This window comes from Chiloscyllium punctatum, chromosome 5 (genome assembly GCF_047496795.1).
Source record: "Chiloscyllium punctatum isolate Juve2018m chromosome 5, sChiPun1.3, whole genome shotgun sequence".
NCBI lineage: Eukaryota > Metazoa > Chordata > Chondrichthyes > Orectolobiformes > Hemiscylliidae > Chiloscyllium > Chiloscyllium punctatum.
In genome coordinates, this window is record NC_092743.1 from 36,664,310 (window position 1) to 36,796,398 (window position 132,089).

Sequence of the window (132,089 nt, forward strand, 5' to 3'; positions counted from 1 at the left end):
CTTCAGCGAAACTCAATAAAATTGACAATTAGACAAAAAGTAATATTCAGCCCATGTGTTATATTGACAATGTGAAAAAGCCTATTCATCCATGATTTGGATATTATTCAACTCTGGGTCTTGGGTCTGTCTTGTTGTGAACTTCATGTATTAACTTGCAATTACGTGGGTTTCTGCTGGGCTCCCTGCTGCTGTTGTCATAGTGCTGCTCCTGTCTTCTGCTTGTTCCCTCCCTGTTGTAGCCTCTGGCTGCATCTTCGTGTAAAGGCAGGCCCAGTCTCTTTTTGTACAGATCTTGGAATGCAGGAATGTTGCGTAGTGGGTACAACAGACCATACAGCGTATCTGCTTTTTTAGGCCTGGCGACAATGTCGGTGATGTTTGCTGCTGCACCTCATGCTTACAGGTGTTGCTATGCAGCCACAATGGGTTGTCTACAATAAAAACCCAACAGGTTCACCAGAGTCCCTTTTTAGGGAGGGAAACCTGTTTGTGCCTGGTCTGGCCTACATGTAACTCCTGACCAGTATTATTCAGGGATGCCCAATAAGGATTATAGATTTTCGGAGCACTGTATTCTCAAATAGTTTGGAACAGCAGGTTAAATTCAGACCCAGCAGCAAGAGAATGGGACTTCTGCCAGTCTTGTGGGAAATTTGAATTGGACATCCGAATGGGACCCGGTTAAAGTTCAAATCAATAACTAAATCATTAAAGGATCCAGTTGGACAGAGTAAATAAACTTGACCAATATTTATTCTGTCGTGGGATGTGGACACCTCTGGTAAGGTTGTCATTTGCTGCCCATCCCTCATTCCCTTGAACCAAATGGCCCAGTTGGCCTTTTGAGATGAAGAGTCCACAACATTTTTGAAAGCCTGGAGTTTAACTCTGCCAGAACCAGTTCTCAAAGAGTTGAGATCTGCTGGGTGGTGCTCAGGGTGGTATCCCCAACAGTATCCTGTGTGTTTCTGTAGATTGGGTACACAGATTTTGCTGTAACTTGCTTGGAAATTCTTTGGGTGGGGTGGTCACAGAAACCACAAACTGCCAGAGTAATACTGACAACATGCCCCTTTGTTTGCTTTCTATCTATGTTGGTCCACATGCTGTGACACCATGTACAAATCAGTCGGGTACAACAGTAATAATACTATGTAAACCTGCTGGGGGATCTTTAGTCAACTCATAAACAGAGATTAATGGGAGGGTTCCAGATTCTGGGAAGGTGCAGCAGCCATCACTATGGTTACTAGGAATTCATGCAAAGCGACATGGGAGAGGAGGAGCCTGATTACTGAACTGTACTTCCTTACTGATGTAGTTTACACCACACATGATTAACCCTGGTTTCACAACCTCACTTTGCTCTGTGATAGGATTGATGTGAATGAGCCCTGTTCAAAAAAGGCCAACTGAGACGACGTACCAACACCAGGTAAGACAATGAGGCTTTCTTATAAAAATGCTTGCTGCTGTACCAAAAATAATTCAGTAAAAACTTTTTGAAAAGTACTGACCGGAATTATTCTCAATGCATTTGACCTTGCCAGACTATATTGGGGAAAGAGTCCCCTAGAAACCCAATATAGTTTGAGTTTATCACTTCTTATTTTGCTGTAGCTTGCACAGTTTGTCAATTGCTTAGATAACTTGTCCTTGGCAAGCATTTCAATGCTGCTGAATCAGCCCTCCTATTTTTTAGAAAAAGAATTCTCTTCTCCCCCTCTCACTTGAGCTGTGACGATTAAAACTTGTTGCATCGTAACTTTCTGCACAATGCTGAGATTTGCAAACCAGTTTTGCTGACTGCAGTGGGAAGCAGACGATTGGAGGGAAATTACTATCCATTTGGATCAACTTCGCATCCCACACTTCCCTGATTCTATAACTTGGGCACTTCATACATGGAACTTTCACAGAAATAAGGGTGTGTGTTCAGTAATTATATATGACCTTTTTTGTATGAAACATGCAAAGCTGCAGCGTGGATGTTATTCAGCACTGCAGTGAGATGTTGGAATGTATCCAACAGCAGCAAAAGAGCCTGGAACAATCCCAAGAAATGGTAAAAATGCGCAGTGCACAGTTCTGGAAAATGTGTGCACCCATTATATTCAGCTCCTGTTATTAACCAGTTGAATCTGGCAGGAAAGAGTGTTTCCCTTGAATAAAGGAACTAGTCCTGCCCACTGTCCCAATGTGATTTATTGCAGATAAATGTTTCCAAAGCATATGCGGTCCTTTTCTTTAAACAAATGAAGAAAAATCACACAGCACAACCTACTGCATTAATGAAAGCTCAGCGAGGCACTTGAGCCATAAGAATGCAGGTCTGGGAAATCACAGGATTGATTGCAATGTTTAGATTGCCACCTGGATTCTGAGGTAGTGCTGCGCTGTTGGTGGTGACATCTTTCTGATGAGACATTAATCAGAAGGCACTGTCTGTAACATGTGCTGAGGCAAGAGATCCCGTGGAAGTATTTATAAAGGGGAGCAGGGATTTATCCTTGGTGTCATAGCTACTACTTACCCCTCCACCAATATCTCCCAATATAATCTGGAAGTTTACATTGCTGTTTTTGGGGGGTGCTTTCAGTGCACAGTTTGGCTGTTTGTTTTCTAAACCCTCAGGATACCACCTTTGGCACCTTCATGTTTCTTTCTTTCCAACATTAGCCACAGCTGTCAAATATTGTGTAAGAATTGTTTCAGAACTGCTTTTAAAATCTGTTTCCACATCAAAAGATATTGGGAGTGTTCAGGGAAGATGCGAACTAGAGATTTTTAACAACACTTGAAATGATGCATACAATTGTTTATGTATTTAAAGAATACAATAACGATGCAATGCCGCATATTCTGGGCTCCAGCTTACAAAGACTTAATTGATTCTGCTTCCTTTTTAATGGCACGAGGTTCATCGTCTTTTACTGTACGTAGTTAAAAAAAAGTAGGCCTTAAAATCAAGGGGTGGTGTATTGATAGTTTGGGTGCAGTGAATTAATTACGTATATCAGGCAATCTGTCCTTCTTGTGTTCTGAGACTGACTCTTCTTTCTATTCTGGTGTGAATCTACTAGCTCAGCATTTCCAACATCCTTTTTTCATTTCAGATGCCTTTGCAAATGAAGGACTTTTTTTGTTACAGTTCATTGTAACTTTCCCTAACCCAAAATCCCTCTAGGGATTGTGCCTGTCCTTCAACTTCAGTCTCTTGAGTAATTACCATGCTTATATCACACTGACTGCACCTTCAGCTATCTGAATTCTATACTGAAATTCCTTCCCACACCTTAGACATTGTTTGAGTATAAGTTTCATATCCTCTATTTAATAACTTTTTGACTTTGTAGGAGCAAAATAAGAGAATGAGTCAACTTGGATTGACTTACTAAGTAAAGTGTGATTTGTGAATGCAAATCAGTTTCCTTGTGCAATATTCCCCCAGATTGCTGATGCTTTGGCTATGAGTACATCATCTTCCATTTTCCACTTCCTTTGCATTACATCAGTGATGTGATCTTTTGCAAAATTTTACCAGTTTCCTCCTTTTCTCATAAACAGGTGGCAAACATTAAACCACTACCTTCCCTTTTTAGTTAGTTGCGCTTTATTTCCGCTGTTTGTTTTGAATTTCAAGGTATCACAATGGATGGAAAGAGGGCCATTAAGCTCTGGCATGTTTGTGGTCTCCATTGTCACCTCTTTCTCCATAACCCTGCACATATTTTCTTTTCAATTAACTATCCATTTGCAGTTTTTGGGGAATTATTTCTGCATCTTCACATGCCAAGCATTCCAGATCACAACTCTCTGCGTAATGAAGGGGAAAGGAAAAACAATTTTCCCTTGGTTCTTTTGTCAAGTGCAATCTATTTATGTCCTATGGTCACTTATTGCCAATAGGAAATCTATCTCACTCTTTACTCTGTTACAATTGCTCATAATTTTGAATTTTTTCAGCAGTTTAATGAATGACTTAAAGAATGTGGGATTGAACTGCATTATTGAGCAATCTAAAAGGTTGTGATGTATTCCTGTTTCCGAAAGCATAAACCTCTGATACATTTCCTAATAAATTAGGGCCTTCATTACAGAAATGCCAGAGCTAATAAATACAACAATGTCAATTTTACAATAGTGACTAATATTTCAAAAGTGCTTTATTAGCTGTGAAACAATTTGAGATATCCTGAGGATGTGAATATTGCAATATCTTTCTCGTCATTAAAATGAAATATGAAAGCAGAAACATCAGCATCTTAAAGAGAAATGCCAACATTTTAGATGAGTTTTTTTTGTCAATCTAATAGGTGTTTTTATCATGATTGCTTTGTATTTCAGATCCTAGTGGGCACAGTAATGCTCTCTTGTAAATTGTATGTATAAGTAATACTTATAACATTAAAAAAGGAAAAGTAGTATTGAAAACGATGATGATCATGACATTTATGATTAGTTTTTTTTAAGGTGGAAGAGTTTTAATCGAAAGTCCTGGTGAGAGTTTCTGTTTCAGGGTTTTCTCCGTGAGATATTTGTTGTCAACATTAAATGCATGACAAAGAACATTGAGAGGTAGAGTATTGTAAGTCTCTTCCTGAATTGTGTTTTAACCTCCAAATGTTCAACAGCAAGGTCTGATATGTGGAACCCCTTTATATTTGGCTCCTCTGACTAAGTTTGCCAATTAGGGGATGATTTATCGGGCTAACTGCAAATAAATTTCATATTGGAATCCTGCAGACATCAGATAAAGAGTCTTTTACTGGTATCTTGAATTTGTTTTTACTGTAATCAGATACCTGGTTTAACTTTGTTGATAAAACGAATTGGAAACTTAAGTCAGAGTGCGATAAATGTTTTACAGATTGGTTCACTCATCTTACAAATCAGTCAACTAGCAAGAGCATCATTTTGAACAATGGTGAATTGTGTAGAAACTACAAACTCATTGATATAATAGTAAAATGTCATGATGTTGGAAATTGAAAAGTTCGTGAAAATGTTCAGGAGATTTTAGTCAATCTCTGGTTTGCACATTGCACAACTGTGGCCTTTCATGAGAACTGGGACAAGTTTGAAATGTCATATAGAATTTTCCAGTAGGGAGAATGGCTATTTGACCCATCATGTCTGTACCAACTCCCTAAAGAGCTACCCAGGTCAACCATTCTCCAGCTCTTTCTCTGTAACCCTCTAAATTCATCACTTTCAAATTTATATCCAGCTTTCTTTTGAAATCTCCCTATGGAATCCATTTCCACCACTCTCCAAGGCAAAGCATTCCAAATCCTAACAATTGAGTAAAGAAGTCGCTTCTCATCTCACTCCTAGCTCTCTTGAATCTTGAAATTGTGACCCTTAATTATTAACATACTAACTAGTGGAAACAGAATATCCTCCCTTACCCTGTCAAAATTGTTCATAATTTTGAATACCTCAATAAAGTCACTTCATAATCTTCTCTGCTTCAAAGAGCATATGTAAAAAAGTGTGGTGCTGGAAAAGCATAGCTTGTCAGGCAGCATCCCAGGAGCAAAATAGTCGACGTTTGGAGCATAAGCCCTTCATCAGGAATGTGGAATTCACATTCACACATTCCTGATGAAGAGCTTCTGGTGGAAACGTCCACTCTTCTGCTCCTCGGATGCTGCCTGACTGGCTGTGCTTTTCCATCACCACACGTTTTGACTCTGATCTCCAGCATCTGCAGTCCTCACTTTCTCCAAAGAACATATGCACAATTTCTCTAATCTTGTAGCTAAAATCCCTCATTCCTGGTATGTTTTGAGCAAGGGCAAAGCAGGGGTGGGAAAGCAAGGCAGCAGAAATTAAATAGGGGCGAGGGTTGGGGAAATGATTATCCAAGGCTTATGACCTCTACTTCTTAAAAGGACAAGGACAGCAGAAATGTATTTCCACCACTGCTTGTAATTCTCCTCTAAGCCACAGACAATCCTGACTTGGAACTACTCTATACCCTTTATACCAAAATGCTGGAACTTTCTCACACAACATTGGAAGTGTACCAAATGGAATGGAATGGTTCAGGAATGGACGTCACAGCCACCTCCTCAAGGACACTCCAAAGGGCAGCAAATGCAGGCCAAGCCAGCAATTTTTACATACCATGGAACATCGTTCAAAAAAATAAACCTACTCCAAGGGCCAGTGCTGCACCCATCTTTGCTTTCTTTATGCAAATGATTATATTCAAATCTTAAATTTTACTGAAATCCAAAGAGGCAGATTTGGAAAACAGCCTTGTCATAGAGTTCCGAATGAAATGTTAAGTGGGAATTGGAAAAAAATGATTAAACTCAGTGGACAGATGCCGAAGGGTAACGTTGGGAAGAAAAAGGCACCCAATAACTGACTATAGAGAGAACATTCGTTAGGGTGATGCAAGGGATGGTTAATTGCAATTATAAGGAAATATTTGAGAATTCAGAATCGTTGATACCAAATTACTTCCGAGAAATTAGATGAGAATTGGAGAAAGGTGTTTTAATATCGGTTTAGTTGTTGGTTTAAGTTTGTAATGAAGAGATTAATTTATGTGCAGGTTATGGGGAAAGAGATGCTTTGCTACAATCACTGAAGTAAAACAAAATCATTTGTAGTGGGGAAACATTTATGAATATTAAGTAAAAATAAATGTAGGAATGTGAATGGGTTTTGGATTGTTAATTTTACTTTGTCTAATGATGCTCTAATCATACGCCCTGAGATGTTCTGCTATGTTTAACAATAAACATGTAAGTGCAAGCTGCTATATTGCTAACATTTACCCTTCAGCAAACATCATAATACGTTGGTTGTGGGACCGTGTTGTATGAAAATTGGCTTGCTACATGACAACTATGACCACAATTAAACAAATCAGTTACAAAATACCTCTAGTCATTATTAGGTTATGTTAATCAAATTGCTAAGTCGTGTAGTAGAGATGTTTGGGAATTTCAACTACTCTAATGTTAATTATGATAAATTTAATGTAAAAATGCATGCAGGAAAACTGGGGACATTTGTATGATTTCTTAACTTGGTCACATATATACACAACATGGGGTAAGATGATCTGTATACAAGGGAAAATCTTTACATAGATTTTTACACTGGTGAAGCAAGTCCACTATGGAGGGATTTCTCTGTTTCCGTTGCTTGCTTCAATGTAGGCGGTAGCAGACTGCACTCTTTTAGCCTTTACAATACCATTTGAGGAAGCAGGGGCAGGAAGGGACTTCATTCTGAGTGTTTGTTTGTGACTGTTGTAAATGATTCATGCTAATTTGTGCAAGGCTCCAGGCAGGCTGTCTTGACTCCTTTTTCCTGAGGCAGTCACAAATGCCTTTATTGTTCAGCCCACTACAGCCTCTGGGAATGCATCCTGCACAATGATATGATTTGGAGATGCCAGTGTTGGACTGGGGTGTACAAAGTTAAAAATCACACAACACCAGGTTATAGTCCAACAGGTTTAATTGGAAGCACACTAGCTTTCGGAGCGACGCTTCTTCATTAGGTGATGAAGGAGCGTCACTCCGAAAGCTAGTGTGCTTCCAATTAAACCTGTTGGGCTATAACCTGGTGTTGTGTGATTTTTAAGTTTGCACAATGATAAATATCTATTTGAGGGTGTGGCTTGCGATGCCTATCTGGAATTAGACAAACAGAACAAACAATACTATTGTGCTTTTTACTCCAGGGGCTTTGTTTGCTTGCTTGCTTGCTCTGGGGAATTATGCACCTATCCTTCTAATGATACAGTTTCTCATATATGATCAGGTCCTGTGCCTTGCTCCCAACATAGCAAAATAGCAAAGAGTGCTGTTTGACAGAGATGAATGTTATCTTCTGGTGAGTTCAAGGAGGATGAATAGGAGCAGCACTTGTAGTGCCCATGCTGAGACTCTTCTGAGGTATCAACACGTGGACACTAATGGCACTGATGTAAGCGATGCTCTATCTTGAAACAATCCTTTCATGTGGTGCTTCCAATCAATATTGTCTTCCTCAATCCCATAGGTACACTATATACCACCTGTCACATATAGGAGAGGAGGGGTTAATTGACTCCTCTTCTCTTTACTGCCTCTTCTGTTGATTATAGCAATGATTTAATTATCTTTTCAGCACACAGCTATGCTTCACTCCAATTAAAATGCTGTTAACCCTACTTATTCTGTCACCACTTCTTTTCTTATTATATTCCATTTCAGGGGTAACTTGTCTGTTACAATGGGAACAAAGTTATCATTACATCATGTTCTGCTCTTTCAGCTGTAAATTAAGTAGAGCAAGTGCATTATAATGAATATGTTAAGTGTCCAACTTTTCTACCCAACTTTACTTGTCTTGTGTGCATCACCATTGAAAATATTGGCAAGCTCCCAAATACCCAATACTTGTCCCCATTGGACCTAAGAGTTAAAACCTTCAACACCTCGGCTTGCACAGTTGAGCTGAATTTTCTGTTCGGCTCAGCCTCTGCCAAGCATTGTTCTAGTTCACGGTTAAATTCGGGCCTTAAGATAATGGTGTCATTTCCTCAGAGTCTGAGTGACATGGGGAATGGTGAGAAAATTGAGAATGTTCTGTAAGAATGAAGAAATAGAACTCTCGATTTTGAGAAAAATAAGTTTCATTTTATCCTTTAAGGTTTCAAAACTTAGACGGGAATCTTCCTTGTAAGCAGTAAATGCTGACTGGCTTCATCTATATACAGGTTTCTCTTCTCCAAAGTTCTCATGAGAAACTAGATGGTGAGATTCTTGAACCTGAAAGCTAGTGTGCTGACTACAGCTACAGCTTGCCATGACTTCTCTGGGCCTTCATCCTAGCCATCTTTTCCCAACACTTCAGCACACCCTCCATGCACGTACACCAGTCTGACTGCATTTTCATGACACTTATAATATAGTTCAGCATTTCAGCACAAAATGCAGAAGCGCTGCAACATGTTATAGTGCAATGCTGTTGGCAGACTGCCTTGCATGCAGGGACAGGTTCCTATCTCATGCATCTCAAAGAAGATGCGAGTTGGGCTCAGCTCGTATTCTTTGCATTGACTGACCATGCAAGGGGAGGGGTTGATATGTTAGTTTACAGCACTGGTAGATCAGTGTCACACCTACAACATGTGCCAGTATCTTGTGTGGCAAATTTACTGCATGGGTCTCCACCAAATGACCATGACTGTAAATCTTAGGGAAGTTGTCCTTGATCCAGGCGAGGGGCCAATAATCTCTCAGACATTGTTACAATCAGTTAAGGGTAATGTACAAACTCAATCCAGGGAGTTAGTCATTATCAGTACTGCAAATGAAGTGTAACTAGTTGGGGATCACCCATGTATCAGTTGGGAAATCCATTCAGGCTGGTCTTTTCTCAGTCAGAAATGATGCTGAGGTGGCCTGAACGAGTGTGTATGAAGCACAGGGACCAGGAAAGTTTGGGATTTGGTATTGCTCAGAGCCATTGAAGAAAGATGCTAGATACCATAATGAGACTGGTAGACCATGAGTTTTTTATAGGAGGTGAGTACCAGTAGCAGAGTTAGTGAGTGTGATGTAGCAGCAGGAAGTTGATGGCACTTACCCTTGTAGAGCGTAGAAGGTTATTAACCTTCTTGAGGCGTTGTTGTGCATTCTTCTGGATTGTGGATACTGCACTGACCTGGATAGTTACTTCAGACCAGGCGAGCATTGCTTGGTGCTGTGGTCTCTTCTGGTGGTCCTGGGGAAAGAGGACAGCCATTCTCCCCTCCAGCTCATCCACCAGGGCCTCTAGATTTGAACAATGAGATGAGAATCTTACGAATGAGCAGCAGGAAGCTTCTTTTCATGTATTGATGCCTAAAACAACCACAGAATGCTGGAGAAACTCAGCAGGTGGAGAGAGAAACAGAGTTAGCATTGAGTCTGGTATGACACTTCTGAACTGGAGATCTGGAAAACTTTGTGCCTATGACCCTGTGCAGCTTGTGCTGCTGGCTGCTCTGGGCAGCCAATATTCTCTTGAAAGGAGAAGAATTGCACACGCAGATGCACACCGGTGTACACCAGAAAAACTTGATCCAACGCTATTCTGACATCTTGCAGCCAACCTGGCGATTGAAGTATCAGGATTGGAAATCCTATTCATGGATGTCAAACCCAACATATTCATACATGACTTGCTAAAAATCAGGTGTGCAACTGCAAGATGAGATCTAAGCTAAGAAAATTCAAAGACCATGCCAGAATTGCAAATGACCTTGTTTTCAGTGACTTTACCTTATTCTGGTTGATCAGTTTTGGATTCCTGGAGGTCTTTCATGCCACTTATGACCTGGTTGACAGATAATCACCTCTCTCAGGTATGTGGGCTGTTCTCCATTACCTTCAATGGCACCAAGAAGTATATGGAGTAGTCAGCAAGATTAAGTCATGAGGAGTGAGGGGAACACACTGGACCTTATATCTGGTGGGGGATGCTCCACAGTGGGTTCTGGGCTCTGGCCACGTTTATACTTCCTATTCCAACATGAACCTGCCAAATGATCACCCTTGCATCTGTTTCACATTCCACATCACAACATTCCCTTTCTGCCACAAATAGTTTGCTACATAGGCAAAAAGGGTGGTAGGATTCCACAAAGTGAGAAATGACCAAAGACTCTACTTCGAAAGTAACTGATTAGTGTAAGTGCTTCCCAATGCCCTGACAATGTGGAGGAATGATGTATTAAAAATTTCTCATAGCAGAACACAAACATAACATTCTTCCATTATCTCTTTATGCTTTTTGAGGTACCGGGGAAGAAATTTTAACTTGGAGAGAACATGACACACTACAAAGGATTCCAGCCTATGGAAAAGATTCATTTTGAACTGTTTGACCAGTCAACACAGCCATTCATTGAAATCATGTTGTGCAGAACCAAGCACAGATAAATAGAACATGAAGGATCATTTGCTTTGTGTATTTTATGTGGCTTGTACATGCATGGACTCAGAGCAAGGAAGACAAATCCTGTCATATATAACATCAGGCAGGTTACCACCCTTACACAAGTCCATCAAGTGTCTCTGCAACTTGTCCTTGAGTGTGGTTGCGTGGTCATGTGTAATGGCATGTGCTATGGATATAAACTTTGAAACACCATTGAGAGTATTGTGCATTAGGTTAGATTCTCTACAGTATGGAAACAGGCCTTTCGGCCCAACAAGTCCACACCGCCCCTCCGAAGAGCAACCCACCTGGACGCATTCCCTGCCCTATATTTACCCCTAACTAATGCACCTAATGGGCAATATAGCATGGCCAGTTCACCTGATCTGCATATCTTTTGGATTGTGGGAGGAAACCAGAGCACCTGGAGGAAACCCACACTGACATGGGGAGAACGTGCAACGGAGAGACAGTCGCCCGAGGTGGGAATCAAACCCATGTCCCTGGCACTGTGAGGCAGCAGTGCTAACCACTGAGCCACCATGCCGCCCATCTTGTAGTCACAACAGTAGAGTATGACTACTCCAGTCTCTCTTGGCTATATATTTGAATGTCAGGGTTTGCCTTGAGATTATACAACACTCCCAGCCATTCATGTTGCATGTGAAAACCTGGCAAGGTCATTAGTCAGTCCACAATGTGAATGTCAGATTTGCTAGGTTCTGCTTTCAAAGCTTTAACATTTCTGTTGGACACTGATTTGAGATTAGATAAATGGGTAATGAAGGAGTTTGAACTAGTGAATACCTCTTCCCATTCAATTCAGGACAAGGAAATAAATAAATTGAATACATGAAGAAAAGGCAATGAGAAGACAAATGGGAAGTTGGACCTTTAGTCTTTTTAGAGCCAAGTTTCTTTGGCACAGCTTCCAAAAATGTGACCTTTACCACTCAGAAGAAGATAGTAGATACATTGGAACACCACCACTCACAAGTTCCCCTCCAGGTCTCTCACCATCCTGACTTGGAAATATATTGCCATTCCTACACCTTCAATGAATAAACATTTTGGAGCTCTGTTCTTAACAATGCTGTGCATCTTCACCGGATGGACTGCAGAGGTTCAAGAAGGCAGCTCACCATTACCACTATAAGGTCAATTAGCAGGAGACAAATCTGGTGTAGCCAGCCACATTTAGATCCTGTGAAAGAATGTTTTTTTTTGTTATTTAGAAAGACTTGAGGTAAAGTGTACAGAAACAGCCTCATCTATGCCTTGTGAAACTTACTTCCACCCCTGGTGTTAACTGAAATAACTGAGTTTCCACATTGGTATTATCACAGTGATGGGGTGAGGTTAGGGCTTGAGTTTGCAAAATTATGCACTCTTATTTGCCATAATACTAGTGCCAAGTTATGAATGTAAACTTCAGCTTGCTTCATGTGAAGGATTTTCCATATTTTGCTTTTGGCCCTTTGTTATTTTCAGGGTTAAATTTGTTTATGTCTTCCTTTTCCTGTCTTCATCAAGTTGACACATGTGTCTATTGGGAAAGACTTTCCCTTCTTACTTGTCAGCAAATATCAGTGTCAAGCACATCACAAAGGCAGTTTATGAGGCGATTTGAAATGTGATGTGCTAATTTGGTTCTTGCACCTCCTGTGCAATTCTGATACAATCGATGTTTCATTCTAATGAGGCATAACTTTTAATGTCCTCAAAAGGGTTAATATGCCTTGTTTTTCTGTGGGTGTTGAATGGAAAGGGAAGTTGGTTGCCTGTTGTTGTAATTGTGTCGTGTTCTGTATTGAGGAAGTCGGATATGAAATGAAGCAAGGTGGAGGAATCCTATTCAAAGGTATTGGTAAAATACAGGGCCACAATATGGCTATACCACTTTGGATGAGCACTGCTGCACCAGCAGTTGTGTTAACTTTCACTTTAGTGATGATAATTTAACCCCAGGATAACTAATAAGGGATTTCCTGAATAAGAAGCTTCTGCTTCTGCCTCTGTCTACTTTCGTATCATCATGATTTAAATCAGAAAATTTGGTTTCACTGGAGGTGATACTTGTGTTCTGAAATGAAAATAGACTTGTATTTAAATTGGGCGAAAGTGAGGACTGCAGATGCTGGGGATTAGAGTCAAGATTAGAGTGGTGGTGGAAAAGCACAGCAGGTCAGGCAGTATTCAAGGAGCAGGAACATCAATGTTTCGGGCATGAAGAATGGCTCCTTCCTGAAATGTCAATTTTCCTGCTTCTCAGATGCTTCCTGAGCTCCAGTGCTTTTTCAGCACCGCTCTAACCTTGTATTTAAATTGTGTGTTTCACAATCCCAGGACATCTGAGCCTGAACCAAAAAAATTCTTTAGAAATGCTGTCACTGTAGACCACCCAGGTAGTAATATAGTAGTGACTATTTAATCAATTTTAGGTGCTTGTTATGGAAAGAATGTCAATTAGGTTATTTGGTGAGCGCTCCTGTAGCTGTTTGATAAAAAGAATGGGATGTTTTTCAGGTAGCTGAGATACTCGGCCGGTCTTGATTTAACATTACCTCACAAAGGCAATGCCTCCAATAGTTTAGCACTCACTTAGTACTGCAGTGATGTGTTGGCCTGGATGAGGTATTTGACTGGCATATGTATCCATGAGTTGCAGACTCGGGTAGAATTACCACTGAGTTTTGGCAGACACAGCCAACTAACAAGATATGATTACTTGATGAATATACTCTCCATGTTTAACAGTCATTTTGTGGCTCAGATACAGCTGTATGTATTCAGAGGTCACTCAGATTCATTGCTCTGACAATTCCTGCAGTCAGTTAAAGACTGACATCCCATCCCCCTTTTGGACAATTTGAGCTATGTTAATCTACCTCTTGTCACATTTTTACATTTTTGAGTATTATTTGTATAACTCCCTGCTCTTTATTGATATCAATATGTAATTAAAATTGCCCAGTCACTAAGTGTTTCCTCTTGGTTTTTTCGCCTCTTTCCTCATTTTTGGGTCTCCTTTTAAAAAGCTGATCTTTTGACCGAATTAAGTTGTCAGAAGAGGAAGTTTAAAGCAAAGTTTAATATTGTTTTTGTAGGTCAGGAGATAAACACCAGATTAAAAATAGATTACTGCAGATGCTGGAAATCTGAAATAAAATGGAAAATGCTGGTGAAACTCAGTAAGTCTAGCAGCATCTTAACATTTACAGTCCGATATGGCACTTCCACAGAACCGGAAGATGTTATCTTCTCTGAAGAACAGTCATGTTGAAAATGTTAACTCTTACTGCTTATATCAGCTCACATGCAGTATTATATTGAGGCCTGGTGTGGAAAATGGACAGGCTGAGCATGGCTCAAAAATGGCTTGGGCTGCATTAATTCGGCAAACATAGAGTTAATAGAACATACAGCATGGAAATAAGCTGTTTGCTATTGATGTTCCAGTTAGTCTCCTCCCACCAGCAAGATTCTCACTAATTTGCATGACAAGGGCAGATTGGTTTGATTTTATTCATATAGTTTAGAAGGAGGAGAAAGAATCATAATGAAATTTATTCAAATGTATACAACAAGGTTAGAAGACTAGATGCAGGGAGGACATTTTTCCTTCATTGGGGATTCTAGAAACAAGGGTCACAGTCTGTCTGGGCCATTTAGTTCTGAAATGAGGAAATATTTCTTCACCCAAAGGCTGGTGTACATGTGTAATTTTCTACCTCTATCGCTAATTGAGATATATAAGGGGATTGACAAAGTAGACAAGGGATGTTTCCTCTCGTGAGACAATAAAGAATGAGAGGTCATTATTTTAAATATGCTACTCCTTATCTTAAAACTGGGATTAAAAATACTTTTAGGATGCTGGGACATTCCCAGTAAATTTAAGTAGGTGATAGACAGATTATTCGTTAGTAATGGGTTGAAAGGATATGGAGAGTGGGCAGGAACTGAAATTGGGCTGAATTGCCGCCTCCTACTCCTGGTTGTTATATTTCTAAATGCCTGAGGAAGGAACAGGGGCTCCAACAGCTTCTGGTTTCAAATAAACCTGTTGGACTATAACCTGGTGTTGTGTGATTTTTGATTTTGTCCATCCCAGTCCACATTATGTTTCTATAGGGGATTGGTGCTGGAAAATGGTATTCAGGTGAATGATCAGCTGAGATCTAGCAGGTTGGAGGGGCTGAATAGACTACTCCAGCTTCAATCATCAGCAACCATCTCCCCCTCAATCTTAATGATAGAGAGAAGGTAATTGATGAAGCAGCTAAAGATGGTTTGGCCAAGGACTGAGCCAGGAAACCCAGGTTCAAGTTGCACCTGCTCCAGAGGTGTGTAATGACATCCCTGAGTAGGTTGATTTGAAAATATCTAACCTGAAGAGCAAGTGCAGAGATGTCCATAAACTGGAATAACTGACCTCCAATAATCACAATCATTTGCCAGCATGCTAGGTGTCTCTGACCTTCCCCAAAATTCCTATTTAGTCCACTTTTACTAGGCGACCTTGATATGGTATTTGTTTCAAATGTGGATTCGCATAACCCTCATTTGGGCAGACTTTTGTGGGACTCAACGATGATTGTTGCTACTTTTTAAACTGCACTCAGAGTGGTCCCAGTAACAGCGAAATCCTGTTATAGCTGCTTCAATGAAAGTGAGGTGTAATGACACAGGGAGAGCATGTAGATAACTGCTGGCTATTTCTCTTCTTTCTTGTTTCTTCTGACTGGATTTTGATTTAAGGCTGTAAGTACAATATAAAAGATTTACATAATCTTTTAGCATTCGAAATTATTTATTTTCTTAACAGAGTCAAGGGGTTCTGGTTGTTTGTCTGAAATGAACAAAAATAAGACTTTTCTAATCAATACTTGAGTAGGAGCAAGGGTAAAACAAAAGAAAGGTCAGTTTTATTTGGGGATCTCAGATTTGCACATCTTGCACTATGTGGAATCAGAGATTCCCTCCAGTGTGGAAAGAGGCCACTTGGCCCACTAAGACTCCACCGACCCTCTGAGGAGCATCACACCCAGACTTCAATCCTATTTCTGTAAATCTGTATTTACTGTGGCTAATCCACCAAACTTGCTTCTGGACATTGCAAGGTAATTTACCATGGCTATCCATCTAAACAGCACATCTTTGGATTGTGAGAGGAAATGGAAAAATTGGACAATCCCTACACAGAGCAATTACCTGAGGGTGGAATTGAATCTGGGTCCTTGGCGCTATGAGGCAGCAATACTAACCACTGAGCCACAGTGCTGCCTTGGTAAAATTCTAGGTGCTGTCGGCAGTCTGGATAACCATGTGTGCAGGAAGTATCTCTGACTGGATCAGCTTGACCTCTGGGTTTTTGAGCTTGCACGCTAGCTGAGGGCATGATGGTGTACTCAGGAGGTTGTGTGTCTCATGGGCAGCACATTTCAGGATGTGGTCACTCTGCAGTTTTGAGGACCTGCAGGGCAGCGGGAGAATGGATGTGCATTAGATAAAAGGGGATCTAGCCAGGTCATGAAAGAATTAGCCAGACTGCATCTTTCTCATATCTCTCTTTTTTGACCTTGGAAGAGAATAAGAACGAATGTTTGTTTCTGTGAGCCAGAGCTAAGACCATGGAACAATGTGTGGTCTAGCTGCTCTGGGAAATAGGGTGAGGCAGGGGACTAAAAAATACAGCACAAAAATACAAAACAAGCAAAACAACTGTATTAGGGACCTCCAAGTAGTCAGGAATATTGAGGATCAAACATGTAATCAAATTTTAGAAAAAGTGAATGAATAATACAGGGCTAATAGTAATTTGAGGAGTGTGTGAATAAATATGACCCATTTGCCTGGATGCATGCAGCTCCAACAACATTAAAGAGGATTGATACTTTGCATGACACAGCAGTCCACTTGATTGGCACCACATCCAATCCCTTGACCACAGATATTTAGTGGCAACAGTGGATACCACCTACAAGATGCATTGTAGAGATTCACCAGTGGTCACAGAGTCAAAGAGTCATAGAGACATACAGCATGGAAACAGACCCTTCGGTTCAACTCGTACATGCTGACCAGATATCTTAACCTAATCTAGTCCCATTTGCCAGCATTTGGCCCTTTTCCCTCTAAACCCTTCCTATTCATATACCCCTCGAGATGCCTTTTAAATGGTGCAATTGTACAAGCCTCCACACTTCCTCTGGCAGCACACTCTATACATGCACCACCCTCTGCATGAAAAAGCTGCCCCACAGGTCCCGTTTATATCTTTCCCCTCTCATGCTAAACCTATGCCTCTAGTTCTGGACTCTCCACTCCAGGGAAAAGGTCTTGTCTATTTATCCTATCCATGCCCCTCATGATTTTATCAACCTCTATAAGGTCACCCCTCAGCCACTGATGCTCCAGGGAAGACAGCCCTAGCCTATTCAACCTCTCCCTATAGCTCAAATCCTTCAACCCTGGCAACATCCTTGTAAATCTTATCTGAACCCTTTCAAGTTTCATAACATCCTTCTGATAGGAAGGAAAACAGAATTGCATGCAACATTCCAAAAATGGCCGAGCTAATTTTCTGTACAGCTGCAACATGACCTCCCAACTCTTGTATTCAATACTCTGACCAATAAAGGAAAACATACGAAATGACGTCTTCACCATCCTATGTATCTGCGACTCTACTTTCAAGGAGCTATGAACCTGCACTCGAAGGTCTCTTTGTTCAGCAACACTCCCCAGGACCTTACCATTAAGCATATAAGTCCTGCTAAGATTTAGACAGAACCTTCCAAACCCACAACCACTTCCATCTAGAAGAACAGATACATGAGAATATCAGGACTTGCAGATTCATCTTCAAGTCAATCACCATCCTGACTTGGAAACATATCACCGTTACTTCACCATCGCTGGATCAAAATCCAGATATACCCTCGCCAGGGGCATTGTGGGTCAACATGCATATGAACTGTGGCGGTTCAAGAATGCTGCCCACCGCGACATTCACAAGGACTTCTAGGGACTGGAAAAAAAGCTGCCTCAGCTGGTGATGCCCATATCCTATGAGTGAATTAAAAATGAAACTATCTGCTAAAAACAAAACTAAACTGTTTGGAAGGAACAAAATATTAAATTAAGCCAGGGGAATATTTTTGGCAAGTAAGTAGAAAACCCAACAACGGAGGAGAATGTTCTGGACCTAAGATTGAGAAAGTAGCCTGGCCAGGGGTGGCATATCAGAAGTGGGGCGGTGGTGCATTTTGGAGATAGTGATCATAACTCAGTCATATTTAGATCAATTATGGGAAAGGATAAGAATGGGTAGGAAACACAATTTCTAAGTTGGAGAAAGACTAATTTTACTAAAGGAAGATACCATTTGGTCCAAATGGACTGGAAGCAGCTTGCAGATAAAATTGTCTTCTGGAAAATACTGAAGACCTTTGATGCCCACATCTGCAGGCCCCTGAAGGTAGTAAGGGGAGGGTCAAGGATAAACACACTGAATGCTGGAGAAACTTGGCAGTTCTGGCTGCATTTATTTTTATTCATGGGGTGTGGGCATCACTAGCTAAGCCAGCTTTCATTGCCCATTTCTAATTGCCCAGATTTGTAATTCCAGATTTTTATTGAATTCAAGTTCCATGGCAAGATTCAAACCCAGGTTCCAGAGAATTAACAAGATTAAAAGCCTAGTGAATATGACCAGGCCATTGCCTACTCTTCCTCTCTGTGGAGGGAGGAACAGAATTAACATTTTCAAGTCTGGCATTATGCTTCTTCAGCAGGGAGGATAGGTAAGGCAGTTGAGGCATATGGGATATTTGCTTTTCTTAACTAAGGCATAGAGTATAGTGTTAAAAATCACACAACACTAGGTTATAGTCCAACAGGTTTATCTTGAAGGAGCAATGCTCTGAAAGCTAGTACTTCCAAATAAACCTTTTGGACTATAATCTGGTGTTGTATGATTTTGAACTTTACCCACCCCAGTCCAACACTGGCTCCTCCACATCATAGAATATAAGAGCAGAGAGTTTATGCTGGAATTGTATTAAAAACTGGTTAGGGCACAACTGGAGTATTGCATGCAGTTCTGATCACCATTTTATACGAGGGCTGTGACTACGAGAAGGTGCAAAATGAGGAAGTTTTCCAATTCCTTCATGAAATTCTGGTTCTTGCTGCTAGGTCAGCTGAATAGTTCCAATGCCTGAATTACTAATATTCTATAATTTAGTGTTTCTTTTTCACTCCCCTCAGGTTTTTTATTGCATTGGGATTTATGAATATGGACCAAGACTAGATGTTTGATAATATTTCTTTCTTTGATACCTACTGTGTGAATCCATTTGAGATGTAATATGAAATTTCGAGGGAAAGATGCTCTTGATTCAGAGGTAAGGAAATATATTGGAATTAATGCATAATTGGCTCAGCTTCAGTGCCTTGTATGGTCTTCCATCCAACTCCCTATCTCTCATCTAGCATCTGATCACACACCTTTCCCTTTCGATACTGATCTATTCACTCCCTCCCCACTCTGCTTTCCTATTATTGATGACAGTATTATGATCCTAATTGAAGGTACTGCTGGACAAGTCAGATCTCAGAGTGGGACCTGGCTTGATAGACTGTAAGCTTTATTTTTCTTTTTGCTTACTGTGGGGATCAGTTGCTGAACATTTTCACAACAGATTACCAATGCACTTATAATAAAGTAAAAGAAAAAAATATTACACAAATGAAATTCACCAACTACATTTTACTAGAAAAGAACAGTTGGAACAATCCCATTATTAACACCAGAAAGAACGATTCTTCCCTTTAATCCCAGTAGTGTCTTAAAGAAATTTGAACTTTTATTGGAGTCACCTCTGCCCTCATGTTAATGTTTCAGCTGGCACAGCTGTAATCTGTCTCCTTTTGGCATTTACTGGATGTTATTTTCTTCCGCTAATCTCTCCCAAAACACCTCAAATAACCTGCAGACTCAAGGCACACCTACTTAACATGTATTTCCTATACATGCCTTCACCACCCTTGTGGGATCCTTACTCTTTGGCACCCTCACAGTCTTCTACTTCTGGAACTTTCTTCTTATTGACTTCTAAGTACCTCAGGACTTAGGGCATAGGTTTAGGGTGAGAGGGGAAAGATATAAAAGAGACCTAAGGAGCAACTTTTTCACGCAGAGGGTGATACATGTATGGAATGAGCTGCCAGAGGAAGTGGTGGAAGCTGGTACAATTGCAACATTTAAGAGGCATTTGGATGGGTATATGAATAGGAAGGGTTTGGAGGGATATGGGCCGGGTGCTGGCAGGTGGGACTAGATTGGGTTGGGCTATCTGGTCGACAAGGACAGGTTGGACCAAATGGTCTGTTTCCATGCTGTACATCTCTATGACTCTATGACTCTATGACTCACTGCAAAGTGCTGATCACAGCACCTCTGCTGTTATGTACCTCTTTATTCAGCATGGAAGTGCTTCTGACTCCTCTCTCTCTCTCTCTCTTTCTCTCTCTAGTGGTTGCAAAATTCTAGTCAACAAATTGTCTTAGCAATTATCTCCCAAGTGGCATATTGGTCATTTAGCTGAATGACAAATTCTCCAAAGTACTACTTTGAACTCAATGTTCAAAATGACTTCCTGATCTTTAAAATAAAAGGTCAGATCTTCACGGAACTGAAACCTAAAATTGATGTTTCAATTTTAACTGTTTTATCACTTTTGTGTGTACTTGTCACTTTTTGACTTGCTGTCAAATACCTGCTATGAAATCTAAATAGTTCCAGATAGACAGGCAGTGGAATGTGAAATAAGGTGTATCTGTTAGCTCATTAAATCTCTTTTGTCAATATATGCTTCCGCATGCTGTTGCTGCTATACGCCTCAATTTAGAGATAACTTCATAAATGTGTAAAATTTTGTGGAGTGAACTAATGTGATGAATGCTATCACTTAAGAGAGCAGCTGGAAAATCCTGGATAATTTTAAATACATATGTTTCTCTTTTTAATTAACCAGTAAACTCTTCCGAAAAATCTGCTGAGGAAGATGGATGTTCTAATATTCAGTTGAGGCACAGAATGGACCCAAATCATCCAGTCCAGCAGGCTGATCCAGAAGTACTGCTACAGAGAGCCAGATTTTCTAGAAATTGGAATACACCTTTCTCAAAGTCAACGTCAAGCTCCAGAACAATCCTGAACTTGGGGCCAGAAATAAAGGTAAAGCACCATATAAAACACATTTAAAGTTGTTTTGTTTTGGGGTGAGAATGAGAATAGGCTGTGTAGCCCTTTGAGCCTGAACTGTCCTTTTTCTGACTGATGTATCTAAATTTTGTTCTTCCTAATCTTCAGGAAAAGCATGCAAAATTTATGCAACTGGTCCTCAATTTAACTCTTGAAGCCCTGGTATATTTGTGTGAACCTACAATTAACTTGCTCTTTTTAAATATAGCTGTTTAGATGCTTCCAACTGCAATATTCTAGACGATTCTTAGCATTCATTTGTATAAATGAAAATAACTTTTTGCGTTCATCTACTGTGATAAAAGTTAATTTTCCAATCACCTTTTATTACATGCTGTGCAAATCTGTCCATTAACTTTTAGTGACTTTTTCAGCACAGACCTATTTCTTTGTTTCATCTGGTTTCTCAAAATTGGATTGTGGAATTTTTTTAATGTCACAAAATCTTTCAATTTAAGAAGACCTTTTGTTCTATCTTTCCATCAAAATATCAACCTTACGTTTATTGGGTGATGGCTGTCTGTTTGATCCCATACTTCCAGCAGGACCACTTTGTAAGGTGACAGTGAAATAACTTGCAGACCACAAGAAAGGGTAATGACTGAACTGATTAAAATCAACTTAATAATAAACCAAATTCCTTTGACATTTGGTTTCTGTTGCAAGCTAACCAATTTCGGTTACAGATGTTGTGTCCATTTAAAACCAATTGCCTTTTCCTTCCATGTTGCACTTTTTGTTTATATTTCATGAACATGTCTGAGTGCAAGTCAAAACGTTGGAGAAAATGTGACTTTCTTCGCCAACACTCAAGATCTATATTGTAAGCTATTATTTGAATACTATTATGGTCCCTGTACCTCTGATTTTTCCTGTATTTCTTTTAAACCACCTTTAATGCATTCACATTCTCTCCTAGACCCTCAAAACAGTGGAACAGTGCACAATATTCTACAATATAACATCAAGCTGGGCATTACCTAAAACACTGTTTAATGTTTCTGCAGATGAAGTGTGATGTTTAGCATTATTGATTTTTTTTTGAATTCCCTAAAGGAGAAATGCCAAAGGGAAGCTGCCTATCTCTTCAAGTTGGAGCAATCCTTCAAGAATTCACTGACTGATCTGAAAGCTCACATTCTAAAGCCTCTTGTCAAGGCTGGTAAGTAATTGTCAAATGTTGACTCATCTTAAAATAATTTAAGACTGAGCCAAAAGGAACACATATGTCTTATAGACTTCATTCTCTCAAACCTATTAGTGATCTGTAATCTTTAAACCTACAGCAGAATAGAAAACATTACCTTGAGCATCCAATTAATGAGATGGTTTAGGGAGGCTGATGGATGAAGCTACATTGCATAAAAGTAGGGGAGGGAAGACAATAATTTAGTTAGGTTTATACAAAGAAAGTTGTCAACTGATGGAGATTAAATTGAGAGTAACCTTGGGAATTTTTAGTTCTGAACTAGACCATTCCCTGTGCAGAAGCAGCACATTTTCCTTCCACATACATTTGTTATCTACTAAACTATCCACACTTAACTTTGTAGCTTTAGCAGTTAGAATCCTCATTTCAAAATTAGGATCATATGTCACAGGATGTTCTACCAAATTTTCCTGTTGCACCTGGGGCATTAATAATAAATGCTGTTGAGGTAGATACAATGAGTTGAATCTTTAGTACATTTTGGTTAAATGCTAGTCATGTAGAGCTTGTTGGAGTAGTTCTCGCCATGTGGTCAAATGTGATTTATCACTGAATCTTATCAATCTTGCTGTATTAATTGAAATTTCAGCCTTATGGCAAATATCTCATCTGATGCCCGTTCCATCTTAGCACATGCCATTCCAGTGTCACTCACTGCTCACTGGAGATTTGAGAATTGACTGGCATCCTAGCACCCGGACAAGAAATGTCACTTTGGAGCTGAGCTGCATGGCTCTTGATGTCTTTGACATTCTTGACAGGGTGCAATTGGTATCCCATTTTACAAGCATGGTTCTGGAACTCCTGCTGGATGGGGTGGTGCACAGGCAGGACCTCCTGTTCATCCAGGGCCAGCAATGAAGCCCACAACATCAGACCATGCCAACCTGCTGCAAGGTTGCTGCCTGAGTTAGAGTAGTCTTAGCCATCTGGATTGCCCAGAAGATGATCACTTTCCTTCTCTACTCCACTACTGTGTCACCATTTTCTCACCAATATTTCTCACTCACTCTATCTCTGAACTGCTCCCACGTCCCACCTGGGCTCATGATCTATCACCCTTGTTGATATATGCAACTTTCTGCCCACTAACTCACCCTATACAACTTGTGACACCATAAGACATTAGAGCAGAATTAGGGCATTCAGCCCATTGCATTTGCTTTGCCATTCAATGAAATCATGGCTGATTTAATACTCTCATCATATATAGTATTTTTGCTGAGTTCTTACGTTGCTCTTTGATGTATAGGACACCTCCATATAGCTACCTCAAGCTATGATAAGGAGATGAGAAGGAGACATAACGGGCTTAAAGCAGCTCACCAAACTGAGGATGAATGGGAATACAGAACTGGGTAGCACCAGTTAATTTATAGTCCAAAGTTAATTTATAGTTCAAAGGCATTTACATCATCTGACGTGTTGTCTGTGAAATTTAATGATTAACATCCTAACAGTACCCTTATACGTGCTCATCTAAAACTACAAACATTATTGATTGAAATTACCGACTTCTAAAATGTCCTAAACTATACACTAAAATAATTAAAATATCTTAAAATAATTAATTCTAAAATAATAAAACAAATATTAAAATATTAAAACTATAAAACACAAAAATAATATTAACATCCATGGATCATCATAAAAGTTATTGGTGCACAGATAAAGTAGTTTAGCTGTCACTAAAAATCTGCAGGGTTAATAGGATTTATAGGTTTAAGGAAATTGTAAGTCCCAATTTCTCTTGGACAAAGGAATAATATATTTGAATGCTGAGATGGTTTTTAAGCTTATTGTTCAGATCAGTCTATTTGCCTCTAGCACCCATAACAAAAACAGAAAAGGAAATCTCTGTGCCATCTGTAAGGTAGGTAATCTTCTCTTGATTAAGGTGTTTATATTTAACAGGCTCAGACTTTCTCTCACTGATTATTCTCATTCTCAAAACATACAGTTACATCAACAATGATGATTTTCTGACCTTTCTTGAATGTAAAAAATCAGGCTTCCATTCCTTTCCCTCTTTATCCCTCAAATAGGGTTCTATATAAGTAGGTGAAAGTGAGGACTGAAGATGCTGGAGACTAAAATCAAGTGTGTGGTGCTTGAAAAGCACAGCATGTCAGCCAGCATCTGAGGAGCAGGAAAATGGACATTTCAGGCAAAAGCCCTTCATTAGGAATGAAGCTGCGGGGGTGGGGGGAGGGGGAGGGGTTAGGTAAATGGGAGTGGGAGGGAGTTGGGCTGAGGGGAAGGTAGCTGAGAGTGCAATAGGTGAATGGAGGTGGGGATAATGGTGATAGGTCAGAGAGGAGGGTAGAGCGGATAAGTGGGAAGCAAGATGGATAGGTAGGACAGGTCATGAGGATGGTGTCGAGTTAGAAGGTTGGAACTGGGGTAAGGTGGGGCGAGGGGAAATTAGGAAACTGATGAAATCCATATTGATACCGTGGGGTTGGAGGATCCCCAGGCAGAAAATGGAGGAATGTTCTAAATTTTATTACCACCCAGCATCTAATTCTTTGTGTAATTATAAATAAAGGTCTTTCTCCATTATGCAAAAAGTGGAAAGCCTTGGTCATTTTGATGTTATGCTAAGACCAGTACCATCACAAAATCGCAGGATGACTCTCAAACTTTGCTCCATTTCCAGGTGCAAGACATTAACCAAAGCTATATCATCTGCAAACACGAGGGTCAAACAATTGATACTTTCTTCATTAAAACTCATAAAAACACCCGACCTTGTATCTAATGTGTTATTGAATAAAAGAGGGGGTAGGGAATCACTTTGTTTGACCCCTCTAGTAATTTTAATAAAATCCATTTTACAATTATGGCCCCCAATTACTGTAGTATTATTTGGATATACATTTGTAATTAATTGAATAAATTGTTTCGGTATGGCCACCCTTTGCAAAGCTTTAAAAAGAAACTTATGACCCACTGAGTCAAAAACTTTAGTTAAACTGAATAAAAACAAGGTCTTTCTTATTTCTTTTTGCTCCCTTAATGATGTTCTCTCGGATAGCAATATTTTCATTGCAGCCAGAAGATGCACTATGATCTTGGAGAGATCCTTCTGTCTAAAATTTCGCTATACTACATCACTAAGCCTTTGCACTATGATCTTGGAGAAGAGGTAAAGTAAAATGTGCCCCATTGTTGTAGGCCTCCAGTTGTCAGTGTCTTTCAAGCTGACTTTGTCCTCAGTTTTGGGATGCTATTTGTTTGCTAAAAGCATCTACCTGGGCTGATGACCATAGGTTTCAGTGTCTGCTTTGGGTTTTGTTTGCTGTAGTGGATGACCACCCTGCTGAAGGAAAGGAGCTTCCCAGCTGAGCTCTCCTGTTTCTGAAACACCCTTATGAAAACAAAATAAATCTGAGTGACTAGAAAAATCGCAGATTTTGTGGTTCCTAGATAAACTGCATTTCTAAAGATCTCAGAGACAACTGCCTCAGTTTAGTGACCTCCAGCTATACATGCTAAAACACTAACCAATTGAACATTTTACATCTTACCCTTGTCTTCAGGAACTATTCGCCATTTGCTTAAAGTTTTTCCTTTCCAAAGTGCATCCCTGTAGAGAGAAGGATCCATATTTTCCTGGTGTGATGGGTTGTTTGTTTTCAGGTTGTTTTGTAAAATTGAAATTAATTCTTTTCATATTTCAGAGTGTTAATTAGCTTTGCATCTTTGCCAGATAAGTCTTATTTTCCCCTAGCGCTGTTGTTTGTTAAAGAAATCTAGTTCACCGATCTTTTTTATTTTATATTTAATTAAACTAAAATATGTAATTAGCCATATCTGTAACTGTTTAAAGCATTTAAATTCATGTGGTGGTCAATGGAGTAGTAAGATCACTGAAAGATATGGAGTACTCCACCAGTCTCAGTCACCCTGACACATGGTGTTATAGATGGAATTGAGTTCTTTATTAGTGAGATTTGAATTGGGTTCTACATAATTTGGAATCCAAGGCTTTAAGCAGTCTCATCTTTGTCTCAGACCGAGACCAAGGAATGGGATGGAGTTGATGTTTTGGATTGAGGATTGAAGATGATGTTTTTGCCTTACCAATGTTTAGCTGGATAAAGTTTTATCTCATGAAAGACAGGATGGATAAGCAGCCTGACAACAAATATTCTGTGTGTAGAATTAGTGAAAGGGGAACACTGATATCCTGGAGTGTGCTCAGACATTACCAATGTCTGAAAATGGAACAACTAGCAAAAAAAACTAGATTCCTCCATCTTGAATTAAGGTAATTGTGAAGAAAGATTGTTAAAGAGAGCACATGATTCAGAAAAATCTGGAAACAATGAATATGACTTAAGGGACAATTTGGAAGATTTAGAAAGAATATCAGGATGTTTGTTACAATAGATATAGAAACAAACTCTAGGAGTTATTTTAGAAATAGATTGATCTGATCATTAAGGACCTGTAGAATTTTTAAAATTGTATATGGGCTAAGCTTTCTTGACCCAAATGATCTTTTCAGATTGGGGGAAGCACATATCTAATGGGTAGAGTATTCCCAGTGTCTGAATGACGTGGGCAATGGCAAGAGAGCTGTGAGGATACAATGAGAATGAAAATATTATATTCTCAATGGCAAGATAAAGAGTCCAATTTTCCCTTTAAAGTTTCAATCACTAGATGAGAATCTCATTAGTGAGTGGCAAAGGCACCATTTTCATACAGAAACTTCTCATTATTATGGAGTCCCATGTCATTTCAATGCAGGTTGCTTTTCCCCTGGATACTGCTAAGAAACCAGACATCGCAATTCCCACCTTGAAAGTCAGTAGTTACCTTGCGGCTGCAGGTTGCTGGTGTCTTTTCCAGGCTTCCACCTTGGCCAGTATTCTCCACCATCTTGCAGCATGCTCATTGGGGAGTGACCAGTTCCATCCTGCATCCATTGGCAAAGCACTAGCATCACGATATTGTCATGGCACATGTTGGCCTCACTTTGGACCTCACTGGCACATTACATTGCAATGCTGCTGCAAGGCCGCTTTGTACACAGGGACAGACACCCATGTCATACATTTGAATAGGGTACATCTCAGGACACTTAGCTTGCTTTCTTAGCACGCATTTTGCACTCTCAGCATCTCTGACATAATTTGCCTCTTTGAGTATTGCACTTAACACAGTCTCTCAGCAGTTCCACCTTGCCTTTTAGCACAGACAAAAAGCCTGAGAGTTTGTCCAGCAAGCCAGCATCAAATAACCAAGGGATGGGGTGGACATGTTGCTGTACAGCATTATGCTATATCCATGTCATACCTACTGCATGTCTCAGCAGGACATGTAGCAAACACACATGGCCACTTCTGAGAATCTGAGGGAAGTAGTCCTTCGTCCGGTTAAAAGGGAATAACAGTTTGTCAGTGTATGCTGCCACAGTCAGACAAGGGCATGTCTGATCTCATTGACCAAAGTCAGTTGGGCACTTGATCAGGATCTGTGTCCTTACAGTCCACGATTTGGGTCAGTCACAGATGGTCCTGCAGGATGAATGAAGCCAGTTTGAGAGTTACTGGTAAGTCAGTAAGGGAACAATGTAGACATCAGTCAAGGGTCTGGCCTGTCCTCAGTCAGGAGCAGTGGTGAGCTGTCCCAAGTGAGTGAAGGGCAGAGAGTGAAAAGGGTTAGGAGTTTGGAGTTTGGGATGGATATCAATCATTGAGAATCGACGTTTCGGGCATGAGCCCTTCTTCAGGAATCATGCCCGAAACATCGATTCTCCTGCTCCTTGGATGCTGCCTGACCTGCTGTGCTTTTCCAGCAACACATTTTCAGCTCTGACCTCCAGCATCTGCTGTCCTCACTTTCTCCCATATCAATCATTGAGGCAAGATACTGCTTGTATCAATAGGGTGGTAATTCTTGAGGCTTGGTGGGAGATAGTCGGAGTTGTGGAGTTAATGTGTAAGAGGTGTAGAGAGAAGATGGTGGCACTTACACTCATGAAGTGGTAAAGGTCATTAACCTTCCTGTGGCATTGCTGCGCGATTCTCTGAGACATGGATACTGCACTGATCCAGATTGCTGCTGCAGATAGTCTGTTGACTTGGTCTCCCCTGGTGGTCCTGGATAATAAAGGACAGCCCACCTCTTCTCCATCCCATCCACTAGGTCACTTTTGACGAAGAGGGGTGTCAAGCTTGCCCATCTCAGCCATATTGTTTGGAATTACAAACCAACTTACTAAGGGCATTTTCTGATTTAGTGATTGAAATGGTGTACAATTGGGGTTTAAAAATAGCACCTGCGGCCTGAGGGCTGTGAAGTCGTGACACCAGTTTGGGTTCTTGCCTGTGCTGAATGCAAGATTTTGCAAGGAGTGGTGCTGTGGAGGACAACACCCAGCTCATCAAGTGAGCAGTGGAAAATTGCATGAGAAACATTGCCTGGGCTCAGAGAAAACTCTTCCACAGAATTCCCTGAAATTGACACTTAAAAGGGCAAATTCAGCCCATTCTGCAGATGGAACCTTCATAGAACTGATCTGGACATGTTTGCAGAGTTACAAATTTAATCTGAGTCGATTCCTTGTTTCGCCATTGCGATGTCACCAAATCCATCCCATCTGAACATAAGATTAGCAGATTGGTGATGTAACATATCTTTGTCATTTGTAGCTGAGCTACATATAGTTACAAAGCGGAGGTTGACCCCTCTCTGCAAACTGAAACTGAAACACCCAAAGAGGAGCACTTCGCCATATAATCTGTAAAAAGAGTATGAAAAGTGGTGCTCTTCGGCAACTTCTAGTGGTTAAATAAAATTAATCGCTGACACTCCCTTCAAAATTAAAAAGTAACAATTTATTTATCTAACTCTAACAGTGAACTTATTAACTAAATTATTAACAAACTGAATACATCCCTTCTAAATACTAACTATTCCTGAATAAAACAAAATTCGACTGGTATGTTGTTCCAATTAATAGAAATCCCACTCCTATATAAAAAATATAGAATTTAATCTCTTGAAATTACAGCCAGGTTACATGCCTTCCTGAATGTTTTATGTCTTTTGTCAGGCACACCTCCTCTTATTCTCTCAGGAATGCCTTTTTCCTTTGTTTCTTCATCATTGATACCATTAGCATTTGGATGGTGCTTTTTTAAATACATAGATGACTGTGAGATCCAATTTCTCTCTTGAGAGGTGAGAACTGTTAACTCTGGCAAGTGACAGTTAGCTCTGGGGTTTTTGTCCAGCTGGCCCTTTCTTTTATACCCTTGATGACATTTAATAATTTGCCGTAGGATTGGTCCTACGATGTCAAAATCATCAGATATAAATTCAATAGGTTTTTGGTATCTAAGTGCCTGGTTCAAATTGTTTGGCTAAATTCAAAACCCTGTTGTCTTGGTAAAGTCTGTTGTTTGGACTGCTGACTGTGTGGCCTTTTGATACAAATATTTTAGTTCAGACTCTCTGTGCCCTTGCAAACCCAAGCTGCTGCTCACAGACATCCATTTTAATCTCTAAATACAGAAAAGGAACCACGGAAAGCATCCCCCCCGGCATTTTACAACTTTACCCACCCCAAATTCTAACTTCTGGTCTCCCAATCTACAATTATGCTACCCAACTTCACAACAGTTTGTTACTAGAATGTATTTTTGGGTTCGACGAGGAAGTAAGCATTTGGAAAAATTATTGGACTGAAAGCATCCATATGCATTTAGGAAGGTTACATCATGTCTAAGTAACGACATTTTTTTTTAAACTTATGCAATCTATTTGGCAGGATCTGATTCATGTTGTGTCCAAAGGATATGTACAGTACTGGGGCCTTAACTTTTCACTACATTTAGTTGTAGCCTTCTTGAAGTTCATTGAGGCATAGAGGGCTTTATATCCAAAGATCCCCCTCCAATCTTCCAAACTCCTGTGAAAAAGGCCCAGTTAATTGAATTTCTCTTTGTATGACAATTCTGTCATCCTAGGAATCAGTCTGGTGAACCTTCATAGCACTCATATGCTAACTGAGGTGCCACAGTGGCTCAGTGGCTAGCACTGTTGCCTCACAGCGCCAGGGACCTGGGTTCAATTCCTGTCTCGGGCAACTGTCCGTGTGGAGTTTGCACATTTGCCCTCTGTCTGAGTGGGTTTCTTCCAGGTACTCTGGTTTCCTCTAAAAATATACAGGTTAGGTGAATTGGCCATGCTAAATTGCCTATAGTGTTAGGTGCATTAGTCAAGGGGGAATGGCCCTGGATGGGTTGCTCTTTGGAGGATCGGTGTGGACTTGTTGGGCTGAAGGGCCTGTTTCCACACTGTGTGGAATTTAATCTAATTCTTAGGTCAAGTGACCACAGTTGCACACAACACTGCAGGATGGTCTCAAATTGTACAACAGCAATAAGACTTATTTATTCTTATATTCAAGCTCACTTGCAATGAAGGCCAAAATATCATTTGTCTATTTAATTGTTACTGCATCTGCATGCTTACTTTCAGTGACTTTGTATATTAACCATTCCTAATTGATCACTATTTAAATAATTTTCAACCATTCTGTTTCTCATACTGATGTGGACACCTTAATATTTAGCTATGTTCGACTGCATCTATCATGCATTTGCCCACTCATTCAACTTGTTCAAATCACCCTGAAACCTCTGTATATCCTGCTCACCACTCTCAATCCCAATTAGTTTTGTCACCAATAAATTTGGAAATATGAAATTTGATTTCCTGATTCATAACATTGATAAATAATGGGAATAACTGGGTGCCCGAGCACTGAATGTCATCATCTTTCACTCTCAAAATGGTCCACTTCTTCTAACTCTTTGTTACCTGACTGCTAACCAATTCTCAGTCCATGCTGAATATGATGTTCAATTCCAAGCGCTTTTTGCACACTAAATCTTATGTGACATTTAATGAAAAGCTTTCTGATAATCCAAATATTCCGTCTCTGCTTGTTCTACCTCATCTTACCAAGCTATTTTCCTTTTTCAGTAAGATGTTTGATCACTTTGGCTCTTCTGGGATTGAGCAATGTTCACAGGGAGTGATCGTCAGGCAGAACTGCCTATTGAATCTGAAGGTACCTTTCCACTGCTTTGATTGTCTATCATTAAAATCAACACGGATCTGTTCCATTTAAGTTTTTGAAACATAAATGTAAATGGAACAGATCCATGCTGATTTTAACGATCAAATAAAAGCAGTGGAAAGGTAATTCTAGATGCTATACAAGAGAAATTCATAGCTAGTGGACAGTTGAAATTTTACACATTGCTACTAAATTCGCTTGGGTTTGAATCAGTTGTATGTGTAATTAACGAGCACAGTGTTAAAATAATGGGTCTCCTATTTAAGAAGATGAGCAATTTCTTAGAGGTTTATTTGGAATTTGCTTCCGCAGCCAGCAGTGGTTGCCAAGTCATTGAATATATTCAAGTTTTAGTTGGACAAATATTTGATTGATAATGGACTTGAGGGTTGCAGGCAGCAGATAGGAAAGTGATGTTTACACCACAATTACGTCAGTCATCATTTTGTTGATTGAAATAGGCTCTGAGGACAAATGGTCTTCTCTTATTTTTGTTCTTTAGTTCTTATCTGGAACTGGCTCAGCTATAAATTTATCTTGGGTATAAGAACAAAACAGGAGATATTGAATTGTTGACCTGATGTATACTCTTTGTGGTGTTCAGTAGCACTGATGCCAGTTAGACAGCTCAGCTGACTGGTACAGCATCTACTAGTCTAACCCTTGACCTCATTTATGTGGACATCAGTAAGAACAGTGTTTCTTTTCTTCAGAAACATCTGATCAAAAGAACCGGCCACAGTTGAAAGAGGCTCTCCTTGTCTTGGAGGAGAGTCTGGAGGCTCTCTACAATGAATCGGAAGAACACTGCTTGCATCTCGCTGATACTTTGGACACATTGACCCGAAAAGAGCTCTATTTACTCGTAAATACACAACGGCTCAAGGAAGTTTACATTTGGTAAGCAAGTCAGCTAATGGTTACAAGTGCCTTGCAGATGGAGATTATTAAAGGTTTAGAGACAATTTTTGAAATGATCAAAACTGGGTTTAACCAGTTGGCTATCCTAACTATCATGGCACTGGACAATTAACATGAAGATTCAAATATCAACTCCTGATATGGTAACATTGCTTCCAATAAGTCTGGTATTTGACAGGTTGACAGCAGAAACATTGCCTTTAGAGATGTAAACCTTCCATGTTTAATCTGTATGACCCACTATTAAGGGTTTAAGTTTTAGTCACAAGTGGAAGCAGATATGGAGGAGTGACGAAGGAAATGTGATATGCAAATTTTCATCATTGGCCAGTGTGATAGTTCTGTGGCTCCATGTCAGTCCTCTTCTCCATTCAGCACTGACCAGTTGACTTTGAACTCTCACACTCTGCCATCTTGTTCTCCTCTCAGCTACTTCCTGAGGTCCAGGGTATGTTTTCTCTCCCTTGAGTAATTGTTTCTCTTTTCAGGTACTTTACAGCGTTCACGAACTATGTTGTTCTCTGTGGCTTTGAACACATTGCGAAACAAACAAGGTACGAGTTCAGGGGAAAACGGTAGGTGCCATTGATAGAGTTTCGATGACTTCATAATTGTAAATATTGAATGTTCATTGACTCCTAATTGCTATTTTTCACTTTTTCTCTGAAGTTTTGTCCTTGAAACTTCGGAATAACAGTGGAAAATGGATAGTTAGTAGCAATTGCAGATCAGATGCAACTCCTAATTAGACAAATGATACATTTTTCCCCCACTTTTCAATATAAACCTTAACAAACTGTTCATCATTGTTACTAGCTCCAAAGAAACTGATACCTTTAAAAAAAGAACATTTCACAGTAACCTGGAATTAACATTGGACATTTAAGGAGCAGGTGATTAATATGGTAAATGACAGGAAAGGTGCTCATTATTAACTTCCCATTACAGTCATTGTAATGTCACTTGTTTATAACACCTGATTTTTTATTTAAAGGTTAAGGCATTGCTGGCTGGGCCAGTAAGCATTACCCCTCCCTAGTGTCCCTAGAGAAGGTGAAGGTAAGCTGACTTCTTGAATTGCTGCAGTCCACATGAAGTAGGTCGACCCACAGTTTTTCATTACAGAGGGAATTCCATGATTTCGGCCATGTAATGCTGAAGGAAGGGCAATATATTTCCAAGTCAGGATAATGAGTGGCTTTCAGTGAACCTTCCAGGTGGTGGTGTTCAGTTGGCCTTCTAAATGGAACTGGTGATTATTTGGAAGTGCTATTTTCAATTCTCCAATTCAAAACCATTATGCCTTTGGATTGTTCCAAATCTGGCTCATGATGGTTCCTTAGGAAGGTAAGAATGCACCAAGTACAGACATGATTTCAGTCCCATGTAAAAGTGGTTAATTGTTAAACCATAGCCCAACAGTCATACAATACCTGATATTAGCCTGGTGAGCCTTTGCTGCTCTTCTGCTTGGCAAATATATCTTTTCTTCGGTAGGGAGATCAAAATTCGGTAGGGGAATCAATTCTTCAGATGCAGTCTCACCCAGGCTCTATATAATTGCAGTAACTCTAAACCTGTTGCAATGAAGTCAGATACCGAATTGCTTTTGCTACACCCTTTTGTTTACTTTCATTGGTGCACCAGGACACTCAGATCTCTTTGTACATCTACATTTGCTACTATATCCTCATTTAAATAATAGTCTGCCTTTCTGTTTTTCACATTGAAGTGTTTAAATTCACATTTATTCACATTATACTCCATCTGCCATATGTTTGCCCACACATTCAACTTGTCTGGATCACTCTGAATCCTCCTTACATCTTCCTCAACTCCCAATCGTAATTAGTTCTATGTTATCAGTAAACTTGGAAGTATTGCATTTGGTTTCGCATCCAAGTCATTTATATATATTATGATTAGTTGGGGCCCAAGCATAGATCCCTGTAGTATACCTGCTACCCAAAAATAATTCTTTTATTTTCCCTCTCTGTTTGAGCTGTCAACCAGTTCTCAATTCAAGCCAGTACATTACCCAATCCTGAATGCGTTTAATTTTGCCCACTAGCTTGTTGTGTGGGACCTTATCAAAATTTGTCTTGAAATCCAAATACACAACATCCACTGGCTCTTCTTTATCTATTCCACTTGTTGCATTCTCATACTTCAGTAGATTTGTTAAGCATGACTTCCTTCTATAAACCCATGTTGACTTTATCTAATCCCATTAATGCTTTCCAAGTGTTCTGTTATCTTTCAACATAGATATTTTACAGTTCCCCCACGACTGATGTCAGGCTAACTGATCTGTAAGTGTCTCCCTTTTTTTCAAAAGCATGGGCTCACTTTTGTCATTCTCTAACCTATAGAAACTGCTCTAGAGTCTATGAAGTTTGGAAGATGACCACCAATGCATCCAATATTTCCAGAGTCACTTCCTTTAGTATTCTCTGGGATGCTGACGATCAGGCCATGGGGATTTGTCAGCCTTGAACCTCATTAATTCCTCAACCACCATTATTTTTACTACTACTGGTTTTCTTCAATTCAACCCCGAATTAACATGTAATGTAAAATAATTGTTCAAATATAAATAGTACCATACGTCATCATGTAAAGTCATACTTTGTTTTATAATGCTCCTGAGACCTTCGGGATCTTTTGTTACAAAAAGTCACTGCATAAATATAAGTTCCTGTATTAACCAAGATGGATATGACAGCTTAGTGTATATAATACTGATTAATGATCCAGAAGTCATCAAATATTTTAAGTATGCTAAACATCTATGTTAAAAGATAACAGAACACTTGGAAAGCATTGGTAGCATCTGTAAGGAGAGAAAAGAGCTGACGTTTCGAGTCTAACTGACCCTTTGTCAAAAGGTCAAAGGGTCAGTTCGACTCGAAACGTCAGCTCTTTTCTCTCCTTACAGATACTGCCAGAACTGCTGAGATTTTCCAGCATTTTTCTCTTTTGGTTTCAGATTCCAGCATCTGCAGTAACTTGTTTTTATACTTGGAAAGCATTAATGGGATTGGATAAAGTCAACATGGGTTTATGGAGGGAAGTAATTCTTAACAAATCCACTGAAGTATGAGAATACAACAAGTGGAATAGATAAAGAAGAGCTTGTGGATATGGTGTATTTGGATTTCAAGACAAGTTTTGATGAGGTCCTACAAAACAAGCTCGTGGCAAAATTAACCATTCAAATAAGTTAGCATGGCAATGATCCTCTGGAAGAAGGAGTAACAAGGCATTAGAGTACTTGAATGACAGGTCACTGGGAAGCTCAGAGGCATCTTGGGATGCTTATCCACTGCTGCCTGAAGGAAGCGAAAGAGGTTAATAAGGCAGTTAAGGCATATGGGACATGACTTTATCGTTCATGGCATAGATTATTACAGTAGGGAGGTTACATTGGAGCTGTACAAAACTTTGATGAGACTACTGTGTGGAGTTCTGGTAGCCACACTGTAAGAAGGATGTGCTTGCACTGAAGGAGGTGCAGAGTAAATTCAGCAGGATGTTGGACTGGAGCATTTTAGAGAGAGGCTGGATAGAGTCAGGTTAACAGAGTAAAAACAATGACTGCAGATGCTGAAAACCAAATACTGGATTAGTGGTGCTGGAAGAGCACAGCAGTTCAGGCAGCATCCAACGAGCAGCGAAATCAACGTTTCGGGCAAAAGCCCTTCATCAGGAATAAAGGCAGTGAGCCTGCAGCGTGGAGAGATAAGCTAGAGGAGGGTGGGGGTGGGGAGAGAGTAGCATAGAGTACAATGGGTGAGTGGGGGAGGAGATGAAGGTGATAGGTCAAAGAGAAGAGGGTGGAGTGGATAGGTGGAAAAGAAGATAGGCAGGTCGGACAAGTCAAGGAGACAGTAAGTGAGCTGGAAGTTTGAAACTGTGGACTTCAATGTGGACTTCAACAGCTTCCTCATTTCCCCTTCCCCCACCTCATCCTAGTTTCAAACTTCCAGCTCACTTACTGTCTCCTTGACTTGTCCGACCTGCCTATCTTCTTTTCCACCTAACCACTCCACCCTCTTCTCTTTGACCTATCACCTTCATCTCCTCCCCCACTCACCCATTGTACTCTATGCTACTCTCTCCCCACCCCCACCCTCCTCTAGCTTATCTCTCCACGCTGCAGGCTCACTGCCTTTATTCCTGATGAAGGGCTTTTGCCCGAAATGTTGATTTCGCTGCTCGTTGGATGCTGCCTGAACTGCTGTGCTCTTCCAGCACCACTAATCCAGTATCAGGTTAACAGAGAAAGCTGAGGGGCAAGGACAGAGTGGATAGAAAGCAGCCGGCCAAAATGTAGTTGAAGGGTTACTAACAAGAGGGCATAACTTTAAGGTGAAAGGCAGGAGGTTTAGAGGGGATTTGAGGAAATTACTTTTCATCCAGAGGGTGGAAGGAATCTGAAGCTCACTGCGTGGGAGAGCTGTAGAGGTGGGAATTCTTAATCTTTTCGATAGAGGTTGTGACAAAGTTGCCAAGGAAACAGAAAGCCCACAACCACAACCAAGAAATTAAAGACCCAGCAGCCATGGCAAGTCTAAATCAAAACTTAAAGCTGGAAATCAAAAGCAACACTGGGAACAGTTTAGCTTTCAGGGATCTGCTGAGTGTTGAATGTCTAGTTTCAGTTTGTATTTGTGTAGAAAGAAAGCATATCTGAAACAAATATATAAAAGGTACATGGATAAGCACCTGAAATGTCATACTTTTCAAAGCTATGAAACAAGTGCTAGAAAGTGAGACTAGTGTAGATTTGATGGGCCAAAAGGCCTCTATTGTGCTACATGACTCAATGGTAGAGCACCAGATTCTCAATTTTATATATAAAAAGTAAAGCTGGGTCAACACTCTAAGAGGGAAGAGTGACAGCGAGGACGATGAAGCAACCTTGGGTGAATCCTTGAGTTATGCCAAAGGCAGGATTTTGGGTTAGGAAATAAACTGGCTGCAGTTTGGTAAAAGTGGAAATGAACAAAATCAGCTGTGTCTGACAACTGTAACAGTAGGGTTGAATGAGGAAAAGGTAGTGAGCTAGATCAAAAGAGAAGTAAAGGGAATGAGCAGACAACAGATAAATATTTTTGTGACAATGGTTTGTCTCATTTTGGTCCTAAGTTAATTTGACTAGATCCATAGTAAACATGTACACAGAACTGGATTAGTGGTGCTGGAAGAGCACAGCAGTTCAGGCAGCATCCGAGGAGCAGTAAACATGTACACAGTACTGTATGATGAAATCTAACAGCTTTAGGATAGAAGGGAATCCAATTTATTGAGAAGATGCGTAATGCCTTAAAATTTTGTTTTGTAATTCTGAAAGAACAATACTTCCTATACTTCCTCTCCTCCATTTCCTCTCTTATCCACATTAGTGCAATCTCATGCAAACAATGATGTGGTCAGCAAGTTCAATGGAACTAGAAATTAATTGTCACTGATTTTCTGTTCACACTCAAGACCTCAAAGAACCATTGCAATTTTTGTTGTTTTTCCAGTTTGTTTTTATGATGGGAAGGTTTTGGGCTGTGGGAAATTGGCCTTTGTGTAAATTTTTTTTCACCTACACCCTGGTCATTATTTCAATAGTTTGCTGCCTTTTAGGATGAAATGCCATTTTAAAGGCTGGCAGCTTAAAAAGTAAAGGGCCAGAGTTTTGCCAAGTTAGGCCTACTTGGAAACCCTTTAAAAAATGTCATCTTGGACCTGAATACAGAATGAATGAGTAACCTTCATACTGAATTAGAATGCATAGTTAGGATACATGATTAGAACAAAATAGAGTGTTTTGAGAGCTGAATTATCTAGGATGTTGAGTCATTGGCAGCTCTGACTATCTGAACTCATCAATCTAAATCAGGGGTAGGGATAGTGGCATTGTGATGTATTAATCCAGAGGCTCTGGCTAATTCAGAAGAGTTCAAATTCCCACTAGAACTGTTAGTGTAGAATTAAATAATAAATCATTCATATAAAGTTACTGATGATGGTGACCATGACATCTGTCATTAATTGATGTAAAACTCTATCTGGTTCACTATATGTTTAGAGAAGAATATCTGCTGTTCTTACTGGATCTGGCCTATCTTTGACTCCAGACCCACCCTAAACTGTTGGCTAAATTGCTTAGCAATCAATTTTGGATGAGCAAGAAATGCTGGCCTTGTCAATGACCAATGCATGAAAGAGTAAAGAAGCAACATTCACAACGTTTATTGACACAGTTTTAAGTGGCTTTTATGTGAAGCTTTAAAAGTCTGGATGACCAAAGGTTTTACTGGACTGTAGTGCACTTTAAAGATGGTGATTTTAACACAGTGGAAAGATAAATGATTTCCTTTTTAAAACTTTTGTTTTCACATATACAGCTGTTGCTTATATTGCTTCATTGCTTATTTATTGTGTACAATGTATGAATGGGATGGGCAGTTACAGGGAGACTGCAACAACTCGCTTTGGCATCAAGAGGGCATGGAGGGTAGGAGCAGGGAGCATATCTTGGCCTGGGGATGTTGGATGCTTAAGGGGATTGTGTGTGTGTGTGTGCATGAGAGAGAGAGAGAGAGAGAGAGAGTGACAAAGGCTACGAGATGAGTTCCCACACACAGAGCTGGGACTTTTGAATGGCTCGCCTCTACGGCCGGAAGCTCCTGTGGGGCTTTCCGAACTCTTTTTGGGATCGGATGGTCTGACATCAGCCAGCTCCCAACACCCTACAATGATGAGCTAATGTCTGGAGTCAGTATTTCCTGAAGAGGCAAGAGGAGCTGACAAATTTCCAATCTCCTGTTACTCACCTCAAGAATGAAGACTTGGCCCAGTGTGTCTAATAAAGTAGCCCTTTATTGTGTCTGGCTAGGTAAGCCATGCTGCCTTGGGTTATTACATTTTTGATGTTGTGGTGCTCTCTTAGAAACAATTGAACATCTATTTGAAGCTCAAGCTCCATTTGATGTCCATTGATACTGAGGCAAGAATGATGGAAAATCTGATGAATGATCTTTCTCTGAGCATCATTTCTACCTTCTGCTATAAAATCTTCATGGTCATAACAAATGTGTGAGCACACGAACCATGCTCTGCCCACCTAAGTGATATCAGAAAGCTGGCATAATTAAGAGTCCTGTTTGTAATAATATGCCTGTGAATTTTGCTTTTATCTGCAGTGTATTATAAATGGACTGGAGCTTATAGACACAAAGGGCTGTGCACAATCTCTGTCTACCTCCTGACAAGTATTATCCTTGACATGATGCTCAGATTTCCTGGAATAATTTTAAAAGGAGTCAAATAGCACCAGATGAGACTGAATTGTTCCAGTATTATCTGTTATGAACTGCACTTTTTATAGGGAGTCTAATACTGAAGTCAACTGACAGAGGGCAAGGGCAGGGCAATGAGGAAAACCCTCATTAATGCAAAGAATTCTGGTCTTGATAGTTTCATGTGAATTACCAAACTATCACAATGTCTGTAATCATTAAAAATATACTTTTTTTCTCCCCCTCCTCTAATCATTGAAATACATGCAGTGATTATTGGAAAAAGAACAAGAAAAGTTTGAAAGGATTTCACCTTGATTTGTCCACAAATGCCTCGCTGTCTGTAAGCCTTCACAGAGTCTTCCACGAGCCCATACGTCTCCAGGTCCAGAAATACATCGATGTGCTCAGGAAACTCAGCTGGGGCTTGCAAAAGGTCTGTTACATCAAAGAGTAACTTTGATCAAAAAAAGGATATGACAAAAAATATGTGTATGTGCTGTGTATCAAGAAATGCCACGGATAACCAAGTAGTTCTGAAATTCCGTGGGGCTTCTCATGGTTACAACAGGACCAGAAAATTACTGTGGAGAAGGGATTTTCCCTAAGGATTACTCTGGACACCAAGAGAATCCTCATAATTCCCAATGGCATTGAGCATGATTCTTTGAGTAAAGACTAACTTTACATCTTCACTGCTATTGTACGCAATCTCACAGACTAAATATATTCAACTCCATTCTTGGAGTAGATTTCCCAAATCATTTAGTATTATTTAATAGATTTTCAATGGATTGAAGACTTTCATTTTTGTTGTGAAATTCTAACTCTCGAATATATTGAAATAAATCTTCCATTATTCCTACACACCAAGCAACTACCTTGGAAAAGGCAGAGGCCTTAACAATACACAGGGTAGCCTCTTGTAGACCAACCTTGGTTCTGTGTGCTTTTTAGTATAATTTTTGGTTGCAGATGACACAAAAGTAGGTGGAAGACAAGTGATTAGATTGAATGCCTTTTCCCCATATCGCTGCACATCATTACTATCCAAAAAACATCTAATGCCATCTTGACTATCTCAATTGAAACTGCCTCCGCCACATTTCCAGGTGTTGCATTTCATGCCCTAACTATTTGCTGTGTGAAAAAGTTCTTTAGTACATCATCCTTACTTTGTTTGGACAACATTTTAAGTCTATGGGCTCTCATTGTTGTTACACATGTGAAAGAAACAGCGTAGCCCTATCAGTTCGTTCCAGCCTGCTCATGATTTTGAAAATCTCTATGAGATCTCATCTCGACTGTCATCTCTCCAAGGACAGCAGTCCAAAATGCTTTATTTTCAAAGTTGAAGTTTCCTCAAACTACTCTGACAAATCTCTTCTGTGCTCTCTCCAATGTGTTCTAATGTTTCCTTTAATGTGGCACCAATAACTGTAGACAATATTGTAGCAGGGGTCTAACAAATGTTTTGTACAAATTCAACATCACCTCCTTGCCTTTGTATTCTCAGTCTCTATTAATAAAACTGACATAAAAACACGCTTTATTTACTGCTCTGTCCACCTGTCCTGCCACCTTCAATGATCTGTGTATATATACACTCAGGTCCCTCTGTTCCTCCATTCTGTTTAGAATTGTATGCTCTATTTGAATTGTCTCTCAATGTTCTTCTGAAGTATGTCTCTTCACACTTCTCTGCTTTGAACCTCAACTGCCAATTATTTGCCAACTTGTCAATGTCTTTTGGAGTTCCACACTATCTTCCTCAGTTTACAATTCTTGCGAGATTTGTCTCACTTGCAAACTTTGAAATTGACTACTCACACAAATCCAGATCATTAATATATGTCAGGAAAAGTAAGGCTCCTCTCTAAATCTCATCCAACCTGAAAGACTGTTATGCTCTACTTTGTATTCCTCAGCTGAACTCAAATGTGGGAAAAGTGAGATTATGTACTTGTACAGGAAAAAATGGAGGATCTGAATATTATTTAAATGGAGAGTTTGCAGAAAGCTGAAGCCCCCAGACGAATTTAGGGATTTTTTCACATAAATCAGGAAAGAAAAACTAGCATTCAAGTTTAGCAGGTATTAGGGAAAGCAGATGGAATGTTGGCCTTTATTTCAAAGGGAATTGAATATATAAATTGTTAAGTCTTGCTAAAACTGTACAAGACACTACTTAGAGCACATTGAGAAGACTCTGAACAGTTTTTTCCCGTTATCTAAGGAAGGATATATTAGCATTGGTAAAGTCCTGAAAAGATTCACAAGGATGATTCTGGGTATGGAAGACCTGTCTTATGAAGGGAGGCTGAATAGGTTCTACTCAATGGTATTAAGAAAAGTGAGAGGTGATCTTAATAAAATATATGTTTCTTAAGACATTTGAGGAGGCTGTTTCACCTTGTGGGAGGATCTAGCATCAGATGATACAATTTCAGAGTGAGGGCTCCCAGATTAAAGTCAGAAATGAGGAGGAATTTCTTCCCTCAGCGTAATAAATCTGTGGAATTCTTTACCACAGATGACTATAGAGTCTGGACTGTTAATTGTATTCAAGGCTGAAAGGCAGATTTTTAACAAGTAAGGGAATCAATGGAGAAAAGGCAGGAAAATGGAGTTGAGGATTGACAGAAATGCCATGATCTGATTGGATGGCAGAACGAACGGGATGGTCAAACGAACTGGCTTCTGCTCCTATGTATTACAGTCTTGTGAATGTTATAGGCAATGAAATACTGCCCAATTGAAAAATGTGAAATTGGTTGTAAAATACTATAGTCCAACAGTACTCTAAGTGAGGAATAAACTCTGAAAAAACTTTAGCATTTCAATTTCCATTATAGAACCACAGGCAGTGAATTAGATCGCTTAAAGTTCTTGGGAAGACCAGTTATGAATTTTCCCATTTTTTGATGTCAAGAGAGGTGAATATCTCTATCTACAATTTGACATTAAAATTTTTAGAAGTTTAGAGCCACTTCTAACGTATCACTCTGTAAGAATACGGAGGAGAATGCCTGTTCCTCCTGGTCCGGATACCGTATATACTCGAGTAATAGTCGCTCTCATGTAAAAGTCGACCTCCTATTTTTGGCCAAATCACCTGGGATTTTCCATATTTCCCATGTAAAAGACAACCCTCGTTCTTCACAGATAACAGATCAACATTTATTAGTCAGTGTGCCAGCTGCCATGTCCTGCTCCAGTGTTCCAGTCTGCCAGTTATCTTGCTCCGCTCCCAGTCTTCCGGTCCACTGGCTGAGGTATTCTGCTCCAGGTTTTCAGAATTACCACAATTCATATTTTTTTCTTTATTTATTTAGAGATCAATTGGGCTTCTGCTAATGGTATGGTATGCATTTTGACGGGCATGAATTTCAGTCCCATGTAATAGTCGACCTCATAAATTTAACTTCAAAAAGTAGTCAAGAAAATTTGACTACTGAGTATGTAGGGTACTATGATTTGGCTGTGTTACATGGAGCTGTTGACAGAATCATCTCAAGTGTATTCCAATTATAAAACAATTTTTGTAATATAATCGTATTGTTATCCCAGGGAGAAATTCTACACCACGGTCCCTTGGACCATTTAACAGAAGTTTGAATCAGAAAGTGAGGCTATTTGGTCAACCATGTTTTAATGGATTGCATGTGTAAAATGATCAACTGAATGTTAATCTTCTGCCTTTTCACTATCTCATAAATATTATTCAGGTATCTATCGACTTCTGATTTATATATGGCAACATAACAAGGTAGAGAGAATAACAAGTTAGAAATTCAGTTTAAATTATTTTAGGAATTTATTTTCTGTCATTTCCAGAATCCAGAGACAAAGCCCATTACTGATGCACTTGCAACCTTTATAGATCTGGACAAATGGATCCGTCAGTCTCTGGATGTGGCAACTTTGACCAAGATTCTGTGGAACTCACTTGGAAGCAAATTAACAGTGAGTAGGGAGCAAATTATGTTCAACGCTCCTCTTTTAAAAAACGTTTTCAGCAACTTCATTAATTCAGAAACGAATTAAGGGCTTAACATTAAGTATTTCCTGATTCATTCAGGAAATGCAGGCTTCCCTGTTTCAGTCAGTATTTAGTGTTCACCTCTGGTTGCCCTTGAGAAGGTGGTGGTGAGCTGCCTTCTTGAAACCGCTGCAGTGCATTTAGTGTGAGTACACCCACAATGCTGTTAGGAAGGGAGTTTCAGGATTTTGACCTAGCAACATTGATTATATTTCCGAGTCAGGATGGTGAGTGGCTTCCTGGTGGTGGTGTTCCCATGTATCTGCTGCCCTTGTCCTTTGAGATTGAATTGGTCCTAGTTTTGGAAGATGCTATCTGAGGATATTTGCATCAATTTCTGCAATTCATCTTGTAGTTGGTATGCACTGCTGCTACTATGTTTTGGAGGTGCACAGAATTGTCCTGGATGGTGTCAACCTTCTTGAGTATTGTTGGGGCTGCACTCATCCAGACAAGTGAGGAGTATTCCATCACATTGTGCTTTGAAGTTGGCCTTGGGGAGTCAGAAAGTGATTTATTTACTACACGATTCCTAGCCTTATTACCTGTTTTTATAGCCACTATATTTATATAGCTGGTCCATTTCAGTTTTTAATTAATGGTAATCCACAGGATGCTGATAAAGGGTGATTCAGTGATGCTAATTCCATTGAATGTCAAGGGATGATGATTAGAGTCTCTCTTGAAGATAATCATTTCCTAGCACTTGTCTGTCATTACTTTTACTTGCCACTTGTCAGTCCAAACCTAGATGTCCAGGTCTGGCTACATTTGAATATGGATTGCTTCAGCATCTAAACACAAACCACTTTAAGTTGTAAATGGTAGAAATCTCAGCATGAGATTGAACCCATATGTTCGAACTCTGATTTGATCATGTAAGCCATACTGACACAGTGATGAGGGAGTGTTGTAACACCAGAAATACTGTTTTCAAAATGAAATGTCAACTGGGACCCCAACCCCTTTCTTGGCTGGACTTATAAATTCTCCTTCATTTTCACCGATCTGTTGTGCACAATCACTCTCCAAAAGAGTAATGTAAATCTAGGCCAACTCAAACATTGCTGAAAGAGGAAGGTATTGAATATTTTCTCAATAGTTCCTCATCTGGGCTGTACTATATTTTGCTACCAGCATTTTGGGTGAAACACCTGCAAGGTCAGATAAGCCAATTCCTGCTCTTTTGGTTAATAGCCAAGACTGGGGAATGGAGGTATTGTTGAATAATTTATCACTTCCTATTCTCTGCACTCTACCTCTGCAGTTGTCAAATTATTTTTGTTTTGAAAAAACCTGTTATGTTGTTTTTTTGTCATGGTAATGCAAAGCAGCATTTTATTCTGTGGTCACAAGTTCAGGCATTAGCTACACTATTTTGAATTGTGCAATTGAGTTAATGGAGAAGTTACTTTCGGGGGACAGAATAGAAAGAAAAGAAACTGGAAGGTGGCTGACAATGTTCTTTTAGTCAGCGTCTCTCTTAAATAATTGGAATGCTGGGAGTCAATGGCAATATGATGCACCAAATTTGATAGTCAAGAAAATATTTGATCCATATTGGTTCAGTTAGCTCTTCTAAGGGCTATTCTATTAGTCCTATGCCCCTGCTCTTTCCCACAGCAAAACAAGTTTCTCCCCTTCAAGTACTGATCCAACTCCCATAATATGGTGTGAACGAATCTGTTTCTACCATCCTTTCAGGCACACTTTACATATTGCAACACATCCTGTCCTTTATTTTCCCTCTTACCACCTTTTGATTGGTATATGAATCACCTTTAAACCTGTCTTTTCTTTGTAATGGCCATTCTGCTAAGACACATCATCTTATTTCTCCATCAAATCTGTTCAGTAGCCTTCCCTGTTCTAAGTAAAATTAAAAATCACACAATACCAGGTTAAAGTCCAACAGGTTTATTTGGAAGCACTAGCTTTCAGAGGGCTGCTCCTTCATTAGGTGGTTGTGGAGTCCACAATGAAGGAGCAATGCTCCGAAAGCTGGTGCTTCCAAATAAACCTATTGGATTATAACCTGGTGTTGTATGATTTTTAACTTTGTACAGCTCAGTCCAATACCGGCATCTCCAAATCTGTACTAAATAGAATAACTCCAGCTTCAGAAGTATATCTATGTCATAGAGGTCTTTCACCTCCCCCCCCATTAAATCTCTACACCCTACTTTTAAAGCATTCACTTTACCTCTAAAAAAGGATGTGCATACTTGACCAGCTGGGGCCTAGGCAGTATTTTGTAAGTTTTATTGTAACTTCCCTACTAGTTATGAAACTGAGGACCCCATGTCTGTTTTAAACTGCCTTCTCAACTTTCCTTACTGCTATAAAAGTCTCGTGTGGGTGGAGATGCGGGTCTTTCTGTTTCTGCATTTATTTTGAGTTCACCATTTGATTACCTCCTTATTCTTACTAAATCATACCACTTAATGCTTCACTGTAGTAAGTTTCAGCTGCCTTGTGCTTGTATGTTTCACTAGGAAATATTCTTCTCACCAGGAAGCTATTCTGATCTGTTGCTGTCCTGCTCACGGTTTACATTTTGACTTCAGGTGACATATCATCAATGAAAATGATAATTGGGAAAGATGAATGATGGCTGATTGATATCATCCTTTTTACATAGTTGCACAAAGTCAATCACTCTGATTTTGTATGAACTTTGCATGTGTGTATGTAGAGTGAAGAAAGAAATCTAATATTGTTCCTTATCTCTCTTGAACCATTATGCATCTTATTGTAGAATCTAAAAGTATGCATGTGCCAGTTTTTTGAAAGTTGTTCAATTTAGTTTTACATTCCAGCTTTCTTTGTATATTTCTTCAATTAGTTAGAGTCATATAGTCATAGAGTTCTACAGCACGGAGACATTGAGAGCCTCACCCATCTTCTGCAGTTCTACACATGCATGTCCACTTTTGTTCTTGAGCAGCTTTATTTTCTCTATAGTTATTATTTTTTCCTTTAATATACTTAAAGAACCTCTTTGGATTCACCTAATCATCTCAGCCAAGGCTATTTTGTGCCTCCTTTTCACCCTCCTGATTTCCTTCTTCAGAAAACTCCTGTATTCCCTGTATACCTCCAGGGACTCTCTTGGCTCCAGCTGCCTGTACCTAAGCCATATCTCCTTCCTTTTTCTGGTCAAAGCTTTAATCTCTCTTGTCATCCAGGGTTTCCTATTTCTGCCAACCTCACCCTTTGCCCTCACAGGAACATAAAAACCTTGAACCTAGCTATCGCACTTTTAAAGGCCTCCCACTTGCCAGACGTCCCTTTGGTTGTAAACAAAATACTCCAATCAACCCCTGCACGCTTCTGTCTAATTCCATCAAAATTTGTGGGACAGCTCTTTCAATGTTGACACAGCCCAGATGCTTTAAGGTTGACTTTGCAGAGTTGACAGGACTGTGCCTTTGTCAGTGTCTGTCATTGCTGGGTTGTCAGTCTGGACTCCTTTCTCCGATCAGACTTTTGTAGTTGTTAGATACAACTGAGTAGCTTGCTAGGCAATTTTAGAAGTCATTTAACAATCAACTGCATTGCTATGGATCTGAAGTTTCATGCAGGCTAGACCAAGTGGGGATGGTAGATTTCCCTTTTCCTAATGGACACTAATACACCAGATGGATTTTTACAATTGATAATTGTATTATGGCTCCTGGAGCTCTTACTATATGCTTCTGTCCAGTCAGAGGCACATTCGTACATCACTGTTTTCTGCTTCCTATTCCTTTTGGGCTCAGTAGAACTCTCGCTTTTAATGCTATGTGTTTTGCTTGCTGAAAGAGTCTGTAACATGCAACTGAAGTGCCTTTTGAAAGTTCATTTTTACAGTATCCACCACACCACCTTCATAAACACTTCATTAAAGATCTTAACTAGGTTGATCACACAAGAATAGGTTTCAATGATCTGTAGTGATTGAAACCAGGTGGACCTTGTCGACTATGAGATCCTTGATTGGGGTGGTTAACACAGGCCACTTAGGAAGCCCTGGATGACCAATGTAATAGGGGATTTAGAATTTCCTGAGTTCAGGACACTGACTCCCAGGTGCCTGGCCATGGCAAGCGTACTGTGGACAATTAAATAAAAGGTAACTTGGTGACAGGATGCCAGCCGTGGCAGTTATTTCATAATCTGTGTCGGCTATCCTTACTAAGCCATTAGGTTCCAAATGAACTTTTAATCTTGTCCTGACAATAGTTATTAGTGGGTTTTCCCAGGATCCTAGATTGAGTGGCTTTAATTAGCCTCCCGTCTCTCATCTTTAAACCAAGATGTAACAATACTTTCGTCCTATGGCATCACTCTGTATCTAATCTAAAAATAAGTTTGCTCTTTCCCTTCTCTTTCCCTCAGGAAATGTAGTCATTTTTCATTTGAACTCATTGACTTGTTAGCTTTGAGTGATGCCAAACTATTTAGTAACGTTTTTGTATCTGTTTACAGTTGTTTTAGTCAACCTGTTCAGATATGTTTTGACAAACGTAGATTCATGGAGATATACAGCACAGAAACAGATCTGTCGGTCCAACTCATCCATGCCGACCGGAATCTTAAATAAATCTAGTCCCATTTGTCAGCATTTGGCCCATAGCCCTCTAAACCCTTCCTATTCATATTCCCATCCAGATGCCTTTTAAATGTTGTAATTGTACCAGCCTCCACCACTTCCTCTGGTAGCTCATTCCATACACGCACCACCCTCTGCATAAAAAAATTACTGGTTAGATTTCTTTTAAATCTTGCCCCTCTCACCCTAAATCTGTGCCCTCTAGTTTTTAACTCTCCCACTCTAGGGTAAAGATCTTGTCTATTTACCCTACCCATACCACTCATGATTTTATAAATTTTATAAGGTTACCCCTCCGTCTCATCTGATCTGATTTGATTTATTATTGTCACATGTACCTAAGTACAGTACAAAAACTCGCTAAATGAAAAGTTTTGTTTTATGTGCAATACAGGCAGATCATAACATGCATGGACACGTATCTGGGGCAGTTGGGACTTGAACCAGGACCTGCCGCTGTGCTATAAGAGCCTGACCTAATTGATTTTATCATTCCTTTAACTAGACTTTAAGTTTTCAATGTTTATAAGAGTTCTGTGTTCCTTTTTACATCACCTGCTATTCTCACCTTCTCTTTGTCATTCTTGTATCCTTTTCAAAATTCCCCCACATTCTGTACTTTCTACATTTTTCTGCTGTATTCAGTACCTGACATTAAACCTCCTTTCATTTGAACTTCTGTCCTTTTCATCATCCAGTGGTCATCAGCATTACAAACGACTAAACTTTAAGCGGGTTTTGAGAAGATTTGTAGCTCAGGTTGAGGTTGTGGATGTAGGTTTGATCGCTGAGCTGGAAGGTTCGTTTTCAGCCATTTCATCACCATACTAGGTAACATAATCAGTGAGCCTCCGGATGAAGCATTGGTAGTATGGCCTGCTTTTTATTTATGTATTTAGGGTTCCTTGGGTTGGTGATGTCATTTCCTGTGGTGACATAATTTCCTGTGGTGATTTCCTGAAGACCATCAAAGACATCAAGATAGAAGAGGATGAAATAATGGTCTGCTTTGACGTAACAGCCCTGTTCACATCAATCAACATCAACCTGGCCAAGGAAACACTATTAGAAGAACCAAAGACACATACACCAAAAACCACCAACTTCCTCAGCAAGGACAGTATCATCAAGCTAGTGGACCAATGCCTTACTACCCACTTCACCTTCACCAACAAAACCTGCAGACAAACCAACAGAACACCCATTGGATCTCCGCTATCAGGGTTCTTAGCAGAGACAGTAATGTAGAGACATGAACAAACAGCTCTGCCAACCATCCAACCCAAACTTTGTGTCCCCTATGTGGATGACTCCTTTGTCATCACTAAATGAAACAAATTAGAGGAAACCTTCAGGACCATCAATAATACCCTTACTGGCATAAAATTCACTAAAGAGGAGGAAAACAACAACAAACTGCAATTCCTAGATGCCACAGTAGAGCGAACAGCCAATGGGGAACTTCAAACCAGCGTCTACAGGAAAACAACACATACAGTCCAAATATTCAACTACAGAAGCAATCAACATCCACAAACAAAGCTGCACCAGAACATCATTGCACACACTGCAGCACAGAGAAACTATGCAGAGTAGAGGAAAATCACCTATACTGTGTATTTAAAAAGAACAGGTACCCAATGGACACAGTCCATTCTCAGCAACAAACCCAACAAGCAGACAAAACACATCCAGAAACTCTAGCCACACTCCCCTACATCAAACTCATCTTGAAAATGACTGCCAGACTACTCAGACCTCTTGGTATCATGGTAGCCCACAAACCCACCAACACACTAAAACAGCAGCTAATGAACTTGAAGGACCCAATAGAGACATCAAGCAAAACTAATGTCGTTTACAAAATACCTTGCAAGGACTGTTACAAACACTACATTGAACAAACAGGCAGAAAACTAGCCACCAGGATACATGAATATCAACTAGCCACAAAAAGACATGACCCAGTTTCACTAGGATCTTTAACTACAGATGACAAACCACTTCAACTGGGACAACACATCCATCCTAAGATAAGCCAAACAGAGACACGCACGAGAATTCCTAGAAGCATGGCATTCCAACTGGAACTCTATCAAAAAACACATTGACTTGGATACAATTTACCATCCCCTGAGAAAAAGAACAGAAAATGACATCACCACAGGAACTGATGCCACCACAGGAAATGGCATCACCAACCTAAGGAAATCTAAACACATAAATAAAAAGTTGGCCACCCCACCAGTGCTTTGTCTGGAGGCTAGTACCTAGTATGGTAATGAAATGTCTGAAACTGAACCTTGCAGCTCAGCAAGTAAATCTACATCCAAAACCAAGCTAGAAATACAGATACTGTAAAATGTCTGAGAAAAATGCAGTTCAAATCAATTCCAGTTAAATAAATATCAGATAGTTGCAGGAATTTCTGCTAAAAGTGATGAGTCACTGGGCAGCTGTCAGCAAATCTATGCTGTCAGAGGCTCACTTGTTATCAAAATCCATCATTCCCCTTCCATTAGCATAATCCTCCCAAATTAGGATAAGAACAGTAAATGATGGAGGTCATTAACAGGACAGATGGCATTTGTGGAGAGAGAGAGAGAGAGAGAGAGAGAGAGCGCTAATGTTTCAAGTAAATTGCACTATGTTGTGATTTAAGCCAATACAGCTGCCTATACTTTGAGATGGTTGTCTGGAGTATCACTGGTTGTGGATCTTTGTACATATTTCGTCTCTGAGGCTGCCTGCTCCTTATTTCTAAGTAAGTACCTTCAATTCTTTATGTACTGTAACAATGCTTTATCTACATCAGGTGAGCCTCAGACTAAACCACCACCAGTTTTCTCCCTCTTTCTTTCTCTCTGTCTGTCTCTCTTTTCCTCTCTCTCCCGATGGTCCACTAGTACAATTGCAACTTTACCTTCTCCTTCAAATGAAGGAGAATTGGTGGATACAGTGTTATTTGGATTTTCAGAATACTTTCGATAATATTCACACATGAGGTTAGTAGGTAAAATGAGAACATATAGGATTAGGAATAATATAATTCTATGGTTTAAATTTCACATTGAAAGCAAAGAGTAGAAATAAGCAGATGATCCTGTGAATGTTATTAGCGAAATACTGCAAAGACCCTGCTAGGTTCACTGTTCAAAAACTAAAATGAAATGGATCTGGGGAGCAATTACAATATTTACAAGTTTGCTATTACAAATTAGCTGGGAATATAAATTGTGTGAAGATTGCCGGAAGCAGCAAAGGGACTTGGACAGGCTAAGTGATTGGGTAAGAACACATCAGGTGGAATATAATGTGGATAGGTGTAAAGTTATTCACCTTGGCAAAACAAGAAACTGAATGGTTTTTAAATGTTGAGAGGTTGGAAATGCTGGTGTCCAAAGGGGTATTCTTGTCATTGAACACTGAAGGTTAGATTGGAAACAATTCAGAAGAGTAAGGCTATGAAGGCCTTGTTGCAAGAGGATTTGTGCACTGATATAATCAAACCTTGTTGCAATTAGATACAGACTTGGTGAAATTGTGCCTGGAGTATTATGTGCAGTTTTGGCCTCCGTATCTAAGTAGGACAGACCTGGCGTAGAGGGAATGTAACCGAAGTTCATCAGACTAATCCCGGTGAGGGCAGGCTTGATTTCTCTTTAGAATCTCTACAGTGTGGAAACAGGCCCTTCGGCCCAACAAGTCCACAACAAACCTCCGAAGAGTAACCTACCCAGACCCATTCCTCTACCCTATATTTACCCCTGATTAATGCACCTAACTTACATATCCCTGAATATTATGGACAATTTAGCATGGTCAATTCACCTAACCTGCTCATCTTCGGATCATGGGAGAAACCAGAGCACCTGGAGGAAACCTACACAGACATGGGGAGAATGTGCAAACTCCACACAGACAGTTGTTTGAAGCTGGACTCGAACCCAGGTACTAAATGCTGTGAGGCAGCAGTGCTGACCAATGAGCCACTATGCCATCCCCTCGCCAACATGCAGCCCCTGTTTTATGAGGAGAGATTGACGAAATTAGGTCTGCATTCTCTAGAATTGTAAAGAATGAGGGTTGATCTCATTGAAGTTAATAAAGTTCTTGCAGGGCATGACAGAGTGGATGTAGTTATTTCCCCTGACTAGTGAGTCTAGAACAAGTGAACAGCATCTCGGAATATGAGCATGCCATCTCCTCACTGAGATGATGTTGGATTTCCATACTGGGAGTGACCTGAAGCTATGGAGTTCGCGATCCTAGTGGACTGTGAAAATCCAGGCATTACATTGTTCAAGACGGAAATTGATACACCTTTGAAGGCTGATGACATGAAGGGATATAGAGAAAATGTGGAGATAGATAATCTGCCATGATCTAATTGAATGATGAAGGAGGCTCAATGTGGTGAATTGTTCACTCATGTTCCCAAAAAATTTTAAAGTTGTCTATACGAAATGTAAGCTCGTAAGAGGACTTGTTATGTGTTAGGTTAAAGGCAGTAGAATGCAGATGAGCTCACTGGTGCAGCCAGAGTATCACTGAAATAATTGCTTCTGATGGTATGAGAAGAATTATATTAAAATATTCTGAATTTGCCCAATCCAAAATTGACCAGGATTAGTGAGGTTGTTGCAGTATCAGACCCCAATGTATGCCCCATGAAGAATAACTTAATATCTGAGATTTGTGGAACTGTACTTAATAAATGTCAAACTCTCCAAATGAGATGGTGGGAAGGACAACTGAGGAAGAATATCATTTTCTGCAATGTACATTTTTGGCATGTTGAGGTGGATCTGCATTAGGTCCACCTACATTTTTCTGCAAAGCTTGCTTCCATTTCCGGACGAATAATTGTTTCCTTTCTTTCAGGAGCTTTTGTTTTTGCCAGAGCGACGTCTGAGAGAAGACAGCAAAAATATCCCTCTGACCTGCCCAGATGGCAGGCTTTTGCTCTTTGATGACAGCCTTGTGGTTATTCAGGTAAAGAGCTCAGTGTTCAAGAAAATTGATTCGGAGATGCCGGTATTGGACTGGGGTGTACAAAGTTAAAAATCACACAACACCAGGTTATAGTCCAACAGGTTTAATTGGAAGCACACTAGCTTTTGGAGCGATGCTCCTTCATCAGGAGATTGTTTCACAATCACCTGATGAAGGAGCGTCGCTCCGAAAGCTAGTGTGCTTCCAATTAAACCTGTTGGACTATAACCTGGTGTTGTGTGATTTTTAACTAAGAAAATTGACACAGTTTCATTTGTTCATCTAATGTGCTCATCTAGTTTTGGAAATGACAGAATGAAGAATGTACACACGTGAGGATTATTGAAAACATGGAAGTGGGTGACCATATTGAATGTAATCAAAGGTTTAGGATGGTTTTCTCTGGAAACTGAAGGTATGTTCACAGCCTGAACTGGAGGCTCGAAGAGTTGGATTTTAAGAGATGGAGAAGAGCACTAGAAAGGTTTGAACACAACGATGAGATTTTAAAATTGGGGATTTGATGGACCAGCAGCCACGGTCAATGAAGCCATTAACAATGGATGAATGTAGTTGATGTGAATTAAGATACAGGGTTTGGATCAGCTGCATTTTAAAGAAGCTGGAATACATGTCAATCAGGAGAGTGTTAGAATTATGGAGACAGAAGATAATAAAAACTCAGACGAGGTTTTCAGCAGCAGAAGTATTGAGGAAGGGCTAGTAATGGGTGACGTGGCAAGTGGCAGTAAGTTGTCTTTCTCTGAAGTGGGGACTTTACCGGCAATGTTTTCCTGAAAGGCTGGAGTGTAAATGCTGACTGAAGATTGTCAGAGCTCAAGTGGGAACTGAAATTATATACTTTGGCAGCTTGGTGCCTCTGAAATTATTTTTTTGTGGATTTATTTACTTTAATCCAAGTTACCTTTTCCTTTCTTTCCTTAGGGTTCTGAAAGTAGCATCTACAAGCTTGACACGCTGTGGGTGGATAACATTAGCTCTGAAAGGTGAGCAGGAAGAGCTTTGGCTTGTTGCCCAGGGAGGGGAACAGATAAATATTATCATCTCCAAATGATTGTTCATGTTGGTGTTTGGTTCAATGGTACTGTAGGAAGTACTGGTGAAATTTGGTGCCCTGCCCATTTTTTAGGGCTGTGGGCTGGGGATGGTGACAAATAAAGGCCACCAAAAGGCCTCATCTGCTGCAGAGGCTGCTAGTCCAGCATTGGCCAGGGCTTACCATACAGGGAGAACAGCAAGTAAACCTGTGTAGGGTTGCTTTTCAGGGTCCCAGGGTGGATCCCTCATTTGAAGACATTTGCTGAGAGCCTTCCGTTTACCCTAGCCACTGCCTTGTCATTTCCACCGACTCCCCTTTCCATACCATCACTCATCTATAAGCTGAGATGCAGGGTTGAACCTAAGCCTCAGGTGAGTAGAGCATTGGCCTCGTCCACTGTGTCCCTCCATGATGCTGGAGTTACTGATAATTGACAGCTCTTGTTGGGTGTGACCTCTGCCACCAAAGGCCCATTGCTGTCCAGTTAAGTGCCTGAGTTGCACTTAATTCATTGGGCGTTCCCTAAAGGATGCAATGCAGAACTCCTATTGGTTCATCGGCCGGTCTTTGGTGTGGGTAATGCTATTAGCACCATGAGAGCCAGTCCTATGAGTATTTCAGGATACAAGACAACTATTTGGCCAAAAAAACCCCATAAAATTCAGCCTTTGGATATCATTACCTTGCATTAGCTCACATTAGTGTATGAGGTATCAGAGCATGAAATTTTCATCAAGGTTCTGTGGGGGCAAAATGACAAATTGTCGTGAATCCTTGTGTGCACAGAAAAGGTAAACATATTGGTATCAAACATGGTTTATATTTAACTGAAGATCAGAGCAATGCAAGTAACAAAATTGTTCAATTATGCCACTTAGAATTATATTGGAGATTTGGGCTGATGGTTCAACGTTTTCCAAAAACAGGCAGCAGATTCAGGAAAAACAATCCATTGATTTATAAAGTCCAGCCTTAATACGAAATGCACTCCTCATTATTACAATAATCTCTCCAGCTTTCAATTACACAAATATCATTCCACAGAAAAGAACCATGATAGAAATATTGTTGATTTTATGTAAATTGCATGTAGGCATCTAAATTCTTGACTTTATTTTGTGTAAGCTGGCTGCAGCATCTCAGTATATTCACCCTTACGGATTGTGGATCGGCACCCTATTCTAGGATTTGAATATATCTGTTATTTTGACACATTGCTGCAGTACTGGGGGTAGTGTTGAGGTGTTGGAATTGAAGAAACATTGCAGTTCAGAAGCCTACCACCCTTGGTGAAGCCCCCCATAACTTGAGCAACTAATACATTCAGTTTCTTTAAAGGCATTTAATTGTTAATCAGTAGTAATTGGCTTCTGTTGTGAGCTGTGTTGCAAGGTGGAAGGTCAGGTTAGTGTGGAACATGTAAAACTGATAAATGAGAGAAGGTTTCTCGGATGCTGCCTGACCTGCTGTGCTTTTCCAGTGCCACTCTAATCTAGACTCTGGTTTCCAGCATCTGCAGTCCTTGTTTTTACCTAAATGAGAGAAAGAATGGTGTAGTGTTTCTCAATGTAGGGACATGAGAGAGTTGCTATCTTCAAAGCAATTGTTGGCTTATATTATTTGTGTTTAGAAGGTAAACGGAGCTTTTAAGCAGAATTTTCAGTTCCGGGAAGAAGTAAAAGCCATCCACCTCCAGGCTGTCTTGCCTTCAGCCTGCATTAATAGGATTTGATGATTATCAAGTGTTATAGTCCACTGTAGTGCTGGAGTGTGTCTAATAGCACTTCAGGATGGATCAGTAATAGTCTTGGATAAACCTGAAGCCAGTGTTGTGCCTTCATTATCACCTCCAGGATTTTTCGATGGTCTGTCTTGATCACTTTCATTAAAACCGTACCTATTGTAAAAGCTGGCTGCTGACAACTTTCAGTGAAAACTCTGGAAACTTCTTTATGTTTTGAGTGGATTGTGAGACGTTGTCTTCCAACATATATCACTAAATGTCCTTATGTGACCAATGTATTCCATAGTCTTCTCCACTTGAGCACTTTTGGATCTTTCCCTGAATACAGTATTAACAAAATGTATTTCTGTTCTCCTTAGAAATCAATTGAAGATAATTGTTCCAGAAGAAGAATTCCTATTTATTATTCAAGATATGCAGGATAAGGTGAGAAAGGAACTTAAAACACTGTCAAAAGGGGAAGTGATGTGGTCTTGTCACCTCCTGAGATCTGAATGTTTATGCAGTTTAGAAAATGGAATGGATACTTACCATTGTGGATGCTGGAGATCATTTATGAAATGCATTTTTTGACATTCTGGATGCAATTAGAGTTGGCCTAAGATTGTGCTTTTAAAATTGTCCATAATTGACTCTGAGCTTTAATATCAAATAACAATGTGAGAAATAAATGTTTACTAGTAATTTTGAACATGGAGGAAGCCCATACTGAAGGAAGATTTCTCACGATTTTGTTAGTGACAATATGCTGAGAATTTGCTCACCTCAGAATGCCACTTTGACTCTTTTCCCATCATTCTGGCCTTTGAGTGATTGAAGCACATGAGTACTAGTACTCCAGTTCAATTATAAGTGATTGCTTCATTGTGCCTGTGCACTTCAAGATTCCATCGCACTATTTGAAGGATGTCAGGACCTGCTCGCTAAACTATATTTATGTCCCAAACAAAATAAAGCTAACTGGTCATTTAGCTCTCTCTTTGTAGAGTGTGGCTGTGGTCAAAATGAATAATAATGTAACAACAAATACTACAAAAGTAATAGAATCATACAGTACAGAAGAGGCCTTTTGGCCCATCTGTACTGCCATAACTACATTAAATCCATACTGGATCCCGTTGCAAATTTATGTCCTAAATTTATCTGGAATAAAATTCAAATTCATTTATTTTATTTGAATTTTATCCAAATGTGAAACACCAACCACATATCATGGCATTCTTTCCTACCCAGTCTCTGGTATACGTCACAACACTGACTGGAATATCCTTCACTGGGTGGTAGGTCCCTCACCTTTCAAGTCCGAATGCTTCAAACTGAAAACCCACTGCAGAGACCCGAGCACAAATTCTGGGTTGCCATTTTAGTTTAGTTTAGAAAGTAGGAGACTATGTGCAGTGCTGCATTGAGGTGTAGTCTTTTGAATGAAATATTAAACTGAAGTTGTATATACGCCCCAGTAGCTGGATGCAAAAGCTTCTATTGTACTACTTTAAGAAAAGCAGGACAATCCTTCTACGGCTTTGTCCAACATTTAGCTCCAGGGAACATTTTCAAAATCAGACATTGTTGTTATCAATTTCATTTGATGTTTGCATGACACTGCTGCATGCTAATGGACTGCTATTAGATTTCATTATCATGGGAATTATATTCAAAACGTGCATTACTGCAAAGGGCTTTGGGATGTGCTAAGACTGTGAACAATATAAATGCACATTCTTCTCACACATTCGCACCTGAGCATTCTGTTCCTTAAATTCACAGATGGTATGGTTTTGGAAGCTGAGCCAAGCTATTCGGCAGCACTTAGCTGGCAAACTGGATTTCCCATTGTGGGGTGAAGAAGGGGCAGAGGATTCCTACAATGTGCCTGTTTGTCGTTTTGCTGCCTACACTTATAACAGCAACCCTCGATTTAAGGATGCAATCTATGAAGGCAACTGGTATAAGGGAAAGCCCCAGGGCAGGTATACAATTGTTGAGAGTTAACCTTTTCAACCAGTGTCTAATTGGGAAGTAGCACTGACAATTGTTTGATATTGTTCAGATGGTTTATGATCAGTGTTTGTTGAGCAAAATTAAGCCTTACAACCACCTGCCTGTTCCTCATTACTGGTACAATAGGTGCAGTGTGTTCCCATGAATATGTTCCCATCAATGGTATCTGTATTTGTAGACAGGGTCTTTTCATCTGAATAGCAGAAAAACCAATCCTTTTGGGATGGTCTTTGCCGACAGTTCTTGACAATATTTTCTGAAAGTAGTTCCAAGAACTGACTCGTTAAGGAATATCGATTGAAACACATAAAATGTTGGCAGAAATAATCTCTAACTTTTCTTAAAAGGTATTTATTTTGTGTAGTGATTGGGTCACAAGGGTCACTTAAAATTTAAACAAGATCCAGTTTGGTTGCCTTATTTGAGAGAGATCAGTAAGTCTGTGGAGCAAATATGGAAACTAGAAGGTGCTGTCTGCTAGGATAATGGATGCAAATTCAGTGGTAATTTTCAAAGGTAATTAGTTAGTTTCTTGAAAATCAGGACTATCATGAAAGTGAACATATTGGAAAAGTTTTTTTCCAAGAGCTAATGGGTTAAAATATGCCTTATGTATTGCAAGATCGGATGAAGAAAATCAGTGAAGTGATAACGTCTTTACCTGTAAGCAGACCCACCAGTGAGAAATGTTCAGAGCAAACAGGTCTATAGATCATGAACCCATACCCCCGATTGGATAGGGGATAGGATTTGTGGATCTACAGTTTTCAGATCTACACTAATTGCCAGTGCTATTCATTGCCGGGTGAGACTGATTGCAGAACAAATCCCTTCCTTCTAATTTGGGCACCACCTTGAATTTCCTAGGGTTGTGGATAGCAGCAGCTATTTAGTAACTGGTATTTTCATTGGTTTAGTGGAATCATGAAATGGCCAGATGGACGGAATTATGCTGGAAATTATGAAGATGGTCAGGAACATGGGTAAGAAATGTCAAGACTGTCTAATTCCATCACTTTATCATCACCTGGCTCTACCCCCGTCTCAATGTCTCACTCTGTCAACTACTGATACCCTGATCTAAGCCTTTTTCTTACCTCTAGGCTTGACTGTTTCAGGGCTGCTGGTGAGTCTCTTGTTTTCCAGCTTCCAGAAACTTTAGAATCATCCCAAACTCTGCTGCCCATATTCTCACTTGTACAAGTCCTGTTTAACTCTCATCCCCATATTCTCTGACTTGCATTGACCTACATACTCCTGGTCCAGCAGCAGTTTAATTTTAGAATTTCCATCCTGATTTTTGAAACTTTCTATTGCCCCACCCTTCCTATAACCACATTGAACTCTACAGTCATATGCAGTGTTCTCCATTCTAGTCTTTTGTGCATCCTTTGCTTCCATTGTTCCAGTGTTAATGGTTATGCTTTCAGTTGTTAAGTGCTAGAATTCCATCCTGAAATTGCTCTGCTTCCCTACCCCTATCTCATCCTTTAAGATGCTCCTTTAAATTCCATCCATTTGCCTAAGCTTTTTGGTCACATCTTAATGCCCCCTTCATGCCTAATTATTTTCTTGTTGAAGTGCTTGAAATATTATACTAAGTTTGAGGTTTTGTTCGTAAAATAAAGGCAGTTCATGTTCAATATTAGACAGGTCAGGAAACATCTGTAAAGAGAAAAAAGAGAATGTTTCAGGTCAATCGTCTTTCATCATGATATGTAAACATGGTCCAATGTAACTTTCCCAACCATGACATTTCTGGCTAAGAGCTTGGCTAGCAAAGTGTATTTACGTAGTTATTTTCTTCTTTAGTGGGTCTAAAAATCTGCTCAGAATGATGAGATGGTGATTCAATTTGTCCGATGGTTTTAAATAATCTAATCAAGGAGAGTTGTTGCCATATTCCAAAAAGACACAGCCCACTTTAGCGTAAGATCAACACTTATTGCAAGTGAAATCAAGGTCATTTCAGTTTTCATGATGGATAACTATCAATCCTATGAGGCCCACCACTCTAGGAACGTCTTCCTTTGGTAATGTTTTTACCGTCCATTCAACTGATCTCCCACCCTTGGCCCGATCAATGTTGCCAAATTATGCACTAGTAAAATGCTTTGGAACATTTTGCTGGTACGATGCTTTCAATGCAGGTTGCTACTTAACTGGGTCAGGTGGAATTTAAGAGGTGCAGCCATCATACAAAACAATTAACAAAATGTGCTGTATGGCTCCAAGGTGAGCTAAATAGCTATATTGCTTGGAGGAGGGGGAAGACTGAACGTAAGCACTCCACATTCATCCTGCCACCATTAAGGTTCCAAGGCCTCTGCCATACAGGCATCCTTTCTGATTGACAGAGTACAAAATTGTGATGTGCCTGTCTCTTCTGGCATTGCTTCAGGAAAGGGAGAGAGCAGCATTGTATCCTGGCTTAGTCAGCATCATACAGCTAATTATCAGAGGGTACACAAGTGAATGGGAACTGGAGGGGCACAAGTAGCCCCTTGGTAAATTGGGAATTCCATTGATTTATGGGTATACTAATGACTTGTGCTCTGTTCTAGTTTTGGTGTATATGTTGCTCCTGGAGGACCAGAGATCTTTGATTGTTATAAGTGTCACTGGAGAAAAGGGACGATGCATGGCTATGGCATCTGTGAGTAAGTAGATCGAATGTTTGAATCCGTGTCATGGTCAGCTCTCAGGCTTTGAAACTAGAAAGACTTGATTTGGTGCCTCAGTTCCCAGCAGATTCATGTTATCTATCCTTGATTAACATATCTGTTTCTCAGCATTCCAAACCTTTGCCTATATCTGACATTAAACGAACCAGTTTTTATTTGCCCAGTTTGTTCCTTCTTTCCTTCCTTGAATAAAAATCTCACAAAGAGCAAAGAACAGTACAGCACAAGAACAGGCCCTTCGGCCCTTCAAGTCTGTGCTGCCACATTTTGCCCTTCCATGCTAAAACGGTCTTCACTTACAGGATTCCCTTCCTGTTCATGTATTCATCCCGGGTGCTTCTTGAATGCTACTATTCTGCCTGCTTCCACCACCGCCTCTAGCAACATGTTCCAGGCTCTTTCCACCCTTTGTGTGAAAACCTTGCCACACACATCTCTTTTAAACTTCCCCTCCATTGTTCTTTGAACCTGTGTCCCCTAGTAATTGACCCCTCCATTGTGCAAAATAAGCCTCACACTTACACTCTGTTCATGCCATTCATAATCTTATAAATTGCTACTAGGTCACCCCTCAACCTCCTGCATTCCAGTGAAAACAAACCCAGTCAAACAATCCTTTCCTCATAGCTAAAATCCCCTATCCCAGGCAGCATCATGGTAAACATTTTCTGTATTCTCTCCAAAGCATCCAGGTCCCTCCCCTTCCTGGATGTCTCCATCTCCATTTCTGACAATTGACCCAATACGGACATCTACTTCAAACCCATCGACTCCCACAGCTACCTCCTTTCAGGCCCCAACCTGTAAAAACGCTATCCCGTATTCCCAATTCCTCTGCCTCTGCCACTGCCATATCTGCTTCCAGGAAGAACAATTCGACTCAAGAACATCCCAGATGGCCTCCTACTACTTCAAGGACTGCAATTTCCTCTCCCACATGCTCAACAATGCCCTCCACATCTCCTCCACTTTCTGAATCTCCACCCTTGAATCCCAACTGCTCCAACCACAACAAGGATAGAACCACCCACACCCTGGTCCTCAACTTCCACCCCACTAATGTCCGGATATAGAACATAGAACAATACAGCACAGAACAGGCCCTTTGGCCCACAATGTTGTGCCGAACATTTGTCCTAGCTTAAGCACCTAACCATGTACCTATCCAATTGCCGCTTAAAGGTCACCAATGATTCTGACTCTGCCACTCCCACAGGCAGCGCATTCCATGCCCCCACCACTCTCTGGGTAAAGAACCTACTCCTGACATCCCCCCTATACCTTCCACCCTTCACCTTAAATTTCTGTCCCCTTGTAATACTCTGTTGTACCTGGGGAAAAAGTCTCTGAATGTCTCCTCTATCTATTCCCCTGATCATCTTATAAACCTCTATCAGGTCACCCCTCATCCTTCGCCATTCCAATGAGAAAAGGCCTAGCACTCTCAACCTATCCTCGTACGACCTATTCTCCATTCCAGGCAACATCCTGGTAAATCTCCTCTGCACCATCTCCAAAGCTTCCATATCTTTCCTAAAATGAGGCGACCAGAACTGCACACAGTACTCCAAATGTGGCCTTACCAAGGTCCTATACAGCTGCAACATCACCTCACGACTCTTGAATTCAATCCCTCTAATGAACGCTAATACACCATAGGCCTTCTTACAAGCTCTATCCACCTGAGTGGCAACTTTCAAAGATCTATGAACATAGACCCCAAGATCCCTCTGCTCCTCCACCTTACTAAGAACCCTACCGTTAACCCTGTATTCCGCATTCTTATTTGTCCTTCCAAAATGGATAACCTCACACTTGACAGGGTTGAACTCCATCTGCCACTCCTCAGCCCAGCTCTGCATCATATCTAAGTCCCTTTGCAGCCAACAACAGCCCTCCTCACTATCCACAACTCCACCAATCTTCGTATCGTCTGCAAATTTACTGACCCACACTTTGACTCCCTCTTCCAAGTCATTCATAAAAATTACAAACAGCAGACGACCCAGAACTGATCCCTGCGGAACTCCACTTATAACTGGGCTCCAGGCTGAATATTTACCATCTACCACCACTCTCTGACTTCGACCAGTTAACCAGTTCTCTATCCAACTGGCCAAACTTCCCACTATCCCCTGCCTCCTGACTTTCTGCATAAGTTCCATGGGGAACCTTATCAAATGCCTTACTAAAATCCATGTACACTACATCCACTGCTCTACCCTCATCCACATGCTTGGTCACCTCCTCAAAGAATTCAATAAGACTTGTAACGCAAGACCTAACCCTCACAAATCCGTGCTGGCTGTCCCTAATCAAGCAGTATCTTTTTAAATACTCATAAATCCTATCCCTCAGTACCCTTTCCATTACTTTGCCTACCACCGAAGTAAGACTAACTGGCCTGTAATTCCCGAGGTTATCCCTATTCCCTTTTTTTAACAGGGGCACAACATTCGCCACTCTCCAGTCCCCTGGCACCACCCCTATTGACAGTGAAGATGAAAAGATCATTGCCAACGGTTCTGCAATTTCCTCTCTTGCTTCCCACATAATCCTAGGATATATCCCATCAGGCCCGGGGGACTTGGCTATCCTCAAGTTTTTCAAAATGCCCAACACATCTTCCTTCCGAACAAGTATCTCCTCTAGCTTACCAGTCCGTTTCATACTCTCCTCTTCAACAATATGGTCCCTCTCATTTGTAAATACTGAAGAAATGTACTCATTCAAGACCTCTCCTATCTCTTCCGACTCAATACACAGTCTCCCACGACTGTCCTTGATTGGGCCTACCCTCGTTCTCGTCATTCTCATGTTTACATGGATACAAAGCATCATCCTCCGCCATTTCATGCTTTCATGGACTTGGCTAACACAGCCCAACATCTGAAAGGGGAAATTCAAAACTTAGCATTGTTATTAATTTGGTCTGGGTTGTCTAAATGCTCTGTAAATTCATTACAACCCATGAATCTCAGGGTGATACAACTCTGTCTGCAGCCGTTCTATACTTATTTAGTGGAAAACTGAATTCAATAGAGCAAGTTTACTAACCGCACACAAAGTAAAGAATTTATGGCTTGAAGATTTGAGTTAACTGAGCACAGGCTGGGTGTTTCATAGCTTGTTTGTGATAATGCTATGCAACTCAGTCTGAAAATGTAAATAAAACTAATTTGTTTCTAGGTATGGAAATGGAATGACTTACAAAGGTTATTTTCAAGACAATCAATGTCATGGATTTGGAATTTTACACAGCTCGCGAATGGAAAATCTTCCCTTTAAGTATGTGGGACATTGGGAGAATGATAAGAAAAGTGGATATGGAGTATTTGATGACCTTGACAGGTATGAGACAATCTAATCAGTTACTGTATTCCAGTACTGAATCCATAGGCAGGGAAGGAGAAAAGATCAACTTTCCTTCTTATTGCTTATGGATCAACCTTATACTTCTACCTTTGTAACTGGCCTCGATCAACCCAGGATGCTAGATAAATTATGAACCTTGCAATTTTAGGTCAGTCAGAACCAATTTATTAGATCATAATGTAAAGTTATCAGTCAGAACAAACATTTCAATTGTCATTTACCCCTTAAGTGATCCCTCAAGTCCTGAGCTCTTTGATGACTGAATGTATTTAGCCACTGAATAAGCTAGGCCATGCACCCAGGGAATGTTTCTGCTCAGTGAATTGATCTTGGTTTGGATGGCAGCAGTTCCTGGACTAGATGGTGGAATTAATAAGCGTACAGCTCCACTGTGAGACTACTCTGCCAAGGTTCATTGCCACCACATAACTGGATGGCTGGTTTGCAGTGCAGAGTGATGTTCATGGTGAAGGTTCAGTTCCTGCACTGACCGAGGTTACCATGAAGATCCTGACTTCTCAATCTTATCATCATCTGAGGCATGGTGACCCTCAGATTAAACTCACCACCAGCCATCTCTCTCTCTAGTGAGCGAACATCCCTCTGATCCTCTTGGACTGTGGTGACTTTACTTTCCTAGTTAACGTAGTGAGAGGGACACATGGCAACATAGGAACAGGAGTACGCCACTCAGCCCCCAGGCCTATTTCAACATTTAATGAGGTTATGGCTGATCTGTGGTCTAATTCCATATGTCGACCTTTGGCCCATATCCCTTCATTCCTTTTATAACAAAAAAAGTCTATGCCATTTAAAATTGACAACTGATCCAGGATCTATATGAAACATGCTCCAGAAGTAGGTTTAAAAACTTAGATGAAGAGGGAAAAGAGATGTATCATTTATTAATTAATAAATTAATTTCACTGGACTAGTAACCCAGACACTCTAGTTAATATTCTGGGAACATGGGTCCAAATCTCATCATGACTAATGTTGAAATTTGAATTGAATAAAAATCTGAAATTAAAAACTAGTACAATGGCAATCAAATAACTGGATAAAAAACTGAACATATATTGGAAAATAAGGATAATAACGTTATACTGCAGCAATACAAAACCAGACCGGTTAGACTTCACTTGGAATACTGAGACCACATCTGGGCTTCAGACCTCTGGAAAGATACACTGACTTTGGAGGGAGCACAATGTAGGTTTACAAGAATAATAATACCTGGACTTCAGGGTAGAAAGGATAATGTATTTCCACTGGTTGGGGATTCTAGAACAAGGAGACTTAATCTGAGAATGAGGTTAATGTTCAGGAGACATGTTTGGAAGAACTTCTACACATAGTGTGATAGTTGTTTGGAACTCTCTTCCGCAAACAGCAATTGATGCAGGATGAGTTACTAATTTTAAATCTGAGACATTTAACATTTTTATGAAGTAGAAGTATTAAGGGATATAAGCCAAAGACAATTACATTGAGTTAGGACATAGGTCAGACATGATCTCATTCAATAGTAGAGCAGGCTTGAGGGGCTGAATGGTTTACTCCCAATTTCTAAGTTCCTATGAACTGGCCTATATGTGACTCCAGATGCACAACAGTGTGGTTGACTCTTAACCTCCCTCAGAAATGCCTAGCAAGAGACTCTGCTCAGCGAAACCACTATGAAATCTAAAGAAATAAACGAAACAGGGAAGACCACCCAGCATCAGCTTAGGCACTGTATATGACAATGCAAATCCCGTATTGTTGACCGGCAAACTCTCCTTTCTAACAACTGGAGGCTAATGCCAAAATTGGGGAACCCATCCCACTAATAAGATAAGAAACACTGGCATACTCATACTCAGAATCAAACATTACAATTTCCCTGATACCCAGGAATGATGACGTTCTATCTCACCAGCAGAATAGTCTGGCACAGCAAGAGAAACTCAAGAAAGTATTGGTTCTCAATATTGACTCTGGATTCCATGAAATAACACATTATTAGGTCAAACATGGCAAGAAAGCCACTTGTTTAATTACCACTTGCCTCCTCCTCCTCCTCCTCCTCCTCCTCCCCCACTTTAGCTGAAGAATCAGTTCACCTCTACACTGAATGCCACTCAGCAGAATCACTGAAGGTGGCAAGAGTATAGGATGTACTCTGGGCAGGGATTTTCAATGTCCATCAAGAACAGCTCAAGAGTACATTTACTGACCGAGAAAGCTCAGTCCTCGCACTGCTGCTAGTTTGAGTGTGTGGCAGGTAGTAGGGAACTAAGAAGAGGGAGAAATCTACTTGATCTCACCCTCACCAGTCTCTTGCAGATATGTACATCCATGAATGTAATGGTAGGAGTGTCCACTGCACAGTCCTTGTGGAGACGGTTACGTCTTCACATTGAGAACAGCACCCATTATACTGTGTGGCAACCAAAAGAGAAAATGCTGGGAAAATCTCAGCAGGTCTGGCAGCATTTGTAAGGAGAGAAAAGAGCTGATGTTTCGAGTCTAACTGACCCTTTGTCAAAGCTGGAAATACCATCTTCCTAAACAGGTAAAAACAATGACTGCATATGCTGGAAACCAGAGTCTAGATTAGAGTGGTGCTGGAAAAACACAGCAGTTCAGGCAGCATCCAAGGAGCAGTAAAATCAACGTTTTGGGCAAAAGCCCTTAATCAGGAATACAGGCAGAGAGCCTGACGGGTGGAGAGATAAGTGAGAGGAGGGTGGGGGTGGGGAGAAAGTAGCATAGAGTACAATAGGTGAGTGGGGGTGGGGATGAAGGTGATAGGTCAGAGAGGAGAGTGGAGTGGATAGGTGGAAAAGAAGATAGGCAGGTAGGACAAGTCATGGGGACAGTGATGAGCTGGAAGTTTGGAACTGGGCTGAGGTGGGGAAGGGGAAATGAGGAAACTGTTGAACTCCCATTGATGCCCTGGGGTTGAAGTGTTCCGAGGCGGAAGATGAGGCGTTCTTCCTCCAGGCGTCTGGTGGTGAGGGAGCAGCAGCTGAGGAGGCCCAGGACCCCCATGTCCTCGGCAGAGTGGGAGGGGGAGTTGAAATGTTGGGCCACAGGGCGATGTGGTTGATTGGTGCGGGTGTCCCAGAGATGTTCCCTAAAGTACTCTGCTAAGAGGTGTCCAGTCTCCCCAATGTAGAGGAGACTGCATTGGGAGCAACGGATACAATAAATGGTATTGGTGGATGTGCAGGTAAAACTTTGATGGATGTGGAAGGCTCCTTTAGGGCCTTGGATGAAGGTGAGGGAGGAGGTGTGGGCGCAGGTTTTGCAATTCCTGCAGTGGCAGGGGAATGTGCCAGGATGGGAGGGTGGGTTTTAAGGGGGCATGGACCTGACTAGGTAATCACGGAGGGAATGGTTTTTGTGAAAGGTGGAAAGGGGTGGGGAGGGAAATATATCCCTGGTGGTGGGGTCTGTTTGGAGGTGGCAGAAATGTCGGCGGATGACTTGGTTTATGCGAAGGTTGGTAGGGTGGAAGGTGAGCACCAGGGGCGTTCTGTCCTTGTTACGGTTGGAAGGGTGGGGTCTGAGGGCAGAGGTGTGGGATGTGGACAAGATGCGTTGGAGGGCATCTTTAACCATGTGGGAAGGGAAATTGTGGTCTCTAAAGAAGGAGGCCATCTGCTGTGTTCTATGGTGGAACTGGTCCTCCTGGGAGCAGATACGGTGGAGGCAGAAGAATTGGGATGGCATAGGACATACTCAAATTGGGTATCCATGAGGGACTGCAGAACAACAGCAGCATTTTATTTGAGTACAATCTTTAACCTCATGGCCTGGCTTGCTTTGAGTGATTGCAGTGAGGTCAGCAAAATGGACTGTTAATCTGATACAATTAGAGAGCTCTGGCTAACACACAAGGATGATACTGACACTCTCGTGCCTGACTCAGCAAGAGATAGTGCTATAGACAAAGGCTTTGTATTTGTAAATAAAGGGTGACTGTTGATGAGATACCAGACCCTGAAGAGTTATTTCAGTGCCTCTATTCTACCCTTACCATTGTCCCCCCTGGTAGAAACCTGCGCTGGAAATGGAGCACCTTTATTTGGTGAGGTGTCACAAATATGAAATATAACCAATTGAATCACTCGGATGGAAAATTTCCCTGGCTGTGACCACTGTCTAAAATAAAAGAAACTTTTGTTAATAAACAAGGAAATAAAAAGAAATAGATCCTCTAACGTGGCAAAAACTCATTAACTACAAATATGCAAATTAAACCATATCTCCATTAAGTCCAAACATGTACACATATATTCACAAACAGGACAGACTGTTTTTCAGCAGTATCATAGGTGGAATATAGAGGTAAAAATAAACAAAGACAGTGGATCAAGAGTCCAAATCACAGGGGAAATTAAGTGACTTTCTCTCAGTTACTTTGGTTTTGGCAACAATATCATGTTTTCAACCATGCAGTCCTTAGTTTAGGGGCCAGTTACTTAGACCTTGATTTTGATGGTTTTAGACTTTTTTTTCCCTTGAAGAGTCTTGGATATTATTTACCTGCGACTCAGAGTTGGAGAGAAAGGGACCTGACCTGCTTGTAGGGTTTTGGGCGTCTGAATCCTACTGGTATCTTCTTCTCTCAGTTGTGTGTAATACTACTCCTTAACACCATCCGAAAGCTGTTGCTGAGCAGTTTTTCTTTCAACCCAAAGGCACCTAGTGTGAGGTAGTCTCAAAAAAAGTCAAGTTCAGCTTCCAAGAATCACATGCTCTTGTGCAACCAATGAGCGAATACTGTAACATTTTACTTTTACTTCATTATAAAAGTAAACAATATGCCAAACTTCTATTTTCCGATTTCTACTCATTGTATTTATATAATTTAGACAAATGAGAGGCCATCTCACAGAAATCTATAAAATTTCTAACAGGGCTGGACAGAATAAACACAGGAAGGACATTGCCAATGACCAGGTAGTTGAAAACAAGGTCACAGTCTAAGGATATTTAGGACTGCAATAAAGGAGAAATTTCTTCACCCAGAAAGTTGTGAGCTTGCAGAATTTTCCAACACAAATTAGTTGAGGCCAAAACGTAAAATGTTTCCAAGAAGGAGTTAGATTTGATTCTTGGGAATAAAGGGACCAAAGGGTATGCAGACTACGTGGGAACATGGTATCGAGTTGTGGGATCAGCCATGGTGATTTTGAATGGTGGAACATGCTCGAAGGGCTGAGTGACTTTCTCCTGTTCCTATTTTTTATATTACTATATTTCAAATGAATTGGCGAGTCAAGGGATCAAACCTGGTTCAACGAAGAATGCAAGAATGCACCAAAGAGGAGCATAAGGCATACTGAAAAATAAGGTATTAACCTGGTGAAGCTGCAACACAGACTCACAAGCATATTGAGGTCAGAGAGTGCCACTTATCTTTTGAATAGCCTTTGTACAAATCTGCCCCATAGTATTCAGCTCCAAAGATGAGGTGAGAGTGACTGTTCACAGAGCGATGTCATGACACACTTCTGGAGCAGGTGGGATTTGAACTCAGGTCTTTGGCTCAAAGGTAGGGACACTACCATTATAGCATAAATGTCCTGGTGAAGTGTACTAGGTCCAACACTTTCAGCTGTTTAATCTTGCCTCCATATTAAGGTCTGAAGTGGGGATATTCGCTGATGACTGTACAAATGTTCAGTACCATTCACAATTCTTCAGATATTGAAACAAGCATAAACAAAAATTGCTGGAGAAACTCAGCAGACCTGGCAGCATCTGTGGGGAGAAAAGAGTAAATGTTTCAAGCCCAGTGTTCTCCCTTACTCCAGGCAAACAAATCCTTTAAGATATAAATCCTGAAACTGAATACAGTACCCCAAATAATTCTCAGCAAAGCTCTGCACTGAGGAAATTTTAAAATTAAATGACAGCAAAAGCTTGTTCAAATAACAAATGCTTATTTCTTCTTGATGAATCTTTGCTTTAATTTTCTGACTTTAGTTAAAAATTAAATATAAAGTTTCTATGATACAGGGGAGAGAGGTACATTGGCACATGGCTGGAAGATTGCAAGCATGGGAATGGCATCGTAATTACCCAGTCCGGGCTGTGCTACGAGGGAAACTTCCAATACAATAAGTTGGTGGTGAGTAGAAAGTAATTAGTTGGTCCAGTGTGGCTCAGAACACTAGCCTTCTTCCTTCTGCCCTTGTTAAGCAAGGCCTTTGTCCCTCTTAGGGCAGAGGTTAAATATCTAGCAGTGTTGTTTGAAGAAAAGTAGAAGAGCTTTCCTCGTGTCTCTTCAATGTTATTCCTCAACCAACATCACGAAAATAGTTTATCTGCCTTTTGTCAAATTTCTGTTTGTAAATTGCTGCAGTATTTCCCATAATAGAAGTCTAGAAGCTGCATTTTAGAAGTATACAATTTGCTATAAAGCATGCTTACTCTGGGATTGTTATATAAATACGAGCTCTTTCATTTGTGACTTTGGCTGCCTTCACAAGCTTCCCACATTGGAAGGAAACCCATGGCACAGCTAGGCTGCCGCTGATAGTCATTGATATATGAGCAGCTGAGATTCTCCTCCCTCTATCCACTTCAGGAATGGCATCCTCTGTTTGTCAGACCTCAATAAGACCTCCATGTTGTGTTTTGTTTTCATGATTCCTTTTGTCGAATGCATAACTTTTGGGCTTTTTCCTGAAGTGACTGCAATTTTCCTCAGCACTCTCTCCTTGAGGAATCCTTCCACGTAACCAGCATTCCAACTGTGAAATTTCTAGCTGGACTGTCATCTTTGTCATCCCCACCCATGTGCTGGCCCTGGGATATCTGAGGATGTTTGCATTGGGGCTGGTCAGTAACTGGATGCTCTTTTATCCTTTCTCATGGCAAATAGTGGCCCAACAAATTTATTGCCTCATTATTGGAAAATGGCATCCAATGTTTACTCAGAGCTATTACAGAACTTTAAAGAGTAACTTTTAATTTTAATAGTCACTTATAGGGATTTTAACAACAAATTTCTCATTTAGCTGATGAGCTGTGGATATAATTAGTGGTATATGAGGCAGCTTTGTTTTCCTTTTCTGTCTGTTCAAAGCAAGATATTTATCTCCAATCTGGACATCATTCTGTCTGTTATCCAACAGATTGTGCCTCTTCACCAATGGTTATTTTCTGTACAGATTTATAAAATGTGGATTACAGATTGTGCAGTCTCTGGATTGTTTCTCTAACAAACAGATTATTAGCTTGACTATGAGAGACTATTTTAGTCAAACTCCTTCCTTTCTATTAACTTGGCGGACCAACCAGTCATATTTCCATCAGTATTGTTCCACCCCTCCCCCTTCATAGAAAGTCCATAGCATTTAACAGATGGCAGGTGGCCCTTAGCTCATAATATATTGTTAACATTTGAAACTTTGGGTTCTGAAATGGAGTAAAAAATAATTTTAGTCTTCACTTGTGTAGGTTTTCAAAGTTCGTAATGTCAGTTTGAGTAGTGAGCTAAAGGTTGCTTTCTCAATATAATGTGATTTTAGCGAAATGACAAGCAAACAACTAGGAGACTATTGCTAAATAGCTGTTAACTTGAGTTTTACAACAACAGAAAGGATTAGGGATGGGTTTGTTCAAAAATAAAAAGATTTATAATGGCAAAGGTGCTGCTCGTTTAGCAGTGTCAGGGCAGAAAAAGAGACATCCTGAATTGTTTATAAGAAAATTCCAAATGCCAAAATCTGTGGAGGTATGAGAGGAAAACATTAAAAAAGGCTCAAGGTATGAGTTTAAGGAACCCATACATGGTAATAAAAGTGAACTGACGCAACAGCTTGTTTACAGGTCTTTGGGAGGGACATTAACTGAAAAAAAAATGCTTCAAGCGAATGCACACTAGAACTTAAGGAAAATGAAGCTGACTACACTATGTTAGCTGAACATGGAGATGGGGTAACCCTTCACTGAGGTTTTAGGATCTAAATGTTATTATGAAAAGAGTTGCATTGTTTTTTCAGATATTTGTAATGAGTTCATTCCAATTGTTCTGGTATAGTATAATTCTACATTTTTCTTTCGTGAAATGAACTTACTCATTATTTTGTTAAGTATATTAGCAGACTCTTGTAAAGAATCACTGACAGACCTCCATGGTAAACAAAAAGAAAATATAAAACTTATAGTATATTATGACAGGTGTCAATCTGGGATCTGGCTTGTCCAGTATTACCATCAGCTGGGATCAAAACACCTGGCACTTCACAGCGTAACAAGAAACCAAACTCAGACAGAATTAATGGCCCCTTTAATTAATCTGCCCTATTCTTAAACAGGCAATCTGAAATATCAGATTATACTTGGTATGAGCAAGAGGCTGAGGCAGAATACTGACCTCATTTATCCTGAGTATTAATTCTCTTTATTCAATGTCTTCAAATCAAATGCTCTTTATAAACAACCCAGTATTTAATCTATCTTTTACATAATCATCAGGGTCCTGGAACAATTCTGTCAGAGGATGATTCTGCCTATGAAGGGGAATTCACAGAAGAGCTGCTTCTAACTGGAAAGGTAGGATTTTTAGCCTCCATAAACATTTTGAAGAGGAAGCAATGGCACAGTGGTATGATTACTGGGCTAGTAATCCAGAAGCACAAGGTAAAAACATCCAGCACCACTAATCCAGTAATCCAGAAGCACAGACTAATGCCCTAGGGCCATGATTTCAAATCTCAATGTGGCAGATGGTGAAATTTGAATTTAATTAATAAATCTGGAGTTAAAAGCTGTCAATTGTCATTTAAAAAAAGAACAATCACAACTGGTTTGCCAATACTTCATGTAGGAAGGATGTTGTGAAACTTGAAAGGATTCAGAAAAGATTTACAAGGATATTGCCAGGGTTGGAGGGTTTGAGCTATAAGTAGAGGCTGAATAAGCAAGGGCTGTTTTCCCTGGAGCATCAGAGGCTGAGGGTGACCTTATAGAGGTTTATAAAATCATAAGAGGCATGGATAGGGTAAATAGACAAGGTCTTTTTACTGGGATAGGGGTGTCCAGAACTCGAGGGCATAGGCTTAGTTTGAGAGGGGAAAGATTTAAAAGGGATCTAAGGAGCAACGTTTTCATGCAGACGGTGGTGCATGTATGGAATGAACTGCCAGAGGAAATGGTGGAGGCTGGTACAATTAAAACATTTAAAAGGCATCTGGATGGGTATTTGAATAGGAAGGGTTTAGAGGGATATGGGCCAAGTGCTGGCAAATGGAATGAGATTAGTTTAGGATATCTGGTCAGCATGGACAGGTTGGACTGAAGGTCTGTTTGTGTGCTGTACAGTATATTTTTGTGTCTCTATCACTCTATCCTTCGGGGTAAGAAAAATCTGCCATCTTCACCTGGTCTGGATTACATGTAATTCACTAATAGCAAGATGGTGAATATTAAATAGCATTTAATTATGAAATGGTCTGCTAAAGTAATGAAATAGGATGGGCCAGCCTGGATTGACCAAGGCACTGGAAATGGCAATGAACACGTGGTTGACCCTACAAAATCCACCTTGGTAGCATCTGAATAAAAATTGGGAGACTAGATTAGAACAGACTGGAATATATATTACAGACAATGTTCCAAACATCACGGTCACAATCCCTGGAGATCCACCAAAGTTGGTTGCACATGGAATGCAGTCTGGATATCATTGCCCTCTGAGTTCTCAATGTTGACTCATCAAATCAAGTTGAACATAGGTAAGGAATTTTCCTGTCCTCCATGTTGAATATCACTTGGAGGAAACACCGAGAGTAGCAAGGATGCACAATGTACTCTGCGCAGGGAACTACATTGTGTTGCACCACAACTAACAGAGCTGGCGTGGTCCGAAAGGGTTTATCTGCTAGACCGGGTTTACTGCTGCTGGTGGGAAACCAACAAGAGGAAAAAACATTCTTGATCTTGTCCTTACATGTCTACTTGTAGCAGATGCATTTGTCTGTGATATTACCAGGAGCTGAGACAAAGTCCTGCTTTGAGAATGCTCTCTATCGTGTTGTAAGGCACTATTGCTGTGCTAAATAGGTTAGGATTCAAACAGAACAAGCAACTCCTGATGGGCCATCCATGAGGTACTGTGGGCCATTGGCAGCAGCAGAATTGTATTCAACTACAATCTGTTACCTCAAAAACTTGGCATAACCTCTTCTCTACTATTGTCATCAAGCCAAGAGTTCAACCTTGGATTAATGAAGAATATAGGTAAAGTGACAGGAAAAGTATCAGCCATACCTAAAAATAAGATGTCAACCTGGTGAAGATATAGCACAGGACTACTCGCCTGCCAAACTGTGTAAGACACATGCAATAGACAAAGCTAAATGATCCCACAATTGACAAATGAGATCTAAGCTCTGCACTCCTGCCACATCCAGTTGTGAATGGTGGTGGGCAATTAAACAATTCACTGAAGGCCGAGGCTCCACAACTATCTCCATCTTCAAGGATGGGACAGGCCAAGCATATCAGTGCAAAAAATAAGACTGAAGCATTTGGAAGAACCTCCAGCGAACAGTATCAAAGAGATGATCCATCAAGGCCTCCTCTGTGATCCCCAGCATCAAAGACATCAACCTTTAGTCGTGACATCAAGAAACATCTGAAAGTGCACAATGCTGTAAAGGCTGTAAGTCCTGACAACATCTTGGCAACTGTACTGACGCCTTGTACTCCAGAACTTGTCCATAGCCAAGTTGCTAGTAAATCCAGCTGAGATAGCAATATGAGAATGGCAACTGGCCTTGAATTTTCTGGAGAGGAAATTTGAAATACTGTGCAGTTGGACCATCCATTGGGGCTTGTTGTAAATAGATATAGTAACTTGGTAGTTATGATGCTAGATTTAGAGTCCAGTCACTGTAATTTTAAAATTAAATGATAAATCAAATTCAATAAATTTGGTTATTTCTCAGCTAGCATCAAAAAATGGCAATGTGTCTGTTGAATTTTCATAAAAACATAATTGACGTAGCAATGTTGGTCAGAGAAAGATGCTTGCCAGTCCTATATGGTTTGGCCTATGTGATTCTGCTATGTGGCTTATTCACAATGGCCTCATGGAAAGAACACTCAATGATACTTTGTGGCCTACATTGTAAACAGTTAGAGTGTATTAGCAATGGCTGAGGAAAAAATGACACTTTGTTGAGATGGACCTCTCAGTCATCCAAATGTAAGATGAACAGCAGAAGTACGCCATTTGGCCACTCAAGTCTGCTCCATCATTCAACAGGATCATGGCTGAACTAGTTGAGGTTTCTGCTCTTGTTTCCTGTAAGCTCTGCATGACCTTAGTTTTCTCTGTTTATCAAAAATGTAACTCAGCCTTGAATGAATTTAGATACAGTTTCCACTTCTGGGAAATTCCTCACACTAACAACATTGGGGGAAAAAAATCTCCTCCTCTGTCTTAAAAGGGAAACCTTTTTATTCTTAAGTGGTAACCCTTAGTTTTAGTTTCTCCTATGAAAGACAACATCCTCCAGGTAGGATGTGAGGATGCAGATACTGGAGATCGGAGTCTGGAGGGTGGTGCTGGAAAAGCACAGCAGGACAGGCAGCATCCGAGGAGCAGGAGAATCGAGGTTTTGGGCATGAGCCCTTCATCAGGAATCCTCCAGGTATCTACCCTGTTCAGTCCCTTTAAGACTTTCTGTTTTATTAAGGTCCATCTCATTCTTCGCAACTCCAGTGGACATGAGCCTAACCTGTTCCACCTTTCTTAAAAAGATAAGCTGTTCATCCCAGGTGAACTGGTTCTGAAGCAATCACAGTCTATTATTGGTTCAAGACCAAGAACATAGAATAACCACTTGAGCAAGTTAATGGTGGTCAGGACCTACAAACTGAATGGATTAGATGATGGGAAAGTAAAAGACTCATTTCATTGAAGATCATAGCTTCTCTTTTTTTCTTTGCAGCTGCTGGAGAGACTGCTGTTTGTTTATAGCATTTTGTTCACCATGTTTTACTTCCAGATTGCTCCTGAATGCCAGCTTTGAATAGTTTTCGTATAATTGAATTGATAAAACACATTGAAGGTTGAGAGATGAGAAATGGGAAGAGATGTTTTGAATAGGACAAGGAGTAATAGTTTGACTTGGTTTGTGATTAGCTTGGGTTGTCGTGAATGTATTGTCACTCTTCCAAGATTTCTTATGTGCCATTGGCCTTTCTCCAATATAGGCATTAAGTTCACCAAAAGCTGTCATGACAATTTCCTATTACATATGCAGTGTAAACCTTTTAAGAGATACTATAACCACATGGAAACAGCTTTTACAACATTTCTCTGGGTGATCTGCTGGTCTTTTATCAAAGATGTGGTGGGAGATTAGAGAAGTATTGAGGCATTGAGAAATGATAGTGATAATTTTACTGTACTAGTGATGGTGGCTGTGACCAACTGCGTAGTCATGAAAACTTACCTGATTCACAAATCTCCTTTGTAGAAAGGAATATCATCTTTACCCAGTCTGGCATACATGTTACTCCAGACTGTTTGCATTATATACCCAACACACGACTTGGTTCTCTCAAACTGCTAAAATAAAAGCAGTCCTGTACTTAAATAGACTAATTTGCAATTGTTATGTTCCAGGGAAAGCTCACCTTTAGTAATGGATATATCATAGAGGGACTGTTCAGCAACAAATGGGGAAGTGGTTTGAAGACCAATGGAACATTCTGCAAACCCACAGAAGAACTAAACCCTTTGGTCACCAGCAAAATGTGAGTGTGAATTGTCCAAACTTCGAAAGCAGTATACTTTGTGAAACAGAATCAACTTAATGATTCTGTTTACATTTTAACAATTCCATATCTACCATGTCATTAGGTTTATAGTGACAATAGAAAAGGAGAAGAAAACGTCAAAAGTAAAGACACTCTGTTTGGGCCAGGCAAATTGCTATCAAAAATTGGCAGATTAAAGACAAAATGAATGAACGTAAGAGGTCCTCAAAGAAAAAAGGAATATTTTGGATACAGTTTAGATGGATTTTCATAAGGAAGGAAGGATGTTAAATTCTAAAGTATCCTCAATGACTAAATATGTAAATTAAAAATGAAATAGAGCAAGTTTTTGATCAATGCCAATCTTAGAAAGCACAGATGAAAACTGAAAATATTAATTACCTATCTATATAAAAGATAGGACTTGGTCATGCAAACTTCTGTAAATACAAAGACTAAACAGCTAGTCAAAGGAAGAAAGGGACTGATTAAGGAACCAAAATGGAAACATTCTTGAAGGTTAGATAATGAGCACTCCATATTTGGCTTCACAGAAGTAAAGGATGTGGCCAATGTCATAAAGTTAGCTGTGATCACAGTAAAAAACATAATGTGGTTTGAATGGCATGTATCCTTGGGTACTGAAGAATGTAAGCATAGAAACCTTCAAGGTCCTGGTCACAATCTTCCAATATTTCTTACATATCGAGTGGTGTCAAAGGATTGTATCCAACGTGATGCCAGCAAAAAACAGAATAGGAAGTGGATAAACCTGGCAAATACAGGCTAATGAGGAACCTTGTAAAGAAAATAATCTGGGTCAAAATTAATTAAGAATGTCTCCTGACACCCTGGAAATGCTCTCACTATGCATTTGCAAAATGCATGTGGCCAGTTGACAAGCCAGTACCGCCAGTGATGATATTCTATCTCATTTGATCATACTTATTCTGCTTACTTGGATACTGGCAAGGCATTTCACGAATGTGCATGAACAGAACTTATGGCATGTGCAATCTGAACTTTTTGGGTGTGTCGAGAGTCACAGCCAAGCTAATTAGCATTTAGGAAAACAAATAGATTAACTAAATAACTATGTTATGAGAAAACATCAACTTGCATTTATATAGAACCTCACTTTCCAAAGTACTTTACAGCCCACAAAATTTCTTTTGCAGTGATTCTTATCCTTATTGGAAAATGCAGCTGTGAATTATATGACTGTTGATTGTTGACTCAGCATTATTTTGATATTTCTTGTCTGTCCACGTGAGACGCAGGGCCTCAGTTTAAAGTCTCATCCAAAACATGGCAATTCATCATTTCCTCTGTACTGGCATAGTTGTTTTATCCTGTTTCTTTGATAATTCCTTGGATTCCTGCTGGAGTGCTGGTTGGAAACAGGTCAAATAACAATGGAATTTCAAGGCTGATATACAAAACAAGCAAACTTAGTATAAGAACAGAAAAATGCTGGAAATACTTGAGGTCAGAAACTATGGAGAGAGAAGCAGTTAATGTTGCAGCCAAGGACCATTCATCAGATCTAAAACTTTAACTATTTTTCTCTCTCCCTGAAGTCATTGTCTGACCTGAGTATTTCCTCCATGTTCTGTTTCTATTTCATATTTCCAATATACATAATATTTTGGTTTTCTATTAATAGCAGAGAAGGTAAGAGGCGATTTTATGCAATATGTTGTTCCATTCTAGGCAATTGGGCAGCCACATAACCCCAGCTAAAGATCGATGGAAGGGAATCTATGACCAATTTAGTGATTTCCTTAGTTCTGGCTCTGATGAAACTTCAATGGAATCCTTCCTTGGGTTTTACTCAAAGAACAGAGAACGACGGAAAAATCAGAACAGCAGGGCAGTAACTACAGAAGTGGAAAATGCCATGGAACATTCCACTGAAGATCCTCTTGATTTTTTGTCTTGCAGTAGGTAAGATTGTTTCCCTTTTGTTGTTTAAGTTAATGGTTTTGAAGGGGTTCATGTTCATTGGCTCCACCAGTCAACTGATGTTATACATGGTCTGTTAGTGGAGATGAGGAGTTCTACTCTAGTTTTTTGGAAGGAGTAAATGTACCTGTACCAGCTCCCTATTGTCCTAGCAATTATACCAAGACAAAATATTCCTACAGCTGTAATAAATTTCAAAAGTGCAATAATTTTCTTTGTTTGTACAATTACAATTCCATTGAGTGGGAGCCTTTCAGTTTATGGCTTTAAAATTCAAAATTGGAAAGATAATGGATCCTGGCATTTGCCATTTTCCGAAACTATAGATTCTTGAGAATCACAGCAGATCAGTGTGGATCCTGGGAGATGATGTTTACTTACAATGCCACATGCTACTGAAAATAGCAAACCTGGAATGCTAGAAACAATGTCAAATAAACAGGACAGATATATGAATGTTGATATGAATTGAGAATAACGCATTATTTATCAAGAATTTGTAAAATAAAAAGGGAGACCTTGATTCTATTAATCAAATTGGATTCTGATTCATGTGAAAAGGCTAAGACCTGAGAATAGTACCCCAGTTATCTCACCCACTTGTTTAGACACTTAGTTTGATGACTTATTTCCCATTCTTCTAGGTCAAATAGTACCACCCCTGAGACTCTCCCGCCAAACCAATGTAACTTCGCTGAGGGGAAACAGTTGAAGGAGTACCTGAGTGAGGTAAGCCATACAGGTTTATGCAAGGAAAGAATAAACTATCATTTATATAGCACCTTCATCATGAAGTTCCTTTTCTTTTGAAGTGTAGTCACTGTTGTCATGCAAGTGTTGGGCCACAGCTCAGTTGGTAGAGCTCTAGACTCTGTCAGAAGGCTGTGGGTCCAAGACTTGAGCACAACAATCTAAGCTGACCCTCCCAGTACAACACTATGGGAATGCTGCACTGTCAGAGGTGCTCTGTCTCCTCAGGTGAATATAAAATTCCCATGGTACTATTTTGGAGAGGAGTTAGACAGGGCATCCTAGTGAATATCTATCTCTCAATCAACATCATAAAAATAGATTTTGTCGTCATTAGCTGTTTTTGAGAGCATACTGTGTCCAAATTAGCTGCTACATTTTCTACATTATGTCAGTACTACATTTCAATAACTACATTGTTGGCTTTAAAATACTTTGGGACATCCAGGAGTAGTTGTGAAAGTTGCTATATAAATACAAGTTTTTATTTAATGTAGATAATTTTCAAGATCCTACAGAAAAAAGTATGATGCTATTCAAATAATCTATTTAATTATGCTCAAAAAGTGTGGTGTTGGAAAAGCACACCAAGGTTAAGCAGCACCCGAGGAGCAGAAGAATCAATGTTTTGGGCATCAGCCCAGCATCAGGAATGATTCCTGATGAAAGGCTTATGCCCGAAACATTGATTCTCCTGCTTTTCATAGAATCACATTAAACATCAAAATATTACAACACAGAAATTCACACTATTGCACGTCCATGCCAGTGCTCTGAAAGAGCTATCCAGCTGGTGTTTCAATGAGTCATAATTTTAAAAATATTTATTAAATCTTTCCATAATCTTCTCTGTTCTTAAAGAGAACAATCTTAGCTTCTCTAGTGTCTCTGAAGTCCATTTGTGGGACAGTGGTAATGTCACTGGACTTGTGATCCAGAGATGTAATCTAATGTTGTGGAGACAGTGGCTGGTGGAATTTGAATTCTGCTGGTAAAGGTCTAGCAGTGAAAATTATTCTCAGTAAAATGACCATGAAATAGTCATTAATTGTCCTTAAGAACACAATTGGTTCACTCATGCAATTTAGGGAAGATATGATTCCAGACCCACAGCAATGCTGTTGACTCAGAGTATTCAAGAAGATGTGTAACTCGGTCGTGGATGAGTTTACTCACTCTTAACTCCTCTCTGAATTGTCCTGTTATGTTTGTGTTCTTATGGATGAACAAGAAATGCTGGCCTTGCCAACAAAGTTCATATTCCATGAAAGAATGAGAGCAAATTGCCAAATCCATGGTGACTATAATTGAAAATGATATTCTATTTCAGGCCTAACTAGTGACTTATAAAGGTTTGATGATACCACTTTGCTTTCTTAGTTCGGGTTTCCATTTATACAGCCAAGGATCACAAATGCACTTTATTTTAGCCAATTTCTTGTTCATGCTGCCCCCTTAAAAGATTAACGTAAAAGAAAATGACAAAAGCAGAAAATGAATTTGTAAAGGATTTTCTATTTGCATTCTATTCTAGGCCTTTGCATCTTCTCGTCATCCTCTTGGGAAACTACTCCAGACATTAATTCTAGTATTTCAGGAGACATATTCTGGAATCTGTATGCATAAACGGTTACTCTCGATGGCACAGCAGGAAGTTGTATCACATGCTAAGAAACTCTTTGAGCTATCAAGGTCAGTATTAAACTTGGCATGCTTTACTAACTACTTCAGTCTAGATAGTCATTCTTTTCCATTAACTGTTTGGTCGTGGGCATGCTCATCCCTTGATAAATTTTTCAATTGGCTAGATCAGTGTTAAACTTTCAAAATATTTCTTTGGTTGTGCAAGCTATTATTTTAAAAGAAGTTTTAAGTGTAGATTGCTCACTAATAAAAGTAGCTAGCTACTTTTGATTTAAGATTCAATCAATCTGTATTGCTTAATATGATTCCATCAGTAAGCTCTCAATATAGGCATAAGAAGGATAGGGAATTGGACTTGTGTGCTACATGTGCTTTGCTATAAGGGAAAAAGGATGATATTAGGATGAAATCAGTAATGTTATTATGACATCTGTGGCAAGATCTGGATAGATGAGCATTTCCAACCCAAACATTGACAAATGTGGTAGATTGGAGAGCATAGTGTTGGAAAAGCACAGCAGGTCAGGCAGCATCCGAGGAGCAGGAGAATCGACATTTCAGGCATAAGCTCTTCATCAGGAGTGGTATTGTGGAGTGGCCTGACAATGGATCTTCGAAGTTTAACAGCTAAGCAAGAGTATACATTTGAATTGGTTGGTGGAATGGAGGGAGAAAGCTTAAATGAATCAACAGTATGGCTGCTTTGATACCCCGAGTTAAATGGAATAATTAGGAAAGTGCTTTGTTTAATTCCTGGTCTATTGGTGATTTTTAAGCCAACAATGGTGAAGGTCTTCCTTGAGATCCTGAGATTAGAATTTGATTTGGGCAGGGGTTTGGTGGTGCGAGTGGCAGCCTAAGGGTATGAACAGTCAACAGGGTAAATGATCTTAATTGTTATCCAGTGACTTATGTTGGGAAATACATATGAGTATGGAGACCTGTCTACTTTAGGAAAAGATCCTCCAAATTTATTTCCCTACATTTATCTTTCCTAATTGTGATGGTTCCAATGAAACCTTCAATGCCTAAATTGATATCCATTCTCCAAGTCACAACAGATGACTTAAGAAAGAAATAGTCAAAGGAATACAATACTGTCACTATTTGATGAGCTACTTGTCAGTCTTTGGTAAAGTAACACACAGTGAATCCATGTCTAAGGTCAGAGAATGTGAAATCAGGTTAAAACAGAAAATAGCTAATGGTTAAAGGTAGTTACCCCAACAGAAAAAAGTGAGGAAGTGGTCTTTCGGAGAGATGAGGTTTTTGCAATTTACCTCTATGGTGTGAACTTAGAAATCAGGAGTATAATTTAAAAACTTGCAGATGAAATTAAATTGAAATGTATAGTTAACACTGAGGAAAATGTGGCATAAGTACAAGATGACATAAAAACTTCAGAATAATCATATAATTGGCAAACACTAATGTAGATAAATGGAGGTGGTTCACTTTCTTAGAACATTAGGTCCACTTACTGCTTGAATTCTAAAAGTCTTTTCAGGAGAAATGGTCCCGTAAAAGTTCTGTAGAAGTGAATTATGTAAATAATAATTGACAGAAAAAAAGAATAAAAAAAGAATACTGGCTTCTTTGCTTCACTTTAAAGGAACAGAAATAGAGTCATAGAGATGTACAGCACAGAAACAGACCCTTCGGTCCAACATGTCCACGCCGATCAGATATCCTAACCCAACCTAGAACCATTTACCAGCACTTGGCCCATATCCCTCCAAATCTTTCCTATTCATATACCCATCCAAATGCCTTTTAAATGCTATAATTGTACCAGCCTCCATCACTTCCTCTTGCAGCTCATTCCATACATACACCACCCTCTGTGTGAAAAAAGTTGCCCCTCAGGTCCCTTTTATATCTTTAGCCTAAAACCCTAAACCTATGCCCTCTAGATCTGGACTCTCCCACCCCCAGGGAAATGACCTTGTCTATTTATCCTATCCATGCCCCTCATAATTTTATAAACCTCTATAAGGTCGGACCTCAGCCTCCAACACTCCAGGGAAAACAGCCCCAACTTATTCAGCGTCTCCTCATAGCTCAAACCCTCCAACCCTGGCAACTTCCTTGTAAATCTTTTCTGAACCCTTTCAAGTTTCACAACATCCTTCCGACAGAAAGGAGATCAGAATTCATGCAATATTCTAACAGTGGCCTAACCAATGTCCTGTACAGCCGCAACATGACCTCCCAACTCCTGAACTCAATGCTCTGACCAAAAAAGAAAGGCATACCAAGTGCCTTCCTCACTATCCTATCTACCTGCAACTCTACTTTCAAGGGACTATGAACCTGCACTCCAAGGTCTCTTGTTTTTCAAACGTGCAGCACCTCACATTTATCTAAATTAAATTCCATCAGCCACTCCTCAACCCATTGGCCCATCGGCTCAAGATCCTGTTGTACTCTGAGGTAACCTTCTTTGCTGTCCATTACACCCCAATTTTGGTGTCAGCTGAAAACTTACTAACTATACCTCCTATGTTCACGTCCAAATCATTTGTATAAATGACGAAAAGCACTAGACCCAGCACTGATCCTTGTGGCACACCACTGGTCACAGACCTCCAGTCTGAAAAGCAACCCTCCACCCCCATCCTCTGTCTTCTACCTTCAAGCCAGTTCTGTATCTAAATGGCTAGTTCTCCCTGTATTCCATGGGATGTAACCTTGCACACCAATCTCCCATGAGGAAACTTGTTGAATGCTTTAATGAAAAGAAAACTTAAATTTAGAATGAACCTTGCTTGGGCTACAATTGGACAATTTTGCTCAGCTCTAGTGTCCATATTTTAAAAATATTACAGACAAATTGTAGACAATGCGAAAAAGATTTACAAAGATACTACCATAACTGAGGAATAAATCACTGAAAGGCTCAACATGATTGTGCTCTTCCGTTGAGAATAGGGAAGGCTGAATGCTGACTTGATGGAGGAGCTTAAGACTGTGAAAGGATTTTATAAACTAGATATATGGCAAGTGTTTCACCTTGTGTTGGAAACCCCAAAACAGAGGTTATAAATGTAAAATAATCATTAATAAATCAAATTGAGAATGTTAGAGCATTTGTTTACTCAAGTAGTGTCTGGGAAGAATATGGGACTTTAAACCACAACTGGTTGAGGTGAATAGCTTGCATACATTTTAAGTGTAGCTGGGCATGTGAAGGAGAAAGAAAGAACTAGATAAGCTGGTGAGCTGGGTAAAGAGGAATGGATATAAGAGTTAAACAAACAAAATCAGAAATTGCTGGAACCAGTTTGAAAGAAGAGTCACATTTACTCTGTTTCTCGCTCCACAGATGCTGCCAGACCTGCTGAGATTCTCCAGCAAATTTTGCTTTTGTTTGTTTCTGATCTCTAGATCTTGCAGTTCCTTATTTTAGTTTGTGTTTGGAAAATTCTGTTTCATACAAACATCACCATAGATCAGCTGGGTTGAATGGCCTATTTCAGTGTTGTCGACTTCATATAATTCTATGATAGACCGATAACTCTAAACTATTAGTTTTTCTGAAAGAAGTCTTAATTTGTCTTTCTGTTAATTACTTTCCAGCTACTTCTTGCCCAAGTCACTGGTGAATGACCATTCCTCTCCTGAAGGTACAACCAGGTAAATCAGATTTTAATTGGTAAACTCATTATATAGGGAGATAAAGGCCAATATTTCATTTCATTTTGTATCAACGTATTAGCACAGACTAGAATGTACATTCTCTTTATATTTGAACAGCTGGCAAAATTATTTGCGCTGCTCCCTGAAGAGAAAGCATCCGATGAGTAATGTTTAACATCCAAGATCTAACTGCCTCTTGAATGATTCCAGAGTTTCTTTTACCATTGTTTGTCAGATATTAATCACTTTGAAGATGTGCATTTTAATGTTTAGAACTGTTACTATTGTGAGGTGATGTATTAAATATTAATATTGACATTTAGTGTGAAAGCGCTGAAAATGTGTTGCTGGAAAAGCGCAGCAGGTCAGGCAGCATCCAAGCAGCAGGAGAATCGACGTTTCGGGCATGAGCCCTTCTTCATGCCCGAAACGTCAATTCTCCTTTTCCTTGGATGCTGCCTGACCTGCTGCGCTTTTCCAGCAACACATTTTCAGCTCTGATCTCCAGCATCTGCAGTCCTCACTTTCTCCTATTTAGTGTGAAAGGTTAATTTCCATCAGTAATAGTTCAATAGCTGATCAAATTGAGTGTGTGAGGTATCTTTATTTACATTTGACCTTTCTGCCTGTAGAGATCATTTAAATGCTTACACAGCGACACTTCCCCTGATCTTGCCACGGTTCTATCCTGATCTTTTCATGCTGTATATGTTGTACCATGAGACAGAAGACTCACTGTACTGGAAGGGAATACTGCATCTGGAACTTCTTTCTGATACCAAGCTGCTGGAATTCCTTGAGGTACAAAAGTAAGTGTGGAAGTATGGACTACTGGAACTGCAGCCTTTCACAGAAGGTAGTTTAGTCACCTTGCATAAGAAAGAAATTGCATTTATATTACACATTTTAGAAACTCTGAACACCTTTTTCAAGTGCTTTGCAATCAGGGATTTTGAATTAATGTAGGGAATGCGGTAGGCAATCTTGCACAGCAACATAGTTCAAACAATATAGCCCTAATGAGGTAAATGATCCGTAAATCTGTTTTTGTGATATTGATTGAGAGATAAATAAATGCATAAGAGCCACCTTATCTAATTCAGATCCTGTCATTGCATTATTTTTACCATCCATCTAAGAACAGATGAAACCTATGCTTGATATCAGTTAAATATTTCAACTTGAAGTCTAGCTGTTGGAACAAAGATTTCTTGAGCTGGAAATAAGGATTTCAGCTTAATTCCAATGGGGCAAAAAAAATCGCAGGACAAAAATGTCTTAAATTTGGCTTTAGTTTGAAATTACTTGAGAACAGAAAGGAGAACTGCCTTGAAGTATGGAATTAAAGTAAATTATTGGGTAACTTATAAGAACATAAAACTTAATGCAAGAAAAAGTATTGATAGTGATGGGTCTCCAATCTAAGTATGTGTCCTTTTAAAAATTCTATTATTATACATTTAACAAGCTGAAGGAGTTTATTGCAAAACAAAGACAAAGTTGTTTTGTAGTGCCTTGTTACACTTTTTCCAAGCACCACAGAGCACTGAACATTCAAAAGTGTTATTTTTTAAGTGATTATTGTCAGGAGGCAACATGGATAATCATTCTGGCCCCAGCAAAACACCACCAACATCAAAAATATGAAAAACAATAGGTTGTTGACCAGATAGTTTTGCTTGACAGCAGCTTGTTTTTCAGCTGGCAAGTCATGTTAAAATTGTACAGGACATTGGTTCGACAGCATTTAGAATACTGTGTACAGGTTTGGTCGCCACATTACCAAAAGGATGTAGACACTTTGGAGAGAGTGCAGAGAAGGTTTACGAGGAAGTTGCCTGGTATGGAAGGTGCTAGCTATGAAGAGAGGTTGAGCAGGTTAGGTTTATTTTCACTAGAAAAAACGAGATTGAGGGGGGACCTGATTGAGATTTACAAAATCATGAAGGGTATCGATAGGGTGGATAGAGCCAAGCTTTTTCCCAGGGTGAAGAATTCAATAACAAGAGGTCATGCTTTCAAGGTGAGAGGTGGAAAGTACTTCACACGCGGCAAGTACTTCACACAGAGGGTGTTGGGTGTTTGGAATGTGTTGCCAGCAGAGGTGGTAACGGCAGGCACAGTAGATTCATTTAAGATGCATCTGGATAGATGCATGAGTAGGTGGGGAGCAGAGGGATACAGATGCTTAGGAATTGACCGACAGGTTTAGACAGTACATTTGGATTGGCTCAGGTTTAGAGGATCGAAGGGCCTGTCCCTGGGCTGTAAATTTTCTTTGTTCTTTGTTCTTTGTTCTAGGACTTCATGAGAACTTTGTGTCTTCCTCTTACATTTATTTGAACCATGAGAGCAGCGACTAGATGGGATTGATGTTCACAAGGAGGAGGTGTTAGAAATTCTGGAAGGTGTGAAAATAGATAAATCCCCGAGGTTGGATGGGATTTATCCTAGGATTCTCTGGGAAGTCAGGGAGGAGGTGGTCGAGTCTTTGGCTTTGATCTTTATGTCATCATTGTCCACAGGAATAGTGCCAGAAGACTGGAGGATAGCAAACGTTGTTCCCTGGTTCAAAAAGGCAGGTAGAGTCAACCCTGGTAATTATAGACCAGTGAACCTTACTTTTGTTGCGGGTAAAGTGTTGGAAAAGGTTATAAGAAATAGCATTCATAATCATCTCGATAGCAATAAGTTGATTAGGGATAGTCAGCACAGTTTTGTGAAAGGTGGATCATGCCTCACAAATGTTATTGAGTTTTTGAGAAGGTGACCAAACAGGTTGGTGAGGGTAAAGCCATTGATGTGGTGTAAGTGGATTTCAATAAGGCGTTTGATAAGGCTACTGTACAAAATACTGAGGCATGGGAGTGAGGGCGATTTAGCAGTTTGGATCAGAAATTGGTTAGCTGAAAGAAGACAGAGGGTGGTGGTTGATGGGAAATATTCATCCTGGAGTTCAGTTACTAGTGGTGTACCTGCAAGGATCTGGTTTGGGTTCCTGCTGTTGTTGATTTTTACATACGACCCGGATGAGGGCGTAGTATGATGGGTTAGTAAATTTGCGGATAACACTAAGGTCGGTAGAGTTTTGAATAGTGCCAAAGGATGTTGTAGGTTACAGAGGGACATAGGTAAGCTGCAGAGCTGGGCTGAGAGTTGATAAATGGAGTTTAATGCAGAAAAGTGTGAGGTGATTAACTTTGAAAGGAGTAACAGGAATGCAGAGTACTGGGCGAATGGTAAGATTCTTGGTAGTGTAGATCAGCAGAGAAATCTCGGTGTTCAGGTATATTGATCCCTCAAAGTTGTTACCCAGGTTGATAGGGTTGTTAAGAAGGCAGATGGTTTGTTAGCTTTTAGTAGTAGAGGGATTGAGTTTCGGAACTGTGAGGTCACATTGCAGCTGTACAAAACTCTGGAGTATTGTGTGCAGTTCTGGTCACTGCATTATAGGAAAGATGTGGATGTTTTGGAAAGGGTTCAGACGAGATTTACTAGGATGTTGCCTGCTCTGGGGGAAAGTCTTATGAGGAAAGGTTGAGGGACTTGAAGCTGTTTTCGTTAGAGAGAAGAAGGTTGAGAGGTGACTTAATTGAGACATGCAAGATAATCAGAGGGTTAGATAGGGTGGACAGTGAGAGCCGTTTTTCTCGGATGGTGATGGCTAGCACAAAGCAGCATAGCTTCAAATTGAGGGGTGATAGATATGGGACAGATGTCAGAAGGAGTTTCTTTACTCAGCGAGAAATAGAGGCATGGAATGCCTGCAACAGTTGTAGACTCACCAGCTTTACGGTCATTTAAATGGTCATTGGATAGACATATGGACAAGAATGGAATAGTATAAGTTAGATGGGCTTCGGATTGATTTCGCAGGGCAGTGCAACATTGAGGGCTGAAGGGCCTATACTGCACTGTAATGTTTTATGTTCTATAGATATATATGAACAAGGAACAAGAGTAGGCCACTCATCCCTTCAAACCTGTACAATAGAATCATGGCTGATCTGATTTTAACCTCAACTCTACATTCCTTCATATCCATGATAACCTTTTATCCCCTGGTAATTAAGAATCTATCTACTTCTGTCTTTAAAAAAAAATTAAAGATTCTGCATCCGTTTCCTTTTGAGGAAGAGTTGCCAGGAAATGCAACCCTCTGAGGAAAATAAAGCCTGCCTTAAATGGGTAATCCATAATTTTTAACTGATAGTTCTAGATTCTCCCACAAGAAGAAATCTCCTTTTCGTATCCACCTGATCAAATCCTCTCAGGACCTTGTTTTTCAATGAAGTCCCTTTGACTCTTTTCAAGTTTGAGGATACAGGCTTTTGGGACTCTGTATTAATATTTCATCCATAACTGTTGATTTGTTTGGAGAATTCCCTTTTACTTATTCAGGTCCAAAGCTTCTGAAACAAAGGCTGCCAGAAAACCTATAACTGTGCAAACAATGTTAAGGTTACGGGATTCTGTTCAAAGCTCACACATCATTTAAACATCTGCCACCAGTGTGACATACTGCACTTCAAAACTTCATTCATTGAGTGTGGCACTAAGAAATTATGCAAATACAAGTGTTATTGTTGTTGGAACAAATTGTTAGTCTGGTTCTAATGAAGAACCTTGCCATAGCTCCGAACCATACTGGAGTAAATGAGAATTGTTGCATATTATAGTGTGAGTGGCTCATCACCTGACTTTAGCTCATTGCCTCACTGCCCAAACTATATAAGGTACAAGTCACAAATGTGATTAAAAAATGATCTTGACCTGAATATCTTTATAGTTATATTCTTGTCTAATTCACAGGGACTTGTGGCCTCTTCAAGACATCCATCTGACAAGCAAACAGGTTAGCATACAACAACTTCCTTTTATCTCAAAGAGGTGGATTTAAGAGAATTAGAAGTTAATTAATTTTGGGCCACTCTTAATCTTGTTTCTGCTGATTGTAGAAATACAGCATATAAATAGAAACAATCCAACTCATTCATAGAAGGCAGCTGGTTGACTGACATGGAAAACAAATATCATATTTGCGTTTATGTGTTATGTGGAGGTGACTGTAGGTTAAGTCACAGTGAAGGTGATATTCAATTGCAGTGAACATCCAGTTGACAACTGATTCCATGGACTGTGCTCTGCATGTTGTATGAAATTAAACTTGCTGGTTGGAGCTTGGAGAACCAAGAGATCCAATCATGTTCTTGTAAAGCTGAGGGAAAAATTGGTTCCTGAAATATTTGGAGCTCGCATTTGTGCTACCCTTGGGCCCTTTAAAACTTGCTGGTTCAGCTGCTTAACATGCAGCTTGAGTAAACAGAACACCCATTCTGCCCATCAACCAATGAAATGTCCTGGTTAAATTAAAGGCAAAATAACTTTGGTCAACAAATGAGTCAAGAGATGTCAGCAAGGAAAATTGAAAGTCCAAAAGACTTGAAGAGCTATAAAAAGCAATATAGGATCACAAGGTGTGCAACAAAATGTAAGAAGCTGTAGTGAACAAAAGACTAAAGACATCTCTTTCTGTTAGAGAGGGAATTTCTTATGTATAGCTTGATGGTGGCCACTTCACAAGCAAGGGGAAAGGTGAGGAGGCAGATCTTCACAAGCTATCACAATCAGGATGGCGATTGAACTGGTGCTGTTATCTTTACTCTGTATCCCACTTTAGTCATCTAGTTGGCTGAGCTAGTGACTCCCGCTGTAACAAGATCATGTGAAAATAAACTTACACGTGCTATTCAACCTAATAACATTTTTTTCCAGACATGTATTAAATGAAATAGTGTGGTGAGGAAGAAGGTGGACTTGATAAATACAAATAAAGCTATAAGGAATAAAAGAAAGTGGCAGGCTTGATTGTTCAATGAATCTTTTGTATACATTTTCATAGTGGGAGAGAGGAGAACAATGCCAACAAGATACATTAAGTCAAGTGAAGCAATATAGTTGACTTAAAATGAGATTGAAGATTAAGAAATTAATAAAGTTGCAGATCCCCTCCCCACCCCCGCCATGGTTTTCAAATGAATGGGTGAAGAAATTTCAGATGCATTAATCATGATTTTTCATAGCAATTTGGTCATGAATCATGAGGAAAGCTATATTTGGCTTGGAAGAGATATAGTACACAAGAATAAAGATTATAGTACAATAATACATTTAGGGCTTAAAGAGTTAAATTATGATGTTAAAAATCACACAACACCAGGTTATAGTCCAACACGTTTATTTGGTAATGCTAGCTTTCAGATCATTACTCTTTCATTGTGGACTCCACAATCACCTGAGGAAGGAGCAGTGCTCCAAAAGCTAGTGCTTCCAAATAAACCTGTTGGACCATAACCTGGTGTTGTTGATTTTTAACTTTGTACACCCTAGTCCAACACTGGCATCTCCAAATCATTAAATAATGCATAAACATGGCTTTTTTCCATTGATTTTAGAAGATTAGGTGTTATAATTAAAGTATTTAGAACTAAGATATTAAATTGTATTTGATTGTATTTAAATTTGAGAGTATTGGAGATGCAATGGGGTATAATAGATGGCCTGCTGCATGTAAACAGTGAGCAGGTGAAACTACAAGGAAATTGAGACTCTATTTGACCCAGCTAGAAGATTTTATTTGGAATTATAATGGAGACTGAACATGGTGGTGGATCAACAGTACATGTTTGTACAACACTAAGGATGGAAAATCTTGTGTTTTGTACACAGAGAATCTCTGTTGTGAAAGACGTCTGCTTCACTTCTGCCATCTTATGTTTCCAAAAAATAAGGTAGGCACTGAGAAGGGAACTGTGGTTTTATTGAATGGTTTCAAAGTAGAAATCTGAAATAACACCGTGATATGTGGCTCTGTAGGATCATTGGGGGAGGCAATGACGTAGTGGTAATGTTATTCGACCAGAAATCCACATTTAAGTGCCAGGGTCGTGGGTTTGAATCCTCCTGCCCCACCAATGGAAATGGTGAAATATGAACTCCATTAAAAATCTGGAATTTAGCTAGCCAAATGGTGACCACTGTTGGTCATTGTAATTTCCCATCTAGTTCATTAGTGTCCTTTTAAGAAAGCAAGGGAAACCTGTTGTATTTATTTAGTCTGACCTATATGTGACTGCATACCCACAATAATGCGGTTGACTTTTAATTGCCTCTGAAATGGCCCTAGCAAGCCACTCAATTTAAGGGATAATTAAGGATGTGCAATAATTGCCAGCCCCGCTAACAATGCCCACTTCCCATGAGCGATTACAAACACAGTCTTTCATACGTTTACTACTCTCTGCCTAATGTTGATAATTTTTCCACCCAATTTGTCAAATTACTGAAATATGATCCTTTACCACTTAACAACATTGGGGTTCACTTCTTTATCCCTTTAGTGGTTGGTATTTAAGAATTGAACATATACAAATCTTCATAATTTTGGAAAGTATCAGGAAGAGACTGTAAAGCTTCTTGAATCTGCAGTTGTGAAAATGCTGTGGAAAATATAATTTGCAAAGTGTGAAACTCTCTCTGCAGTACTACAGCAGACCCTCAGGAAAAGCTGAATACCATCATGAAAACATATTATGAAATAGAAGGCACAGTGACTCGAGTGCTAAACAGAAAGTACAGTCTCTCCATGGATGACCTGCTGCCATTACTTGTTTACGTGGTTTCCAGGGCAAGGTAAGAGATAGAATTTCACAGCACTATCATGGGTTGAATGAGTCACAACATCTGGGTTGTGATGTGCTTTGGAAAGAAAGCATTGTTTTGGGATACTATTGAATCGTCAATATTTTGGAAACTAACTGGAGCATTACTCTAAAAGAATGTAGATTGGAGCACATGATCATTTACATTAGATAGTGAGGAGGGAGAGCTCTCCCTAATTAATTGAATAGCCTTCCCATAAATATGTACTTGATTGTAAAATTATTCTTGGAGGTTGACTCCAATTTCCCTGTTCAGCTGCTCCTTCTATCTGTTAACCATTGATGACCCTTATAGGTTTGAAGCTTGTCTTTCACCTACTTAAACTTGTGTATCTTGTCTTATATGCACATTTTAATTGTAAGTAATTTCTCAGAACATCATCTCAGAACTACATTTGCTGTGCACAGTTTTGATGACCACATCTAAGGAAAGATCATACTTTCATTGGAAATAGTACAGAGAATGTTTGCTCACTTTGTTCCATTTAATGAGGAGTTATCCTGTAAGAGATGTTGAGTCAAATGACCTTGTGCTCTGGGTTTGGGAAAAATAGATAGGGATCTCATTGAAAACACAAGATTATGAAGGCACTTGGCAGTATACAGGTTTAGGGTCAATTATTTAGTATGGGATGAGAAATTACTTTGCTCAGCACATTTAGGATCATTCAATTCTCTACCTTAGAGCATTGTAGATGTGCTATTGTTGAATATATTTAAGATTGAGATCAACAGATTTCTGATCTCTTAGGAAGTCAAGGTAGATGGAAAGCAGGAAGAAAGTGGTTTACCTGATGCAGCAATGAATGTGTTCTCTCCCTTAGCGTAAAAAAAAAGATGTGGATATCATGGTTTTGAAAAGCCAACAGACATCTATTATGGTGGTACAGTGGCTTAATGGCTAGCACTGCTGCCTCTCAGTGCCAAAGACCCAGGTTTGATTCCAGCCTCAGCCAACTGACTGTGTGGAGTTTACACATTCTTCCCCTGTCGCATTTGTTTCCTCTGGATACTCTGGTTTTCTCCCACAATCCAAAGATGTGCAGGTTAGGTGGAATGGCCATGCTAAATTGCCCATAGTATCCAGGGATTGCAGGCTGAGTGGATTAATCTGGGAAATATGGATTATAGGGTAGGGAGATGGGTGTGGGTGGGATGTTCTTTAGAGGGTCAGTATGGACCTGATGGGCTGAATTGCCTGCTCACAAACTGTGGGGATTCTAAAGTTATTTCACAAACAAGTATAATGTACAAACATCACATTCATTAGGAACATTGATGTCTGGGGTAATACTAGGCAGAGGAACATAATATAATACATAGAATATAGAATATAATACTTCAAGTGATTTTGAGGTAAAATGAAATATGATAGTGATGATATCATGACCATGTCTCTTACTTGACACATTAGCCTCTCAAAAACATACAACAGCTCCCATTTATCAAAGATTAAAAACTAATCCCAAACAGAGATATGTGGTCGGACATAGGTATATGTTACTTCAATAATTAGGCAAACGAGTAATACATACTTTACAAAGCTAACATTTCAAAATTCAGTGCAATGCTTTGAAGGTTTGACAACTTTCCCCAGTCTAGAGATTGTACACCTGTCTGGGGAGGTACAGGTCTTGTCTTCTGTTGCACTTGTTTGGCTATTTGGTAATCTTGTTGCTGGTTGGTGTCACTTGATATCATCACACAATCATCATCATCATCATCATCATCATGAGTGCTCTTCCTCACTCTTTGTGCATATTTGGTGTGTCATTCATTAGCCTCAGTTGGCTTCTCGTCCTTTTTCAATGTATGACCATGATCAGTAATGACGTTATATGGCCTAGGCTGGTTACATATTGTTAGAAACCTTTACTGGCACCCAAGTATTTGAACTTATAACACTCATTCTTTGCCCAGTGCACCGTTTTGTTATTTCTTTCTACTTGATTCCTCTTTATGTATCCCTTTCATTGTCCTATGTCTTGGAATGGTTAGGCAATTGGTTGGTGGGCAAGATTGTTCATACATGCTGTCTGAGGATTGGCTGTGATAGGGCTGTTAATCTCTTCTCCATTGGCATGATACGAAAATGCAGGAATGTAATGCAGAAATCTTGTCTTGCTCGATACTTAATAATCATCGATTTGATAGTATGGAGCATACTTTCCGTTAGACTGGTTGAGCATGGACATGGACCATTACCCACTTCATATGCATGTCTTTAAATAGTTAGCAGTTGTGTGACATTATCTGATTTGGGATACCAAATAAATTGAACATAGCACTCCTCATATCAACAATGGTCATACCTATTGTGTTACTAATGTGCCAAACATTGGGAAATTTGCAGAAGTAATCCATCACAAGTCATCTGCTTATGCACTGTGAATAGATCTGTTGATACTTTTATACAAGAAGTGAATGCAATGTTGTATAGCTGTAGAGGTTCCCTCACTAGGGTTGATTTGATTGGCATACTATATGCATTCATATGCTATTGAATATTCTGTTTCATCCCTGGTCAGTGCACACACTCAAATCCGAGCCTTCATATACATTTGATACCGATGTGGCCCTGATGTAACATGGGTATTATCTTGGTTTAATGCTTTTGGTATTAGGATTTGTTTGCCCCTGAAAATAACATTTGATACACCGTGTTCATCTCTGTAAAGCCAAAATGAACAAATTTTCTCAGATACTTCTTTAGTACTGAAAAACCATCCCTGGATAATAATTATCTTCTTGTAGTTCTTCATGTTCAGCAATCATTAATTGCAACTGTTAATGCTAATTCTGGTCAAATTAATAGTTGTAAGGGTCACCTATTTAAAACAGAAATAAGGTGAATATTTTTCTGAGGTTGAGTCTGGGTGGTATACGCTTCGGCGGGTCGGTGTGGACTTGTTGGGCCGAAGGGCCTGTTTCCACACTGTAAGTAATCTAATCTAATCTAATCTAATCTTTGGGTCTCCCTGAAAAGACGGTGGATGCAGAGTTCTCGCATTTTGTTAAGGCAAAGGTAAATAGATTCTTGTTAAGTAAGGTGTAGGGCATATGAAAGGATATCGAGATTAGGCAGGAATGTGGATTTGGCATTTCATTTGTATCAGCCATGATCTTATTGAATGACAGAAGGCCATGTGGTCTATTACTGTTCCTATTTTATGTTCTACAGACATTCCATTGCGATTACCTGTTCCATTACCCAAGAAGATTGATAAAATAGCATAGAGGGTTTAGCTCTGTCCAATCCATGTTTAATCCCTTCAAGAGCAATTTATGGGAAATCATGGAGGGCTGTTTATATTTTTGCCCCTTGATGGAAATGATTTTGGGAATGTTTGATGCTTTACTTTATCAAAATCTAACTGTACCCAATCTAGAAATGCTTAATTAATATCTCATCCATGCTTTGACTAACCTGGGATTGTTTAAAGGAATAATAGGCATTTTGATGAAAACATTTAGAGTAATGCAGACAACAAACACTAAATTAACAGAATGGATTCATATTTGACTTATCTTTTTCCTTCATTACAGAATCTTGCATTTGGGTGCAGAACTCCACTTGATACGAGACATGATGGATCCTTCCACTGAGGGTGGAATGAATGACTTCTTGCTTACTGCTCTTGATGTGAGTTAGCATAGATAGCATAACCTCTGTTGGCAGCAATCTGTTCTGGTATTATGGAGCTGTGTCTATTACTTCATATTGAAGAGTATTTCATTTGAGATGAGGGACCACCTACTGTCAGGGTACAGTTTAGATTAGATTAGATTACTTACAGTGTGGAAACATGCCCTTCGGCCCAACACCGACCCGCCGAACCGCAACCCACCCAGACCCATTCCCCTACATTTTACCCCTTCACCTAACACTACAGGCGATTTAGCATGGCCAATTCACCTAACCTGCACATTTTTGGACTGTGGGAGGAAACTGGAGCACCCGGAAAAAACACACGGGGAGAATGTGCAAACTCCACACAGTCAGTCGCCTGAGGCGGGAATTGAACCTGGGTCTCTAGTACTGTGAGGCAACAGTGCTTTGCTACCGTGCCACCCATGCGGTCAAGTTTTAATTCCAACATGACTTTTAGAATTTTAATTCTATACTGTTGTTGGCATGAGTCAAGAATCTTAGATACTGTAAAAATATAACAGATTCACCAAGATCATTCAAGGAAATAAACCAGCCCTTAACCTGCTGCCTTATATGCAACTTCTGCAATAAAGTTCACTTCTGGGCTGGAAGGCCTTTTTCTACATTTTTATAAGAAAATGCTTTGGTGTAGCATTGTGAGAAATACAATAAGTCAAAAGGTTATTGGAAACTTATCAAAATTAAATCAAATAAACATCTATGGTAGGTAGGTTACTTGAGAAGATTCTGAGGGATACGATAAACATGCATTTGGAAAGACAGGGTTTGATTAGGAGTAGCCAGCCTGGCTTTGTGAGTGGGAGATCATGCCTCCCAAATTTCTTAGAGTTCTTTGATTAAGTGACCAGGAAGGTTGACAAAGGCAAGACTATAGATAAAATATATATGGATTTCAGTAAAGCCTTTGATAAGATTCCACATGGTAGGCTGGTCTGTAATGTTAGATCACATTGAATCTAGGATATGCTGGCAAATTGGATACAAAATTGGCTTGCTGGTAGGAAGCAGAGGGTAATAGTGGAAGGATACTGTCAGACTGGAGGCCTGCGACTAGTGGTGTGCCTCAGGGCTCAGTGCTGGGCCCATTGCTTTTTGTTATCCTCATCAATGATTTGGATGAGAATGTACAAGGCAATTTAAGTAGGTTTGCTGATGACACTAAAATAGGCAGTATCATGGACAGTGAGAAAGGTTATTAGAAATTGCAGCAGGACCTTGATTGGCTGAGGAAGTGGGCTGAGAAATGGCAAATGGAGTTTTTGTAGATAAGTGTGAGGTCTTGCATTTTGGAAAGTCAAATCATGGTAGGAGTGTTATTGTGAATGGTAGGGCCTTAAGGAGTGTAGTGGAATAGAGGGATCTTGGAGTTCAGGTTCACAGTTCTCTGAAAGTGGAGTCATAGGGAGACTGGGCAGTGAAGAAGGCTTTTGGCACACTGGCCTTCATCAGTTAGGGCATTGAGTTTTGAGGTTCAGAAGTTATGTTGTAGTTATACAGGACATTGGTGAGACTGCACTTAGAGTATTGTGTTCAGTTTTGGTCACCTTGTTATAGGAAGGATGTTATTAAACTGGAAAGAGTGCAGAAGAAATTTACAAGGATGTTGCCTGGTCTCAATGGTCTGAGTAAGAGGAAGAGGTTGGACAAGTTAGGACTTTTTTCTTTAGAATGGAGGAGAACTGAGGGGAAAACTTAGAGGCGTATAAGATCATGAGAGCCATGGATAAGGTGAATACACTCAGTCTTTTTCCCAGGGTTGGGGAATCGAGGACTGGAGGGCATCGACTTAAGGTCAGAGAGGAAAGAATAAAAGGGAACCTGACAGGCAACTCTTTTTCACAGACGGTGATACGCATATGGAATGAGCTGCCAGCAGAGGTGGTTGAGATGGGTACATTAACAACATTTGAAAGGCATTTCGACAAATACACAGGATAGGTAAAGTTAGGAAGGATATGGCGAAAGTGAGGACTGCATATGCTGGAGATTAGAATCAAGATTAGAGTGGTGCTGGAAATGCACAGCAGGTCAGGCAGCATCCAAGGAGCAGGAAAATCGATGTTTCGGGTGGGAGCCCTTCATTAGGATTCCTGATGAAGGGCTCCTGCCCGAAATGTCGATTTTTCTGCTCCTGGGATGTTGCCTGACCTGCTATGCCTTTCCAGCACCACTCTAATAGAGGCATAGAGATTACCCGTTAGGTCTCTTTTATATCTTTCCCCTCTCACCCTAAACCTATGCCCCGTAGTTCTGGACTCCTCGACACCAGGGAAAAGACTTTGTCTATTTATCCTTCATAATTTTGTAAACCTCTATAAGGTCACCCCTCAGCCTCTGATGCTTCAGGGAAAACAGCCCCAGCCTGTTCAGCCTCTCCCTATAGCTCAAATCCTCCAACCCTGGCAACATCCTTGTAAATCTTTTCTGAACCCTTTTGAGTTTCACAACATCTTTCCGATAGGAAGGAGACCAGAATTGCATGCAATATTCCAACTGTGGCCTAATCAATGTCCTGTACAGCCGCAACATGACCTCCCAACTCCTGTACTCAATACTCTGACCAATAAAGGAAAGCATACCAAACGCCTTCTTCACTATCCTATCTACCTGCGACTCCACTTTCAAGGAGCTATGAACCTGCACTCCAAGGTCTTTTTGTTCAGCAACACTCCCTAGGACCTTTCCATTAAGTGTACAAGTCCTGCTAAGATTTGCTTTCCCAAAATGCAGCATCTCGCATTTATCTGAATTAAACTCCATCTGCCACTTCTCAGTCCATTGGCCCATCTAATCTTGACTTTAGAAGGATATGGGCCAAGTGCAGGGAAATGAGATCAGTGTGGACAGAAATTTTGTTTGGCATGGACCAGTCTGGGCCAAAGGGCCTCTTTCCATGCTATCGTACTCTAATACTCTCCATGACTCTGTCATTATTGAGAGTGATGATGCATCCCAGACTCACAGTACTTTTCTTTCCATAAATGACCCAACAAGACACTCAGTAACATTTGACAATGGGCAATAAATTTTGCCTCTGTGAAATAGAATCATACGGTTCCTACAGTGTGGAAGCAAGCCATTTGGCCCATTGAGTCCACACCACCCCTCCGAAAAGCAGCTCACCCAGAGTCACCCACCAGACAGTCATAGAGTCATAGAGATATACAGCACGGGAAAAGACCCTTCGGTCTAAGTCGTCCATGCCAACCAGTTATCTCAATTCCAATCTAGTCCCCTGTCAGCACCTGGCCCATATCTCTCCAAACCCTTCTTATTCATATACCCTTTTAAATGTTGCATTTGTACTAGCCTCCACCATTTCCTCTGGCAGCTCATTCCATACACATACCACCCTCTGAGCAAATAGGTTGCCCCTTAGGTCTCTTTTCTATCTTTCCCCTCTCACTCTAAACCTATGCCCTCTAGTTCTTGACTCCCCCACCCCAGGGAAAAGACCTTGTCTATTTATCCTATCAATGTCCAACCAAAGCTGGAATCAAACCGACGTCACTGGCACTGTAAGGCGGCAATGCTCACCACTGAGCCACCGTGCCACCCATGTCAGTGACAACGGATTAAAAATAATACACTTTTTGTTCAAGCAGTCGGCAGTCTGAATTAAGGATGAGAATTGGCAAGAAAATTAACATTTTTACATTGCCTTATGTCTTAAAGTTTTCAAAGTGCTTTATATTGCTTGAAACACAGTTACTGTATGTAGGTAACTATGGCAGCCATATTGACCTACGAAGTCCAACAAGCACCAATTTAATAAATAACCAATTAATCTAGTTTTGATTGAGGGACAAAAGTTTTTAAGAGAAATCTCTCTTGTTCTTAAAATGGCAAATTGAATTCTTTAATCGTCAACCAAATTGACATGGACACTGTTCACTAAAGATGTAGAAGAGACAATTTCTATCAGTACAGCATTCCCTACATCTGGCACCTGTTTTTGTCTGAGAGAGAAGTATGAGTTCAATTTCTACCACTCTGCACCGAGCCCTCCAGCATTCTAGCACATCCAAACATAGTATCTGATTGTGTAGCATTCCTTCAGTCCTGCACTGGAGTATTAGTCTATGTTTAAACGCTGAGTTGCAGGAGTGGAATTTTACCTGTCTTATATTCTGACGCATAGGTGAGTCATGTTAATGTTAGATTAAGATTCTACATGTTGAGAGCTGTAGAAATAAAACAGTTACCATCCATATTGCCTGCTCAAGATTGGAAGTGCGAATCTTGCTACAGAACTTGCGTAGTTAGTGGAGACCACTGAATGTGTACTGTGTTATTGGAGGAGTTATCTGCTGGTGCAGACATTCAACCATTGTCCCAAACCCCTGTTTGTGTATTTCAAATGGAATGACATGACTAGCAAAATCAATTGGTTTTCTAACTTTGCAGCCAACAAACAACACCAATAATAATTGATTAGTGATCATTTGTTCTGTTCCATTTTATGGGCAAAATTACCATATTTATTAGTCTGAACATAACCACATTTCAAAGTAATTATGTATGAAAAAAAACTTGCATTTATGCACAGCTTTTTATGATTTTAAGATGTTCCAAAGTCACTACAGTTTTGTAATATGAAAAGGTAGCATCCATTTTTGCCTTAAGCAATGGTATAGACATCTGTTCAACTGTTTTGCGTGTTAGTTCAGGGATAAATATTGGCCAGAACATAGGGGGAACTTTGACACACAGACTTGATGGGCTGAAGGGCCTTTACTGTCCTGTATGATTCCATAACTATTCTTTAATAGTGCATTTTTACATCTAACTGAGAAGGCAGATGGTTAGTCTGTTTTATAATACTTCCAACAGTATAGTATGTCCTCAGCTGTGCTGAAATGCTGGTCTTTATTCTATGCTCTAATCTCTGGAATATGGATGAAAACTTTTTTTTTATTCAGAATTGAGACTGCTATTACTGAGCTTAAGCCAATTTTGGGAACAGTTCCCAATGATGCCGTGTGAAAGTAGTTTCATTTCATGTGGTTACCTTTTTCTCTGGGTTGATGCAGATTACCTTCTGACTACTTAATCTTATTTCATTGCAGTCTTGCTATCAGCACATTCAAAAAGAGGAAATACGGTCCAGGAGCTTGCCAAAATGATGTCTAACAACACAAAAGAAATACTTCGACCAAGGAATGCAAGATGAACAACACTACAGCAATATTAGAGTGTGAACATTGAATGCTTTTGTAGGAGAGCAACTCCTTCACCACCACTTCATATAAAACTACAAATTGAATCAGGCTAAATCTAATCTATTACTGGGAAGATCCCCCAAACTTGAAGCTTAAATTTGCTTCAAGTGATTTCTCATTAACTTGCAAAATGTTTTGCACATCTGTAAGTAGAAGGTGGGAAAAGGTTACCAAAAAAAGAGAGAGGTTAGATGAGAGTGACAGGTAAGGCAATTATTATTTGAAAATAGTAAAATTAAGGTTTTCCATTACAATTTGTTAGGAGGTTTTTCAGCTTCTAACAATGAATTAAAGTGTCAGTTCCAGTGCTTCCAGAGAATGAGTAATGCGTGACCTGACTAATAAATTACATGGATTGCCATTTAAAAGAAAACTGCTTCACTAATCATAGAAATCTAAAAATCATAATATGTTTCAGAGAAGGAAACCCCTTTCCTTACTCAGGATATAATATAATTCCAGTTGCACAAAACTAAAGAAATGTTAGTGAAGTCCAGAACAAGACCATTCAGCCCAATGTCTCTTAAAATCTTATTCAACTTTCTAGCACCTAATCTGTAAGCTCACAGGTTACAGAACTTCCGATGCAGATCCAGGTGCTTTTAAAACAAGTTGAGTGTTTCTGCCTCCACCACCAAACATAACAGCAAGTTCCAGACACCCACCGCCCTCTGAATGGAAATATTTTTTCTAATGGCCCCTGTAATCCTTCTACCCATTAGCTTAAATATGTGCACCAGAGGTCCATCTGTAAGTGGCCCTTAAAATGTGGTGGCTAATAAAGGGCACACAACTAGAGTTGGGAATAAATTCTAACACTACCAGGTTCCTGAGAACAAGTAAATGAAATAACCCATGAGATCATAAGACACAGTAGCAAAAGTAGGCCATTTAGCCCATCAGGTCAGTGCTGCTATTCAGTGAGATCGTGATAATTCAATGATAATCAAATCAATTTTTCTGGATTTTCCCATAACCTTTGAGCCACTTACTGATTAAAAATCTATCTCAGCCTTGAATACACTTAACAATCTAGCCTCAGCAGCCCTCTATCTTAAAGAATTCTACAGTCACTTCCATCTGAAAGAGGGAATTCCTCCTCTGCCTTAAATAGTCAACCCCTTCCTCTGTGATTATGCCCTCTGGTCCTCGTTTCTCCTACAAAGAGAAACAACCTTTCAGCATTGATCTTGTGAAGCCCACTGATAATCTCATATATTTTAATAAATTTAACCCCAATTCTTGTAAACTCCAATGAGTGCAAGCTCAACCTACTCAACCTTTCCTCATAAGACAATCTCTCCATACTCAGATTAATCAAGTGAACCTTCTCTGGAATGTTTCCAATGTATCTTTCCTTAGACAACAGGACCAAAACTCTTCACGCTAGCGCAGGTCTGGTTTGACTAGTCCAGTATCTGTTTTCTAGCTAAAAATGTTACTTGCAGACTGCAGAGAAAATGAATGCAAACAATGTGGAATATTAGGCCAATGATGTGCAGGAACAGTAATGTAATGCTACATAGCAGTGAAGAATGCACTGAAGTTCATTAACTAAGGATCCATTGAATTCTTTGTAAATTTTGTTTGATTTATGCAATATTGATTATAATGGTTTTTATAATGATGTCTGAACTCCCAATTGAGTAGGAATCTTATATAGCATTGGCTAAAGGGAATCGTGTTACAGTTGCTGCTCATTTGTCATTTTATTTCTGTGCTGATTGCACACGTTGGAAGGAAAGTGGATGCTTCAGCACAGCTATCAAGATTTGCAAAGAATGAACAAAGGCAAATTTAGGGGCACAGGTGAAGAAAATGCATGACTATAGGGACAACACTGTGGTCTGATCAAAATGGTTAGCATTCAGCTTCTGTGAAAACAGAACTAAAGTATATATTTAATTGCTATGCCAGTTCATTGTTCTCCATTATCAGTTCTCCCATTCAGACTGTAAGCAGCCTAAATTTGACTACACTAATCTTTTTTGCACATACTTGCAGAAACTCTTACAATCTGCTTTTATGGTCTTTAAAAATTTACTCAAAACTTATTTTTCTCCTTTCAATCCACTTCTAGGCCTTCCTTTGTTGAACTCCAATTGCTTCCAGTACTTTGGCTTGCTACTTTTTCTCCCATCTTCATATGATTCTCCTCTAGAGTCTAATATTATTCTTCATTTTTTATTAGTCATGGTTGGGTGGCTTAAGCTGTTGTGTACTAAATTATTGAAATAAATATAAAACTTTGGGGCATATTCTAGGCATTCAAGATACTGATGGATCCCAGACTTGTTTATAAAGCACTAGAGAAGAGATACTCAAATTGGAGGTTACTGGAATGGATGATCATTCCTTTGCCTCTTCTTTTGTCTTGTGTTGTTGGTCTTAAATCTCTGCTTAGTTTTTAATTAGTGCTTATTTTTTGCAAGGCAAAAGTGAGGACTGCAGTTGCTGGAAACCAGAGTCTAGATTAGAGTGGTGCTGGAAAAGCACAGCAGGTCAGGCAGCATCCGAGGTGCAGGAAAATCGACATTTCAGGCAAAAGCCCTTCATCAGGAATTCTGCTCCTCAGATGCTGCCTGACCTGCTGTGCTTTTCCAGCAACACTCTAATCTAAACTCTTATTTTTTGCAGCTTAAAAGTGAGTTTACATTGGGCTCTTGGGGCCAGTTTTTTTGGAAAACTTAAACTGTGCCCTTCTGTGACTTGCAAAATGCACATGTGTGATTTTATAAGGAATTACCACTTTTTCAGACTGGAGTCAGTCTCAGTGTCTGTTTTGCAAGCCTTGATACAGTACATAAGTTTAGAGTCAGACCAGTTAGAAGACTCACCTTTGTGCTCCAGTCCAGTAGCCAAGCTCCCAGCATTCTTTAAACGTCCCTCAATCTGAACTGTTTCCCCATCCCTCATGTCACCCTACACTTCTCATGTTAATTACATTCTCCCGAGTATCCTCACCTTCCCTCAAGTATATCTCATAGCCACATGTCCAATATCCACCATGTACAATTCTCAGGAGACATGCAATAACAATGGGAATTACCTTGAAATATTGTTTAGAGGTTTAATCTAGGTAAATAACTTTATTCAAATTCGCTATCGTTGATACTAGACCAAAAAAAAACGCAAGGGAAAGCATTTAAGTGCCTATTAGTCTTATATTTTTCACAAGAAACCATTTTTAAAACATTCTGCTTTATAGGCTGTGAAAGTTTCAGCAGTTCTTGGATCAATAAGGCCATTTGCAATTCTGAAGCTTTTGAGACCCAGCCAAATATTCACAATGGAACATTATCTCAGCAAACATTTCCATTTCAAAGCTACATACCTGTTAATCAATGGAGGGCAAGCAGATACAGATCATTTCCTTCTACCTTCAGAAACAGAGTTTTAAAAATCATTGCTAGTCCAATTAAATCAGGGTCCAATGCCATGGCAGAGTCTATTTAATTTTGCTTTAATACCTATGGTACGTCCTCCAATGGAAATGTATGTAACACATGTGAGCTGGTTAATGAAAGAATTAACTTATCTTTGTAGCACAGAACCTCATGATGAATTAAAAACACATCTACCTTAGAGTACAGCCCTAATAGTGTCATTTGAAGACAAGTGAAATTTCACATATCTTTCATAATGTTCTTATCACTTCAGCAGGCTTTTCATTTTCTTTATAAACTCCCAAACCTTCCAGCACTCAGTACCACCAGACAAAAATGGGAATCTAATTTTCATTCTCCATATAAAATGTGTAACCAGACTTCAGTTAGGATAGTGTTTTGTAAACTATGCATTCCAGGTTCACTAAAAGAGTAAAAGAAAGCAATGTGGGGTCTGGAATGTGGAGGAAAATTGAACTTTCTCCCAGAAAAGTGTGGTCATAATGCATCAAAACACTTCTGCACACCACCTGGGTTGAAAGATATGTAGCATTCCTTCATATATTTCTCCTTTACAACACTGAAGTTATAAATGTATACATCTGAAACGCCACACAGAATTCTATGCTGTCATTCATAATCTGCTGAGTTCCGTTAGCTTGAGTGAAACTGAAAAACATGTTGATTTGTTATCCTTACTGCCTTTACTTCAAACTCATTAACTGTTCACCTTACTTTGGGGTATGTATCTGCTACATTTGGAACAAAGCTAAGGAAATTGATGAAAGAAAATGTTTGTATATTATGCTTTTGTAACCAAATATTTTAATGTTTATGGATTTTGCAGACTATACTACCTTGAATAAACGTTTTGCACTTTTAGCTGGGTTTATGCTCAAAATTTACATTAAATTAAATTTGGAGGGTGCTAGAACTGTCTGCACTTTGAAACAAGAAGAAAATTTTGAACAAATTTATATTGATTCTTAAGCTCCATAGGAAATAAGAACAGGAGTAAACTTTTTGGCTCTCTATTCCTGATGAAGTGCTTTTGTCAGAAACATTGATTTTCCTGCTCCTCAGATGCTACCTGACCTGCTGTGCTTTTCCAGCACCACTCTGATCTAAACTTTTGGCCCTTTGAGCCTGGTCCACCATTCAACAGGATCATGGCTGATCCAACATTCCTCACATCCACTTTCTTGCTCTTTCCCCACCTCTGATTAAAAATATTTATCTATCTCAGTCTTAAATATACGCAAGGACTCTGCCCCTACAGCTCTCAGTGGCAAGGTGTTCCAAAGGTACTCAACCTGGCGAGAGAAGAAATTCCTCCTCATCTTCGCCTTAAATATCAGCCCCTTAATTCTGGTACTAAACTCCTATGAGGGGAAATATCCTGTCAGCATTTACCCTGTCAAGCCCCTTCAGAGTCCTATACGTTTCAATAATATCACCTCTCATTCTTCTAAATTCCATTGAGTACAGTTCCAATCTGTTTAGCTTTTGCTCATGAGACAATCCCTCAATATCAGGGATCATCTGGGTGAACCTTCTCTGAATCGTTTCCAGTGAAATGACACCATCCCTTAGAAAGGGGATCAAAACTGATCGCTGTACTCCAGATATCATCTCACCAGCACCTTGTACAGGTGTAATAAGACTTCTCTATTTTAATACCAGCAACCCCCTTGAAATAAGGACCAACTTTCCATTAAACAAAATCAAATCAAAGAACTACAGATGCTGGATATCTGAAGCTTGAACCGATATTGCTGGAGAACCTCAGCAGGTCTGTCAGCATCTGTGGAGAGAAGGCAGAGTCTGTGTTTTGGATCCGGTGACCTTTCTTCAGAATGTTCTAATCGATGTCAGGAGCAACTTCTTGGATTTGTCAAGCAGGAAGTGAGAGTTTCTCATCAGGTAGTGGCCAGTTAAGGGGGAATAAGGTGCGACATGGTAGCTTAGTGGTTAGCACTGCTGCCTCACACAACACCAGGGACCCAGGTTCAATTCTGGCCTCGGGCAACTGTCTGTGTGGAGTTTGCATGTTCTCTCTGTGTCTGTCCAGTTTTCCTCCAGGTACTCCGGTTTCCTCCCACAGTCCAAAGATGTGTAGGTCAGGTGAATTGGCCATTCTAAATTGCCCATAGTATTAGGTGCATTAGTCAGAGGGAATTGGGTCTGGATGGGTTACTCTTCGAAGGGTCAGTGTGGACTTGTTGGGCCAAAGGGCCTGTTCCCACACTGTAGGGAATCTAATCTAATAACTTGTAAAACACTTTATTAATGCTGTCATTCACCTTGTGAATCAGCTTCCTTTGTTACCAAATGTGCTTGAGACGATGTCAAGAATTCTCAATTTGGAAGTCAGAGAGAGTACCTGGCAGCTTCACCTCATCCCTGGCTATGAGGAAGCTATGATATTCAGCACCAAAGAGCATCTTGGGGCACGATCCAAGGCCATCAGCTACATACACTCTTTGTACATGGATATGGGTATCTGGCATTCACCAAAACCTCCTGACCCTCACGATAACTCTCTGATAAACCTACTTAGGAAGCACAGAATTGCATTGCAGTGTTCTTTGGCAACTATCAACTGAAAGACTGCTCACCGATACTTTGCACGCAGAGACAGGTACCCCGCTCATGTATAGGATGAGGCTGCAGCTCAGGGCTGTTTAGAACGCAGCTACTTAGCTGAGTACAAGCCTGAATGCATGCTTACAGCATCCATGCCTTGAGTTGCGGTGTTGTGCCGTGCTGGTTGCTTTAGCCAGAGTCCAAGGTGATCCATACTACCATCCTAACTAGCTTTTCTGCACAGATGCACTGACTATATTCTCTGTCATTTTTATTCCCACTGTGTTTATCTTTTAGGTTTGTGCGTGGCAGTGGCATCTGGAACTGGAAGTCAATGCACTGACATACTGATAGGCATGCGCTTGGTATGTGTGAATCTGAATGGTCACAAGTTTCTTTTGATTCACTCATGCAGTTTGTTTGCCACACAGGAAGCCAGTAAGTGCTTCCCACTGGCCTGGATTAGTTCAGCTCTAACAGCACTCAAGAAACTTGACACCATCCATAACAAAGCAATCCACTTGATTGGCACCATATCCACAAACTATCACTCTCTTCAACAACAATGATCAAAGGCAGCAGCACTATGTATAAGATGCACTTCAGAAATTCCTTAGATCACATCTTCCAAATCCACAGCCACTGCCATGTAGAAGCGTAGCAGATGCATGGGAACATATATTGCCTGTCTCGAGTCGCCCTCAAAAGATGAGCTGCCTTCATTAACCTCTGCAGTGGTGGGCTGGCAAGCAGTAAGTCACATTTGAACCACACAAATGCCACGCAGTGACCATCTCAAATAGAAGACAATCTAACCAGTACCACCACTTAAAATTCAATTATGTTACCATCACTGAATCCCCCACAATTTACATTCTTGCAGTTACCATTGACCAGAAACTCAACCAAACTTACCACGTAACTACATTGCCTACAAGAGCAGGTTAGAGGGTAGGAATACTGCAATGAGTAACTTGCCTCTGACTCCCCAAAGGAATACTCCCCACTTGTCTGGATGGGGGCAGCTCCAACAGCACTCAAGAAGCTTGACACCATCCAGGACAAATCCAGACTTGATTGGTATGACATCCACAAACATCCATTTCCTCCAACACCATCACTCAGTAGCAGCAGAGTGCACTATATATAAGATGCACTGCAGAAATTTTCCAAAAATCCATAGACAGCACCTTCCAAACACACAACCTCTTCCATCCAGAAAAACAAGGGCACCACAACCTCTATTTTCCCAAGTCACTTGCCAACTTGAATTGGAAATATAAATGAGTCAAAACCCTGGAATTCCCTTTCTAAGGCCATTGTGGACAGCCCATGCTCTGCTGCTGTTCAAGAAGACAGCTTACAACCATCTTCTAAAGGGCAACTAGGGAAGGTCAATAAATGCTGGCTAGCCAGCAACACCCACATCCTACGAATGAATAAAAAACTAAGTGTACCTGGAAGTATATAGACCTACAATGCCATTACAATTGGAGGTCTAGAATTTTGATCCAGCAATACTGAATGAATGGTGACATAGCTCCTTGAAAGTGGAGTTGCAAGTAGATAGTATAGTGAAGAAGGCATTTGATATGCTTTCCTTTATTGGTCAGTGCATTGAGTATAGGAGTTGCAAATCATGTTATGGCTGTACAGGACATTGGTTAGGCCACTTTTGGAATACTATATGCAATTCAGGTCTCGCTGCTATAAGTAGGATGTTGTGAAATTTGAAAGGGTTCAGAAAAGATGTACAAAAATGTTGCCAGGATTTGACGGTTTGAACTACAGGGAGAGGCTGAAGAGGCTGGGGCTGTTTTCCCTGGAGCATCAGAGGCTGAGGGATGACTTACAGAGGTTTATAAAATCATGAGAGGCATGGATACAGTAAATAGATAAAGTCTTTTTCCTGGTGTGGGGGAGTCCAAAACTAGAGGGCGTAGTTTGAAGTTGAGATGGAAAAGATTGAAAAGGGACCTTAGGGGCAAATTTTTCACACAGAGGGTGGTTTGTGTATGAAATGAGCTTCCAGAGAAAGTGGTGGAAGCTGGTACAATTATAACATTTAAAACGCATCTGGATGGATATATAAATAGGAAGACTTTAGAGGGATATAGGCAAAATGCTGGCAAATGGGACTAGATTAATTTAAGGTATCTGGTTAGCATAAACCAGTTGGATCAAAGGGTCTGTTTCTGTGCTGTATATCTCTATGACTCTTATGACTCCAGTTCTCAGTACAGTCATGGGGGTGCTGCTGTCTGTCCGAGAGTCCTGGTATGATCAGACACAGGTACCATCCACACACTGTCCAGGAACTTGGCTGTGGTTCTTCATCTGCTTGGGCTGCTCACGGCTAGAGAATCTGTTCGACTACAGTCTGGGAAGTGGACAATAGTCAGCTTAGCATCCAGGGAATCATGTGTTGTTACTTGGAGTACTACAAAGACAATGGTCGGTGGTCTGATCAGTCAGGTCCAGGAGCTACTTGTCAAAGTCAGTGAAAACACTTGGGTGTAATTGGCCTCAGGGTCTTTCCTGTGTGGGAATTTTCAATTGTACCCCCACAACATACAAGGACAGTGTCCAATGCCATCTATGCAAGACCATACTAGTTCCCAATAGCCAAGTTAGACCTGTAGCCTGAGTAGTAGGATTTGGAAACATAGCTGGCTCCCATCTACCCTCTCCACCACACCCCCAAAACCATATACAGTTTGCCATTCACTGCATACATGGTATAGAGAGCCATTTGCAATATTCAGAATTCACAATAGGAAGCGGTTCTGTTTCGTTAGTATTCAAGTCACATGTGATCACCACTACCATTTCTTGGAGGTGTGTGTCCACTACTCTGGCAGGTACCATGTCTCCAATGACATGGTGGGTAGATTACTGAGGGACAAGTGCTACCCTTTATGGCCATGGCTCATGACCCTGTTAGGGAATGCAGATACAATACTATCTATGCAGTGACTAGAATCATGGTGGACCAGGTACAACAGCTGCTGAAGATGACCGGCAGCTTGGAGTGGTCTGAATTAGGAGGAGTTGGGGGGCCAGCATACCATTGTGGGATATTAAAGAAAGAAAGGTCATTGGTCATGGTGCCTGCATTGTGGGGGCAAACTACACAGTCTCTGTTTTGTCTTCGGTTTTGGTGGTTTTAAATAAAAGTTCATGTTTGAATAGCCTGATTGCTTGCCTTTATGTAATGTTCTCCTACTGACTAATGACAAAATGCTGGTGACCAGTGGGAATTGGGGACAGAGTAGTGGTAACCTAGCGGTGTTTAGATAGGATGTAGCCTACATTCCCTTAAATTTCTCCAGTTGCTTTGTGGACTTCCAAGGTCTGTGCATGGCAGTAGCTGGAGAAATTTTGAGTGCACACTTTGGCACAGAAATCATTATGAATAGGCCTTTGGAGCATCCAAACAGCTTGGAGGGAACATTGGGTGTAGTGAAGGATTTGAAAATAGTGTGGCCTGGTAGTAACGAAGTTGAAAGAATGGAATTGTATGTGTGAGGGATTATCAGCCATGCCATAGCTTGGGCCTACCTCTTGGTTTTGCAAATCTAAAAAGAATTAGAAAATGGATGTGAAATAATTTTCGATATTTATGCATTTTTCTAAATTTCTAATTCTAGCAATAGCCTTTTTTTCCTGATGTCAGTGTTTTGTCAGCATTCTTGAGAGCCAACCTGTAATTTAGATTATAAAATGCACTCTCGGGACAAGTCTTATTTTGCTCATGTCTCCCTTTTATAAAGGTCTCTGGGGATCCTCTGTGCATCTCCTTTCAATAACATTCAAGACTTAGTGCTCTGCTGTTCCAATTACAAATGCTTTTTCACTGCTCCCAAGAATGCCAATCTTGTATAGGAAGCGCTTGTGTTACACTCCAGTAAAATTACATTTATATGTAGCACTTTTTTTTAGTTTATTTGCTATTGAGCAGCGGTCCCTTTCTGCTACGTGACATTTTCTGAGGACTGGTATTCAACTTGCAGCCATACCACCTGGAGAACACGTGATGTATGTGTTCATGATCTAGCACAAGATATTGTGATAGTGTATTGGTGTCAGTGGATCTCTGGCACATATGTAGAGACCCTGTGTGATAATGCATGAGATCAACTACCATCTTTTGCTCAAATTTCCAGCCTTAATGCAGAGCTGCAGAAGCCCTGTGGCAGGTTCTTAAGATAAACAAATGAATCAAGAGCAGCAGCAGATCTCTAATCTGTATTGCTGTTCAACAGTTTCAATGCTGATTTGATTGTGGTTTCAACTCCACATTCCAATCTGCTGTTAATATCAGAGATAGTTGAATATGTTTCTATTTTGACTAAACTCAGCACAGGATACACTGTCTATTTACTGTGCTCCCAACCAAAGCGATGGACCTCAAGAATCTAAACTACAATACTGGAAGCCTGTTTTCAAACCATACCTCTCAGACAGCTTTCTCCCTGGGGCCAAAGGCAGCTGTAGTTAGCCCCACCCTTCAAACCAGAAAATAAGTATATTAAATAATATGCATCGTTCATGATGGGACAGATTTAAATATAGTTTAAATCATCTTTCAGGACAACTTTCTTGATTTAAATAACTATACATATTTTGGAGAGTTTTATTTTCTAACTCCATTATGTACAAAATTGTAGTTTGTGCTCTATTTCCTTTCTGCTCCCAATGGTTTTGATGTGTTTGGTATATAATCTAGCTGCTCTCTCCCGTGCCTTGTGTACATATTGAGTTTTGTTGCACCAGGGAGAGATGACAACCTGCTCAATTGTAGAGGTGTAGCAAAGCCGAGCCTTGGCTTTTTTTTTCTTGTTTAACTACACACCTCATATTGCAAATGTATGATACTGTAGTAATTTAAGAGTTATATCGGAGGCTAGGTAAGAACAGCAGGTCTTGTTTTCCAGTGAAAATCTATTTCTGTTCTGCTTCCTGATGATCCAAGAAATGACTGGTTAATTTGGGTGGTTTTAGGTTTCCATTTCCAGAATTTTTTCCCAAACCAGCGTGGCATTTGAACTCCTAGATTTATATTTCAGTGACAATCATGGAACTTTTGTAGCCATTATGTTTATATTCTTTATCCTTTGCAGCACAGTTTACACCAGGCGAAGCAGCAAGTGTGACCCTGGTTGCTTATTTCACTTCTCTCCCCTTCCAATCCCAGAACGTACCTTGGAATCCCTTAACAGAAAATAAAGAGTTACTAAGTGGCTTGGTTTACAAGGAATACAAGTAGAATATTATGACGAGACAGCATCCTTTATTTCTTTAATCTCATCCAGCAGGTCCTCTGGACGAGGATCCAACAAGTCTGAGTCTAGCATACTGAAGTTCTCATTGGTGAGCATTGAAGTCAGGACATCTTCAGTCTGGTGTAAATCAAATACTGAGTGACACACTCCGAGAGTGGATAGTTCTGCAGGATATGTCCTGTGGAAGGCTGCTGAGTCTCCTGAAGTAGCCTCCAATACTGCTATTCTATTTTTAGCAATTATTTTCAGAAAGGTATAGAATTCATTGTAGTTGATTCCAGTGCACGATTTCAACAGCAACTGCAGCAAATAGGAACAGAACACAGACATTGGTCATTAGAGAGAATAGAGTTTGTATGTTGTTAAAATTTTAAGCTTTTGGTGGTTTCTTCAAACATTTAACACATCATAAATTTAGAGGTACAACTATATCATTTCTAGTTTTCTGAAGCTACAATTTGTCATATTGTGCATCTGGAGATCTATGCTTCTTCAATTTTTCACAGTATCAGAGTGTGAAGACTGTTTTCACCTGTTAAGTACAAAGACACCATTATATATTTTTCTATTTAATATGCAATGTTGAGCTTCACAATACTTGTATTGGGAGTTAAACACTGGTCAGATTTGGTTAAGCATATAGAACAATCAGATGCAGAGTAATGCTCCTTTCAAAAATATCTGACAGGTCTAGTTGAAAGAACAATGTGTACTGTTTACATAATGCTTACATTACTGTATTTAAAACCAAGAGATCTAAATTGGCTATTGAGAGAACATAAGCCCAAATCCCTCCATGGTGATATAGATTTGGTTTAAAAAGCTATTGATGATGGTAAAAATGAATTGATTCACTAATTTCTTCAGGAAAGGAAACCTGGTATTCTTATGCATATTGCCTATCATGTGATATGGGATCACTTCATATGGTGTTGCCTGCCTACCTTCTTTTCCACCTATCCACTCCACCCTCCCCTCCCCCCGACCTATCACCTTCATCCCCTCCCCCAATCACCTATTGTACTCTATGCTACTTTCTCCCCACCCCCATCCTCCTCTCATTTATCTCTCCACTCTTCAGGCTCTCTGCCTGTAATCCTGATGAAGGGCTTTTGCCCGAAACGTCGATTTTACTGCTCCTCGGATGCTGCCTGAATTGCTGTGCTTTTCCAGCACCACTCTAATCTAGACTCTGGTTCAAAATTGCTAGGAAACCAAGCACTAAATGGCAACAAACATCAGATTTAGGTGCTCCAAGAAGATGGTCTTACTACACTGTTTGGAGGGCCATGAGCAATGTACGATCAATCGTGGCCCTGGAGACGATGCTCACATTCTGAGAATTAATAAAACTTATATTACTATGTTGTGTTCCATTTCACAAATCAGCTTTTTTACTTCTCTAATTTATGTTTAAATTCAAATACTGCTGTCATGAAGGGTAAACAATAAACAGATGAATTACTCTCTCCTCCAATACCTGACAATGTTGATTCCAACCCTCCATATGGTTCTTCCACTCTCTGATCTCTTCCTGGACTGCCATCAGCTCCTGTTGGAGGAATTGCCACATGATGTCAATGTTGCAGCCATTCAGCCAGTTGTGGTTAATGGAGATGGTGTCCTCCTGAACAGAAGAACACAAAATGACTTATTATAGTTGTACAAAGTCAAGAGAGAAATAAATCTACTATGATGAGCAATCATGACAGAAAAATTGAAAACCCAATACCGCAAATTAATTAGAACATAAAAATGTGTTCCAATTATATCAGGTTGTAGGGCTTTTGTGCCTCAAGAGTAGTGACTTAGACATCCCATATGAAGATGCATGCAACTTAATAGGATACCCTACCTTGCAGGCACCATCTCAAGGGCTCAGATTTTATGGTAGGATCCTTCTGAGCTGCTATGTGTTATTTCAAGATATCAATGTGGTCAAGTCTGAGAATGTTGCAATTGTCCAATAATCCTCAATATTATAACTGCGACAAATCATTGCAATGGAGGAAGCTACAAGGAGCTACTGTCAATTCAAAACAAATGCAAATCTTGAACATTTTCCTTTTGTTTGCAGAGACCAGATTCTTGTAAATGAATACATGTTGCCTATAGCAAGTGTAAATGAGCCATGTTATGAACTGGACTGATTATTTCATTTTGGTTGTTAATGTAACTATTAGGTTCAGTTGTCCAATTGTGAATCACATCAAACAGTTGATTATTTGCTTTGGATTTTGCAGTTAAAAGCTGGTTCAGTACAGTCTGTATGCTGCCTCATACAGCAACCGAAGGAACCTGCTGTTTGATTCAAATTTCCAATCATTTGGGACTTTTAGCTGATATATCTGACACCACACAGGTACTGAAGTTCAGAGGTAATATGCTCAGTTGTGGGTCAGAGAGTATCGTATTCTGTTCGTGGAAAATACTATTTGTGCACTAAATGAATTGTAATGAAATAGCTTAACTTATTCTTTAAATATTTATAACTACTTTGCTTTTTTGGGAGAACTTGAAGTTGTGGTGGTCCATTTGCAATGTTGAATAATGGTGTGAATAGGATAACCATTATCCTGCAGTTAGCTTTGTTGTGATCTATTTCTATTAACCTTTCAAAGGTATGTAAATGGCTTAGGGCTTGTTCAGAAGAATGCTAATCAGGCCATTATTACAGAGCATGAAGCAACACAAATCCCTACTTGTAGATTTCATGGTCAAGGTTGCTTTAGGGTATATAGAGGTATCACAAGGTTTGTTTTCTGTACCAGATTGTAAACTTGATGGTGCCAACTGCTTGGAACAAAGATGACCTCTCCAGCATCCTGCACCACCTCAATGGGTTGGCAGCACTGACTGTATTTTGGGTAGCGATTCTTGTCCTGCAGAACTGGAGACTGGACATCATAAATAAGGTTACCACTGTGGTCCTTCAAATGTTCCTCTTCACCAGGTGGGAACAGCAGCCACTTCTTCCGCCCACAGATGTTGGCTGACCAGCTGTATGATCGGAACACATCAGCATGAAATGGTGTCCTACATGAGGGAGGAGGAAAGGGAAATGTATCATGCCAGTGTGAAGCTGGAAATATTTTGCTAAATTCTTCGTTTTTGCAATATCCAGTTTATCCATTAATCTAATAACCTAATTTTCCATCTCAAGAAGGGATTGGTCCAGAATTATATTGAAAACATATCTGGTCAGAGAGCCGTTTGGACAAATGATTTAGGAACAGCAGTAGGCCACTTAGCCCCTCAAGCCTGCTCCACCATTCAATCAGATCAAGATCTAACTGCAACCTCAATTCACATTCCCTTCTACACTTGATAATCTTTCATCCCTCTGCTTAACAATGATCTATTTATCTCTTCTTTCAAAATATTGAAAGGCTCTGATTGCACACCTTTTGAGGAAGGGAGTTACAAAGACTCATGACCCTCTCAGATAAAGAGTCTTCCTAATCTCTGTCTTAAAAACCACATCCGTTATTTTTAAACAGTGACCCATAGTTCTAGAATCTCCCACCACAGGAAGCATCCTTTCCACATTCACCTTGTCAAGCCTCCTCAGAATCCTATATGTTTCAATCAAGTCCCTTCTTATTCATCTGAAATCCTACAGATACAAGCTTAACCTGCCAACCTTGCCTCTTAAAATAATCCTCTCATTCTTGGTACTAATCTCGTAAACCTTCCGTGAAATACTTTCAACTCCTTTGCATTATTCATTTAAATAGGTGTGAATATGTACATAGAACTCCAGATGTATTCTTACATATGTATACAACTCTGTACAACGCAAGTATAATCTTATAACTTTTGTATTCAATTCCCCTCACAGTAATGATAAAATTCTATTAACTTTCCTGTTGTAACTGTATACTAGCCTTTTGCAATTCATGCACTAAGACACTTAGATCTCTTCACATCTCTTTCCCACATTATACTCTATTTGCCAGATCTTTGCTCACTCATTTGACCTATCTGTATCAGTGTCATACTTGTCCTCTTCACCACTCACTTATATCATTAGCAAATCAGGCCCTTCATCCAAGTTACTTATAAAAATTGTACATTGAGGCCCATCATTGATCCCTGTGGCAGACTACTCATTACATCTTGCCATCTACTGATATCAATATGTCATCTTCTACACCATAACCTTTTAACCTTTGATGTGGGATCTTATCAAATATCCTCTGGAAATATAAACACAATACAGCTGTTACTTCTTCAAAGACATCCAACAAATTGGTCAAACATGATCTACCCTTCACAGAACCATGTTGACTCTGTTTTATTATTTTAAACTTTTCTAAATTCCACGCTGTAACATCTTTAGTACCAGCAACCAACATTTTCTTTATGACAGATGTAAGCCTACTGGCTTGTAGCATCCTACTTTCTGGCTTCTTGCCTTTTTGAATCAATGAGTTTGCTACTTTTCATTCGAATGGAACTTTCCATGAATTTAGGAAATTTTAAAAAATTAAAGATTTGCATCAACTATCTCATTATCCACTTCTTTAAACATCTTGGGATGAAGTTCATCGGAACTCAGGGACTTGTCAGACTGCGGTTCTAATTCTGCTTTCTCTCCATTGATTCTGCCAGATCTGTTGAGTTTCTCCAGTGATTTTTGTTTTTGTTGTTGTTCCAACTGTTTGCTCAATATAACTTGCTCAGAGCTTGTAATTTTCCTGAGTTCCTCCCTCCCTTCCATTTCCTGATTTGCAGCTACGTCTGGAATATTAACTGTATCCTCAAGGGTAAAAACTCCTGTAAAATATCATCTGACATTTTATTTTCCATTATTAATTCCTGACACTCAATTTTTATGTTAGTTGTTCTTTACTCTATATAATATTCTGACTAATCCTCTGGCCCACTATTTATCTTCGCAGTGATGAGAACCATTCGATTGGTTGAGCTTTAGTTTGTTAATAGCTGTAAGTGGAAAAGCAGTCAAGAGACATTTTTAGCCACTAATCTGAAAATATATTTCTGTGTGTGGGTGCGGGAGGGGGTAAATAAACCAAAAAGCTAAAATAAAAAATTCTAACAACACCTAAGTCTGCATAATCATTGTTAAAGTGACAATCATTGCTTTATAGACAAGTGTCAATTTAACCCACCCTTGAAACCTGTATCTTTGATCTTCAGAGTTTTATTTTCTTTGCTTAAGGAACAGTGGAGCACTACTATTGGTGTATTCTTCCCAGTTAAATAATGACAATTGACTTTTGACAGGAGAAAGTGCCTTGGTTTAAGGTCTCATCTCACAGAAATGGAAAACTACTGCTCAAACTTACAGGAATTTAAATGACAGCCTGTTTCCTTTAGTATAAAGGTCAATAACTAGTGTGCACAAATTGAAAACAATCGGCAAAACAAAAAAGATTCTCTGTTTGAATTATCTTCTGGAATACACTATTTTAAAGGTGGGGAATGCAGATTTAATGATGGCTTTTAAAGAGAAATTAAAAATATTCCAGAAAAAGAATAACTCCAATAAAGTTAAGGAGAAATCTCTTCACAGAAGAAAGTAGAAGTAAAAAGGTTATGAACTTTGTGTCATAAGTAGTTGTGACAGATGCTTTGAAGGGAAATCTAGAAAAGGACATGAGGGAGAAAAGAAGGATTTGCTGATAGATGGAAGGAGGCTCATGTGGAGAATATACAGTGTTATGATTGTACTTGGTTGTCTGGCATGTTTCTGTCATGTGCACTGTTTGGACACAAACTTCTGAATGGGCCAGGTGTCTCGAGTGCTGCCCGCAAAATCAATGAAACACTGGTGCTGACTCTTAGCAGGCAGACCAGCCTCCCAGGTACATAATACTTAGGAGGACAACAGCAGACAACCTCATGACTGAAGACCCTGGAAATAACACCTTATCTGCTGCTAGAGCTGGTCACTCAGAGGCCAGCCATTTTAATACTTGGCATCGTCATGGGGGTGTGAATACTGCCTGAACAATAACCCCAGAAGTCCCAGTATCGAAGACCACTCTGCCTTGAACAGCAAAAAACTCAGTCCATGCAGGAAGAGGATGTAAGTGGCAGTTAGTTTAGCACATATGGGTTTCAAATGCAGGTGGGTCAGGAGCATTATGCAAGTGCCTTTCTGCCTGAAACTTACTTCTGCAGCTACATATTCTGATGTCAACTCTCTCATTTAGAAAGGCTCTTGCTTTTTCTGTGCCTCCTGTGGAACTGAAACATTCTACTCTATTCAATTCTATATAACTGTGTAGGAGATTTACATGCATTTCATTGTCTCCATTTATGGATAACTCAATGTGTCCTTTGTTTCAGGAGTAAACTCTTTTTGGCATGAGAAACACTTACCATGATCCTTTGGGGCCCATGTAAACAAAACGATAATCGTCCAATTGAATAGAGTCCCAGTATTCATTCAGCCAGTCAGACTGGAAGAAGAGAGGAGTACTGTATACCCCATGATCAGGGAAAACCCTAAAATCCAAGAAATGGCAAGGTTAATTCAGGAATATTACGTGTGTAAGAAAACATGTTCCTTTGATCAGCAAAATAATCTGACCCATCTGGTTCAATCTTGCATACTTTGTTCTTGAATCCTCTAGTCCTTTGATAATTGTCCTAGTTAAATATCTTGCTCAATCCCATATCCATACCATTCTAAACATTTGCCAGATTCTCAAATTATTTTTCTCTAATAACGTTAATAAGTTTGTTACTTGGGTCTTTCTTCTTTTAGTCAGTCTGGTCATTCCTTACCAAAATTCATTCTAGTGCATGCATTTTAAGCCCTTTTAGCCTTTTATGCTGAATTAGGATTCATTGTTCACACTGAATCTGGGAGCCTTGAAAGTCCAGTTGCTGTAGCTCCAATACACTCAGTACATGAGAGGAGAAAGATTTAAAACAGACACGAGGGGCAACATTTTTACACAGTGAGTGGTTCATGTGTAGAATGAAATGCCAGAGGAAGTGGTGGATGCGGGTACAGTTACAACGTTAAATTTAGATAAGCACATGAATAAGAAATGTTTGGGGAGTTAGGAGCCAAGCGCAGGCAAGTGGGAAGAGTTTAGTTTTGGATTATAATTGGCACAGACTAGTTAGACCAAAGAGTCTATTTCCATGCTGTGTGATTCTATAATTCATTTTTAATTTACTGCCAGCTTAATTTATTTGAGTTATATACTTTATAATTTTGGAAACACACTTTCAGTCTTGTTCCCTCATCACTGACTAACTAGGACATTTGAGGACAGCACAAGACTATAGACACAGAAGCGGAAGTAGTTATTCAGACCATTGAGTTTGCTCCACTGTTCAATGAGATCATAGCTGATTTGATAATCCTCAAATCCACTTTCCTGTCTTTTCCCCATTACCTTCATTCCCCTTACTACTTAAAAATCTACCTCAGCCTTCAATATACTTTACCACAGAAGCTGGGGCATTAAGAATTTCTCCTCAATTCTCTCTTAAATGGGTGATCCCTTACTCTGAGATTATGCCCTCTGATCCTAGATTCTCACACATGGGCAAAAAGCCACTCAGAATTTACCCTGTAAAGCCCTGTGTCATATATTTCATTCTTTTAAATTCCAATGAGTACAAGCCCAACCTACTTAACATCTCCTCATAAGACAATCCTTCCATATCTGGAATCAATATAGTGAACCTTTTCTGGACTACCTCAAAATGCAGTACATCTTTCCTTTGATTCGAGGATCAAACTGTTTGCAGTATTCCAGATGTGGTCTGAGTAGTGCCTTAGGTAGTTTTAATAAGACCTTCTTATTTTCATTCTCCAGTCCTTTTGAAATACATGCCAACAGTTGATTTGCCTTTCCTGTTAACTGCTGAACTTGGATGCTGGTTTTTTTGTGATTCATGCACTCCCAAATCCCTCCCTGCTCTATCTTTTTTCAGTCTATCACCACTTAGTTTAATTCTTAAGTCTTCTATTTTTCCTGTCAATGTGCATAACCTTATATTTTCCCATACTATATTCCACCTGCCAAATTATCGTCCACTCACTCAACTAGTCTGTATCCCTCTGTAGCCTCTGTCATGTTCATTACTTGTCTTCCCACCTGTTTTTGTATCATCTGCAAAACTGCCAATAGCACATTCACTACTCCCATCCAAGTCTTGATTATGCAGTCCCAGTTGTATTCTCCGGATTACAGTTTGCCAATCTAAAAATGCCCTCTTTATCCCAACACTGTTTTCTACTAGTTAGCCAAATTTCTAAACATACTAATATACTATCTCTAACACCGTGTGCTTTTATCTTATTAAGTAGCTTATGTGTATACCTTATGGAATACGTTTTGGAAATCTATTGGTTTCCCTTTGTTCATCCCCAAAGAATAATAATTAAATTCATCAGATATGATTTCCACTTTATGAGACCTCATTGATTCTGAATGTATATATTATGCATCCAATTATGCTATGTGTTCTGACTTGGAAACAGTAAATAAGTAATAGCTTTTGGTGATCAAGGTGTGTGTGAGAAGTTTAAAATTATCCTGCTACCAATCATGAGTGGAAGGTTCTTGAAGCATTGGACTGTGATTAAGAAACTGTGCGTCGGCCTGAACTGGAAAGTAAGAGTTGTATGGCCTTAAAGTTGCTGCTCTGTATTAATAGGTATTATTTATAACCTAAGTAAAGTTTCCTGAGTTACTGCACAAGACTGATTACTGTTGCCTTCTTGGTTAATTCAACAGGTTAATATTGGGATTTGAAATTAAATTATATAAAATGTCTAAAATTGACCCTCACACAATTGTCCCCAACATCTAAGTAAGTTTGATGGTTCAGTACAGAACAATACCTTACATTTACACAGTATTTTATTACATCTCTCAAATAATATGCAAAACATTTCAAAATGAATTGATGAAGTGCAGTGACTACTCCTTTGTAGGCAAGGCAGGGTTAGTTTTCTATTGTGGAGCTTTATCTACACAGACTAGGTTAACACTATCCAGTTAAGTAATTTGGCAGTTCAATCAAGAAGACATAGGAAGGCTTTCAGCCCATTGATCGCAGCTGCATTTTTAGATAAGCCACTGCATCACCTAAGCTTTGATGACTGTGGGGCTCGGGTAGAATGACTTGACAATTTAAAATGAAAAGTAACAGGATAATTATCCTGCATGCACTCACCTGTGCATGTGCCAGTCTTTCATGTACAAGCAACCCTGTGGAGATGAATAGCCACTCTCCCTGTGTTCTCTCCAGTAATTGAGGTAGTCCCTTAATGGGATATTGTGCTTTGGATTTGCATTGTATTCCTTCACATCACAGTTGGCCACAGGGACAACAAAATCTCCTATTAATACAAAGGAGCAATAAAGCAAAATTATATGGAATGCACGGACAGAAAAGACATCATTTCAGAACTAAGTGCAAAAATAACAATTTAAAGTTTGGACCTGTGTAAAGAGTTACTACATGTATTATGCAATGTATTATGTATTAGACATTTTAAAATTTATATTTTTCATGGGATTATTTTTGAGATGTGGGCATCACTAGCTGGCCAACATTTATTACCCATCCCTAGTTGCCCTTGATAAGGTGGTGGCGAGGCGCCTTCTTTAAGTGCTGCAGTCCATGGGCTGTAAGTTGATCCACAATGTCCTTAGGTAGAGAATGCCTGGATTTTGACCAACAACTTGAAGGAATGGCAATACATTTTCAAGTCTGGATGGTGAGTGGATTGAAGTGGAACTTGCAGGTGACAGTGTTTCCAGCTATCTGCTGCCCTTGTTCTTCTAGATAGAAGTGATCATGGGTTTCAAAGTTACTGTCTAAGATTCTTTTATGAATTTCTGAAGTGCACATTTGGATAGTACACACTGCTGCTGTTGAGCATCAGCAGTGGAGAGAGTTCATTTTTTTGTGGATGTGGTGCCAATCAAGTGGGTTGCTTTGTTCTGGATGCTATCAAGCTTCTTGAGTGTTGTTAGAGCTGCACTAATCTAGGTTAGTAGGAAGTATTCCATTACACTTCTGACATGTGCCTTGTAGATAGTGAACAGGCTTTGGGGAGTCAGGATTTGAGTTGTTCGCTGTGGTATTCCTAGTTTCTGACCCGTTCTTGTAGCCACTGTTTTTATATGGTGAGTCCAGCTGGGTCTCTGGTCATTAGTACCCTCAGGATGTTGATAGTGGTGGATTCAACAAGGGCAACACCATTGAATGTCAAGGGGCAGTGGTCAGCTTGTCTCTTATTAGATTTTGCCTGTCATTTTTGCTCTTTCATAATTGCCCTTGAATTGTTCAGCTATCACGGAAAGCAGGCACGAATCAACACATAGATCTGGGTCTGGTGTCACACAACAGCCACAACAGGTCAGGGTGGCATTTTCCTTCCCAACGGCATTGGTGAATCCGCCTGAAATAACTCCACAAAGGCTGGTATTCCAACACCAAGTCAACATTGATTTACACATGCACAGTACATAATGCTGACCCAGCTAGCTCAGAGTCAGCTCTGAGAGCATGCAGAATGCCGGACACTCCTGTTTTATATCTGTCAGCCAGGACTCTCTGAATGGACTAGATTAACAATCCCAGTCAGGGAAATCATATTCTGCAAGAGCCACCTGGCTGACCTCGTTCCAATCACTTACACTATCAATGACCAACTCTCAGGAAAGATTTCAGAAGTGCATCCCACAATAATTAAATATCTACTTTGCACAGCCACATAACTCAGAAACATGGAAACGACTCAATTTCCCAAGTCAGCAGGTTGCTGGGGTTGGCTCACTTCCTTGCTGCCACGGAGGTATGTAGTCAAGGTCATGTTTTACCCCAACTCCCAGCAATTGCCAGTACTGTGTACGGAAGCTTAGAAAACTGATTTCTTGCTCACGGAACAAACAGTATGATGTTGCAGAATCATAGTAACATGCTACTAGTCACCCAAGGAGACATTGTTTAATATAGCAGCTAGCAACAGTTGTTGCAGTTTGATTGGAGTTTGATAGCAAGACAAAGTTTATTTATAAAGTACCTTACATTAGCTCAAGACATCCCAAAGTATTTTATGGTTAATAACATAGTTCTGAAATGTGCTGACTGTTAAAGTACATAAAAACTTCCAGATGGTGAATTCCTCCCTTGGGCTGATATAGGGAAGAGGTACAAGAGAATCCAGGTTCTTACTGCTATAGAAAATTACTAAATATTAACCCATTATTCTGGTTCCGTACCACAAGTCACATTTCTTGTCACTAGTTTGCATGGAAACAGTCTGAGGGTGAATCAAAGCTTTGTGTTATATCTGCCTCCAAGATGAGCTGTGGGCCATAATCCACAACATCACAGGGAAGACATACATCTATCTCTGCAACATTACTTGATTCCACTCTTGTCTCAGTTCAACAATTGCTGAAACCATCACCCATGCCTTTTTCTCTCTTGACTTAACTATTTCAATTGTCAACATCCGAATTCTACCCTCTCGAAACTGGAGTTCATCCAGAACTCTGACCTCATGTCCTCACTGTCTGATTCACCCAATACACCCTTACCTAGATTGGATCCCAGTTAACCAGCACTTTAACTGTAAAATTCTCATTTAGCAGTACTGGCTCAAATGTTCTTAATATAAAATGCCCACTCTGTCACAGTTTTTTGTCTTGCACACATCAGGACAATTTGGAAGAATTCAAGCTGAGATTTAAAATGTATAAGCGTGCTGATTGGTTGGCAATTGGAAAGTGATTGGTGAAGACATTGCCATTGAGAATGCAATATCCTTACTGGTCAGTATACAAATTGGAATTCCTACAATTCCATGCACTGTAAAATATTTCTTATTGGCAAACTTGCATATAAAGCCTGAGCAATTAGCTCACCATGAAAGCTTAATGCTGAAATATGACACATCAAAACTAGTCCTCGGATAATGGCCATCTTGGTCAAATCATTCCTCACAATATATCATATGGACTTAAGAATGGTTTCTAGATAGCCACTGTTGGTCATGGAAAATGCCAGTCTATCTCAGATTACTGTCGAACAGTAAAGTATTGCAAATGTTTGAGCAATGGGTGAGCTAGTGGTTTCATGATGTTCCAATGCGGTAGAAACACTAGTGATGTTGTCACAAACAGGATGCTGCTGTCAAGCTGAAAATGCAATCTGCCTATTGCATAAAACTAACATATGAATTTCAATGCTGATGTGAAACCAGGTATGTAGGCCATACACGCCAAAGACTGGTGGATTGTGTCAAACCCTATATCTCATTGGCTGTTCACAATAGTCAAGGGACTCACCATATCAAAATAGCCTGCGTTTTCAAACACTACAACACAATATCTACATTAAATGTGATTCTGCAATTGGATGACATTTACTGGATAATCCTGAGTGTGCAAAGAATTACAATGATTTTAAGGTTGTCAGTCATAGTCACAGCGTGACGTACATTTATGTATTGGACACTACATATATTAGTACACAGGGCTCCACTCACTGCAGACAGAAATAACGTATATATACTGTATCTATTTCAACACAACAGTCATTCACTGATTCAATTCTCATGGCAATGCTTTGATGAATTAGAGTCAACCTACCTGGTTTAAAACTTAAAACAAAACTTAGCTGTCCTATCAGTCAACATCAACTAGTGCATTCTTCACTGCAACATCTCTAACTATCAGAATGATCTTACCAAACACTCAGTGATTCTCCTCTTATACACTATAAATGTTGGCTTTCTTTAAAACTGATATTCTTATGCACTGTCCTAATGGATGCAAGACAAAAAGCTTTCAGCAATACTAAAGTTCTCTCTGCTGTTTTAAATTCCTCTCCTACCTTTGTAATTTCTTCCAGCATTTGAACCCTCTAAGGTATTTTCAATTGTATAGCCTGATTTGTTGGAAATAACTTATATAGAATGGGTTTCTTATGGCTTTTAGTTTAGGATTGTGACCAAGTTGACACTAGGATGGTCCATAGCACAGGCATTATAAGATATGGAATTGTTATACTCATGGGAATTGGGGTTGTGTTTTCTCGAATTGTAGTTGAATGAGCAATCAAAGACAACCGTATTGGAAAGGGGGTGTGTCAGCTGTTGCTTCTCTTGAGCTTTTTGTCATATTCCTATTAACCAGGGCTATGTTGACATCATGGGCACATTGTGGATCATTGTCTCCAATGAGTTCTCCAGAGTGGTCCAGTCAGTGAGGCGGTTACTTTAGTATCCTGTTCTAAAGAACGGTCACTGGATACAAAACATTAACTCTGCTTTCTCTCCACAGACCAGCTGAATATTTCTAGCAGTTTTTGTTTTATTTCTATTTGTTCTTTTTTTATTTTATTTCCAGCATCCACAGTGTTTTTTTTTAACATTAGTGTCTCAGCGGTCTGCTCTGATATTTGAATAGCAGCATGGCTTTCCTTTACACATGTGCTGACCATGTGCAGGAGAGGTTTTGATGTAGAGTCATGAACCACATTTAAAGATTTCCCTTGTGGCCTAATAACCATTCTTTGATTTGTGGTGGTGACTGAAAGACTGAATGAAAGCATTGTGACTGTCGTCAGCACAGTTAAGTGGTTTCATTTAATTGCACATTCAGCAAATCACTATGGTTGCAATACTTCTCCACATTTTTGGTGTTGCACTCACGAGTATCCAGGGGAAGTCTCATCACCTTTACAAAGCTATGTGCACACCATTTGCTTTTCTGTGTTCAGGGGGAACATAATAAGCACCTCTTCCCTTGCATGAAGTGCAGCTATCACTTTTCTGCAAGAGCGAGGCACTGAACTCAGAGCCGTAATCACCTTTTTACAACAACTGGCCCAACTCTGATGCTGCAAGTTATGTGAGCAATTTCTTCATAAAGCAATTTCTTCAGATAAGACAATACTGGTTCTGATTTAGATGCGGCTAAGAGAAATGTTCCTGGAGGACTCACGATGGATAAAATCTCCTGCTGAGTATACATCCACAAATATTTTGCTGCCTCTATTATCTTTTGCTCTCACATTGTAACTTAAGGGGAATTGCAACTGTAGCATTTATAAATGGGAGAAAATGATCTGACTAGAACTGTTATAGTCGCAGAAGGTATTCTTTATATCAGGAACCACTCCTTATTGACTTGCCAGGGTTGGACGGTTTGAGCTATAGGGAGAGGCTGAATAGGTTGGGGCTATTTTCCCTGGAGTGTCAGATGCTCAGGAGTGATCTTACATATGTTTGTAAAATCCTGAGGGGCATAGAAAGGGTAAATAGACAAGGTTTTTTTCCCTGCGGTGCAAGAGTCCAAAATTAGAAGGCATAGGTTTATAGTGAGAGGGGAAAGATTTAAAAGGGAGCTAAGGAGCAACATTTTCATAGAGCGGGTGGTGCATGTATGGAATGAGTTGCCAAAGGAAGTGGTGGAGGCTGGTACAATTACAACATTTAAAAGACATCTGGATAGGTTTCTGAATAGGAAGGGTTTCAGAGGCTCATGGACCAAATGGGACTAGATTTATTTAGGATATCTGGTCATTTTGGATGAGTTAGACTGAATAATCTGTTTCTGTGCTATACATCTATATGACTGTATAATTCTGGCCTTATGACAGTCTCCATTTTTAATTGCTCTAACATGATGGCTATGCTGTCTAATGTTCTAGAATCTTCTTATTTCTTCCTGCCTTTAGGAGACTATTTAAAAATCACTCTTTTTGATCAATCTTTTGATCATCTTCTTTGATAAGTCCACATGTGACTACACTTCAAATTGTTCTCAATAATACTCATCGTGCTTCTTAGAACATTTCCCTGCCATAAAGGTGTAATGCAAATATGCTTAGAAATGCATGTTGTTGTTGGGTAACATTGTGCATTATAGTGTCTGACTTTCAAGGTGAGAATGGTGTCACTGAGTTGCCAACCAACATCAGGATTTCGAGCTATGAAAATATGTGGCACCACATTCAAACTAAAACTGAAATAAGGTACTGAAAGAAGGGAGAGTGGAAATTACAGAAGTACTGTACATAATTTTCAGTCTTTCTTAAATTCAAGAGTAATGTCAGAGAATTGGAGAACTGCAATTCAAATAATTACAGGCCCAATAATTACAAACCAGTCAGTTTAACTTCATTGATGGGAGAACATCTAGAAACAATAATTCTGAATAAAATTAAGTCACATGGACAAATGTGGATTAATTAAGAGCCAGCATGTTTCCTTAAGGGAAAAATCATGTTTAACTAGCTTGTTAGTTTTTTTGAAAAAGGGAACAGAGAGGATTTATGTGGACAATACTGTTAAAGTGTGCATATAGATCAATAGCCAACATGTGTACTGAATCCTGATTTTTAACAAGTCTTACATCCTCATTGCTACCTCTTTGAATTGTTACAGCATTACTGAGAAGTTACTTTTAATTCCTGAAGACATCAAGACAATCCAAGAGTGTTTGCAGCAATCCTTGTCCAAATATCTTCTGCCCCATTTGCCGAGGCCAGTGATGCCTACTCAAGGTTATCTCAGCATTGGAGATATTACAGGGTCAGCCCAATTGTCTCCTCATCAACCAAACCACAGTCAGGATTAGCAACTTGTGTTTTGACAGCCACTAATAACCAGACATCTAGGCTAATATTCTGGGGAGGTTGGTTCAAATCCCACCACAACACGTGCTGGAACTTAATTGAATTGATAAATGTGAAATATAAATATTCTACAACGAGAATCATTGATTGTTATAGAAACTCCTCTGGTTTACTAATGTCCTTTGGGAAGGAAATCTACCACTCCAGATAAAATAAACGTTGGATTTAACTGCTGTAGGCAATGGTCCAGCAAACCACTCAGTTCAAGGGTAATTGAAAATAGTCGATAAACTGGGACTTTACCAGCGTCACCCACATTCCATGGGAGAGAATGATCTCCCCTACCTCTTTCAGCAAATATGCGACCAAGATAAAATGGGACTAACCAAAATGTTTCAGCAAGTGCTCAAAGTCAGGCTTGCCATCCCCTTTCACCCACTCTTGCCTGCTCCTCCAACCTTCTGTAAACTCAGGCGACAGTATGCACGGGAAATTGGGAAGCAGAAAATCCCTGAAAAACTGAGAGTAACTCCGATCTGATTTCCGGAGGTAATCAGGTTTTCGACCTTTGCGAAACTCTCCATATGAAGTCCTGTCACTCCGGAAAAATACCAGTGCACTCTTCAACGTTTCCTCGTCCATGTTCAGCAGTCAGGAATCTCACTCCTAATAACCCTCACATTAAATGATCAGACTCCTGCAGCTTTTCTTTCCTCAATATTCCTCGCTGAACAACTACAAATGCTGAATCTGTTTTAGGCTTAAAAATAATGGAATAAAATGAATAAGAGAACACTTTCAGTCTATAAATCCCCTCTAAAGGAACCACAGCTGATCAGATTAATGCAGAAAACCACCCATTAGTAATGTCGCCCCGGACAGCTGCTTGTTGCTAAGTCTCTATTATTCAGAGCAACTCCATCTCCGTTGAACACGACTGCCATGTTACAGCCGGGTACCTGGACCCTGGTGCGCAGCCGCAGATGCGAAATAGGATCATTGACTCCCGGAGGGGCGGGGTCAGTGATTGACAGGAATTGGGGAGTGGCGGGGTCATGCGCGTGATCGACTGGAAAAAGGCCGGGGCAGGGTCATGCATGAGATTGACAGGACCGCAGGAGGGGCGGGGTCCGTCTGTGATTGACAGTCGATGGACACGGGGCGGGGTCAGTGTGATTGACAGGAGATAGGGGCGGGGTAAGTATGTGAATGACAGGAAATAGGGAGGGTTACACCCGAAACGGAGACAGTGAGGACTGCAGATGCCGGAGATCAGAGTTGAGTGTGTGTTGCTGGAAAAGCACAGCAGGTCAGGCAGCATCCTAATGAAGGGCTCCGCCCAAAACATTGATTTTCCTGCCCTCAGGGTGTGGGTGGGCTGGGGGCATGGATCTGACCAGGGAGTCATGGAGGGAATGTTCTCTCTGAAATTGGGAATGAGGAATGGCATTTTTACTGGGAGCGGCAGGGTGAGAGGAGATGTATGGGATTAATGGTGCTGGAAGAGCACAGCAGTTCAGGCAGCATCCAACGAGCAGCGAAATCGACGTTTCGGGCAAAAGCCCTTCATCAGGAATAAAGGCAGTGAGCCTGAAGCATGGAGAGATAAGCTAGAGGAGGGTGGGGGGTGGGGGTGGGGAGAGCGTAGCATAGAGTACAATGGGTGAGTGGGGGAGGAGATGAAGGTGATAGGTCAAGGAGGAGAGGGTGGAGTGGATAGGTGGAAAAGGAGATAGACAGGTCGGACAAGTCCGGACAAGAGATGTAGTCCAGGTAGCTGTGGGAGTCGGTCGGTTTGTACCATCTCTGACACCTCCCTCTCCTTTCTGGACTGCTCCATTTCCATCTCCGGTGATCAATTAAACACAGATATCGGCTACAAACCTACTGAGATCATACATCCCTTATTCCCAATTCCTCAACCTCTGCTGCATCTGCTCCCAAGATGACCAATTCCACCATAGAACATCCCAGATGGCCTCCTTCTTCAAAGACTGCAATTTCCCCTCCCATGTGGTCAACGATGCCCTCTAGTGAATCTCTTACACTTCCAACACCTCCACCCTTTCACCCTACCCCTCCAATCACAGCAGAGACAAAACCTCCCTGGTCTTCACCTTCCATCCCATAACCTCCGGATACATCGCATAATCTTCCACCCACCTGCAAACAGACCCGATCACTAAGGATATATTTCCCTCCCCAGCCCTCGCCGCATTTCGGAGAGACCATTCCCTCCGCAACTCTCTTGTCAGATCCACACCCCCCATTAGCCCACTCCCCATTCCTCACTCCCCACTCCCGGCACCTTACCCAGCCAATGCGAGAAGTGCAAAACCTGCACCCACACCTCCCCACTCACTCCCCATTTGTCCAAGGCCCCAAATGATCCTTCCACATCCGGCAGAAACTTTCACAAACGTCATCTACTGTTTCCTGGATCGTTTCAGAGAACATCTCTGGGACACCCACACCAACTAACCCCACCAACCTGTGACCAAACACTTTAACTCCCCCTCCCACTCCAACAAGGACATGTAGATCCTGGGCCTCCTCCATTGTCAAACACTAACCACCCAACATCTGGAGGAAGAATGCCTCAGTTTCCACTTTGGGACCCTGCAATCACATGGGATAAATGTGGATTTCACCAGTTTCCTCATTTAACCTCTCCCTGATTTATCCCAGTCCCAAGCTTCCTACTTGGCACCACCCTCTTGACCTACTCATCTTCCTTCCCATCTATGTTCCACTCCCCTCTCTGCCCTATCACTTTCTCTTCCACCTTCATTTACCCACCACATTCCCAGCTACCTTCTCCCCAGCTCCACCTCCTCCCATTTATATCTCAGCTCTCTTGGCCCACAAGCCTCAATCTTGATGAATGACCTATGCCCAGAACATTGATTATGCTGCCAGACATGCTGTGCTTTTCCAACACCACACTCTGGACTTTGATCTCCAGCATCTGCAGTCCTTACTTTCTCTTAGTACTTGTAGTTGGGAAGGAGTGGGGACAGTGTGAATTGACTGGAGAAAAGAAGGGGCGGTGTCATTGTGTGATTGACTGTAGATCGGAAGGGGCGGACCACTGTGTGATTGACACGAGATTGGGAGGGGCAGGGTCAGAGTGTGATTGACAGGACTTTGGAAAGGGCTGAGACATTGTGTGATTGACTGGAGATAGGAAGGGGCGGGGTCAGTGCGTGATTGACAGGAATTGGGAAGGGACGGAGTTAGTTTGTGATTGACTGGATATTGGAAGGGCGGAGACATTGTGTGATTGACAGGATATTGGAAGGGGCGGAGGCATTGTGTGATTGACAGGGTATTGGAAGGGGCGGAGGCATTGTGTGATTGACTGGATACTGGAAGGGGCGGAGACATTGTGTGATTGACTGGAGATAGGAAGGGGCGGGGTCGGTGTGTGATTGACAGGAATTGGGAAGTGACGGAGTTAGTTTGTGATTGACAGCAGATGGGAGTGGAGAACGTGAGGACTGCAAATGCTGGAAATCAGAGTCTGGAGTGTGGTGCTGGAAAAACACCTCAGGGCAGGCAGCACCTGAGGAGCAGGAGAATCGTCGTTTCGGGCATAAGCCCTTC

General features: G+C 40.1%; 2 protein-coding genes across 5 annotated transcripts; one reads left to right on the plus strand and one right to left on the minus strand.

Annotated features, from left to right (window-relative positions):
• Positions 1 to 1,304: 1,304 nt before the first annotated feature.
• On the plus strand, positions 1,305 to 105,897 carry LOC140476985 (ALS2 C-terminal-like protein). Of its 3 annotated transcripts, none has more exons than XM_072570038.1 (28): positions 1,305 to 1,438; positions 19,216 to 19,352; positions 20,985 to 21,187; positions 22,271 to 22,376; positions 32,241 to 32,427; positions 32,937 to 33,023; positions 40,014 to 40,179; positions 43,581 to 43,709; positions 53,264 to 53,374; positions 54,320 to 54,381; positions 56,538 to 56,604; positions 57,946 to 58,148; positions 59,097 to 59,162; positions 60,744 to 60,839; positions 64,053 to 64,214; positions 70,254 to 70,365; positions 72,720 to 72,797; positions 76,882 to 77,012; positions 78,729 to 78,962; positions 79,625 to 79,709; positions 81,265 to 81,422; positions 84,954 to 85,010; positions 85,646 to 85,822; positions 89,826 to 89,868; positions 91,743 to 91,804; positions 92,556 to 92,705; positions 96,281 to 96,377; positions 101,477 to 105,897. In XM_072570038.1, the coding sequence occupies exons 3-28, from the start codon at positions 21,047 to 21,049 to the stop codon at positions 101,531 to 101,533; spliced, it is 3,024 nt and encodes a 1,007-aa protein (XP_072426139.1). In that variant the 5' UTR covers positions 1,305 to 1,438; positions 19,216 to 19,352; positions 20,985 to 21,046; the 3' UTR covers positions 101,534 to 105,897. The 3 variants fall into 3 exon arrangements, with proteins under 3 accessions (XP_072426139.1, XP_072426141.1, XP_072426140.1); XM_072570040.1 differs by having other exon boundaries at positions 32,937 to 33,002; XM_072570039.1 differs by lacking the exon at positions 19,216 to 19,352 and having other exon boundaries at positions 1,327 to 1,438.
• A 6,975-nt stretch (positions 105,898 to 112,872) lies between these two features.
• Positions 112,873 to 129,438, minus strand: jmjd4 (jumonji domain containing 4). 2 transcript variants are annotated; one of them, XM_072570043.1, is made up of 6 exons: positions 128,870 to 129,438; positions 122,061 to 122,226; positions 119,238 to 119,363; positions 115,655 to 115,922; positions 114,367 to 114,438; positions 112,873 to 113,186 (listed from the first exon to the last, which is right to left on the minus strand). In XM_072570043.1, exons 1-6 carry the CDS (start codon positions 129,123 to 129,125, stop codon positions 112,875 to 112,877), a joined length of 1,200 nt encoding a protein of 399 aa, XP_072426144.1. In that variant the 5' UTR covers positions 129,126 to 129,438; the 3' UTR covers positions 112,873 to 112,874. The 2 variants fall into 2 exon arrangements, with proteins under 2 accessions (XP_072426144.1, XP_072426143.1); XM_072570042.1 differs by having other exon boundaries at positions 114,367 to 114,513.
• Positions 129,439 to 132,089: the final 2,651 nt, after the last annotated feature.

Bases quoted from the DNA above. Each gene is read 5' to 3' on its own strand.
- LOC140476985 (XM_072570038.1), top strand. From the start codon at position 21,047: ATGGACCCAAATCATCCAGTCCAGCAGGCTGATCCAGAAGTACTGCTA. The intron at 85,011-85,645 runs GTAAATCAGATT...TTCTGCCTGTAG, and splicing joins TCTCCTGAAGGTACAACCAG to AGATCATTTAAATGCTTACA. The intron at 85,823-89,825 runs GTAAGTGTGGAA...TCTAATTCACAG, and splicing joins GAATTCCTTGAGGTACAAAA to GGACTTGTGGCCTCTTCAAG.
- jmjd4 (XM_072570042.1), bottom strand. From the start codon at position 129,125: ATGGACGAGGAAACGTTGAAGAGTGCACTGGTATTTTTCCGGAGTGAC. The intron at 119,364-122,060 runs GTGAGTGCATGC...CTTGGATTTTAG, and splicing joins AAAGACTGGCACATGCACAG to GGTTTTCCCTGATCATGGGG. The intron at 115,923-119,237 runs GTAAGTGTTTCT...TCCCTCATGTAG, and splicing joins ATGGGCCCCAAAGGATCATG to GACACCATTTCATGCTGATG.